Source organism: Heptranchias perlo, chromosome 2, assembly GCF_035084215.1.
Source record: "Heptranchias perlo isolate sHepPer1 chromosome 2, sHepPer1.hap1, whole genome shotgun sequence".
Taxonomy (NCBI): Eukaryota; Metazoa; Chordata; class Chondrichthyes; order Hexanchiformes; family Hexanchidae; genus Heptranchias; species Heptranchias perlo.
The window spans coordinates 150,077,710-150,221,888 of NC_090326.1; the positions used below are offsets into that span (position 1 = coordinate 150,077,710).

The 144,179-nt window shown below is 42.6% G+C and overlaps 2 protein-coding genes across 2 annotated transcripts; one reads left to right on the forward strand and one right to left on the reverse strand.

The window, feature by feature from the left end:
• The first annotated feature begins 547 nt into the window (after window positions 1-547).
• Window positions 548-103,633, forward strand: LOC137334523 (protein canopy homolog 1-like). Its single transcript, XM_067999259.1, has 5 exons — window positions 548-1,104; window positions 66,001-66,116; window positions 99,347-99,553; window positions 99,920-100,016; window positions 102,305-103,633. The coding sequence occupies exons 1-5, from the start codon at window positions 1,002-1,004 to the stop codon at window positions 102,346-102,348; spliced, it is 567 nt and encodes a 188-aa protein (XP_067855360.1). The 5' UTR covers window positions 548-1,001; the 3' UTR covers window positions 102,349-103,633.
• A 9,055-nt stretch (window positions 103,634-112,688) lies between these two features.
• en2a (engrailed homeobox 2a) lies at window positions 112,689-116,478 on the reverse strand. Its single transcript, XM_067999273.1, has 2 exons — window positions 115,914-116,478; window positions 112,689-113,005 (listed from the first exon to the last, which is right to left on the reverse strand). Exons 1-2 carry the CDS (start codon window positions 116,431-116,433, stop codon window positions 112,689-112,691), a joined length of 837 nt encoding a protein of 278 aa, XP_067855374.1. The 5' UTR covers window positions 116,434-116,478.
• Window positions 116,479-144,179: the final 27,701 nt, after the last annotated feature.

Sequence of the window (144,179 nt, forward strand, 5' to 3'; positions counted from 1 at the left end):
GGGGTTTCGGCAGCAGATGAGCTGAGGCAGAGGCGGAGACGGGCGATGTTATGGAGGTGGAAGTAGGCGGTCTTGGTGATGAAGCTGGTATCTAAACAAAAAGCAACATAAATAAGCAAGACTGTTAAAACGACCTAAAAATAATCCACGGAGTAAAATGAGGTCGCAAGTCCCAAAATCAAGTTCAACAAACATAAAATTTCGTTGTTTTTTGTTAAAAAAACAGATTTCAATACAAATGCAATGAAATGAAATAAACTACTGCAACTATCATAGTGTGATAGTGCCGGTCACTTACAGACAGAACATTACTCCACAGCCGCGTATCCCAAACTTGTCCCTCACCCTCTGGGCGGTTACTATAGTAACCGGAGGAGCGTCCTCTCCTCATTGCTGCTCACCTTTCAGCAAGCCGGCTGCAGCGCGGTACGTGCCGATTGGTCACTGGCTGACGGGTGTGTCACGTGTCGCTTTCCTCCATCCTACGTGGCAACGATAAGGGCGTGCGGGGAGTGGAGGGGGCGGGGCCATGGCCATTCCGCTCACTCGCTCGTTCGGCTCGAGGGGCGGCGCTAGTCGGATCGGATCGGTCCGGTCCGGTCCGGTCAAGGGGGCAGTGCTAGTCCGTTCTCCCGATCCGGCCTGTCGCTATTTTATTCTCTTCGGAGTCGGGTTGTTTCTGACTTAACGTGTGTGCGATGTTAGGTACATTGATCGATTCGGCAGTTTAAATATTAACGAGAGAGAGAGAGGAATGATGGCGAGAGCATCGGCTTCCGTCAGATTAAGTTAGACATTTAGTTCAAGTGGCCTGGACTTCGCTTTACCCAACTTTTAACTCTAGTTAAACTTTCACCACCACCACTTTCAATCACTTATTTTTCTCTCTCTATCTACCGGTGTTGGGTGCCGGCCGGCGCCGCTGAGGTTTCTCGGGGACCAGGACTTGTGTCACAACCCCTCGTCTCGTGTAAAGACGGTTGGAAGGGTTTGGATCGACCATGGGCTCGCTGCGGTGTTGGGGTGTCGCGCTTGTGTTTGCGGCGATGCTCGTGCTGTACCCCCAGGTGCGAGGGGTGAGGGACGCGGAACTGTACTGTGGAGGTGAGTGAGTGAAGGGAGGGGCTGTAAATATTAATGTTACTGACTATAACAACTTGCATTTATACAGCGTCTTTAATGTAGTAAAACGTCCCACTGCGTTTCACAGGAACCATAAATCAGACAAAAAATTGACACGGAGCCCAAGGAGGAGCCATTAGGACAGGTGACCAAATGCTTGGGGAAAGAGAAAGAGCAGAAAGAACTTGCATTTATATAGGACCTTTCATGGCCTCAGGATGCCTCAAAGTGCTTTACAACCGAAGAAGTACTTTTCAAGTGTAGTCACTGTTGTAGGAAAGGCGGCAGCCTATTTGCGCACAGCAAGCTCCTGCAAACAGCAATGTGAGAATGACCAGATAATCTGTTTTTGGTGATGTTGGTTGAGGGATAAATATTGGCTAGGACACCAGGGAGAACTCCCCTGCTCCTCTTCGAAATAGTGCTGTGGGATCTTTTACATCCACCTGAGAGGGCAATGGGGCCTCGGTTTAACCCCTCATCCAAAAGATGGTACCTCTGACAGTACAGGACTTCCTCAGGACTGCACTGGAGTGTCAGCCTCGGTTATAAGCTCAAGTCTCTGGAGTGGGACTATGAACCCACGACCTTCTGACCCAGAGGTGAGAGTGTTACCAATTGTGCCATGGCTGACACTAGAGTTAGGTTTTAACTAATGATCTTTATTGCAATCCAGTGATACTGGAAGGGGAAGATGGAAGGAAGAGACAATACGGATAGAAGTTAAATGGATAAAAATCAACTGAATCCTTGTGAAATTAGGATCTTGGAGTTAAAGGCAGAGGAATGTGGAAACTTCTGTCCTGTAGCAAAGTATTAGCTTCTAATTATATTTGCTGGATAGATTGAATGAATTTATCCCATTTTTTTGGGAGGGGGGGAAGAGTAAATATATAATAATGACTACTTTTAAGTACACTTCACTGCAATATTCCAGTGTTTCCCTTGGGATGAATGATCAGTATGAGTTTGACGTTACAGTATTGAAATGTATGAATGAATAAGTGGGAAAAAATGACCTCACTTATTATGTTTCTGTTGCTTCATTTGAACATGGGAATTGCTGGAGGGATAAAGGCCACTGTCTATCTAGTTTGCCTTCGACATCCTGGTAATCGCATGATGCAATGACAACTGAGAAGTTGATTAATCATAGCAATCAATCTCTATCAATTAGTCTACAACAGACCCAGACATGACCTGAGGAAAACCCCAGTGATGGAGAGTTGGGAACCATAGATCCAAAGTCACCTGTTCCTCAAGTACGCTACATTTACCACGTCATGTCTCAAATTACTCGTATACTATATCAAATTACCTGTACTGTATCCCAAAATGTTATTTTCTGAAAGAAATCTATCTAATTTGCATTTGAATGAATCAATACTAACTGCTTCCAACATCTCTAGGGAGCCTGTTCCATAGATTGACCACTCGCTTACTGAAATATTGTTTCTGCAGATTAATTTTGAATTTACACCCCTTCAAGCGCAGGCCATGTCCTCTAGTTCTACTGTTCTGGAACTTTTACAGTGAGAACATGCCCAATTTACATAATCGCTCCTAATAATCTAATCCTTCCATCAATAATAACCAGTACCAATGTTTCAAAATTATATATAACATTTATATATTCAATATATTAAAAAAATCTTATGTCTGCATGCACTTCCTATGAACTTCTCATTATAAATTCCTATGTTCACATTTATAATGGAAATTGCGGGGTAGAGTTTCCGCTTTGGGTGCAATTGGGAAAATGCGCCCGAAATTGCGCTGGTTAGGTTACAGTTCAAGTTTCGCTAAAATGCATTTGCTTAATCACAAACGTAAAATCTTCCATGAACCAGCGTAGTCGGACAACGGAACAGAACTTTTTTTTGTTCTTTGCATCTTTGCATTAAAAAATATTCATTGAATAAGAATGGCAACCTGGTGCAGTTTTATTAATACAGCTGAAAATGGGTTTATTACAACAAATAAGCATTTTTAATAAATGCCCAGTTCTCCACCTGTGAGTAACCTGATATTAAATCACTGAAAATGACTTTTAAAAAAAAACTATACTGAACCATTTACTAGTTTTATTGGTGTGCACTAGTCAGTTTCGTCGTAAATTAAATACTTTTTGATGTGCAAATAGTTTTAAAACGTGCCTTCTAGTGCCTAAGAAAATGAGCGCAGTTTGAAAAGCCTCCCCTAACCAACACAATCGGTGGAACCTCTCAATGTCGACCGGGGGGCGTGGCCAGTCTTGTGGCCTGGTCCGGGTGGATTGAATCATAAACTAGCGTAAAAGATTGCAGAAAACCCTAAAGTGAGTGGTTTTGGGCATTATGTTTAAAATTCCCCCGATCTTTTGCGCTTATTCGGCTGATTCTGCCCGGATTGCACTGATATTACTGGCGTAAACAAGCGGAAACTCTACCCCTTATTCTGTATGTGAATTTGTCATGCTGTAATTCTAGCCAGTAGAATGCTGCAGTGGTGGAGAGTGGTGTAATTATAACGTGACAAGTTTACGTAGGCAATTTCCATTATAAATGTAGACACAAATTTATAATAAGGACACAATTATATGACTTCAAATGGGGACTGAATTATGTCTCATGATTATGTCTTTTGGTCTTTGTGGCTGAGTTATAAACTGTCTGAGTTATAAACTGAGCCACCTGGGTAATGTTTGTAATGTGTTTAAATAACATTAAGCTTGCACGTTGTGCTAATACTTTGTGAAGCTTTGCAACTGCATTAAATTTGGAAATAAAATCAGAAAACTGTTTTAACGTCCCTAGTTTTGGTAATAAACAGTTTGGTTGCACCTTTTTCAAATGACAAAGAAAGTGAATGAGTAGATTTGTGTACACTACATGCTATGTGTCTTCAGTGGTTATCCAATTTCCATATTGTGTAGCATCAGTCTATTAGGACTATGGCAAGTAAAATAATTTGCCCAGTTTGTGTCAGTTCCATGATAAAATGCTTGGTAGGGTGGGTGCTGGGTATGCTATGAGTCTTTTTCCACCATGAATGAAGTCAAACAAGTGAGTGCTTGCACCCATCTGCTTTTTGACTTGTCTTTGTGGCTATGCACGATGACTTGGCGAGCCTTAGACGTGAGTGTAAATGTATATTCTCACACTCTGGGGAACTCTGACGTGAGTAGGATATGAACCATGACAGATCACAGGAAATCATATGTGAGCTATTGTTTCTGAATGTGCACATAAAAAAAGTTATTCAGATAAAGTTGCAGATCATTGCTGACTAGTTTGCTATAGCAGCAAATATCTGGAGTCAGGATTGAGTGATATGTATGAATGCACAAAACATTCAAAACAAAATTAGAGAGTTAAAAGCATTCATAACTTTGCATGGGAATATTATATAGTAGCTATAACAATAGATTTGGACAGGACCTGGAACTTAATATTCCTGGCTATAATATTTTCAGGAGAGAGGAGGGAAAGGTGCTGATGTTAGAATAGGGTGCTATCATTGCAGGAAACTGTAAAGCTGCCATCGAAGGTTGCATCATGATAGACTTCATATGAATAGAGTTAAGAAATAGCAAGGGAAATCGTACCGTTCTGGGAAATGAAGTGAGGCAAATAGCTGATGGGAGAGTAGGGAATAATAGGGAAATAGTGACTACAATATTGGTTCAATATAAGACTAGAAAAGGACTAGAGTCCTGGACTGGGGAAAAAAAACTACAAATTCAGCAAGATAAGAAGAAATTGGCACCAGATCTTTTCTTATCTTGCTGAACTTTTTTTTCCAGTCCAGGGCAGAAAAGTTAGCAAAACAGATCGATAAATCGAAGGTGAGAAGTCTTCAAATATGAGTTGCATATAGTACAAAATAAATATCTTTTATAGGACAAAAAGAGTGTGAATCAAAGAATAGAGCTCTCTGTTTATGCACAGGAATCAAAACGAAACTAGTTCTTAAAAAAGGAGGCATATGAAATCTAGGAGTCATATTGGGAATTTTGAAAATGTAGTAGGGAGATAAGGCAATATGGAAAAGGACTAGCAGGTAATATAAAAGGAAATTGGGTTTTTATAAGCATATAAAAAGTAAATCAATAGTTGGAGGGGGTAGCACCACTCTGGATGGAGTCTAATTGATGAAATATGAAATATTTTACATTTTTTCCCGAAACACATGCTAGAAGTGAAACCATGGGTTTATTCAATGAGGTTACAAAATAAATGTTAGAGCTAATTGTAGAAAAATAATTGGTTCAGGTTAAAAATGACCAGAACCTAAGATGGATGTTACTGGGTCCTGATTGTAAGAAGTCAGAGAGGAGGTAGCAGAGGCTCTGGCCACAACGTTCACATCTCAAATATGCAAATTGTGCAGTTGGACTGGAGAGTAGCAGTATAGTACCTTTGTTCAAGAAGGAAGAGGAGGAGAAACTGTAACTGTATAGACCAGTTAGTCTAATAATCAGTTGTGGGCAAACTGTTATAATCCATAATTTGAGATAAAATTAGCGAGCATTTAGAAATGTATGGGTTAATCAAAGACAAACAACATGGAGTTGTTTAAAGGCAAATTTAAAGAGTTTTGAACAAGTGACTGATTTGGATAGATGAAAGGAATGCAGCCTATTGTAATTTCATAAGAACATTTGAAAAGGTGTCTTACAAACAGCTTGTTAGCAAATTCATGTATATAAGAGGAATGGCTAGAAAGTTGCATATATATAATTTCAAAAATTTTTTTTTGAATGATTTGGACTTGGGTATACGGAATACAATCTTAAAATTTGCGAGGAGGACGGTAAAAGGCTTCAGGAGGACAGAGGCAGGTTAGTGGAGTGTAGATAAGTCTGATGCAGTTTTTGGGAGGAAAAACAAGGAATTGGATTATACATTCAGTGGAAAGGCAGTGACGGGTATGAACGAACAGACACCTACATACTTGGATTGATTCCTTGAGATCTTTCTCTCCTGTCAGTGATTTTCGAACGATTGGTAAAACTTGGGTGATAATTAGGTGCTTTGTTTGCTTTCAAAATTAGATTAATTGGTTCATTTTTAACATTAAATTAGAATGAGGAAATATATTCTGTCTCAGCCGCTCTGTGTCTCGGTGCCTGTCTCTGTCAGCCTGTCTCTCTGCCTCATAGGTGTCATCTTGGGATGTATAGCCAGAGGGATCAAGCACAAATTTTAGGTGCCAATTCGTCTGTAATAGGTACTGGTATTGCGACACCTGCAATGATTTGTACAAAATACTGCGGCTGCTGGAAGTCTGAAATAAAAATAGAAAATGCTGGGAAAGCTCAGCAAGTAAATAAATTTAAAACAGAAATAGACAGTTTCCTAGAAGTAAAGGGAATTAGGGGTTACGGGGAACGGGCAGGAAATTGGACATGAATTTAGATTTGAGATTAGGATCAAATCAGCCATGATCTTATTGAATGGCGGAGCAGGCTCGAGGGGCCGATTGGCCTACTCCTATTTCTTATGTTCTTAAGTGAGGCAGCATCTGTGGAGAAAGAAAGAGAGTTAATGTTTCAGGCCGAAAATCTTTTGTCAGAACTGTCTGACCTTTATGACTTTCTGACGAAAGGTCTTCGACCTGAAACGTTAAATATGATTTGTACAATTCTGGTCACTGTACTTTGGCAAGCCTATCCAACCAAGTATTGGAGGTAGTGCAGAAAAGGGCAACTAAGCTGATACTTAACTTAAGACATCTGAGTCATGTAGAAAGGTTGAAAAGCTTGGGATTTACTCTGGAGAAGACATAGGTGATATTTAAGTATTCAAGGTTCTCAGGGAAATTGATAGTTTCTTTCCCCAGAGAGTGGTTAAAATGTGGAACTCGCTACCATAATGAGTAGTTGAGGTGAATAGCATAGATGCATTTAAGGGGAAGCTAGATAAACACATGAGGGAGAAAGGAATAGAAGGATATGCTGATAGGATTACATGAAGTAAGGAGGGAGGAGGCTCATGTGGAGCATAAACACCAGCATGGACCTGTTGTGCTGAATGGCCTGTTTCTGTGCTGTACATTCTATGTAATAAATTGACCCCAGATAACGTTTCCCATAATCTCTAGAACCAGGCAATGTGGGCACAAGCTCAGAAGAGAGATGGTACTATTAACTGTAACTATTTTATATAACTATATAACTAATACCTCTCAGTTCCTTAAATTTTTCCACATTTATCTGCCTCCCTGGACAGTCCATTCCAAATGTTCACCACTCTGCATAAAATTACAGCACAGAAGGAAGCCCATCGAGCCCTGTGCTGGCTCTTTGTAAGAGCAATCCAGTCATTCCCATTCCCCTGCTCTTCCCCTGCAGCCCTGCAATTTTTTTCCCTTTAAGTATTTATCCAATTCCTTTTTGAAAGCCACGAATGAATCTGCTGCCACCACCCTTTCAGGCAGTGCATTCCAGATTTGTTGCAAAAAAAGTTTTCCCTCATGTCGCTTTTGGTTCTTTTGCCAATCAACTTAAATCTGTGTCCTCTGGTTCTCGACCCTTCTGCCAATGGGAACTGTTTCTTTTTATTTACTTTATTTCAACCCTCATAATTTTGAACACTTCTATCAAATCACCTCTTAAACTTCTCTGCTCTAAGAACAACCCCATCTTCTCCAGTCTATCCACGTAACTGAAGTCCCTCATCCCTGGAACCATTCTAATAAATCTTTTCTGCACCCTCTTTAAGGCCTTCACATCCTTCCTAAATTGCGGTGCCCAGAATTGGATACAATACTCCAGTTGTGGCTGAACCAGTGTTTTATAAAGGATCAACATAACTTTCTTGCTTTTGTACTCTGTGCCTCTATTTATAAAGCTCAGGATGCCGTATGCTTTTTTAACCGCTTTCTCAACCTGCCCTGCCGCCTTCAAAGATTTGTGCACATATACTCCCGGGTTCCTCTGTTCCTGCACCCCCTTTAGAATTGTACCCTTTAGTTTATGTTGCTTCTCTTTGTTCTTCCTGTGAAAATGTATCACTTTGCACTTTGCGTTAAATTTCATCTGCCATGTGTCTGCCCATTCCACCAGCCTGTCTATTACCTCTTGAAGTCTATTACTATCCTCCTCACTGTTCACTACACTTCCAAACTTAGTGTTAACTGCAAATTTTGAAATTGTGCCGTGTACACCCAAGTCCAAGTCATTAATATATATTTTTTTAAAAAGTGGTGGTCCTGGTACCGACCCTGGGGAACACCATTATATACCTTCCTTCATTCTGAAAAACAACCGTTTGTTTCCTGTCACTTAGCCAATTCTGATCCATGCTGCCACTGCCCCTTTTATTACATGGACTTCAATTTTGCTAAGAAGTCTATTATGTGGCACTTTATCAAATGCCTTTTGGAAGTCCATTTACACCACAGCAACCGCATTGCTCTCATTAACCCTCTCTGTTACCTCATCAAAAAACTCAATCAAGTTTGTTAAGCACGATTTGCCTTTAACAAATCCGTGCTGGCTTTCCTTAATTAATTCACACTTGTCCAAGTGACTATTAATTTTGCCCTGGATTAATGCCTCTCAAAGTTTCCCCACCACTGATGTTAGGCTGATTGGCCTGTAGTTGCCGGTTTATCCCTCTCTCCTTTTTTGAATAGAAGTGTAACATTTGCAATTCTCCAGTCCTCTGCCACCACCCCATATCGAAGGAAGATTGGAAGATTATGGCCAGCACCTCTGCAATTTCCACCCTTACTTTGCTCAGCAACCTAGGATGCATCCCAACCGGGGAAGTTGTGAAATTGAATTCAACTAACCTGGTAATTTATGGACTGGCACTAGAAAAAAAATAATGAAGGTTGCTGGATTGTTGTAAAAACCCAAATAATTCACTTTTCCAGGGACGTGAACCTGCCATGCCTACTGGTCTGGCTTACATGAGACTCCAGTATGTGACCTAGCAGAAACAATCATTACATCACCACCATATTCTTGGGACAACTGGTGTTGTAAATTGTATAGCCATGTGCTGAAGGATAGAATACTAGATCCTGGTCTTTAGCTGTTTCCAAGCCTTTGTTCTTAGAGATTTCCCCTTACACACACACACCACATGCTAGATAAGCTCTCCTATAAAAAGGATACAAGAGAGTCCCAAATTGATACCCACCATCTGAATACAATTAACACTCAATGATATAAATCATACAATTACTCAGTAGAGATGGGCAATACTCTAAGAAAACTCACCCTAAGAAAAAACTTTTAAAATGTTGTGGAAGATGCACAATATTAAGCCATCTTGATGCAATACACCAATGTAGGTTAATGGATCATAAGCATTTCAACAAACTGTCACAAAATTGTAAGTAGACTTTATGTTCATTATAGGAAAGGGAATTGTGATGGATTTAAAGATAATTAAATAACTCATGAAATTATTTGATTCATAAAATATATCTATGGCGAGCCTACTTTATGGGTGGGAAAAAAAGATGGAAACTTTGTAATTTGTGATGAGTGAAGTGTGAGGTAATGCATTTGGGATGACAAACAAGGCAAGGAAATAAACAATAAATGGGAGGATATTGAGAGGTATAGAGGAACAGAGGGACCTTGGAGGGCATGTCCACAGATCCCTGAAGGTAGCAGGACCGGTAGATAAGGTGGTTAAGAAGGCGTACAGGATACTTTCCTTTATTAGCTGAGGCATAGAATATAAGAGCAGGGAGGTTATGCTGGAACTGTATAAAACGCTAGTTAGGCCACAGCTTGAGTACTGCGTACAGTTCTGGTCATCGCATTACAGGAAAGATGTGATTGCACTAGAGAGGGTACAGAGGAGATTTATGAGGATGTTGCCAGGACTGGTGAATTTTAGCAATGAGGAAAGATTGGATAGGATGGGGTTGTTTTCATTGGAACAGAGGAGGCTGAGGGGAGATTTCATTGAGGTGTATAAAATTATGAGGGACCTAGATAGTGTGGATAGGAAGGACCTATTTCCCTTACCAGAGGGGTCAATAACCAGGGGGCATAGATTTAAAGTAATTGGTAGAATGATTAGAGGGGAGTTGAGGAGAATTTTTTTTCACCCAGAGGGTGGTGGGGGTCTGGATCTCACTGCCTGAAAGGGTGGCAGAGGCAGAAACCCTCGTCACATTTAAAAAATACTTGGATGTGCACTTGAAGTGCCTTAACCTACAAGGCTATGGACCAAGAGCTAGAAAGTGGGATTAGGCTGGATAGTTCTTTTTTGGCCGGCACAGACACGATGGGCTGAATGGCCTCCTTATGTGCTGTAACTTTCTATGATTATATGAATGTTGCATGTAAATGAGCTGTGGAACAAATTTAGCTGCTTTTCTGATGTCTGCTTTCTAATTGTTGTTGTTAGTGCTGTGAAAGTACTGATATTTTGGAAACAAATTCTGGAAAAATTACAGCTGCTGGTTCTGTGACATTTTTATTTAAAAATGTTATTCAGCTCTACATTACTTTTAAGTTGCAGAGAAAAAAAAATCTATTCCCCTTTCTCCCCCACCCCCATTTGTAATTTTATAGTGCCCCCTTTTCCTTCAGCATGCTGGAACAGAGAAATTACTGTGTGTTCTGTGTTCACAGATCTTTCTATGTATATATTAACATGCCTTGATAACTTTGCTAGAATTTTGGTGTGTAAAATTTTTATACTATGTCCATTTAAACTATGAAAAATACTCAGCACTACAATAACTGATTTTATGTCCTTTACTTGAATTTTCTGGAAAGAGCCATTTAAACATGTAGCAGCGGACCAGTCGCTTGTTGTGATGGTACTGGTGGGAAATGGTACTTGATGATAAACTCGCTTGTTGCACAAAAATATAATGCAACATTAAGCACCTTTTCTGGTTTTACTTAAACTTGATAAAAGACTGGTCTCTGGTAGGGTTTCTGGTTTTAAACAACATGCCGATATGTTTTTAATTGTCATAAACACTAACCTCAGCAAATTTGAATTAATGAACATTTTAACCAAATTTTAACTAAGTAACTCGCTCCTCACCTTGGTTAATTTGAAACAATCATGATGGGGCATGTTTTGTCTGGGGTTAGAAAGGCATGGATTCAGCACAGTGCTTTTTGATCGAAAGCCAAAAATGCATAAGATTTGTATAAAATGGACCATTTGAAAATAGCATTGTACATTGTGCCAAATTACAGTAAATATCTCTCCCTTCGACTTTCCCACCTCTCAGCTGATATGGATCCTGCTTCCACCTGACTTCCACACACAAATGACTTATAAAATGCCACTAAATAGCAACTAGCAACAGGAATCCTGACTCTGGACGAGGGGGATATGAAACAATCGCCAGGGAGGGGGATGGAATCGGTGACGAGGGTATGGATTTGGGGTGGGGACCAAAGATGATTGTTCCAATCTTCCCAATGTTGAACTGGAGGAAATTGCAGCTCATCCAAAACTGGATATCAGACAAGTAGTCTGAAAGCACAGAGGCAATAGTGGAGTGTAATGGGCAGCTGGGACACACTCGGTGAGATGTGCTAAGTGTGCAGACGGTACTTGTATGCATTGTAGTCTATCTGCAGTAGAACACTGGCTTAATTGCTAAATGTAAGGAATCTTACAACACCAGGTTATAGTCCAACTGTTTTATTTGAAAATCACAAGCTTTCGGATGCTTTCTCCTTCGTCAAGTGAGCGAGTGTGGGATTCCATGGAAGGTTACCGCATTTATATTCAGTGAACAATACCTGGTGATTACAGATAATCTTTCCAACTGCCCGTTGTCAAGGCAATCAAAGTGTTCAGACAGAGTGATGTTACCTACAGGACCACCGAATACACAAACGGCCAGAACACAAAACAGAGAGAAAGAGAGAGAGAAACATCGGAAAGGAAGAGACAGACAGAGAATGACCCGTTGTGTTAAAAACAGAAAACTTTTTTTCGCTGGTGGGGTTATGTGTAGCGTGACATGAACCCAAGATCCCGGTTGAGGCCGTCCTCATGGGTGCGGAACTTGGCTATCAATTTCTGTTCGATTTTGCGTTGTCGTGTGTCTCGAAGGCCGCCTTGGAGAACGCTTACCCGAAGATCGGTGGCTGAATGTCCTTGACTGCTGAAGTGTTCCCTGACTGGGAGGGAACCCTCCTGTCTGGCAATTGTTGCGCGGTGTCCGTTCATCTGTTGTCGCAGTGTCTGCATAGTCTCGCCAATGTACCATGCTCCGGGGCATCCTTTCCTGCAACGTATGAGGTAGACAACGTTGGCCGAGTCACAGGAGTATGAACCATGTACCTGGTGGGTGGTGTCCTCTCGTGTGATGGTGGTGTCTGTGTCGATGATCTAGCATGCCTTGCAGAGGTTGCCGTGGCAGGGTTGTGTGGTGTCGTGGACGCTGTTCTCCTGAAAGCTGGGTAATTTGCTGCGAATGATGGTCTGTTTGAGGTTGGGTGGCTGTTTGAAGGCGAGTAGTGGAGGCGTGGGGATGGCCTTAGCGAGGTGTTCGTCATCATCGATGACATGTTGAAGGCTGCGGAGAACATGGCGTAGTTTCTCTGCTCCGGGGAAGTACTGGACGACGAAGGGTACTCTGTTGGTTGCGTCCCGTGTTAGTCTTCTGAGGAGGTCTATGCGATTTTTCGCTGTGGCCCATCGGAACTGTCGATCGACGAGTCGAGCGTCATATCCCGTTCTTACAAGAGCGTCTGTAGGTGTCCATCGCGTTCCTCCTCGTCTGAGCAGATCCTGTGTATTCGTAGGGCCTGTCCATAGGGGATGGCCTCTTTGACGTGATTAGGGTGGGAGCTGGAAAAGTGGAGCATCGTGAGGTTGTCCGTGGGCTTGCGGTAGAGTGAGGTGCTGAGGTGCCCGTCTTTGATGGAGATTCGTGTGTCCAAGAAAGAAACCGATTCTTAGGAGTAGTCCATGGTGAGCTTGATGGTGGGATGGAACTTGTTGATGTTATCGTGTAGTCTCTTCAGTGATTCTTCGCCATGGGTCCATAGGAAGAAAATGTCGTCGATGTATCTGGTGTATAGCATTGGTTGGAGGTCCTGTGCAGTGAAGAAGTCCTGCTCGAACTTGTGCATGAAAATGTTGGCGTATTGGGGTGCGAATTTGGTCCCCATGGCTGTTCCGTGTGTTTGGGTAAACTGGTTGTCGAAGGTGAAGACATTGTGATCCAGGATGAAGCGGATGAGTTGTAGAATGGCGTCTGGAGATTGGCTGTTGTTGGTGTTGAGTACTGAGGCTGTTGCAGCGATGCCGTCATCGTGGGGGATACTGATGTAGAGTGCCGAGACATCCATCGTGGTGAGAAGTGTTCCTGGTTCAACTGGTCCGTGGGTGCTGAGTTTTTGTAGGAAGTCTGTAGTGTTGCGACAGAAGCTGGGGGTTCCCTGTACGTTGGGTTTCAGGATGCCCTCGACGTATCCAGAGAGGTTCTCACACAGGGTTCCGTTGCATGATACCATAGGACGTCCAGATGTGTTGGCTTTGTGTATCTTTGGGAGGCAGTAGAAGTCTCCCACGCGGAGAGTACGTGGGATGAGAGCGCGTAGGATGCCTCAAAGGTCTTGATCAGTTTGTTGAGCTGGTGGGTGTGTTCCTTGGTCGGATCTGCGGGTAACCGTCTGTAGTGTTCCTGGTTGTCCAGTTGTCGGTATGCTTCTTTGCAATAGTCCGTTCTGTTCTGTATGACGATGGCTCCTCCTTTGTCCGCTGGTTTGATGACGATGTTGTGGTTGGTCTTGAGAGCGTCGATGGCGTTGCGCTGTGCTCGGCTGACATTCTGGACTGTCTTGTGAGTGCGGCTGATGAATCTGGCATTGACGCATTTCCTGACAGCTTGAGCATACATGTCAAGCTTAGGGCAGCGACCCTCCGGGGGAGTCCAGTTTGACTCTTTCTTCTTCGGTTGCTGTACCGCGGATCCCTCTGTCTGTTGTTCCGGATCGTTGATTGTCTCATTGGGTTCGTTGCTATCTATCAATATATTACAAAATCTTGAGGCTATGTGCACTTCCTGTCAACGTTTCCTATTATAAATTCCTATGTCCATATTAATAATGGAAACTGCCTGTGTAAACTTATCGAGATGTAACTACATCTTTCCTCTAGTGGAAATACTGCAGTGCCACACTGACATTGTGTAATTACAATGTGACAAGTTTACAAAGGCAGTTTGCATTATAAATGTGGATATAAGAATTTGTAATAGAAATAAGAACACAATATATGAATTTAAAATAAGGACTGAATTATGTCTATGTGCCCTGGTCCAATTATCTCCTGGGCCCCTAACCCCACTTCACCTGAGGAATACAATTGTTTAGACTTGCTATGCGCAATGCCATGAGAGATCGAGTAGCATCTCGTTAAAAATCTTTAGTCTGTGCATACTTAGCTACAAGCCATACTTCATTTGTCATGCTTTTGTCACACATTTGTCAACTATTTCCATTGTAAATTTCTATGTCCATATTTCCAATTCAATTTTCCTCTATTAATTGTCACTGTAGTTAAAGCCTCTAGCCACTAGGTGGAGCCGTATCTCTCTCTCTCTCTCTCTCTCCACCACCACACATCACTCATAGCATTTTACAGCACAGAAGGAGGCCATTCGGCCCATCGTGCCAGTGCCAGCTCTTTGAAAGAACTATCTAGTTAGTCCCACTCTTTTTTTCCCCGTAGCCCACACAATTTTTCCTTTTCAAGTATATATCCAACTCCCTGTTGAAAGTTCTATTGAATCTGCTTCCACTACCCTTTCAACAACAACAACTTTCATTTATATAGTGCTTTTAATGTAGTAAAACATCCCAAAGCACGTCACAGGAGCAATTATCAAACAAAATTTGACACAGAGCCACATAAGGAGATATTAGGACAGGTGACCAAAAGCTTGGTCAAAGAGTTAAGTTTTAAGGAGGAGAGAGAGGTAGAGGATTCAAGCAGCAGAGTTTTGGAGGAGTTCAAGTTTATGGAGGCAGTGCATTCCAGATCATTAAAACCCGCTGCGTGAAAAAAAAATTCTCAATCTCTCCACTTTTTTTGCCAATTATCTTAAATTTGTGTCCTCTAGTTACCGACTTACCTGCCAGTGGAAACAGTTTTTCCTCACTCATTGCTTTCTGACAATAATTCCATCCATTTTTAAAAAAAATACTTATTTCTTAATAACATCATTATATTTAAATCAATTGTATTATCCTTTGTATCTTCTAATACCTTGAAATAAAAACTTTAATGAAGACCACGGCCTTTCCCAAAAGTCTGGGCTTCGATTTGATAGTTTTGTCCCGACCTGAGGACTATTTTAGCTGAATTCAGATTGCATACCCAACTACCAGTACTGCAGCTGAACTGCTGGAACATCTTTCTAGAGTGTCTAGTAATTTTTTCAACAGAGAAATAGCTTTATTCAGTTAAGCTTTACTTTTTAAAATCTATATTGATTTTTCATTAAACTGTGTGTGTGAGAAAAGTGTAATTAATGCACTTCTATTGCAGTTTTTGTTCTGTGTTCTATAAACTTGAGAAAGCATACTGAAAGATAATGGGGTCGATTTTAGGACGGGTGCATTGGGGGCGGGGCGGGCTCATAAAATCGGGGAATCCCGGAGCACGTCCGGAGCCCGGCTCCAACCCGCCCACTTCCGGGTTCCCCAGTGACGCATTCAGGTGCTCGCACAGCTCCCGCATGCGGGACTCCCACCAGCAATTAAAGCCAGCGGGATGACAATTTACATACTTATTAGATAGTTGAGGTCCTTGACAGACCTCATTGACAGGAGATTTTGTCAGGGGTGGAATTTTCAAGTATTCTCAGTGTGTTTACCGTGCTGTGGGAAACACTCCCTGTTGAAGCAGACGTGTTTCAGCCAGCAGCCAGTGGGAGATGCAAAGGTTTATTTGACAGGTGGGGAAATACCTCATTTATTGCAGCAGGGCACTCTGTCACTTCAGACAAAGTTTTGGCTGCAACACCTTTGTCTTTCCACTCAAAATTATTAATTGATACCCTAAACTCTGCTGTGCAAACACAGTTACCTACTTTGTGGATCTCCTCAAACTCACACAGTCAGGATGGGGGGGCGCCATAGCTGCATTCATTACTTCATCCGAGGACGAGCAACATCACCAGTCTTGCCGTCCACCTCCACCACGTGGAGCTCCACAACACAGTGCTGCGCCACACGCACCTGCACAACAGCACAGAGGGCAACAACAGAGAGAGCGGCATCGCAGGAGGCACTACCCTCGCCACAGGGTCTACAGACCGAGGCTTAGCTTCCTAGACCTCTCTGAGGAGCAGTGCATACGGAGGCTCAGACTCAGTCGCCAGGTATTCGCGGACATCTGCACCTCCTTCATGCCGAGCTGCTTCCGGCAGGCCCGAGCAGCATCTTCTTACCTGTCGCTGTCAAAGTCACTACTACCCTCAACTTCTTCGCCTCCGGATCCTTCCAGGGTGCCACCGGGGACATCACTGGGGTCTCTGTCGCCTGCACACAAGTGCAAAAGGCAGGTCACCGACGGTTTGTTTTGCAGAGCCTCGCACTATATCAGCTTCCCCATGGACGACCTCAGCCAGACGGAGAGGGCAGTCGGATTCCACGCTGTAGTTGGCTTCCCACGGGTGCAGGGTGTAATTGATTGCACCCGTATAGCAATACGAGCACCTCCACATGAGCCAGTACTGTTCATCAACACTCAGCTCATCTGTGACCACCGCAAGAGATTCCTTCACATGTGCGCCAGATACCCTGGCAGCTGCCACGATTCCTTCGTCCTCCAGGAGTCCAACATCCCGCCCCTCTTCCACGCATCCAAGGAGCAAGGGCTGGCTCCTCGGGGACAAGGGATACCCCCTGCACACGTGGCTCATGACACCTCTGAGGAAACCCACCACTGAGCAACAGCGCCGATATAACGACAGCCACATCGCTACCAGGTCTACAATTGAGCATGCTATAGGGCTGTTCAAGATGCGCTTCAAGTGCCTTGTTCATTCTGAGGGAGCGCTTCAATAAGCGCCAGACAGAGTGGGATGCATTATAGTCGTCTGTTGTGCCCTGCACAACATGGCATAACAGAGAGGGGTGCCGCTGGAGGCGGCCACATCCACATCTGCCACCCATATTGAGGAGGAGGAGGACGAGGAGGAGGAGCAACCCATGGGCAGAACAGTGGCTCACCTGGCTGCTCGTGAGGCCAGGGAGTCACTGATCTGTGAATGGTTCTCCTAACATTAGACAGTGTGAAGAGTCCAGTCCTCAGCACCTGGACAGAGGAGCGGCCACACCAGCCCCCTCCCCCGACTGACCCAATGGGTGGCATCAAGTGTGGGCGTTCATGGTGAACCTCATGAAAGGGAGTTATTGCACAAGCCAGTCAAGAATGGGCAAGATGTGGCAGTAGTGGTGGTGATGAGATTTATTGTGAGTGGAAAACAAAACAAATATAAATAAAAAAAACATGACAAATCGTCAAACACCCTTGTGCATCCCCTTTGTGCTCACAAAATCTTTGGCTTACGCTTCCTACTACTCCTATGTGGTGCTTCCCCTGTGGCTGCAGCAGAGGTAGTGGTAGGTGGCTCTTGTTCATGCCCTGACCGATTAGATGCTTTGGGCCAACGCCCTCTGGGTTTCGGTGCCCGTGAGGGCCCCTCCAAAGACTGCTCCACCTGCACCTGTGCAAGGGCAGACTCGACCGCCTGGAGAGGAGGCAGCATTGCGGGTACTGGTTGAGAGGGGGTCAACGGGTGAGATGTGGAAGCGCTTTGAGTGACGTCTCCACTTCCATGTCCCCTTTCGTCATCATCCCTTTCCTGGGCTAGGCCCACATCACTCCTACCACTCTGCTGGACAACAGTTTGGAGAACATGTGTGAAGCCTTGTAAGGCCAGTGCTAGTGTGTCTGCCTGCCTGCTTAAGCGGCAGAAAGTTGCTCACCGTAAGTCCAAACGGCCATTGTCAGGGCCTCAGTGGCCTCCATTGTTGAGCTGTGCTTGAAGCTTGATGGAGGCTAGCCTCCCCTCCATTGCATACATTCCCGCACTTACCTGCGAAACTATCTCAGCGATGCCTTCACGTCCCTGTGACAGTATTCCACTCATGCAGAAGTTGGACGACTCCATCATCTGCGCGATTGTGGAGAGCGCGCGTGGCGCCTGTTCCAGCACGTGCTGCTGCCCCTTGATCATTCTCATTTTCATGGATGGCCTCCAGGGTTCAGCATCTATGTCCAGCTGAGCAGAGCCTGGAGAAGAATGCTTCCACTGACACGGTCTCTCCACAGCTGCCCGTGCCACCAGTGTCTGCTCGTGCTCACGTGTGTGGTGACTCACCATGTGCAACCCCAGTTAAATGAGGACGGAGACCCACAAAGGTGTGTGTATCTGCGCTGGTGGATGGCTCGCTCAGATGTGACGGTACCCCCTAGAGGCCGGCAGGTCCTCTGAGGAATCGCCCTCCGCCGTCACTGCAGTCGCTGAAGGCCCTGTAAGAGAACAGAAGGCAATATTAAGCATGATGACAGATGTTGAGGTGCTGAAGATGGCACAGCATGTTAACATCAATTACTATTGAGTGCTGAATGTTAAAGTTCTGTCACCAGCCGTTTGTCGGGTGGCGGTCTCGGCGTCCCCCACAGACAGGCACTCGAGGGTGCGGCTCAATTCGAGAGCCTCCTGCTCCGTGTCCATGAGGACCACCAGATTTTTGCCCTCTCCCGTGCATCCTGGGTTCTCTTCTCCTATAAGGGGAGAAAGTAGAGAGGCGTGAGTGAGTGATGGTGATATGGCCAACCGCTGAATTCATTGGTTTGGGTGAGGGTGACCGTGAAAGAGATGCATCAGAGGGTGAGTATGAGACAGAGCCATGAGATTGTATGAGGATTGGGTTGAGTGGTAGTGGTGGGATGAGTACTGAGGAGGTAAGTTGAGGATGAGGTGTGAGGAGTGATGTGACCGAGTCGTGTTGGCAGTGCCGAAGGAGTTATGGGGTGGGGGCGGTGATGTGGAAGACTGAGTGTAGGAGAATGAGTAAGTGTACTCACTTTGGCTGACCTAGTTAGGTCATTGAAGCGTTTCCTGCACTGGATCCAGGTGCTCGAGATGTTGCTGCTGTTGCTGACCTCCTCTGCCACCTCGAGCCACGCCTTCTTGGTGGCAGAGGGAGGCCACTTCCTCCCGTCAGCCGGGTAGAATATGTCCCTCCTCCTCGCCTCACTCCAGGTGTTACTGGATGGGGTATCACTAAACCTCGGAGCAGCCTTTTCCCTGGTCTGCTCCATGCTGCTGTTTTGGTTGTTTGCTGCAGGAGCAGCATTGGAGGACTGCCCCTTTAAGTAGGGCTCCTTCACCTGATAGCCTGTAATTTGGGTGTGCAGTCCGCCCGCTGCGCAGGTTTCCAAACCCGGAAACCAAGGTTAAGTGGCTTCAATTTACTTGCGATTGTGCGGGGAATCCACCGATTTTACTGGGCGAGTTGCCCACCCGCCCAGTCGACTAGCACCCTCCCTCCCGCCCGCTGCCAACCTGCCTCCCTGGTAATATCGGGGCCAATGTCTTTCCTCTTTCAAGTTGAATTTTGAAGCAAACAAAGCATCTAATTGCCTCACCTGTACTTTGTTGCCAGCTAGAAAATGTCAACATTCTAATTTCTAACAACTGTCAGACAGAGGATAGAGAGAGGCAGACAGTCTTCATACCAATTTGATTTTTTTTAAAAAAAGCAAGCAGGTTGAGTTTGGAAAACAAATGAAGCAGAGGGGACAAGGGAAATCTTATTTGGATTTTTTGAGGTAAACAGTCCGTAACACTTGTACTTTGTCAGCAGTTAGAAAACGTAAACATTCCAATTATTGATGCCATGAGAGAGAGAGAGAGATACAAGTTCTTGTTCTAATTTGAGTTCTTTTTAATTTAAAAAAAAAACACAAGTAAATTGAATTTTGAAAGCAAACATGTCTCTGAGGGAAACTGGTAGGGGAAGGAGAAGGTAAACTGGATGTGAGTGTGGGGTCCTGTGATCTCTTGCCACGTGGCAGAAGAGGACAGAGACAGTAACTAATTAGGGAGAGAGACAGAAACAGCAATATGAAGACGAGAGACTATATTCTCTGAATTGCTGTGCAATGCCATGGTAACTCCACTAGTTACTATAAATATGGTGGTGTTGACTGTGGAGTTAGTCTCTGGATTTGGGGCTACAGATGGAAATTCTGTATTTTGTACAAAATTACCATCACCAGCTTAAGTGGCTGAAGCCCTCCTGCACTTCTTCCTTTCTACCCCACCATCTACTCTTGTGCAGGTAATATGTAGTTTTGTTACTCGCCTTTTCTCATTACCACCTCCCACCCTTCCTCAGTTGATGAATCAGTACTCCTCCAAATTGAACATCACTTGGAGGAAGCACTGAGAGTAACAATGGCACAGATGTACTCTTGGTGGGAGACTTCATTGTCCATCACCAAGAGTGGCTTGGTCATATCACCACTGACAGAGCTGGCCGAATCCTGAAGCACATAACTGCTAGCCTGGGCTTGCAGCAGGTGGTGAGAGCCAACAAGAGGGAATAACCTATTTATAGAATCATAGAATGGTTACAACAAAAAAGGAGGCCATTCGGCCTGTCGAGGCCATGTCGGCTCTCTGCAAGGGCAATCCAGCTAGTCCCACTCCCCCGCTTTTTCCCCATAGCCCTGCAAGTTTTTTCCCTTCAAGTACTTATCCAATTCCCTTTTGAAAGCCATGATTGAATCTGCCGCCACCACCCCCTCAGGCAGTGCATTCCAGATCATAACCACTCGCTGTATTTTTAAAAAAAAAAGTTTTTCCTCATGTTGTCTTTGGTTCTCTTGCCAATCACCTTAAATCTATGTTCTCTGGTTCTTGACCCTTCTGCCAATGGGAACAGCTTCTATCTACTCTGTCTAGACCCCTTGTGATTTTGAACACCTCTATGAAATCTCCTCTCAACCTTCTCTGCTCTGAGAACAAACCCAGCTTCTCCAGTCTATCCATGTAACTGAAGTCCCTCATTCTAGTAAATATTTCTGCACCCTCTCTAACGCCTTCATATCCTTCCTAAAGTGCGGTGCCCAGAACTGGACACAATACTCCAGTTGTGGCCGAACCAGTATTTTATTAAGGTTCATCATAACTTCCTTGCTTTTGTACTTTATGCCCTGCCACCTTCAACGATTTGTGCACATATATCCCCAGGTCTCTCTAATTCTGTACCCCCTCTAGAATTGTACCCTTTAGTTTATATTGTTTCTTTTCATTCTTCCTACCAAAATGTATCACTTCACACTTCTCTGTTAAATTACATCTGCCACGTGTCTGCCCATGCCACCAGCCTGTCTGTCCTCATGAAGTCTATCACAATCCGTCTCACTGTTCACCACACATCCAAGTTTTGTGTCATCTGCAAATGTTGAAATTGTGCCCTGTACACTAAGTACAAGCCATTAATATATATCAATAAAAGCAGTGGTCCTAGTACTGACCCCTAGGGAACACCACTGTATACCTTCATCCAGTCCGAAAAACAACCGTTCACCACTACTCTGTTTCCTGTCACTTAGCCAATTTTGAATCCATGCTGCCACTTCCTCTTTCTTCCATGGGCTTCAACTTTGATGACAAGCCTATTATGTGGCACTTTATCAAATGCCTTTTGGTAGTCCATATACACCACCTCAACTGTACTGCCCTCATCAACCCTCCCTGTTACCTCATCAAAAAACTCAATCAAGTTAGTTAAACACAAATTCATGTTGGCTTTCCTTAATTAATCCACACTTGTCCAAGTGACTGTTAATTCTGTTCCGGATTATTGTTTCTAAAAGTTTCCCCACCACCGAGGTTAAACTGAAGACAGTAATTCAATACAGACTTAAAATAGAACTTGGTACCTGCATGGCATGCTCCCAATGGATAATTCGAAAGTGGAATGGGAGAGGAAGGTAAAATGAGGCAAAGAAGGAATTTTTGTCCCATTCTACCCTCCCCTTCTGTTCCAATTTCGCTTTCATTTTTAATATTCGTTCATGGGATGTGGGCATTGCTGGCGAGGCCAGCATTTATGGCCCACCCTAATTGCCCTTGAGAAGGTGGTGATGAACCGCCGCCTTGAACCGCTGCAGTCCGTGTGGTGAAGGTTCTCCCACAGTGCTGCTAGGTAGGGAGTTCCAGGATTTTGACCCAGTGATTATGAAGGAACGGCGATATATTTACAAGTCGGATTAGTGTGTGACTTGGAGGGGAACGTGCAGGTGGTGGTGTTCCCATGCGCCTGGTGCCCTTGTCCTTCTAGGTGGTAGAGGTCGCGGGTTTGGGAGGTGCTGTCGAAGAAGCCTTGGCAAGTTGCTGTAGTGCATCCTGAAGATGGTACACACTGCAGCCACAGTGCGCCGGTGGTGAAGGGAGTGAATGTTTAGGGTGGTGGATTGGGTACCAATCAAGCAGGCTGCTTTGTTCTGGATGGTGTCGAGCTTCTTGAGGGTTGTTGGAGCTGCACTCATCCAGGCAAGTGGAGAGTATTCCATCACACTCCTGACTTGTGCCTTGTAGATGGTGGAAAGGCTTTGGGGAGTCAGGAGGTGAGTCACTCGCTGCAGAATACCCTGCCTCTGACCTGCTCTTGTAGCCACAGTATTTATGTGGCTGGTCCAGTTAAGTTTCTGGTCAATGGTGACCCCCAGGATGTTGATGGTGGGGGATTTGGCGATGTTAATGCCATTGAATGTCAAGGGGAGGTTGTTAGACACTCTCTTGTTGGAGATGGTCATTGCCTGGCACTTGTCTGGCGCGAATGTTACTTGCCACTTATCAGCCCAAGCCTGGATGTTGTCCAGGTCTTGCTGCATGCGGGCACAGACAGATTCATTATTTGAGGGGTTGCGAATGGAACTGAACAGTGTGCAATCATCAGCAAACATCCCCATTTCTGACCTTATGATGGAGGGAAGGTCATTGATGAAGCAGCTGAAGATGGTTTTGCCTAGGACACTGCCCTGAGGAACTCCTGCAGCAATGTCCTGGGGCTGAGATGATTGGCCTCCAACAACCACTACCATCTTCCTTTGTACTAGGTATGACTCCAGCACTGGAGAGTTTTCCCCCTAATTCCCGTTGACTTCAATTTTACTGGGGCTCCTTGGTGCCACACTCGGTCAAATGCTGCCTTGATGTCAAGGGGAAGTCACTCTCACCTCATCATTGGGAGTATGGGTATGCCTGAATAGTTTTTCTTGCGGTTTAATATTTCTTGTGAATAAAACTAATGGATCCAGATATTTCTTGATGGAGTTCACAGCATACATACTTACAGAACCAAAATATGTCAGCTTGTGAGGTGGGAATGGCGACTGGACTTGATTTTCTAGCTCAGTGGTACTCTGTCTAATTATCTTCTAAAACATTGCTGACTTTCATGCCTCTATAACAGCAGACACCTTTTTCTATTTTGACTGTACTGGTTTGGGAATTGTAAAGTAGCGTCAGTTCTTCTTGAGCATATTATTGAAGGTGTAGAAAATCAAACTTTAGATCCTCTAAACTACACTTTTGTACTTGGCTTGTAGAGTTCCTGGAATTTTTAGGCTTCTTCCGTTCTGAATTGTTGTAGCCTGGCTCTTAACATGAAGGGGAAAAAGAACAGATGTAGCAAGTTTCACAAAAATTGTGGTTAAAATTTAACTGATCTTTCTGAATTATGACTGTGAAGGAAGATGTTTACCACTCTTATATGTCGCTGATTTGAGAATGGCAGCATATGTGATACTTGGTTCAGCTATCCAACATTACCTTTTCGAGCACAGAGATAGTCAAATTCTCAGATTATTGTGTTCCACGTGTCCTTGTGTCAAACATACATGCATCTAATTGTATTCAATTTTTATGACACTTGGCACACTCAGTAAATGCATATGGAATTACTGGGTTTGTTGAGATTAAATCCACATTAAAATAAATATATTGTGCAACATCCACAACATTTATTTTTATATATATATATACATGCTATTGGCAGTGTGTTCAATAATGCCATTTTCTTTTACTTGTTTTTGCTAGTCTATGCAGTGAAAAAGCCATAAAAAGTAAATTAGTAACTGTTGAATGGGGTGACGTAAACTAAGAGTTCAGAATGACCATTTTGAAATATTACAAGAGCAAGTGTGAATACTGTAATTAAATCAAAAGTTACAGATTTGAAAATCTCAACAATGTGAAGCCTATGTATACTTTTTTAAAAATTTACTTTTAAACTACTTAAACCATGGTAGCTTAAATATCAACAGGGAATCATTACCATTTGCCTATCTATATAATGTAAAAAAGCTTGTGTCTGGACTTACTGCTTGTCAATTTTTTTCAATTATAAATTGTGATTTTGTATTTAAAACAGAAACTGTCTATGTAAACTTGTCGTGCTGTAATTATACCCTCTCCCCATTGTATGAGCTGCAGTGCGAGGGTGTAATTATATTGTGACAAGTTTATATAGACAATTTCCATTACAAATGTGGACACATGCATCATAAGGACAAAATGACTTTAAAATGGGGATTGAATTGCATGCCCTGGTCTAGTTACTCCTTGTCCTCTAACCCCAATTCACTAAGAATAAACTTGATTTTGACTCCTCTTGTCTGATGCCTCGGGAGACTTGCTTAAGTTTCTGAAGATGCAGACCTTTTTGTGTCTACATGCCATTTCCAGATAGCTCTGGGTCTCCCCTTTCTCTCCTTCCTCTCTTTCTCCCCCTTTCCCCCCCCACCCCCCCCCCCCCCATATCTAGTTTTAAAAGTTTTAGTGGTGGGGTGAGGGTAGGGAGAACAGGAATGGCAAGGGCGAGGATGGGTGGGGAGAGAATGGGAATGGCTTTGTTACTGCTAGACTCATCTATTCCATTGCTCTCCTGGCCTGCCTTTCATTTTGCACCCTCCGTAAACTTGCGCTCATCCAAAACTCTGCTGCCCGTATCCCACCTTACACAAAGTCCCGTTCACCCATGATCCATGTGCTTGCTGACATACATTAGATGCCGGTCTGGCAAAGCCTTGATTTTTAAAATTCTCATTGTTGTTTTCAAATCCCTCCTTGGCCTCACCCCTCCCTATCTCCAACCTCCTTCTGCCCTACAACCCTCTGAGATCTCTGCGCTCATCCAATTCTGGCATTTTGCACGTCCCCGATTTTAATCATTCCACTATTGTCGGCCGTGTCTTCAGTTGCCTAGGCCCTGAGCTCTGGAATTACCACCCTAAACCTCTCTGCCTCTCTACCTCTCTCCTCCTTTAAGAAGCTCCTTCAAACCTACCTCTTTGAGCAAGCCTGTCCTAATATCATCTTATGTGGCTCGGTGTCAAATATTGCTTGATAACGCTCCTGTGAATCATTAAAGGCACTATATAAATTCAAGTTGTTCTGTAGTTTGGAAATTTAAAAAAATTCTGTATTTAATATTTTTACATATGGAAATGTAGTTGTACAGTTTTAACTTTGTAAACTTAATTTCAATTTAAATTTTTAAATTTTGCTCCCTATTATCTAGTCCTGAAGTCAAAATGTAACTGGCTGTTTAACCACTGCTGAAACATGCTCCATTGTAGACTAAAGATGGGAGTTTGAGGTTACTTAGACTCCTCACATGATCAACTGAGAAATACGAAAGTACCCTCCTTGGATATTTTGCTTTTAATATGTGCTAGCAGATATTTCCTGGGCGCTGCTCATGCTGAGTCTGAAGAGTGTGGAAACGTGTGACACTTGCAGGAAGTATGTCCTGTTCGCAAGACTTTTTAGTTTACTAATGGAGTTCCCATGGTGTTGCACATGGGGAGTCAAGACGAAGTGTATTATTCAGGTCAACCAGAGTTAGAGGGCTGAGAGGCGGAATGATCAAAAGGGATGGAAGGCAGATATGAAGTAGTGGGGAGGGGGTGGGGGCAATGGGAGAGGATAGGATGTACAAGGAACGAGTCGGGAAAGGGGAGAGTAGAAGATGGGGAGGGAAGGAGAGAGGATGGGGAACAAAAGCAGGGACATTTTCTCAGCAGGAAGGGGCAGCCCAAATTTTCATGTGGTTGTGGGGGGGGCTACCCTCCCGCCAGGAGCGGAAATTCTACTTGGGTAGCGGTGGAGGGGCAATGTATGGATTGGGATGCAAACCTACACCATTTTAGGACCAGAGGGTTGTCTGCATTGGGGGAGGGGGGAGATGGTAGAGGAGGCTGGCTAGCCAGCATGACATGAATTTCTGGTTGCAGGGGACCTCCACTTTCTTTATGACAGTGGGTGCTTATGATGCAGAGAGGGTCTGTCAGTGGGAAAGGAAATGGGCTGACTGTGGGTTGGAGACAGTGGGTGGAGGTCTGAATCCATGGTTGAACCCATTTTTGTCCCTCTCACAATTAGTAGATTCACCAGGCTTCCCTTGCATTTTCTGTTTGTTTCATTTTTGCTGCAACTGCAGCTTTTTTTCTCCTTGATCCTTTATAGTTATGTCTTTTCTCTCCCCTGGCTATTTGCATATTCATTCATTCTTTCTATGTGTCTGCTTTAGCTCACTGATCTTTAATATCAGCTATTTTCTAATTAGCAGTTTGCTGGCCATTTAACAAGTTAACTCCCGCTCCGTGATTGTATATAAAGAAAAAAGAAACTTCCTTTTTTAGAGCCTTTCATGATCTTGGGATGTTCAAAGTGCTTTACAGCCAATGAAGTACTTTTGAGGTGTAATCACTGTTGTACTGTAGGTAACGCGGCAGTTAATTTGCGCATGACAAGGTCCCACAAACAGCAATGAGATAATGACTAGATCATTTTTTTTTTAAGTGAAGTGAGGGATGAATATTGGCCAAAGAGAACTTCCCAGCTCCTTTTTGAAATAGAGCCAATAGGATCCTTTGCATCCTCCTGAGAGGGCAGACGGGGGCCTCGGTTTAATGTCGCATCCGAAAGACTGCACCTCCAACAGTGCAGCACTCTCTCTACTGCGCTGAAGTGTCAGCCTAGGTTATGTGCTCAAGTCTCTGGAGTGGGACTTGAACCCGCAACCTTCTGACTTTGAGGAGAGAGTACAACCACTGACCAATTCATTGGTTCTCATAGCCCTCCTCCCCTCTCCCTCCCTCCCCCCCGCCTTCCAACTTTACTAAAATCTTTCTTTATCTCTTAGCCTTCAGCCTGATGCTGACCGACCTGCTGTGTATTTCCCACGCTTTGTTTTTCTTTCCAATTTCCCACATTTGCAGTTTATCCTTAATATTTTACTGATAACTTTTCTGACCTTTTCACGTCAATCTAGTCTCCATTCCATTTTATCGTATAAATAAGGAAAGTGATTGATTACTCATGCACTTAGAAAGTAGCATCCTCGTTACCTCCATTATGCAAAGTTGCAGTACTAGGACAGAAAATCATACTACAAGGTGCAAGTAAATTGCAAAAGGATATACACAGACTAAGTGAATGGGCCAAACTGTGGCAGATGAAGTTCAAGGAGAAGAGTGAGGTCATCTGATTTGGATCCGAGAAAGACAAAGCAGAATATTTTCTTAATGGTGAGAGACTAGGAGCTGTGGAGGAGCAAAGGGATTTAGGTGCCCATGTACATAAATCACTAAAAGCTGGTGCACAGGTACATATAATAACAAAAAGGCGAATGGAATGTTGGCCTTTATCTCAAGAGGATTGGAATTCAAAAGTGAGGAGGTGATACTTCAGTTTTACAGGTGTCTTGGTCAGATCCCATCTGGAGTACTATAATTCAGTTTTTGGGCATTGCACCTCAGGAAAGCTGTATAGACTGTAGAGCGCAGATTTACCAGAATGATACCAGGGTTTAAAGGGTTAAATTGTGGACAGGTTCAATAAACTTGGTTTATATTCCCTTGAGTTTAGAGCGTTGAAGGGTGATCCAATTGAGGTGTTTTAAACGATAAAGGGATTCAATAATGGAGATACATAGAAACTATTTCCTCTGGGGGACTCCAAATGTTCCTATGTTCACAAGGATCCCTGTAGATCTGGATTTGTACAACAGTTATACAGTTCTTGATTCCTATAATGAGGACATTGACAGAGGCACAGGCAAATATAAAAAAGGACAACACCATGGCACTATGGAACAAGGACTTACTCATTGGATGGCGAAGAGATGCTTTTAAGGAGAATAGGAGATTGGTACTTGTGGGGGATTCTATAATTAGGGGCAAAGATAGCCTGTTTTGCAGCCATGACTGGGAGTTGTGAATGGTGTTGCCTATCAGTTGCCAGGCTATGGAATATGATGAATTGGTTGTGAGGAACTTCTGAAAAGGGAGAGAGCGACCAGCCTAGGAATTGGTTCCTATGTGGTGTTCACATAGGAACCAATGACCTAGGAAAGAGCAGAATGGGGATCTTGCAGATAGTGATCTCCAGATTGTTTCCAGTGTCAGACATTGGGTAAATTAGGGAGGCAATCAAATGTGTCGACATGTGGCTGGAAATATAGTGCAGCATGAAGGGTTTCTGATTCCAAGGACACTGAAGTTGTGGAGTGGGGGAAGCTCTAAAAATAGGATAGGTTTCATCTGAACCAGACCAATGCCATTGCTCTTGTAGTAAGAATAACAATAGGGGGTGATGTGCAGCCAAATATAGAGAAAAAAACAAGGCAGCTTGGAAGACAGGGCAAATATGTGAGGGCAAGGCTGGATGGCATCTATTTTAATGCAAGGAGTCTTGCGAATAAGGTGGATGAACTGAAGGTGTTGATAAACACATGGGAGTATGATATTGTTGCTGTCACAGAGACATGGTTGAGGGAGGAGCAAGACTGGCAGCTCAATATTCCGGGGTACAGAATCTTCAGGCGAGACAGAGGGGGAGGTATAAGAGGAGGGGGAGTCGCAATATTAATTAAAGAATCAATTACTGCCAGAAGGAGGGATGATATATTAGCAGGTTCCTCTAATGAGGCCATATGGGTGGAGCTTAAAAACAAAAAAGGGGCAAGCACTTTGATGGGAGTGTACTATAGGCCCCCAAACAGTCAGGGGGAGATAGAGGAACAGATATGTAGGAAAATCTCAGAAAATTGTGCAAATAATAGGGTAATAATAGTGGGGGATTTCAACTTCCCCAATATTAACTGGGATACTCAGAGTGTAAAAGGCTTAGAGGGTACAAAATTCTTAACGTGCATCCAGGAGAGCTTTTTGAGCCAGCATGTAGAAAGTCCTACAAGAGAGGGGGGCGGTACTGGACCTAATTCTAGGGAATGTGGCTGGCCAAGTGGAAGAAGTGCTCGTAGGTGAGCACTTTGGTGACAGTGACCATAATTTGGTGAGATTTAAGGTGGTCATGGAAAAGGACAGGGAGGGGCCGGAAATAAAGGTTCTAAATTGGGGGAAGGCCGATTTTAATAGGATAAGGCAGGATCTGGCCAAAATGGACTGGGATCAGCTGCTTGTAGGAAAATCCGCATCGGAGCAATGGGAGTCTTTCAGAAGGGAGATTGAGACCATACAATGGCAACATGTTCCCGTAAAGGTCAAGGGTGGTTCCAAGAACTCCAGGGAACCTTGGATGTCAGGGGATATACGAGAATGGATTAGGAAAAAAAGGAGGGCTTTTGGCAGATACAAAAGGCTAAAGACGGAGGAAGCCCGAGAGGAGTACAAAAAGTGCAGGGGGATACTTAAAAAAAGAAATTAGGAGATCAAGGAGGGGCCATGAAATAACACTGGTGAGCAAAATAAAGGAAAATCCTAAGATGTTTTATAAGTATATTAAGGGTAAGAGGATGACTAGGGAAAAAATAGGGCCCATTAGGGACAAAAATGGCAATCTGTGTGTGGAGCCGGCAGATGTAGGAGGGTTTCTAAATGAATTTTTTGCATCTGTTTTCACTATGGAGAAGGACGATATAGACATAGAAATACGGCAGGGGGACTGTGATATACTCAAACATATTAACATCGAGCGGGAGGAGGTATTGGCGGTTTTAGCAGGCCTAAAAATGGATAAATCCCCAGGCCCGGACGAAATGTATCCCAGGCTACTGTGTGAGGCAAAGGAGGAGATTGCGGGGGCTCTGACACATATATTCAGAACCTCTCTGGCCACAGGAGATGTGCCAGAGGACTGGAGAACCGCTAATGTTATACCATTATTCAAGAAGGGGAGTAGGGAAAAACCGGGGAACTACAGGCCAGTGAGCCTAACATCAGTGGTAGGAAAATTATTGGAAAAAATTCTGAAGAACAAAATTAGTCTCCACTTGGAGAAGCAAGGATTAATCAGGGATAGTCAACATGGCTTTGTCAAGGGAAGATCATGTCTGACTAATTTGATTGAATTTTTTGAGGGGGTGACTAGGCGTGTGGATGAGGGTAACGCAGTGGATGTGGTATACATGGATTTCAGTAAGGCCTTCGATAAAGTCCCCCACAGGAGACTGGTCAAGAAGGTACGAGCCCATGGAATACAGGGTGCCTTGGCACTTTGGATACAAAACTGGCTTAGTGGCAGAAGGCAGAGGGTGATGGTCGAAGGTTGTTTTTGTGACTGGAAGCCTGTGGCCAGTGGGGTACCACAGGGATCGGTGCTGGGTCCCTTGCTGTTTGTGGTCTACATTAATGACTTGGATATGAATGTAAAAGGTATGATCAGTAAGTTCGCTGATGATACAAAAATTGGTAGGGTGGTAAATAGCGAGGAGGATAGCCTCAGTCTGCAGGACGATATAGATGGGTTGGTCAGATGGGCGGAACAGTGGCAAATGGAATTTAACCCGGAAAAGTGCGAGGTGATGCACTTTGGAGGGACTAACAAGGCAAGGGAATACACAATGAATGGGAGGACCCTAGGCAAGACAGAGGGTCAGAGGGATCTTGGTGTGCAAGTTCACAGATCCCTGAAGGCGGCGGAACAGGTAGATAAGGTGGTAAAGAAGGCATATGGGATACTTGCCTTTATTAGCCGAGGCATAGAATATAAGAGCAAGGAGGTTATGATGGAGCTGTATAAAACACTGGTTAGGCCACAGCTGGAGTACTGTGTGCAGTTCTGGTCGCCACACTACAGGAAGGATGTGATCGCTTTGGAGAGGGTGCAGAGGAGATTCACCAGGATGTTACCAGGACTGGAGCGCTTCAGCTATGAAGAGAGACTGGGAAGATTGGGTTTGTTTTCCTTGGAGCAGAGGAGGCTGAGGGGGGACATGATTGAGGTGTACAAAATTATGAGGGGCACAGATAGGATGGATACTAAGGAGCTTTTTCCCTTCGTTGAGGGTACTATAACAAGGGGACATAGATTCAAGCTAAAAGGCGGGAGGTTTAGAGGGGATTTGAGAAAGAGTTGTGGAGGCAGGAACCCTCACAACATTCAAGAAGCATTTGGATGAGCACTTGAAATGCCATAGCATACAAGGCTACGGACCAAATGCTGGAATATGGGATTAGAGTAGACAGGGCTGATGGCCGGCGCGGACACGATGGGCCGAAGGGCCTCTATCCGTGCTGTATAACTCTATGACAGTTGGGGAGTATTTAAACTACGGACGTAGAAGGAGGAGCAAACAGAGCAGACCGAGAAAGAAAAGAAAGTGATGGAGGTGGAAAAGATAAAAATCTACTTTGAACATCCGCTTAGACCGCCAAGTCAGGAGGAGTAATTGGACAAAGAGTTAAATAAGGGGAATATGTAGATAGGAGTTTAGAATGACTTCAATTTTCCAGAGATAGATGGGAAAATCTGTAACTGATGTAATAGGGTTGAAAATGTGATCCTGGACACTATCCTGAATTGCTATGTGAAACAATTGGTCATGGAGCTCACGTGAGGAGGGGCACTATTGGTCCTGATGTAAAGTAATAATCAGAAAAAGATAGAGCAGGCTAGAATAGGAGGGAACCTTTGCAACGGTGACCACACTGTGGTAGAGTTTAAGATTAGGCTTATGATGGAGCGAATGAGTATCATAGGCAGCATAAAAGGAGACAATTTGGCCTATTATTTGTGCCAATTATCTCAAAGAGCTATCCACTTAATTCCATTCCTTTGCGCTTTGCCCACACAAAAAATATGCACTCTCAGGCAATTGCTCAGGTTATGAACCAAATAGCAAATTTATTTAACGTGAAACAGGTAAATGGACAGTACTTGGTGCAAGCAGTATATTTACAGTAATTACCAAGCTTTACTATTCCAGTGTTGTTCAATGTGTTAACCACTAGCCACATGTGGCTAATTGGGAATCCAGATGTATATAATTCCATTTTTGATTAGTAAATAAAAAATGAGTAATAGACACCATTGTTGGGCAATGGGGGGTTAAATTGGATAAACCCCGAAAATGGGCACGGGGATTGCAGTCCTCGATTAACCCGGGCCCGTTCATTGTGCTGCAGGCAGGATGTTAAATTCATGCTGCTTGCTGATTTCCATGATTGCTGCATGCAGCCAGCGCTACCCGTGCTTTTCATTGGCTGCACACATCAGCAGGGGGCCCGATTATCGCAAGTGGCTAGCGCTACTTAAAGGTAGCCTGCACCTCCTTTAAAGGGGAGGTGCATTGTGGTAGCTGGAAGTGGTGTCAGGAAGTGAATTGATTTTGAAGAATTTTGTCAAGGTGGCTCAACCTGCAAGAGAGCATGCACCAAGGTTTTCTAATAATGCACCTGTATGCAAGAGGTGGAGAGAAGGAGAGACATCCTGCATCCACAGAGGGGCAGGAGGCCATGGAGACATATGCTCAGGAGGCAATGGGAGGAAGTAGCAGTGGAGGTCAGTGCCTGGACTATAGCTCCAAGAACATGGATGCAGTGCAGGAAGAAATTTAATTATCTGACATGAGTTGTCAAGGTGAGTGAGTTCAATCTTTAAATGACATATCCTACCAGCTGCACCACTAGCCTCATCCACTGCTCAATTCACTACACCTCCTTCACCCACCTACCAACAAACTCTTATCAATCAGTACTCAACCCTTCAATTTATATGGTTTATCTTACCCTCGCACACTTAGCACAGTTGCAAGCCTCACACCCACAACTCACAGTTCACGCACACTGGCAGCTATTCAACCATGACAGCCACATCAACCAAACATATTGCAGGACACTCACCGGCACACTTCCCTCTTGCAGGAAAAGGTGGTGCATAACAGGAGGCAGCAACAAAAAACTGGATGAGGACAAGTGCGTCTGCGCCTTTTAACCCCCATAGAGGAGACAATGCTGGCCATTTTGCGTAGGGACATCAGAGGCTATGGCCACTGGCAGCACTGGAGGGATTGATGATGAGGGTCTCTGCATACCTAATCCTCCTTCTTGCTTCCCAGGTCTCCCTCACCTCACAATCACTTCTGACTCACAAGCTGCAGATGGTGTAAGCATGCACTTCTTACTTTCTTCTCTCTCCACAACCCAACCATTGTCCCTTTTTCATTTCAGATACCCAAGAACTGGAACCTTCCCAGTCGGAGGAGGAAGAGACACCATCACTCGATCTTGCACTCGCAGCCACCAGCTCAGAGACCGACACTGCACGTACTTTAGATGCTAGGTTAGAGGAGGGATCTGTGTGTGGTGAGACACCAGGCACAAAGGCGTAGGAGTCAGGGCGGGGAGTAAAGATACCACAGGTGCCAGCTCACTGGAGGGTGAGGTTGCACACTAGTTCTGCTGCAGAGTATTGAGATGAGGACTTTGGCCCAGGCTACAGAAGAAGGCTGATGGCTATGCACCACCGAATGCTTGGTGCACTGGAAAGCCTGCCAGAAAACCTGTGCACACTGTCTAGGGATATGCAGGAGTCCAGCTCCAAATTGGCACAGGGCTTTGCGCAGAGCTTGGAGCTCAGCTTTGCGCAGAGCTTGGAGATCACCCTTTCCAGCGTGGAATGGGTGTTCACCCCCATCAGCACACCTTTGGAAACCAACATGACGCAGTGTCTGATGACCGATGTCACAGCTTCCATTGCACCACAAACAGCATCCACCAAAGGTCTGACTGCAGCCTTGCAAGCTCAGACTGCTGCCACTGTGGCTCGGGATACCACTGTTGAAAGGGGCTTCCAGTGCATCACAGCAGTCCAGCAATCTGTTCTCCAACTGAACACCAGGAGTGCTGAGGTGCCACCCCAGGAGAGTGGCAGTGGCTCCATAGAACAGGAACCTCCTGATCTTTTTCAGGATGAGAGCATTCCTACTCCCACTCCTGCTGCTCTGCCAGTGCCCTTGCTGTGGCCTGTCAGCTAGCCAGCCCAGACTACTGCAGCCCAGGCCGAGGTGGTACAGTCTGAAGCCAGACCCTTTAGGCCCCAAGCTGCTCGAGGTCATCCTTCAAGACCATCTGCAGTCTGCACAATTGAAGGTCAGCAGCCTTTCAGCTCCCATGCTGCAGCCACTGGAGAAGCTCCTGGTAGGAGATCAAGGAAAGGTAAAGGCACACGGAAGACAGGCACTAAGGGAATGCACAAGGGTGATTAGTTTCATTTTCTATGCATTATTTAATGAGTGATTTGATAAATTTGAATTTGTATTTGGTGGCTTTTGCTTCTTCGGTGAACTGAGGGAGGAACCAATATGTGTTGTCAGAAAGAGAACAATGTGATGGTCAGTGATAGAGAAAAGGGTAAGGAGTGTGGGACTTATGATGAATGGGGAAGTGTATTTGAGATTACTGGTAGCCCTCATGAATAATCTGATCAAGTAGAGTCCCGGCAGAAAGGGACTGTCTATGTTGCAGCCTCCCTCTCCCTCTTCCTCTTCTCCTTTTCACCCTCCCCTATCCGCGCGTCCCCCCCCATCCCCGCGTGCCCCCCCCCCCCCCCCACCGATAGGTGGTGGCAAAGGCTGTCATAATGGCCAGGTTATGCTGCAAACAACCACAAATTTTGATGCTCAGCTGAGTACTACAGGGCTTCTGCAGAGCGGTCCAGGCAGCGGAAACATCGCCTCAGGACGCCGATGGTGTGCTCCATAATTTTCCTTCTGGCAGCATAGCTTTCATTGTGAGCCTGCTGTGCACTTGTGCGTGGGTTCCTGACCGGAGTCATGAGTTATGTCATGAGGGGATAATCCTTGTCACCTAGTAGCCAGTTCTTGACTTGCTGTGCCGGTTCAAATACAGGTGTGACAGAGGACTGCCGCAGAATGAAAGAATCATGACTGCTGCCAGGATAGCGGGCATTCACCTGCATGAAGCGCTGCCTGTGGTCGCACACCAGCTGCACACTGAGGGAGTGGAATCCCTTTCTGTTGAAGAATATGGCCGAATTCAGATGAGGAACACGCAAGGCAATGTGCGTGCAGTTAATGGCACCCTGCACCATGGGGAAGTCTGCAAAACCTTGTGCTCGCTCCTCCTGCTTGTCTCTCTGAAGAGGGAATGAGATGTATGTGTTTCTCATTGTATAGAGAGCCTCAGTGATCTCCCTTATACTGCAATGCACTGCAAACTGAGATGTTGCTTATATCTCCAGCAGCAGCCTGAACGGAGCCAAAAGCATAAAAATTAAGAGCCACGGTCACCTTGACAGCCACAGGCAATGCCGTCCTTGCCTGGCTTTGAGGCTGCAGTAATTGACAGATTTCACTCACGACATCTTTTGTGAACCAAAGACGTCTCCTACACTGGTTGTCGCTGAAGTTGAGATAAGAGAATTGCTCCCTGAACATCCTCCGCGGATATGGCCTCTTGCTGATTGCTCTGCTCCCCCCACTCCTCCTCTCTGTTCTAGTAGCTTGTCCTGCTCAGCGTGGCGTCTCTTCATGCTCTCAGTCATGTTTAATTCCCAGAGGAAGCCTGACCAGGCCACCAATGTCTGGAAGCAACTTTTTTCAGCCCAATATTTTAAATTACGCTAAAAGTACTGCAAGACCAGCCAGACCACTCCCTGTAGAGTACTTAAACTTTAGCCAAGTATAGCAAACCTACAAAAGCATGTACAATTGCACCAGCAGCCAGAAGAAATAATCTAGCAACTAACCTGTAAGTAGTTCATGATTCCTTTAAATAGAGTTGATGGGGGGGGGGGGGGTGTTTCCTTTGTGCCATTTAATGTCGTGTTCAGCTGTGCGAGCTTAATACAGGGCGTTGGCTGGACTGTGGAGTTGCAAAATGGCAGTGGTGGCTTCAGATCAGAATTGCATACTGATTCACATCTGTGTGCTGCCGGCAGTTGTTAGGCGTGCATGTGCAAACCACTTTACCAAGATGGCATCCTGCGCACTACCTGGCAGAAGTGTGCACATGCATCTCGGACCCTATTTTCGAGTCTTAGTTGGCCTCGTTTTGCGCACTACACAGCCCACTTTAATCCCCATGATCTCTATGCACTTCGTGTGTTTGATTAGATGGTAAGACAAAAAGTCTGTGTTTTTTGATTGTTGTGTGTGCTTTACTTCCTTGGTTACTGGTTATTGGTGCAAACCATTTTAGCACATAACCATCATGAAATATGCCAGACTTCATCTCCATGGAAACACTAGGAACATTGTGTGGAGAGGGAAGCTGTCATCGTGGTCAGCTTGACTGGGTGCCTGGATGAGTGCAGCTCCAACAACACTCTAAGCTCGACACCATCCAGGACAAAGCAGCCCGCTTGATTGGCACCCCGTCCACCACCCCACACATTCACTCCCTTCACCACCGGCGCACCGTGGCTGCAGTGTGTACCGTCTACAGGATGCACTGCAGCAACTCGCCAAGGCTTGTTCGACAGCACCTCCCAAACCCGTGACCTCTACCACCTAGAAGGACAAGGGCAGCAACGCATATGGGAACAACACCACCTACACGTTCCCCTCCAAGTCACACACCATCCCGACTTGGAAATATATCGCTGAAACTTCATCGTCGCTGGATCAAAATCCTGGAACTCCCTTCCTAACAGCACTATGGGATAACCTTCACCACACGGACTGCAGCAGTTTAAGAAGGCGGCTCATCATCACCTTCTCAAGGGCAATTAGGGATGGCAATAAATGCTGGCCTTGCCAGTGACGCCCACATCCCATGAACGAATTTTAAAAAAAATTGGCATAACCGCTCCAGGCCAGCAGAAGACAGCAAGCCCAACCAATAATGAGCAATTCCAAGGCCCATCATGGCAAAGGGCAAGCAGCATCTGACCCCATTCTGGATGGAGACCAGGGCGAGTCTGGCGCGTCTTGCTGTGCGAGTCAACATCCTCAGCAATCACTCTGATGAAGGCAAAGTACCGCTCGCAACTGCTGGGCAAAAACCTGGAAGCTGTGCTAAGATGTACCGTGCCTGCTGGAATTCCAAACTTTGGTGAACAAGGACTGCAAAGATTTGTACTAGATGGTGGTAGATGTTTGTTAAGTAAATGTACACATGGACTACATTTACTTGTATTGTGTGTAAGGCGTTTTCTACTAAAATTAGTTAATGTGGCTAAAACCCTGTTTCTGTAGCCATGCATATGGCTAGTCAATGATTTCTATCAGACAAAACTGCCCTAGGAGGTGATAAGTCTTTCCAAGGAACTGGATGGCCACACTTGGAGTATGATGTACAATTGTTGCTCACTACAGCACAGATATCCAGGCATTGGAAGCAGTTCAGAAAAGGGCTGCCAAACTGAGTTATGAAGAGAGGTTCAAGAGACTAAGGTGATTTACTTTTGGAGATATGTACAATCCATAGCCTCATGTGATACAGCACGGAAGAAGGCCATTCGGCCCATCGTGCCTGTGCCATCTCTTTACTGGAGCTATCCAATTAGTCCCACTCCCCTGCTTTTTCCCCATAGCCCTTTACATTTTTTCCCTTCAAATATTTATCCAATGCCTTTTGAATCTGCTTCCACCATCCGTTCAGGCGATGCATTCCAGATCATAAAAACTTGTTTTTTTTAAAAAAATGCTTCTTCATCTTGCCTCTGCTTCTTTTGCTAATCATCACCTTAAATCTGTGTCCTCTAATTACTGACCCTTCTGGCAATGGAAACAGAATAAATAAGGAGAAACTATCAAAACTGTTCATGATTTTGAATGCCACTATCAAATCTCTCAATTGTCTCTCCTCCAAGGAGAACAACTGCAGCTTCTCCAGTCTCTTCACATAACTGAAGTCCCTCTTCCCTGGTACCATTCTATTAAATCTCTTTTGCATCCTCTCTAAGGCCGTGACATCCTTGTTGTGCCCACAATTGAACACAATATTCCAGCTGATACCTAACCAGTGTTTTATAAAGCTTCCTTGCTTTTGTACTCTATGCCTTTATTAATAAAGCCCAGGATCCCATATACTTTTTTTTTAACAGCCTTCTCAACTTCCAGAGCTGAATCCAGAGATGAGGTGAGAGTGACTGCCCTTGACATCAAGGCAGCCTTTGACCGAGTGTGGCACTGAGGAGCCCTAGTAAAATTGAAGTCAGTGGGAATGGGGGCAATCTCTCCAGTGGCTAGAGTCATACCTAGCACAAAGGAAGATGGGAGTGGTTGTTGGAGGCCAATCATCTCAGCACTAGGACATTGCTGCAGGAGTTCCTCAAGACAGCATCCTAGGCCCAACCATCTTCAGCTGCTTCATCAATGACCTTCCCTCCGTCTTAAGGTCAGAAATGGGGATGTTCGCTGATGATTGCAGAGTGTTCAGTTCCATTCATAACCCCTCAGATAGTGAAGCAATCCGTGCCTGCATGCAGCAAGACCTGGACAACATCTAGGCTGATAAGTGGCAAGTAACATTCGCGCCAGACAAGTGCCAGGCAATGACCATCTCCAACAAGAGAGAGTCTAACCACCTCCCCTTGACATTCAACAGCATTAACATCACCGAATCCCCCACCATCAATATGCTGGGGGTCACCATTGACCAGAAACTTAACTGGACCAGCCATATAAATACTGTGGCTACAAGAGCAGGTCAGAGGCTGGGTATTCTGCAGCGAGTGACTCACCTCCTGACTCCACAAAGCCTTTCCACCATCTACAAGGCACAAGGCAGGAGTGTGATGGAATACTCTCCACTTGCCTGGATGAGTGCAGCTCCAACAACACTCAAGAAGCTCGACACCATCCAGGACAAAGCAGCCCGCTTGATTGGCACCCCATCCACCACCTGAAACATTCACTCCCTTCACCACCGGCGCACCGTGGCTGCAATGTGTACCATCCACAGGATGCACTGCAGCAACTCGCCAAGACCTCTTCGACAGCACCTCCCAAACCTGTGACCTCTACATATTGCTGTTCCTTTATCGTTTGCTGGGTCAAAATCCTGGAACTCCCTACCTAACAGGACTGTGGGAGAACCTTCACCACACGGACTGCAGCGGTTCAAGAAGGCGGCTCACCACCACCTTCTCAAGGGCAATTAGGGATGGATAATAAATGCTGGCCTTGCCATGAATGAATAAAAAATAACTTGACCTACCACCTTCAAAGATTTGTGTGCATACATCCCCAAGTCTATCTGTTCCTGCACCGGCTTTAAAATTGTACCATTCCTTCTACTAAATTGTATCACTTCACACTTCTCTGCATTAAATCCCATCTACCATGTGTCTACCCATTTCACCAGTCTGTCTATGTCCTGCTGAATGTTACTATTCTCCATATATCCGAGTTTTGTGTCATCTGTAAACTTTGAAACTATACGCTGTATACGCAAGTCCAGGCCATGAATATATATCAAAAAGAGCACTGGTCCTAATACTGACCACTGGGGAACACCAGCATATACTTCCCTCCAGTCTGACAAACAACTGTTCACCATTACTCTCTGCTTTCTGTCCCTTATTTTGTATCCATGCTACCATTGTCCCTTTATTCCCATGGGCTTTAATTTTGCTTACAAGTCTATTATGTGGTACTTTATCCAATGCCTTTGAAAGTCCATATACAGAACATCAACCACACTACCCTCATCAACCCTCTCCATTACTTCATCAAAGAACTCAATCAAGATAGTCAAATTCTTGAAGGAATCAATAAATTTACCGATGATATGTTCAAGGTTGTCACAAGCTCTAGACCCAGGGGATGTGGGCTGAATTGTAAGAGGTAAAGTGCATAGGCAGTTTAGTTGTAACTATTTTTAAACAGACGGTGGTGTAATGGATTTTCTAGGGAGGTAAATAGTGTGGAGAAATTTAAAGATGTTATGGTTAGTCATTTGTAGGAGTAGGTGTTTGAAAGGTTTTGGTTCTTGGGACAGGCCAGATGGACTGCAGAGTTTTCTCTAGTCCTATTCTTTCCTATATTTATAAATGTTGTAATTTGGGTGCCCATGTCAAGCCCAATCAGTTGCCCTAGTTATAAAGCCCAACGATTTTCTTTGTAAAGAGTGCAAAAGAGGATAGTTACTGGCCAGCCAATAAAAATGGAAAATGCTGGTAATCGGAAATAAAAATAGAAAATGTTGCAAATATGTGAACTAGGTAGAATAGCCATAGTAAGCTTTTCTTAACATAAATATATACACACACGTATTAAAGAGACTCATTCTGCATTAGCTGCATAAACACACGGTTGAGCCTGGAGTATAGGAGACCGTTACCTCATTAACCGTCCATGGGAAGAGATAAGAAATATAGTAGGTACATAATAAAACAGTTATGAATATGCTTGTGTTATGGATATACTGGGAAGAGACAAGACATTGGAGACTATGAGCACGCATATATGGGAATGTCTGGAGTATAATAACAACCTAAGACATTAATGGGCATAGGCAACAAATGAGAGCAGCTAACCTTACCACTAAATGAGCTTATGTATCAACAACAACAATTTGCATTTATATAGCACCTTTAGCATAAGAAATAGGAGTAGGCGAAGGCCATACAGCCCCTTGAGCCTGCTCTGCCATTCAATAAGATCATGGCTGATCATCTACCTCAACTCCACTTTCCTGCCTTATCCTCATATCCCTTGATTCTCTTAATGTCCAAAAATCTATCAATCTCAGTCTTGAATATACTCAACGACTGAGCAACCACAGCCCTCTGGGGTAGAGAATTCCAAAGATTCACAATTCTCTGAGTGAAGAAATTTTTCCTCATCTCTGTCCTAAATGGCTGACCCCTTATCTTGTGACTATGATCCCTAGTTCTAGAATTTACAGCCACAGGAAACAGCCTCTCAGCATCAATCCTGTCAAGCCCTCTCAATTTTCTACGTTTCAATGAGATCACCTCTCATTCTTCTAAATTCCAGAGACTAATTCTACTCGATCTTTCCTCATAGGATAACCCTCTTATCTCAGGAATCAATCTAGTGAACCTTTGTTGTAACCCCTCTAAGGCAAGTATATCCTTCCTTAGGTAAGGAGACCAAAACTTTGTATACTACTCCAGGTGAGGTCTCACCAGAGCTCTATATAATTGCAGCAAGACCTCCTTACTTTTATACTCCAACCACCTTGCAATAAAGGCTAACATACTATTTGCCTTCCTAATTCCTTGGTGTACTTGCATGTTAACTTTCCGCGATTTGTGTACAAGGACACCCTCTGAATACCAACATTTCTTAGTCGCTCACCTTTTAAAAAAATATTCTGCTATTCTATTCTTCCTACCAAAGTGGATAATTTCACATTTCCCCACATTATACTCCATCTGCCACCTTCTCGCCTGGTCTATATCCCTTTGCAGCCTCTTTGCATCCTCCTCATAGCTTACTTGCTTTGTATCGTCAGCAAACTTGGATACATTACACTCGGTCCCCTCATCTAAGTCATTGATATATATTGTAAACAGCTGAGGCCCAAGCACTGATCCTTGCGGCACCCCACTAGTTCGAACCTGCCAACCTGAAAATAACCTGTTTATTCCTACTCTGTTTTCTGTGTGTTAACCAATCCTCAATCCATGCTAATATATTACCCCCATCCCATGAACCTAATCGTTGTAACAACCCCTTGTGTGGCACCTTATCGAATGCCTTTTGAAAATCCAAATATACTACATTCACTGGTTCCCCCTTTTCTACCCTGCTAGTTACACCCTCAAAAAACTCTAATGGATTTGTCAAACAAGATTTCCCTTTTGTAAACTGTGTTGACTCTAATCATATTATGAATTTCTAAGTGCCCTGTTACTACGTCCTTAATAATAGATTCTAGTATTTTCCCTATTACTGGTTAACTGGCCTGTAGTTCGCTGTTTTCTCTCTCCCTCCTTTCTCGAATAGCAGGGTTACATTTGCTACCTTCCAATCGACGGGGACCATTCTAGAATCTAGGGAATTCTGGAAGATGAAAACCAATGCATCCACTATGTCTGCAGCCACCTCTTTTAAAACCTAGGATGTAGGCCATCAGATCCAGGGGATTTGTCGGCTTTAACTCCCATTAATTTCTCAAGTACTTTTTCTTTACTAGTCTTAGTTACTTTAAGTTCTTCACTCTTATTAGACCCTAGGTTCCCCACTATTTCCGGTATGTTTAATGTAGTAACACGTCCCAAGGCGCTTCACAGAAGCGTTAGCAAACAAAATTTGACACCGAGCCACGTAAGGAAGTATTAGGACAGGTGGCCAAAAGTTTGGCCAAAGAGGTAGGTTTTAAGGCGCATCTGAAAGGAGGATAGCAAGGCGGGGAGAGGTTTAGGGAGGGAATTCCAGAGCTTAGGCCCTAGGCAGCTGAAGGCACGGCCGCTAATTGTGGAGCAGTTAAAACCGGAGATGCGCAAAGGGCAAGAATTGGAGGAGCGCGGAGATCTCAAAGGGTTGCAGGGCTGGAGGAGGTTACAGAGATAGGGAGGGGCGAGGCCATGGAGGGATTTGAAAAGAAGGATGAGAATTTTAAAATCGAGGCGTTTCTGGACCGGGAGCCAATGTAGGCAGCGAGCGCAGGGTTGATGGGAGAACGAGACTTGGTGCAAGTTAGGATATGGGCAGCAGAGTTTTGGATGAGCTTAAGTTTATGAAAGATGGAAGGTGGAAGATGGGAGGCCGGCCAGGAGAGCATTGGAATAGTCGCTCCTGGAGGTAACAAAGGCATGGATGAGGGTTTCAGCAAAAGATGAGCTGAGGCAGGAGCGGAGACGGGTGATGTTATGGAGGTGGAAGTAGACGGTCTTGGTGATGGAGCGGATATGTTGTCAGAAGCTCTTCTCAGGGTTAGGTAGGATGCCAAGGTTGCGAACGGTCTGGTTCAGTCTCAGACAGTGGCCAGGGAGAGGGATGGAGTCGGTGGCTAGTGATTGGAGTTTGCGGCAGGGACTAAAGACAATGGCTTCGGTCTTCCCCATTGGAGGAAATGTTTGCTTATCCAGTACTGGATGTCGGACAAGCAGTGAGTGTGACAAATGAGAGACATTGGAGGGGTGAAGAGAGGTGGTGGTGAGGTAGAGCTGGGTGCTGTCAGCGTACATGTGGAATTTGACGTGTTTCGGATGATGTCGCCGAGGGGCAGTTTTCGGATGAGAAATAGGAGGGGGGCCGAGGATAGATCCTTGGGGGACTCCAGAGGTTACGGTGCAGGAGCGTGAAGAGAAGCCATTGTAGGTAATTCTCTGGCTATGACTGGATAGATAAGAATGGAACCAGGCAAGTGCAGCCCCACCCGGAGGCATTGAAAGAGGATGGTGTTGTCAACAGTGTCAAAGGCTGCAGATAGGTTGAAAAGGATGAGGAGGGATAGTTTACCACAGTCACATAGGGTGTCAGCATACACACAGAACATGATGACATATTGTACCCACATTTGTTCCATGTAATTAACCCTATAAAAGATGCAACACACTGGAGCTTCTTGGGGACTTTGACCTAGTCTTGCTAAGGCTAGTGTAAGCAGTCAAGACGACATGCTTGCGACCTCCTGAGGAGTCCTTTGTATGTATGGTATGATCGGTACCTATCTGATATGCACTGATATGCATAAGTGGTTGTTTTTTATTATCTTTGACTTGATTTAATAGAGAATTAACCAGACGTTTCAGTGTTTTCTAGTCCTCAAACTTGTATTGGAGGTAAAGGATGTATGACAATATCCTATAATATCTCCACATAAGGGCAGTAGGGATATATGACAATATCGTATATAAACTCAACATACAGCAGTCAGCCAGAATATGAAAAGGGGTTAATATTTAGGTGTATATCCTTGATTAGAACTAAAACCCAATTCTAATGGGTTTTAAAACCCATTAGGGTTGATGGAAAAAGTTCTGAGGGACAGTATTAATTGTCATTTTAGAAAGGCACGGATTAATCAAGGACAGTCAGCATGGATTTGTTAAGGAAAGGTCATATCTGACTAACTTGATTGAATTTTTTTGAGGAGGTAACAATGAGGGTCGATGAGGGTAGCGCATTTGATGTAGTCTACATGGATTTTAGCAAGGCTTTTGACAAGGTCCCACAAGGCAGACTGGTCAGAAAAGTAAAAGCCCATGGGATCCAAGGGAAAGTGGCAAGTTGGATCCAAAATTGGCTCAGTGGCAGGAAGCAAAGGGTAATGGTCAATACGTGTTTTTATGACTGGAAGGCTGTTTCCATTGGGGTACTGCAGGGCTCAGTACTTGGCCCCTTGCTTTTTGTGGTACATATTAATGATTTAGACTTAAATGTAGGGGGCATGATTAAGAAGTTTGCAGATGAAACAAAAATTGGCCGTGTGGTTGATAGTGAGGAGGAAAGCTGTAGACTGCAGGAAGATATAAATGGACTGGTCAGGTGGGCAGAAAAGTGGCAAATGGAATTCAATCCAGAGAAGTGAGAGGTAATGCATTTGAGGAGGAGAAACAAGACAAGGGAATACACAATAAATGATAGGATTCTGAGACGTGTAGCAGAACAGAGGGACCTTGAAGTGCATGTCCACAGATCCCTGAAGGTAGCAGGACAGGTAGATAAGTTGGTCAAGAAGGCATACGGGATACTTTCCTTTATTAGCCGAGGCATAGAATATAAGAGCAGGGAGGTTATGCAAGAACTGTATAAAATACTTGTTAGGTCACAGCTAGAGTACTGCGTCCAGTTCTGGCCACCACATTACAGGAAAGATGTGATTGCACTAGAGAGGGTACAGAGGAGATTTATGAGGATGCTGCCAGGGCTGGAGAATTTTAGCTATGAGGAAAGATTGGATAGGCTGGGGTTGTCTTCTTTGGAACAAAGGAGTCTGAGGGGAGATTTAATTGAGGTGTATAAATTATGAACGGCCTAGATAGCGTGGATAGGAAGGACCTATTTCTCTTAGCAGAGGGGTCAATAACCAGGGGGCATAGATTTAAAGTAATTGGTAGAAGGATTAGAAGGGAGTTGAGGAGAAATATTTCCACCAGAGGGTGATGGGAGTCTGGAACTCACTGTTGAAAAGGGTGTAGGGGGAGAAGCACTCATTGCATTTAAAAAGTGCTTCGATATGCACTTGAAGTGCCATAACCTACAACGCGGCGGACCAAGAGCTGGAAAGTGGGATTAGGCTGGATAGCTCTTTTTCAACTGGCACAGACACGATGGGCCGAATGGCCTCCACCTGTGTCGTAAATTTCTATGTTGAGGGTAGTGCGGTTGATGTGTATATGCACTTTCAAAAGGCATTTGATAAAGTACCACATAATAGACTTGATAGCAAAATCAAAGTCCATGGGATTAAAGGGACAGTGGCAGCGTGGATACAAAATTGGCTAAGGGACAGAAAGCAGAGAGTCGTGGTGAATGGTTGTTTTTCAGACTGGAGGGAAGTATACAGTGGTGTTCCCCAGGGATCAGTATTAGGACCAGTGCTCTTTTTGATATGTATTAATGACCTGGATTTGGGTATAGAGTGTATAATTTCAAAGCTTGCAGATGACACAAAACTCAGAAATGTAGTGAACAATGTGGAGGATAGTAACATAGACATGGACGGACTCATGAAATGGCAGACACCTTGGCAGATGAAATTTAATGCAGAAAAGTGTGAAGTGATACATTTTGGTAGGAAGAATGAGGAGAGGCAATATAAACTAAATGGTACAATTTTAAAGGGGGTGCAGGAACAGAGAGAACTGGGGGTGCACCTGCACAAATCTTTGAAGGTGTCAGGACAAGTTGAGAAGGCTGTTAAAAAAGCAAATGGTATCCTGAGCTTTATTAGTAGAGGCATAGAGTACTGGTTAGGCCTCAGCTGGAGTATTGTGTTCAATGCTGGGCACCACACTTTAGGAAGAATGTCAAGGCCTTAGAGACAGTGCAGAAGGAATTTACTAGAATTGTACCAGGGATGAGGGACTTCAGTTATGTGGAGAGATTGGAGAAGCTGGGGTTGTTCTCCTTAAAACAGAGAAGGTTAAGGGGAGATTTGACGGAGGTGTTCAAATTCATGAACGGTTTTGGATAGAATAGGAACATAGGAACAGAAGTAGGCCACTCAGCCCCTCGTGCCTGCTCCGCCGTTTGATAAGATCATGGCTGATCTGTGATCTAACTCCATATACCTGCCTTTGGCCCATATCCCTTAATACCTTTGGTTGCCAAAAAGCTATCTATCTCAGATTTAAATTTAGCAATTGAGCTAGTATCAATTGCCGTTTGCAGAAGAGAGTTCCAAACTTCTACAACCTGTAAATAAGGAGCAACCATTTCCCGTGGCAGAAAAGTCAGTACTCAGAGGACACAGATTTAAGGTGATCGGCAAAAGAGTCAGAGGCGACAGGAGGAAACATTTTCTTACACAGCGAGTTGTAATGATCTGGAATGCACTGCCTGAAATGGTGGTGGAAGCAGATTCGATATTAACTTTCAAAAGCAAAATGGATAATTTTTAAAAATTCATTCATGGGATGTGGGCGTCACTGGCAAGGTCAGCATTTATTGCCCATCCCTAATTGCCCTTGAGAAGGTGGTGGTGAGCTGCCTTCTTGAAACATTGCAGTCCATGTGGTGAAGGTGCTCCCACAGAGCTGTTAGGAAGGGAGTTCCAGGATTTTGACCCAGTGACTATGAAAGAACGGTGGTATATTTCCAAGTCAGGATGGTGTGTGACCTAGAGGGGAATGTGCAGGTGGTGTTCCCATGTGCCTGATGCCCTTGTCCTTCTAGGTAGTAGAGGTCACAGGTTTGAGAGGTGCTGCCGAAGAAGCCTTGGCGAGTTGCTGCAGTGCAACTTGTAGATGGTGCACACTGCAGCCAAAGTGCGCCAGTGGGGGAGGGAATGAACGTTTAAGGTGGTGGATGCGGTACCAATCAAGTGGGCTGCTTTGTCCTGGATGGTGTCGAGCTTCTTGAGTGTTGCTGGAGCTGCACTCATCCAGGCAAGTGAAGAGTATTCCATCACAGTCCTGCCTTGTGCCTTGTAGATGGTGGAAAGGCTTTGGGGAGTCAGGAGGTGAGTCACTCGCCGCAGAATACCCAGCCTCTGACCTGCTCTTGTAGCCACAGTATTTATATGGCTGGTCCAGTTAAGCTGCTGGTCAATGGTGAGCCCCAGAATGTTGATGGTGGGGGATTCGGTGATGGTAATGCTGTTGTTGGAGATGGTCATTGCCTGGCACTTGTCTGGTGCAAATGTTACTTGCCACTTATCAGCCCAAGCCTGGATGTTGTCCAGGTTTTGCTGCATGCGGGCTCGGACTGCTTAATTATTTGAGGGGTTGCGAATGGACATGAACACTGTGCAATCATCAGCAAATATCCCCATTTCTGACCTTATGATGGAGGGAAGGTCATTGATGAAGCAGCTGAAGATGGTTGGGGCTAGGACACTGCCCTGAGGAACTCCTGCAGCAATGTCCTGGGGCTGAGATGTTTGGCCTCCAACAACCACTACCATCTTCCTTTGTGCTAGGTATGACTCCAGCCACCGGAGAGTTTTCCCCCTGATTCCCATTGACTTCAATTTTACTCGGGCTCCTTGGTGCCACACTCAGTCAAATGCTGCCTTTATGTCAAGGGCAGTCACTCTCACCTCACCTCTGGAATTCAGCTCTTTTGTCCATGTTTGGACCAAGGCTGTAATGAGGTCTGGAGCTGAGTGGTCCTGGCGGAACCCAAATTGAGCATCGGTGAGCAGGTTATTGGTGAGTAAGTGCCGCTTGATAGCACTGTCGACGACACCTTCCATCACTTTGCTGATGATTGAGAGTAGATTGATGGGGCGGTAATTGGCCAGATTGGATTTGTCCTGCTTTTTGTGGACGGGACATACCTGGGCAATTTTCCACATTGTTGGGTAGATGCCAGTGTACTGGAACAGCTTGGCTAGAGGTGCAGCTAGTTCTGGAGCACAAGTCTTCAGCACTACAGCCGGGATGTTGTCGGGGCCCATTGCCTTTGCTGTTTCCAGCCTCTGACCTGCTCTTGTAGCCACAGTACTTATATGGTGGTACAGTTTAGTTTCTGGTCAATGTTGACCTCCAAGATGTTGATGGGGGATTCAGCGATGCCATTGAATGTCAAGCGGAGGTGGTTAGACACTCTCTTGTCGGAGCTGGTCATTGCTTGGCACTTGTCTGGCGCGAATGTTACTTGCCACTTATCAGCCCAATCCTGGATGTTGTCCAGGTCTTGCTGCATGCGGGGACGGACAGCTTCATTATCTGAGGCGTTGCAAATGGAACTGAACACTGCAGTCATCAGCAAACATCCCCCCTTCTGTCCTTATGATGGAGGGAAGGTCGTTGATGAAGCAGCTGAAGATGGTATACTTGAAGGGAAAGAGCATGGGAATGGGACTAGTTGGATAGCTCTTTCACAGAGCTGGCACAGGCACGATTGACCGAATGGCCTCCTGTGCTGTCCCTACTATGATAAGCAAGCATCTTAGGAAGGTGGGTTTAAAGGAGAAAAAGAGAAGGGGAGAAACAATACTCTAGTCCAAGAGAAAGTTAATGATTTGAATGACCAAACTGCCTACGATATTACAGTGAGGTAATCAGACATTAAAATAACTAAACAATGTGCAAATAGTTAAGACAGCTTAAAGACATGGGAGAGACGCACACAAATGAAAAGATGAGGGAATGGGGAAATTGGAGAAGGAAGAAAATAATTTAATGGCCATGTGGAATTAATGATGTCAAGATCTAAAAGTCTAACTAATGAAGTGACAGAATACTGTTATGTGAGCCTCCTTTTGCCGGTGTACTTGAGGTACACAATTTTTCAAGGACCATCATAATCTAGTTTCTGTCAGGGCTGTTTACACATGCAATTTAAATGCAATCATTAAAAATGAATTGTTTTGAAAAATGTGCAATACTATACAACAAGCAACAACAACTTGCATTTATATAGCACCTTTAACATAGTAAGTCATCCCAAGGCGCTTCACAGAAGCATTATCAAACAAAATTTGACACATAAGGAAATATTAGGAGGTGACCAAAAGCTTGGTCAGAGTAGGCTTTAAGGAGCGCCTTAAAGGAGGAGCAAGAGGAAGGCGGAGAGGTTTAGGCAGGGAATTCCAGAGCTTAAGGCTTAGGTAAGTGAAAGCACAGCCGCCAATGATGGAGTGATGAAAATCGGGGATGCGAAAGAGGCCATAATTGGAAGAGTGCAGAGATCTCGGATGGTTGTAGAGCTGGAAGCAGTTAGAGATAGGGAGGGGCAAGGCCATTCAGGGATTTGAAAACAAGGTTGAGAATTTTAAAATCGAGGTATTGCCTGACTAGGAGCCAATGTGGGTCAGCGAGCACAGGGGTGATGGGCGAACGGGACTTGGTGCAAGTTAGGATACGAGCAACAGAGTTTTGATGAGCTCAAGTGTACGGAGTGTGCAAGGTGTGAGGCCGGCCAGGAGAGTATTGGAATAGAGTAGGAATTGAGCCTAGAGTAATAAATGCATGGATGAGGGTTTCAGCGGCAGATGAGCTGAGGCAGGGGCGGAGACGGGTAATGTTATGGAAGTAGGCAGTCTTGGTGATGCAGAGGATGTGGGGTTGGAAGCTCAGTTCATGGTCAAATAGGACGCCATGGTTGCGAATGGTCTGGTTTAGCCTCGGACAGTGGCCAGGGAAGGGAATGGAGTCGTTGGCTAGGGAATGGAGTTTGTGACAGGGACTGAAGACAATGGCTTCGGTCTTCCCAATATTAGATTGGAGGATATTTCTGCTCATCCAACACTGGATATTGGACAAGCAGCGTGACACATCAGAGACCGTGGAGGGGTCGAGAGAGTTGGTGGCGATATATATAATTATATTTCATTACTTTTAATAATTCAGCATGTTTACATTTCTTTCATGCTTCATTTAATTGTTTCTGGCATTTCTCTGTCAAATGCAGCAAAAGGTTGCTTTACACCGTTGAAGAAGTGTATGGCTGTTCAGCATGAGTTTAATATAGGGAATAGTTTTCCAATTTCTACAGTTCATGATTTGCTGCTTCTCTGTTTTATACATTAAAGCTTCAAAAGTGGAGGAGACTTTTCAGATGGTGATGATAAAATCTAGGACATTCCTGGTCTGCATGGCTGAGTGCCACACCACATGGTGTGTTTACCCCTTCAGCTATCAGATAGTTCGTAACTTGCTTTCAGTTACCAGATGGTCTTAGGAGGCTACCTGCTATTAGCCGTAAATGCACAGAAGCTCCACTCATTTTATATTTAACTTTTCAAATTTGTTTTTCTCATCTCTATACAATGTAATATTAAAAACGATCTAACCACTGACAATCAAATTTTAAAAATAACTTTTTTTTCCCTTTTTAGCCCTATATTTTAGCCAATAGTAGTTTTCCCTCTATTTTAGTCAACTAACAGCAATGACATGACCTTATCTATTGATGATCGGTTCTTATTATAGTGGCCATTAGCTGTTTTGCAACGATCTGTTAAGTGGGAAAACTACAAATCAACTGATAAAAATTCTATTAAGAACTAGATATTGAGGAATGCTCGGTATTATAGATAAAATTCCAGCCTGAATTTTTTTCTTTCATGCAGATAGCTATATTTCCATAGAATTCTCCACATGGAAATATTAGGTAACCACAGATGGTAGCCAAGTAAAAGGTACCAAATAGTGCTGAAGGCAGGATTTGGATTTTTTTTTTGTGTCAAGTTGCTGTCTTCATCCTGTTGTATCTGTTATTCTCGGCTGGCTGTTGAAATGCTGCAACCCAAGGGCAGTTTCATGGACAGTGGATTGCCACTTCTTGATTAACTTGCCAGGAATCTGTGTGAAAATCAACATCTTTTCCCAGTATTTTTTTAAAGTTACAGTATTTTTTTTGTGGGTTGTGTATTTTTGTTTTTATTTGGGGACCCTCCCACCTTCATGGACTTAATTCTCTGAATCCTTTTTCATTTTAGGGAGGGACAGATGGTGCAGTCAGTTTATGTTGGTGCTGATCTTGGTTGACTCAGCATGAGTTGTGTTTGAGTAGTGTAGGGAAGGACTCCATTCCAGCCTCTAGGGCATTTTGGTTTCTTAAGAATTTTGGGGGTCAATTTAATGATGATTGAAACTAATTTCTATCCATAAGAAGATCCATTATTGTGGTTGAATGGCTCTTATTGCCCTGGCAGGCTCATATAGCTAGGTCCCATCTCGGCCTCTCCTCTACTCATTAGCTACCTTCTTCTTTGAGCTTCTTGTGCTCGTCCATCATTTTATGCATCCCAAGAATGCCCACTTGGCTCTGGGGACTCATTACATCCTAAATGTTTCAGTTGTACAAGTATTCAAAATGCATTCCTTTATCAATTTTATACTTCATCTTTCTAAAAGATGTTATATCAGTGAATAAAAATATTTATTGTGACATTGGAAAACTGTTTACATTCAATGGAATTTACACACAGCAAAGTCCCATAGTTTTTGTGGTTAAAAACCCATCACAGTTCCTGTGGCACCCGTTCTTGTGGTGGATCTTCAGGAAAGGGTAGAAACTAAGAATGGGTGAGCATAACACCCTTGGGACAGAGAAAGGGATGGAAGGTTGTGTCTGTGTGATAATTCACAGGCACGCCAGGGCTACAGTGCAGATGCTCAGTCAGTAACCTGGCATCGGCAAGTTACCGTCAACCTCGTTGCCTCCCACGGCAACAGCTGAGTACCTCACCACAAACTGATAGGGGGCGATGTATTTAAGGTTGGAGAGGCCCCCTCTAGTGGCTTGCCTGTGGCAGACATTGCATGCCAATTTGTCCTGCATTAAGAGATAGTGAATGAGGGTAAGGCTAGCAGTTGAGTGTGTGCCAAGTGGCATGGGAAAGGTGAAGTAAGGGTATAAAAATGGAGGAAGGGATTTTAGAGACGTGCATGTGTGCATGTAAGTAATTACCGTGAGGGGAGCTGGGTACCATAGTGCAAGATGCCAAGTTGGAGCCCCCCTGCCCTTCACCAAGAACATTATGATGGGTTTATTGTGGGATTGTTGCTTTTAAGAGGGGAAAGAGTGTGTTTTTGCCCTGAATAGGCAAGGAAGAAATGGGAGAGGTGTGCAGTGTGTTATCTTGCTTGCCCTGCTGAGGACGTGAAATGTCTTGCGGCACTGTTCTGCAGTCCTGGGGGTGAGGCACTTGACAGTCAGTGCCAGTACTACCTCCCTCCAAGTAGGACACATGATAATTCTGGGTGACTTAGTGGTACCCATACTCAGGGGTCTTCTTCCTGCCATCAGTGCCCCCCAGGAGGGTTTGGAGGTCTAAATAAGTGAAGTACATTAATTTACTCTAGTGTGGTGCCGTGCCATGCCATGCTGCTTTCTCAGCACAAATGGTTCTTGAATGTTCATAAGTCTGTCTAAGTCTGATTAAAAAAAATATTGCCAAGACATGTAGTGCAGTAATTTGAGAGAGAAATGAAGGAGCCAAGCAGTGTTCCTGTCTTACCTGCTTGTCCCCTATATGTTGCAAAACACTGCATTTAAAAGGGTGAACAGAAGTTTGCTTTGACTGGTTTTACAACAATATCTGCACCAATGGATATGCAAATGAGATAACCCAGGAAACTTGTGCTCATCTCCCTCTAGAGGCCACTGACAGATGCAACACCATTGCAGGTACAACAGTTGTGAAAGTCATGTAGAGGAAATTCTAGTCATATGATTTTATTTGCACACTGCTTCAGACATAACTTTGTAGTAAGTCGACAAATACAGATCAGGTGACTGTGTGTACTTCCTAGAGTCCAGTGAGCCCAGTTTGAAAACATATAGGGCCACAAATCACTCCCAAAATAACGGAGGAGCTCAATAGTGCTCTCCATTTTTAATGGCAAATTGAAGGAGCAAGTTCCTGTGTTTGCACATGCACAGTGAAATGCGGAAATCTGGAACTTGCTTCTAGCGGTTCGCCGGTGATATGACAGCTTCGAATTAAAGGGCCAACGCATCTGCAATTAGAGAAATCAGTGAAAAAGCACCAACTTGCTTATTTGCCCAGCTGGAAAGTAACTAATTACACCACCAAACAGGTATGCTTAAAAATACCAGGTCTAAACTAAGTTTTAACAGCACGGTAAATCTTAATGACTGCCAAACAACTAAAAATTAACTTTTAAAAATGTGGACTCTCATATTACTCCTTATTTTAATAGTTTTTGGTCATTTAAAAACATTTAATTTTTTTTTTACTTTTCCCTTCAGTCTCTTTAATTTAATTCATTTATTTCTTTGGCTTTTTATTTTTTTTAAAAAGTTAAATTTTTATTTACAAAGACACACAGAATACTAACTTTAAAAGAATGAAATCTGCTTGCTTCCTTGAACAATGCAGCCTGAATCTGTGGGCGTGACTTCCTGACAGATTTTGTGGGCGTGTCGTCTCCTCACACTTTTCCAGCCATGCGGCAACTCACGCTGCTCAGAGGCTGGATTGATAGCGCACATTTTTTTTAATGTTCAAATTCAAGCAATTCGACGTCACAGAACCAGCGGTAAGTATTTTTGTTAATTTGATTCGCAGGAGCATTGACTTGCCGCTCTGTGCGATCTCTAGCCCAATATCTAGGTCATGTTCCATCCCTCAGTTTAATTGCATGAAAAAATCTTTAAGAATGTAAGTTGCTCCAATCTTTATGTAGTTCCTGATTTCAGAGATAAAAAGATTTTACATCACGAAAAACAGGCAGACAGACTTGTCTGTACAAAAACTGAAACTTGGAACAGGAAGAATTATTATTTAAATAGATAAGGTGTAGCAAAACAAGTTCTGATGACATTAGAAGTGGACACCAATACAGGGAGCCATGAGAAAATTTGAACGTTTTCTCTTAATAGTAACCCATAGAGTTAACTTGTTGCCTCCCGTCTAGAAACCAGTACAGGAATGGGTAACATAATTCTGCCCTTTTAAGCTCTGTGGCAAAGAATAGGCCAGAGCAGCTTTCAGTTGATTAATGGAAGAAAATAGGGTTATAATGCTCTACCTCTGATCAGATAAATGCATGTAAATGTGTTGTTCCTTCAGAAAATTTTCAAGCAAAGTATGTGTCAATTGTACTGCAAACTTACATTTTATAAGGAACATTTTGTTTGTATTTCTAATAATGGAGCTGAAGTACACATCTCAGGAAAAATCCAAGATTTGGCCATGTATTCCCATAGCTTCCCACTTCTTCATGAGGGTTGCATGAGGTCAAAGCTTCACAAAAATCACTGAAACAAATTTAAATGGGTTTCCCTTGAGTCTTATGACATTCCACAATCTCTTATAAAGCCACAAACTGCCGTACACATTCCTCTGGAGAGTATAATCCAGCCATTTTTCTTTTCATTAACCTGTCTGCCTCCAAATCGTCTGACTTGTACGTGCTGTGAAGACCCAAAGATTCGCTTACATCAGCAAGAGTCTCTGGTAGTTTTTGTAGTAATTTATTATTTCTTTTTCTCTGCCCTTATTTATAAAACCTTATTTTTGCTCTTTATGTGCCTGCACACACACTTTCTCTGTTCCCTAGTGTGTCAATTGTAGCATTCTAGAAAATGTGTAAGTAGGGAGAAAGAGAGGAAAAAGGAGGATTAACATGACAAAATCCACCCAGTCCAAGGAAAATAAAATTTCTGTTTACCATTTTTCCCCCATTTTCAATCTCTGTTTATGTATAATTTTAATATGACCATTTCCCTCCTGGCTTCCACTGTCCATTTGAAATTGGAGCAATTTAAGACTGGTCTTTGGTTTAAAAACTGCTTTTCAGCCAATTAAATGATAAACCAGCATAGTTATGTCGTGGATGTGACCAGATCAATGTGTAAAGAATATCCCAATAGCAAGAGCTGCCGAAAGGATAAGTAAACATGTCAGGGGTTAAAACAACCCAGTATCGCCTAAGGGAATAAACAACACCATGTTGCAACTGATGATCAGCAACCATTGCCTGAGCAACAGACTGTGGGCCCATTCTTCAATGTTCTTCACCTTAGCAACATTCACACACCACAAAGATGTGCAGCCAGTTGACTGCATAGTAATTAACTGACTTAATAAATCCTATATCCCTGCATAACTACTAAATGCATCAATTTAATTTCTAAAGAAAATACTAAATTCAAAAATATTAAATTGAAATCTATGGCAGCATGGTTATGAAATTTGCTGTGAGACAGAAAGCAAAGAGCAGTGATCCCCCAAGGATCGGTATTAGGACCACTGCTCTTTTTGATATCTACTAATGACCTGGACTTGGATATAGGGGGCATGATTTCAAAGTTTGCAGATGACACAAAGCTTGGAAATGTTGTAAACAGTGAGGAGGATAGTAGCAGACTTCAGGAGGACAAAGATAGACTGGTGAAATGGGCAGACACATGACAAATGAAATTTAATGCAGAGAAGTATGAAGTGATACATTTTGGAAGAAAAAATGAGTAGAGGCAATATAAACTAAATGATACAATTTCAAAGGGATTGCAGAAACAGAGAGACCTGGTCCACACACAAATCTTTGAAGGTGGCAGGACAAGCTGTTAAAGCTGTTAAAAAGGCTTTCTAAATATAGGCAAAGAGTACAAAAGCAAGGAAGTTATAAATCTTTATAAATCACTGGTTAGACCTTAGCTAGAGTATTGTGCCCAATTCTGGGTGCCACACTTTCGGAAGGATGTCACGGCCTTGGAGAAGGTGCAGGGGAGATTTACCAGAATGGTACCAGAGATGAGGAACTTCAGTTATGTGGAGAGACTAGAGAAGTTGGAATTGTTCTCCTTAGAGCAGAGAAGGTTAAGCGGAGATTTAATAGAGGTGTTCAAAATGATGAGGGGTTTTGATAGGGAGAAACTGTTTCCACTGGCAGGAGGATTGGTAACTGGAGGACACAGATTCAAGATAATTGGGAAAAAACCCAGAGGGGAGATGAGGAAACAAAATTTTTATGCAGTGAGTTATGTTCTGGAATGCAATTCCTGAAAGGATGGTTGGAAGCAGATTCAATAGTAACTTTCAAACTTGAAAAGGAACAATTTGCAGGGCTAGTGGGAGTGGAACGAATTGGATAGCTCTTTCAAAGACCTGGCATAGGCACGATGGGCCAAATGTTCCCCTTCTGTGCGATGCGATTCTATGAACTCATCCCATAACCATTTTACAAACAGAACACCACAAGTACTGATGTGATATATTTACAAAACTTGTGGACCCAACTTTGCAGCACATAATTTCAAAGTGTTTATACATGCAACTTTGATTTTCAGTTGAACCCTAAACTGAGCTGTCGACTCCACATTCGGTGGTCCATCATTAAGACCATGATCTTCCACCTTGGACATTGCCTGCTTATGCCCCAGCACACCTTCTCTGCTGCTAAAATCTTCGTCTACGCCTTCTTCACCTTGTCTATTGAAATGCTTTTCTTGCCAGCCTCCCCGTCACAAAATTTAACAAATCTAGAACACTGCAGCTATTTAGTCCTGCCCACTATCACTAGATTCCTGCACCCTGGTAAATCACCTTTAAAAATCCTCCCTGTTTACAAGTTTCTCTACAGCCTTTCCCATGTCTTATTTAGGTAATCTTTTTGGACTTGTTCTCAGCTCATTAAGCCCTTACTCTTTAAAATTCTTTAATTTCCCAGAAGTATTTTGTTTTTGTACCCTTATCTTGCCTTCAAAAACCTATCTCTTCAATTGATCATTTTCTCCTTCCTCCCCACCTCCAATTCTGGCTTGTTCCACCTTCACCCCCTCTCCCCAACTGTAAGGTCCTTTTACACATGAACATTACGTAACTGAAAGTTTTATGCCGCTGTTGTTATTTGGTTCGAAGTTGTTTTGTTTGTTTCTTTGGCATAGCTGTAATTCCATGGTAAGGAGCAAGTAGTACATAACAGTGTGATGGACGTAAATATATAATCTTTTAAAAATGCACTTTTGAAAAGATGAAAAGCTATCAATGTTTACAGTATGTAAATTTTTGAATTCTAAGTTAACGATTCAAATACAGCAGGAAGGAAATGCTTACAGTCCTGTTTGCAGAAGGATGTTTGGTTTTTAAACACATTGGGGTCGATTTTAAGATGGCCGTTAGGATGGTGCGTTCATGGCGGGGGGTTCTGAAAATTCAGGATTCCCAGGGCGGGTCCGGAGCCCAGCTCTAACCCGCCCACTTCCAGGTTCCCCAATGACGCGCTTAGATGCGTGCGCAACCCCTGCATGCAGGACTCCCACCAGCAATTAAAGCCGGCAGGATCCCACTTAAATCAATTAATTTGATAGTGCAGGTCATTAGCAGACCTGATTGGGAGGATATTTTAGGAGGGGTGGGATTTTCATCTCAACCGAGCATGTTTCCCATACTGGGGAAAACATTCCCAGTTGAAACAGAGGTGTTGCAGCCACCAGCCTCTGGGAGCTGCAAAGGTCCATTTGACAGGTGGAGGGGGAGACCCTCACTCATTGCAGGAGGCCACTCTGTCACTTTAGACAAAGTTTGGCCTACACCATCCTCCTCCTAACACTAAAATTCGCCAACTTGGAACCTCAACTCCGGTGTGCAGACACATTTACCTACCTTGCGGACCCCCTCAAACGTAAATCTTCCGGATGGGGGCAGCCATAGCTGCAGTCATGAACTCCTCGGCGGACGAACAGCATCACCAGCCTCGCCGGTCACGCCGTCCACCTCAGACACGTGAAGCTCCACAACGCAGTGCTGTGACACATCCACCTGCATAGCAGGAGGGAGGGCAACCGCAGAGAGAGATGCATCGCAGAAGGCACCACCCTTGCCACAGGGTCTACAGACAGAGGCTCAGCTTCCTGGACCTCTCTGAGGAGCAGTGCATACGGAGGCTCAGACTCGGTCGCCAGATAGTCGCGGACATCTGCAGCCTCCTTAATGACGAGCTGCTCCCAGATGGACCGAGCAGCATCTTCTTACCTGTCGCTGTCAAAGTCACCACTGCCCTCAACTTCTTCACCTCTGGATCCTTCCAGGATGCCACCAGGGACATCATCGGGGTCTCTCAGTCGTCTGCACACAACGGCTTGTTCTGCAGGGCCTTGCACTATATGAACTTCCCCATGGACGACCTCAGCCAGATGGAGAGGGCATTCCACGCTGTGGCTGGCTTCCCATAGGTGCAGGGTGTAATCGATTGCACCCATGTAGCAATTCGAGCACCTCCACACGAGCCAGAACTGTTCATCAACAGGAAGGGCTATCACTCCATCAACACTCAGCTCATCTGTGACCACCGCAAGAGATTCCTTCACATGTGCGCCAGATACTCTGGCAGCTGCCACGATTCCTTCATCCTCAGGGAGTCCAACGTCCCACCCCTCTTCCACTCACCCAACACCCGCAAGGGCAGGCTCCTCCGGGACGAGGGATATCCCCTGCACAGGTGGCTTATGACACCTCTGAGGAACCCCGCCACCGAGCCACAGCGTCGATATAACAACAGCCACATCGCTACCAGGTCTACAAATGAGCATGCTATAAAGGCTGCTCAAGATGCACTTCAGGTGCCTTGATCGTTCTGGGGGAGCACTTCAATATGCGCCAGACAGAATGGGACACATTATAGACATCTGTTGTGCCCTGCAGAACATGGCACAACAGCGATGGGTGCCGCTGGAGGAGGCCTCATCCACATCTGCCACCCATTTTGAGGAGGAGGAGGAGGCCGAGGAGGAGGAGCAATCCATGGGCAGAACAGCGGCTCACCTGTCTGCTCGTGAGTCCAGGGAGTCACTGATATGTGAACGGTTCTCCTAACATCAGACAGTGTGAAGAGTCCAATCCTCACCACTTGGACAGAGGAATGGCCACACCAGCCCCCTCCCCCGCCCCCTGCACAAAACAGTGGTGCAACTACACCTACACCCACTGTAGAATGACCCAATGGGTGGCATCAAGTGTGCGTGTTCATGGTGAACCTCATGAAAGGGAATTATTGCACAAGCCAGTCAAGAATGGGAAAGATGTGGCAGTAGTGGTGATAATAATAAGATTTATTGTGAATGTGAAAGAAAACAAATATAAATAAAAAACATGACAAATCGTCAAACACCCTTGTGCATCCCCTTTGTGCTCACAAAACCTTTGGCTTATGCTTCCTACTGCTCCTACGTGGTGCTTCCCCTGTGGCTGGAGCAGAGGTAGTGGCAGGTTGCTCTTGTTCACACCCTGACTGATTCGATTCTTTGCGCGGACGCCTTCTGGGTTTCGGTGCCCGTGAGGACCCCTCCAAAGATTGCTCCACCTGCACCTGTGCAGGGGCAGACTCGAGCACCTGGAGAGGAGGCAGCACTACGGGTACTGGTTGATAGGGGGGCAACAGGTGAAATGTGGAAGCACTTTGAGTGGCGTCCCCACTTCCATGTCCCCTTTCGCCATTATCCCACTCCTGGGCCTTCTGGCATCTCTTCTATCAAGGCAAAACACAGAGAGGCGTGATTGAGTGATGGTTGCATAGTGACCCACTGCATGCATTGGTGTGGGTGGAGGTGACCGTGAGGGAGATGCATGGGAAGGTGCGTGTGAGACATAGCCATGAGATTGTATGAGGATTGGGTTGCATGATAGTGTTCGAATGGGAACTGGGGTAGTGAGTAAGTGCAGGCAAGGTGAGGATGATGGCTGAGTGGATGTGAGGAGTGATGCGAGTGTGTTGTGGTGGCAGTGCAGAAGGAGTTGTGTGGTGGTGGAAGTGATGTAGAACACGGATTGTGGGAGAATGCGTAAGTATACTCATTTTGGCTGACCTGGTTAGGTCATTAAAGCGCTTCCTGCACTGGACCCAGGTTCGGGAGATGTTACTGTTGCAGGTGACCTCCACTGCCACCTCGAGCCAGACCTTCTTGGTGGCAGAGGCAGGCTACTTCCTCCCGTCTGCTGGGAAAAATGTTTCCCTCCTCCTCCTGACCCCATCAAGCAGCACCTGGAGTGAGGAGTCTGAGAACCTTGGAGCAGCCTTGCCTCTGGGCTGCTCCATGCTGCTAATTTGGTTGTTTGCTGCAGGAGGAGCATTGGAGGACTGCCCTTTTAAATAGGGCTCCTCCTGCTGACAGCCTGTGATGCGGGTGCGCAGTGTGCCCGCTGCGCAGGTCTAGAACGGGAAACCCGGAAGCACGTGTAAGTGCCTTCAATTAGGCTGCGATCACGTGCAGAGCACCCTGATTTCACTGGGTGCGTTACCCACGCGCCAACCCGCCTCCCTCCTAATATCGGGCCCATTAGGCCAGAGTTTCCTGTAGTACCTGCCATTAGTTAGACTTGCCCTTGCCTGTTTAATTTCCATGAGCTTTTGCACGATAAGTTGCTGTAAGTGGGAGATTGAAATGGCGTGGCGCCCATAACAGGGCATTTGAGACCTGTGTGAACAGGGCAAGCAACTGTGTATCTCCTTAACCAATCAGATTGAAGAATTGTTAATGAACAGCATAGAGTGAACCAGGAAGTGTAAGTTAGAATAGTGAATTCAATGTCAAATCAGGTGCAGAAAGTGAAAGAGAGGGAAGAAAAATTGGATTAAGAGAGAGAAAAAAAGAGACAGAAAGAAAAAGTTTTTTAAAAAATGTAATTTAATTTTGTTTTTAAATGCTGAAGGAATGAGACTCCACACTTGTAAAAGTAAATTTTCAGTGCCAGATTGTTTGGCAGTAATTAAGATTTATCATGCCGTTAAAAAGGGTACTTAGACCGGAATGAACACGCCCCAACTTTCTGTGGCATCTACCATCTACCATGCAAGTACAGAAGCTTTACGCCGTTCAGTGCATTTGAATGGTGAGTGAGACAGTGAGATGCCGTTTTCGGGGAGCAACTTCCAGACTTTCGTGTTTAACCACACATCTGCCCTCGCCTGAAGTTGCTGTGCGATTTGCGCATAAATAACGGTGAGCGCTATTAGCCTCACCGTTATTTTGACAGTACATTCTGGCCCAATACAAACAATTGGTCTTATCACAAGTCGATGTGGTGAATAGTTCAGTTCCATTTAAAATCATAATACATTATGGTATGGCTTCTTACATTTTCAAGTGTTTGCTCCTTCATTGGCTGAAAAGATTCTACTCAGTGCTCTTGTACATTCATCTGTTACGTTGATAAATAACTCCTAATATTTTACTTATTGTCCATCAATGACATTTCATGAAGCATTGCTGCAAAATAATAGAAATATAGAGCTCTAGTTTTGGAAAATTCTGTTAAATTGATATTTCTATTGTTCTCCATAAACTAACATTGTCCTTTTTTGTAAAAAAAGTTATTTTTTCCTGAAGGAATTTTGGGCTATAACTTGGGTTGCATGACGCCGGTTTTGTAGGCGCTACGTGGCCTCCTAAGGACCGAAAATGGCATCTGGAATGCATGTACATTTGTAGCATGACGTGCACCTGTCGCCATCTTGGTAAAGGCGTTTGCGCACACGCAGATAACGAATGACAGCAGCATGTGAGGTAGGAAGAATAGTAGGTAGATCAGTGTGTAACGCTGATTTAAAAGGACAGATGCGATTTTGGAACTCAGCGCTCCAGCCAACGCACTGCCTTAACCTCGCACAGCTGAACAGGTCGTAAACAGCATGGAGGACCCCCACCAATGCTATTTAAAGGGATCATGCAGGAGTTTTCCGTTAGTTGCTGGATTATTGCTTCCGGCTGCTGATGCATTCGCACCTGTTTTTGGAGGAACCTATACTTGAATACTGGGACTCGGGGACATAGTCCAAAAGTTAGAGCCAGGACTTGCAGGAGTGAAGTTAGGAAACGCTTTTACATGCAAAGGGTGGTAGAACTTTTAACGCTCTTCTGCAGATAGCTGTTGATGCTAGCTCAATTGTTAATTTTAAATTTGAGATTGATAGATTTTTGTTAACCAAAGGTATTAAGAGATATGGGGCTAAGGCAGGTGTATGACGTTAGGTCACAGATCAAGCACGATCTCATTGAATGGCGGAACAGGCTTGAGGGGCTAAACGGCCTACTCCTGTTCTTATCATCCCATTATAAAGTTTCAATACTCTGCAGGGAGTGGGCTGGCTAGCTGACAGGCAACAACAAGGGCACTGGCAGAGTGGCAGGGGTGGGACAGGAATGCTTTCATCCTGAGAGAGGACAGCAGGTTCCTGTTCCATGGAGCCACTGCCATTTGCTGCCTCCTGTTATGCGCCACCTCCTCTTGCAAGAAAGCGGGACGTGTGTCAGTGAGTGTCCTGCAAGATGTTTGGGTGATGTGACTGTCATTTTTTTTTATTCGTTCATGGGATGTGGGCGTCACTGGCAAGGCCAGCATTTATTGCCCATCCCTAATTGCCCTTGAGAAGGTGGTGGTGAGCCGCCTTCTTGAACCGCTGCAGTCCGTGTGGTGAAGGTTCTCCCACAGTGCTGTTAGGAAGGGAGTTCCAGGATTTTGACCCAGTGACGATGAAGGAACGGCGATATATTTCCAAGTTGGGATGGTGTGTGACTTGGAGGGGAACATGCAGGTGGTGTTGTTCCCATGTACCTGCTGCCCTTGTCCTTCTAGATGGTAAAGGTCGCAGGTTTGGGAGGTGCTGTCGAAGAAGCCTTGGCGAGTTGCTGCAGTGCATCCTGTGGATGGTACACACTACAGCCACAGTGCGCCGGTGGTGCAGGGAGTGAATTTTTAGGGTGGTGGATGGGGTGCCAGTCAAGTAGGCTGCTTTGTCCTGGATGGTGTCAAGCTTCTTGAGTGTTGTTGGAGATGCACTGATCCAGGCAAGTGGAGAGTATTCCATCACACTCCTGACTTGTGCCTTGTAGATGGTGGAGAGGCTTTGGGGAGTCAGGAGGTGAGTCACTCGCCACAGAATACCCAGCCTCTGACCTGCTCTTGTAGCCACAGTACTTATGTGGCTGGTCCAGTTACGTTTCTGGTCAATGGTGACCCCCCAGGATGTTGATGGTGGGGGATTCGGCGATGTTAATGCCGTTGAATGTCAAGGGGAGGTGGTTAGACTCTCTCTTGTTGGAGATGGTCATTGCCTGGCACTTGTCTGGCACGAATGTTACTTGCCACTTATCAGCCCAATCCTGGATGTTGTCCAGGTCTTTTTGCATGCGGGCATGGACTGCTTCATTATCTGAGGGGTTGTGAATGGAACTGAACACTGTGCAACCATCAGCAAACATCCCCATTTCTGACCTTATGATGGAGGGAAGGTCATTGATGAAGCAGTTGAAGATGGTTGGGCCTAGGACACTGCCCTGAGGAACTCCTGCAGCAATGCCCTGGGGCTGAGATGATTGGCCTCCAACAACCACGTTCCTTTGTGCTAGGTATGACTCCAGCCACTAGAGAGTTTTCCCCCTGATTCCCATTGACTTCAATTTTACTGGGGCTCCTTGGTGCCACACTCGGTCAAATGCTGCCTTGATGTCAAGGGCAGTCACTCTCACATCACCTCTGTAATTCAGCTCTTTTGTTCATGTTTGGACCAAGGCTGTAATGAGGTCTAGAGCCGAGTGGTCCTGGCGGAACCGAAACAGAGCATCGGTGAGCAGGTTATTGATGAGTAAGTGCTGCCTGATAGCACTGTCGACAACACCTTCCATCACTTTGCTGATGATTGAGAGTAGACTGATGGAGCGGTAATTGGCCAGATTGGATTTGTCCTGCTTTTTGCGGACAGGACATATCTGGGCAATTTTCCACTTTGTCGGGTAGATGCCAGTGTTGTAGCTGTACTGGAACAGTGTGGCTAGAGGCGCGGCTAGTTCTGGAGCACAAGTCTTCAGCACTACAGCTGGGATGTTGTCGGGGCCCATAGCCTTTGCTGTATCCAGTGCACTCAGCCATTTCTTGATATCACGTGGAGTGAATCGAATTGGCTGAAGACTGGCTTCTGTGATAGTGGGGAATGTCATGGTTGAATAGCTGCCAGTGTGTGTGACCTGTGAGTTGTGGGTGTGCGGCTTGCAACAGTGGTAATGTGAGAGGAAGCATCTGATTGGAAGAATTGAGTACTGAGTGAAAGAGTTTGTCGGCACGTGGGTGATGGGGGGGTGTAGTGCGTGGAGCAGTGGATGTGGCTAGTGGTGCAGATGGTAGGAGATGCCACTTGACAGTTGACCTCACTCACCTTGACCACTCATGTCAAAGCATTGAACTTCTTCCTGCACTGCATCCATGTTCATGGTGCTATGCACCTGACATTGACTTTGTCCCCTACTGCCTCCCACTGCCTCGGGAGCAGATGTCTACAGTGCCTCTTACCCCATTCCCTGTGTTTATAGGATGCCCTCCTTTTGACCACCTCTTGCACCAAGGCCTCTAGTGCATCATCAGAGAACCTTGGTGCTCGCCACTCGCGATATCGGGGTCCCCTGCTGGTGAGCAGCCGTTCAACAGCACAGCTAGGCCTGGCTGCTTGCAGCTATCAGGTAAATGTTACGAGTGTTACGTGCTGCCTGCACCTCAATGACCGGGTGCGGGTTAATCGCTCGGTTTTGGGGGTTATCAAATATGACCCCCACTGTGTTTAGAGGATGTAATCATTATTGATGTTTTGATTACTTTCCAAATTTAGCATGCCAGCTCATCTGCAGTCACAGCAGACCCCTGAATGACATGAAAAATAACTAATACTGTAGTCATATAATTCCCAATATTACAAAGGTAAGAATCCTTTTTATGTACATTTTTAATCTTCAAGATAGGCAGATATAGAAAATTAGACTGAGTTGGGGATTTGTTGACCACATACTTCATTGAGGCAGTCCAGGATGAATGTGACATGGAACAAGATATAGCATAAGCGAGCCGTCATAAGCTCAACCAATACAATATTTTAAGATTAGATGCTATTTCTGGTACAGTAAGGAAAAGATTCTTGACTTCAAATTCTGTGATTTACACATTTATTTTGGTACCTTTTTATCATTCCAAGAACTGCTAGGTAACAGTAGATGGAATTATTTTGCATATAAATCAAAACCTCTTCAAACTTTGAAACATAAATCTTTTTTCGGGATGATGTTTAGTTTAGAAGAAATTTAGAGATACAAATTAAGCTAGGAGGGGGATAAGGTTCTGTGGCTTTAAACATTTTTATACACTCATTGGGTGTTCATTGCACAATATCTCTACACTGGTCAAATCTGTTCAGAAGTGTTAGACTTTCCAAATAACCAAAGGATGACAAATTGTTGCATGATTGATCAACCTTGCATGAGCTCAATAACATTGATCGCTTTGCCTTAAGTACTCAAGCAACACTGAACCAGTTTATTTAACTAGCTGTATTACATTTAATAAAACAAATCATTTGCAATATCTCAGTAGGTAACCATATCGTGGAAGTATTGGTCACATTTTTGGTATTCCAAGGTGAACGGGGTTTTTATTGTTTGTAATTTGGGATTTTCACTTTCAAACCTTTTTTTCTTATACCTATATTCATACTTTTGTATACTACAATCTATGGTAGGAAACTTCAACAAATTGATGGGGCAGCAGAATGTTTTAGATTTGTTGTGTGAAGAAATCTGTTCTGCCAATACTTAAAAGCTTTTTTACTAAAAACTTTCTTTTTGCATCATGTTTTGGCTTAACGTTGTTTTCACTTAAGTTTGCAGGGCATTAGTAGATGAAATAGACTGGGCAGTTAAGAAAGTGGATCCAAAAAAGACTATTCAAGTGGGATCTTTCCGAATTAGCCCTGATGGCTCTCAAAAACCAAATGAGGTATGTATACTATTTATTATACACAATTTATCCAATCAGCAGTGGTCCACAAACTCAATAACCGTAATCATATGGGGTAATAGAATACAAATTTAGTCTACCCTTGGGAAATGGAAATAAATTTTTTGTAATTTCTTGGATGGACTTTAATATATAAAGTAATTGAAGCATCCTCAGAATCTTCATGAAATACAGAAAGGAGAAATTTCAAATTTACCCTTCCAATATGCTGTTTGTAGCTTTTAATGGTAATTCTGAGTTTAATGGAATCATAACTGGAGCAGCAAGATAACTTATTCTCAAAAAAGGATCTGGAATATTTATTGTAGTGTACTGATATTTTTAAGCGCTTGTGAATGAAATTCACTTGGTCTGTTTATTTAGGCTCACTTTTAACCTCCACTTTTATTATATGTAGGTTCAATAGAATTTGTATTCAAAGTAAAAGCTAGCTCACTAAATTAAGGAGATTAATTGTGAGTTTAGTTTAGATCAATTTCTCTCTATAAAACTAACTAGTTGCCTCTTTTTGATGAAGTATATATCTTACTGATGTATGTAAAGATTGGCATTTGGGAAAATGTTCAAAGGAATGACTTGTATTTACAATCCGACTCAAAATTCTTCTAAGCAATATCTCTTTTATATAACCTAAAATAGAATATTATGACAAGATGGGATGCATCACAGAAGGGGGAGAATGAATTTAAACTCATCTAAAATTCTGGTCATAGTACTTAAGTGCTGCACTCCTCACATGATCACTATATTGCTCTTAAATTTTAGAATTCACTATTACTTAATGTGTAAATGATTGCTATCAAATGGAGTAGAATTGCACATATGATGTTCTGCAGGGCTACGGGGATAGGGCGGGAGAGTGGGACTAGCTGTATTGCTTTTGCAAAGAGCTGGCACGGACTCGATGGGCCGAATGGCCTCCTGAGCAGTATCATTTCTATGATGCACATGTGTTGCAGTTAGCTTTGGCATTATGTATCACCTAGGCTTGGGGTTAGGCACTTTCATATCTGGGTCAATGTTTGTGGGTTTGAGCCTCACTCCAGGACTTGGCGCATATCCTAGTTCACTTCAGCAATGAGGGAGCATTACATTGTCAAAGATGCTGTCCTTTGGATTAGATTTTACACTGGGGTTCTGTCTCCTTCTCCTGGTGTCATGGCCAATATTCCTCCCTCAGCCAAAACCACCTTAAAAAGACTGATTCACTGGTCATTCATTTTAATAACTGTGGGATGTTCGTAGTTCAAAATGGCTGTCACATTTGTCCACATGATGGTCACTGTGTGAAGCTCTTTGAGATATTTTAGCATGAACATCACTAAACAAATGCAAAATTTATTATGACAATTCTATTTGATAATGCCTGTGCTATTTACCAGCATGCATGACTGTGAACATTAAGCTTATTTTATTCATTTTCGGGATGTGGGAGTTGCTGCCAAGGCTGGCATTTATTGCCCATCCCAAGTTACTCAGATAAGGTGGTGGTGGGTCACCTTCTAGAACCGCTGTAGCGGTTTGATTCAACTGAGTGGTTTGCTAGGCCACTTTTGGAGGGCAGTTAAGAATCTGCCACGTTGGTATAGGCCAGGCCAGGTAAGGATGAAAGGTTTCCATTCCTAAAGGACATTTGGCGAACCAGTTGGGTTTTTACGACATTCTGATAGCATCATAGTCACTTTTATTGATACCATTTTCATTTTGTTTCCATATTTTTTTAACTGAATTCAAATTCTCAAACTGCCATGGTGGGATTTCAACTCACGTTCTCTGAGTTATTAGTCTGGGCCTCTGGATTACCAGTCCAGTAACATAACCACTACACTACCGTACCCAATGCTACCGCATTACTTGTATCAATCATTTGTGTTGAGCAATTTAGTATATAAAAACATTAATCATTATGTTAATTGATAGCAGCAGGAGGTGTCTTAAAAGCATATCACAGCGAATGTGAATTTAGGATTGGAATTAGTGATCAGTAGATAAAAGTATTTTTGTCCTGGAAATGTGCAGTGACTTCCAAACCCCCTACTGTTCTGAAAAATTATGGGGTCCTGTGGAGTCTAATCAACTTGTATTTGACTCTGCACACTAAAAATCTGTAATGGTCTATGTGGACAGCATTTTTTTAACCACTTTTCTGGCTTTTCACCCAACTGAAATAAAAATGTGGCTAACTGTAGCATAATATTGCAGCCTGATTTAACTCCCAGTAGATCCATGTCACTTTATTCAGAATTGCCAAAGTTGGAGTATACACTAGATGAGGAGCTATTACAGACTCACGAATATTATTGGTAACTGAGCTTGCAGTTAAGTGTTTCCGTATTTCCAAATTGTGAATGTTACTTCAACATTGATGTTTACAGTGCCATGTTTTTGCATATAGAATCATAGAATGGTTACAGCACAGAAGGATGCCATTCGGCCCATCGAGTCCGTGCCGGCTCTTTGTAAGTGCAATCCAGTTAGTCCCATTCCCCCGCACTTTTCCCGTAGCCCTGCAAATTTTTGCTCTTCAAGTATTTATCCAATTTCTTTTTGAAAGCCACAGTTGAATCTGCTTCCACCACCCTTTCAGGCAGTGCATTCCAGATCATAACTACTCGCTGCGTAAAAGAGCTTTTCCTCGTGTCACCTTTTGGTTCTTTTACCAATCACCTTAAATCTGCATCCTCTGGTTCTCGACCCTTCCACCAATGGGAACAGTTTCTCTTTATTTACTTTGTCTAAACCCTTCATGATTTTGAGCACTTCTATCAAATCTCCTCTTAACCTCCTCTTCTCTAAGGAGAATAACCCCAGCTTCTCCAGTCTATCCATGTAACTGAAGCCCCTCATCCCTGGAACCATTCTAGTAAATCTTTTCTGCACCCTATCTAAGGCCTTTACATGCTTCCTAAAGTGCAGTGCTCAGAATTGGACACAATAATCCGTTTGTGGCTGTACCTGTGTTCTATAAAGGCTCAACGTAATTTCCTTGCTTTTGTACTCTATGTGTCTATTTATAAAGCCCAGGATCCCATATGCTTTTTTAATCACTTTCTCAACCTGCCCTGCCACCTTCAAAGATTTGTGCACATATACCCCCAGGTCTCTCTGTTCCTGCACCCCCTTTAGAATTGTACCATTTAATTTATATTGCCTCTCCTCATTCTTCCTGCCAAAATGTATCATTTTGCAGTTCTCTGCGTTAAATTTCATCTGTCATGTGTCCGCCCATTCCACCAGCCTGTCTATGTCTTCTTCAAGTCTATTACTATCCTTCTCACTGTTTACTACACTTCCAGGTTTTGTGTCACCTGCAAATTTTGAAATTGTGCCGTGTACACCCAAATCCAAGACATTAATATATATCTTTTATAATCAATACTTTTGGTACCAAATTCATTTTTTTTTATTCGTTCATGGGATCGGGGTGTCGCTGGCGAGGCCGGCATTTATTGCCCATCCCTAATTGCCCTTGAGAAGGTGGTGGTGAGCCGCCTTCTTGAACCGCTGCAGTCCGTGTGGTGAAGGTTCTCCTACAGTGCTGTTAGGAAGCGGGTTCCAGGATTTTGACCCAGCGACGATGAAGGAACGGCGATATGTTTCCAAGTCGGGATGGTGTGTGACTTGGAGGGGAACATGCAGGTGGTGTTGTTCCCATGTGCCTGCTGCCCTTGTCCTTCTAGGTGGTAGAGGTCGCGGGTTTGGGATCCAAGGTGAGGTAGCCAATTGGATACAAAATTGGCTTGACGACAGAAGACAGAGGGTGGTTGTCGAGGGTTGTTTTTCAAACTGGATGCCTGTGTCCAGCGGTGTGCCTCAGGGATCGGTGCTGGGTCCGCTGTTATTTGTTATTTATATTAATGATTTGGATGAGAATTTAGGAGGCATGGTTAGTAAGTTTGCAGATGACACCAAGATTGGTGGCATTGTGGACAGTGAAGAAGGTTATCTAGGATTGCAACGGGATCTTGATAAATTGGGCCAGTGGGCCGATGAATGGCAGATGGAGTTTAATTTAGATAAATGTGAGGTGATGCATTTTGGTAGATCGAATCGGGCCAGGACCTACTCCGTTAATGGTAGGGCGTTGGGGAGAGTTATAGAACAAAGAGATCTAGGAGTACAGATTCATAGCTCCTTGAAAGTGGAGTCACAGGTGGATAGGGTGGTGAAGAAGGCATTCAGCATGCTTGGTTTCATTGGTCAGAACATTGAATGCAGGAGTTGGGATGTCTTGTTGAAGTTGTACAGGGCATTGGTGAGGCCACACTTGGAGTACTGTGTACAGTTCTGGTCACCCTATTATAGAAAGGATATTATTAAACTAGAAAGAGTGCAGAAAAGATTTACTAGGATGCTACCGGGACTTGATGGTTTGACTTACAGGGAGAGGTTAGACAGACTGGGACTTTTTTCCCTGGAGAGTAGGAGGTTAAGGGGTGATCTTATAGAAGTCTATAAAATAATGAGGGGCATAGATAAGGTCGATAGTCAAAATCTTTTCCCAAAGGTAGGGGAGTCTATAACGAGGGGGCACAGATTTAAGGTGAGAGGGGAGAGATACAAAAGGATCCAGAGGGGCAATTTTTTCACTCAAAGGGTGGTGAGTGTCTGGAACGAGCTGCCAGAGGCAGTAGTAGAGGCGGGTACAATTTTGTCTTTTAAAAAGCATTTGGACAGTTACATGGGGAAGATGGGTATCGAGGGATATGGGCCAAGTGCAGGCAATTGGGACTAGCTTAGTGGTATAAACTGGGCGACATGGACATGTTGGGCTGAAGGGCCTGTTTCCATGTTGTAACTTCTATGATTCTATGATTCTAAGAAGCCTTGGCGCGTTGCTGCAGTGCATCCTGTGGATGGTACACACTGCAGCTACTGTGTGCCAGTGGTGAAAAGAGTGAATGTTTAGGGTGGTGGATGGGGTGCCAGTCAAGTGGGCTGCTTTGTCCTGGATGGTGTCGAGCTTCTTGAGTGTTGTTGGAGCTGCACTCATCCAAGCAAGTGGAGAGTATTCCATCACACTCCTGACTTGTGCCTTGTAGATGGTAGAAAGGCTTTGGGGAGTCAGAAGGTGAGCCACTCGCCGCAGAATACCCAGCCTCTGACCTCTTCTTGTAGCCACAGTATTTACATGGCTGGACAAGTAAATTTCTGGTCAATGGTGACCCCCAGGATGTTGATGGTGGGGGATTCGGCAGTGGTAATGCCGTTGAATGTCAAGGAAGGTGGTTAGACTCTCTCTTGTTGGAGATGGTCATTGCCTGGCACTTGTCTGGCGCGAATGTTACTTGCCACTTATCAGCCCAAGCCTGGATGTTGACCAGGTCTTGCTGCATGCGGGCTCGGACTGCTTCATTATTTGAGGGGTTGCGAATGGAACTGAACAATGTGCAATCATCAGTGAACGTCCCCCATTTCTGACCTTATGATGGAGAGAAAGTCATTGATGAAGCAGCTGAAGATGGTTGGGCCTAGGACACTGCCCTGAGGAACATTTGAAGGTAAATGGTGAAAGGTAACTCACTCACTGGTAGTAACACTCACCTCTGAGTCAGAAGGTTATGGGTTCAAATCACATTCCAGGACTTGAGCACAAATTAGAATAACACTTGACTATTGAGGGAGTGCTATATTGTTGGGAGCACTATCTTTCAGATGACATATTAAACTGAGACTGCATCTGCTTATTCAGGTATAAGATCCGAATGCATTATTTCAAGAAGTGCTGGGCGCTCTTCCTGTGTCCTGGCTGACATTCTACCCACAACCAACACTAAAAATAAATTAACTAGCCATTCTTCTGAGTTTTGCTATTTGTGGATCCTTGCTGTGTGAAAACAGGCTGCTGTGTTGTCTACACTTCAGAAGTGGCTTTATATAAATGCAAGTTCTTTCTCATTTATTTAAATGAAATGGATATAGTATTCCATAGTTTGGAGCGATTGCCACTCTTTTTTTGGATCCTGCATTTTAATCAGAAGGTATTTTTACATTTGATGGGTGCCGGGTACTGCTGTATGATGTGAAGCCTGTAGCAGACCCCAGCTATGGTGCTTTTTGCTGAATTTAAGACCTAAAATGCCTGGCTTTCAGGGGGGTTGCTAGCATGAGATTTGAAATTACTTCTCTACACCCTGAAAATAGAGAAAATTGGCGAGGAGGAAAATATTCTTGACCAGGCAATGCACATTTTTTTTTTAAAATGAAAAGAAAACTATCAACATAATGCCTAACTTGCACATGCAGTATCTCATTCTTGAAGGTTTAGTTCTATAGATAATGTTTTAGCTTGATAGAATTTTAAATAATTTTGCCATCATCTTTTGAAGATGCAGTATGCTCATTGATAAAATGGATAATCTAGATCAAAGGAGGGAGTTTATCTGTTCTCCCAAAGGCATACAGAGCAACAAGGTACCAGATTAAATCCCAGTATATGGCAAGCTAACTTATTTTAGCTGGGGTAGTGCTAGAAGCACTACAATTAGCCTCAGCATCCCAGGTTTCGAAATGGGACTGCCATCCAACAACCCCTGCTGGAAATGCATCTGCGGATGAAGTCAGTAACCCCTACTGGCATTGTCAGAAAGCCTGTCAACACACTGTATAGACTCTCATGAATACTGGGCACTTGAATGGGGCAGTGAAGGGCATTTGTAGAATTGTATTCCAGCAGTCACTGCCTTCAGTAGGGCAGGAAAGAAATTTGGTGGCAGAAGAGAGTGTTGTAAGGTAGGAGTCCACATGGTAAATTTGAACTAAGTGTAACACATGCTTTCACTATCACTTCCAGTTCTGCAGTCACTGGTTATATGGTATGAATGAAGGTTTAGGTTTAAACCTCCTACTTTTTCAGGAAACCTATAGTATTCTGAGCAAGTGGTTGTGATGTAAGGACCATTTAAAATTTGAGTTTACTACCATTTTTGAAAATTAAATTCTTGCATAATTGGAAGAACAGTCATGTTAATGGATAGTGATCAAAGGAGTCTTATCTTTTGTGCTCATGTACCGCACTAGTGAAAGTAGCATTTTTATCAAACTTTCAAAAGGGAGCTGGATAAGCACTTGAAAGGAAAAAATGTGCAGGGCTACGGGGATAGGGCAGGGGAGTGGGACTAGCTGGATTGTTCTTACATAGAGCCGGCACGGACTTGATGGGCTGAGTGGCCTCCTTCCGTTCTGTAAACTTTCTCTGATTCTATGATTAATGAGCCCTGATGGTAAGTGCACAAATATGGACATCGGGTAAAAGAAGCTTCAGGTTTGTTTTTGGTGCCTGTTGACATTCATTGAAACTTGTGAAGAATGTCAGTGGAGCACTACACCAGGATAAGTGCCACCTTGAAGAGGTGAGGGTTTAAAGCAGGGGAGGTAAACAAATTGTAATTCAAAATCAGTTGCTCGTGCCTGATTTTGTTTCTGTAAAATTGGCTGTAGTTTTTATTAATTTGTTCTTTGGATATGAGCAATGCTGGCAAGACTGTAATTATTGCCCAGACCTGATTGCCCTAAGAAGATGGTGAGCTTTCTCCCTGAACCAATGCAGTCCTTGTGATAGTGCTCCTACAATGGTGTTAGGTAGGGAATTCTAGGATATTGACCCAGCAACGATGAAGGAATGGCATATATGTCCAAGTCAGGTTATTGTATATGACTTGGAGGTGATGGGGTTCTCACGACTACTGCTCTTGTCCTTCTTGGTGGTAGAGATTGCAAGGGTGGGAGGCGCTGTTGAAGTAACCTTGGTGAGTTGCGGCAGTGCATCACACCTAGAAAAAGCATAGCTGCTGATGCTAAGCATAATAGTTTTTTAAAAATCTTTTAGTTAACTGCAATATGACAGTCAAAGAAGAGGTGAAAACTATAAAAGATGCAAATAAACTTGAAACTGAAGATGAACACAAATTAGTAAATATTCTGAATGATTACTTTCTCAAAGTATTCACAAAGAAAGCCATGAGCAACATATCCTCTCCAAACAAATGTTCCAAATAAAATCAATGATTACATTATAAATTAGATGGAAGGTGTAGATGGGCTAAATGGCCTCAAAGCAAATAAATACCCAGGGATAGATATTATTTTCCCCTGAGTGCTTTAAGAAACTTGGGAGGAGATCTGTAACTCACTGACTATCAATGTGAGGGAGCTAATGTACACTTGGGAGGCACCAGTAGATTGGAAACAGGTTAATGTTCATATATTCAAAAAAGGTGACAAAACAGACACTGGCAGCTACAGATCCATTAGTCTTGGTTCCATTCAATGTAAAATAATGAAATCAATTATCAGGAGTAAACAAAGCTTATCTGTACAACAATATGTGAATTTAAAATAAAATCGTTGGACTATAACTTGGTGTTGTAAAATTGTTTACAATTGTCAACCCCAGTCCATCACCGGCATCTCCACATCACAACAATAACCTAGTTAACAGCATGGATTCAGAAGGGAAAGATCTTGCCTGACCAACCTCGTTGACTTCTTCAAGGAAGTGACAAACCAAGTGGACTGTGGTAAGCTCTATAATGTGGTATTATAGACCTCCAAAAGGCTTCTGATAAAGTTCTACATGAAGGGCCGTTAATTAAACACAAAGCTGTGGGGTTTCAAGGCAAACCCTGGAAATGGATAAGAAGATAGGTGACCGGTAGGAAACATTGAGTACTCATTACAGGAGTTATATCAGAGTTAGGGGCTGGTGGGGGAAGTACTGAGTGGGGTGCCTCAGGGCTCAATGCTGGGACCATGAATTTCCAGTTTACATAAATGAGCTGGATTCAGTAAACTCAATGCATAGTGGTCAAATTTGATACCAAACTAGATGGTGAAATGGAATACAGGGGTAGCTCAGAAATTACAATGACCTGTACAAAATGTGTAAGTGGGCAGAACAATGGCAGATGAAATTTAATGTAGACGGGTGAAAAGTGCTTCGTGTCGGCAGGAAAAATATGTGATGTGTACTCTTGAGATAGCTAAGGATGAAGTTGAAAGAAACCTAGGAATCTTAGTAGACTTGACACCCATCAAATCCAACCAACGCAGAGCAGCAATCAAGAAAGTGAATCAGATGTTGAACTACAACAGTAGAATATAAGTCAATAGAGGTAGTGATCAAACCTTATAATGCTCTAGTCAGGCCACACCTTGAATATTGTGTCCAGTTCTGGTTGCAAAGAGACAAGAGAGACATTCACAAGCTGGCAGTAGTGCAAAGAGGAACCTTGAGGCTGATTCTGAATGTCAAAGTACTGAGTTATGAGGAAAGACTGGAGAAAGTTCGGCTTTCCAGCCTGGAAAGGAGACACCAAGAGCTGATCTTATAGAGGTATATAAGATTATTAAAGGTTTAGAAAAGCTTAACCTGGAATAATACTTCAACTTAAACTGTGGGAGTAGAACTAGGGTACATAAGGTCAAACCAGCAAAAGTTAATTTTAGGATTGATATCAGGAAATTCTTCACACAGACTAATCAATATGTGGAATAAACTTCCAGTTAGAGTATGGAGGCAAAAATCCTGGAATCATTTTAGAAATGGTTGGATACTACAATGGGGAATGTTAGGATATCTTTGGATGGATAAATTAAGATGTGCTGAATGGCCTCCTTCTTCCTTAACTTGTGATCCTGTAGATCATACATACTGCATCCACAATGCACCAGTAGTGGAGAGGATGGATATTAAGTCCAGTGGTAGGTGTGCCAATCATTGCTCCGAAGTGCTCCGTTCTGGATGGTATTGAGCATCTTGAGTGGTATTGTAGTTGCAACATTCCAAGCAAGTGGTGAGTATTCTATCACACTCCTGACTTGAGCTTTGTAGATGGTGGTGAGACTTTAAGGGCACAGTAAGTGAGCCACTCATCAGAGTACCCAGTCTCTGGGTGTTTGCGTGGCTGGCTCAGTTATGCTTCTGGTCAGTGGTGACCTCCAAGATGTTGATGGTGGGCGATTGGACAACCATGGTGCCGTTGAAAGTCAAGGGGATATGGCTGGGCTTTCTCTTGTTTGAAACAACCATTAGCTGGTGCGAATGTGATCTGCTACTAGTCAACTGGATGTTATCCAGACCCTGCTGCAGGCTGGCATGGGCTGGAGAAGGTGCGAATGGAACTGAACACAGAATCATCAGAGAGTAACCCTAATTATGACCTTATGATGGAGGGCCGGTCATTGATGAAACAAGTGAAGATAACTAGGCTGAGGACTGTTTGAATAGCGCTCGGAAACCAATGATGAATAATAGGAATTATATTTTTTTAATTTGTTCATGGGATGTGGGCGTCGCTGGCGAGGCCATCATTTATTGCCTATCCCTAATTGCCCTTGAGAAGGTGGTGGTGAGCCGCCTTCTTGAACCGCTGCAGTCCGTGTGGTGAAGCTTCTCCCACAGTGCTGTTAGGAAGGGAGTTCCAGGATTTTGACCCAGCGACGATGAAGGAACGGCGATATATTTCCAAGTCGGGATGGTGTGTGACTTGGAGGGGAACGTGCAGGTGGTGTTGTTCCCATGTGCCTGCTGCTCTTGTCCTTCTAGGTGATAGAGGTCGCGGGTTTGGGAGGTGCTGTCGAAGAAGCCTTGGCGCGTTACTGCAGTGCATCCTGTGGATGGTACACACTGCAGCCACAGTGCGCCAGTGGTGAAGGGAATGAATGTTTAGGGTGGTGGATGGGGTGCCAATCAAGCGGGCTGCTTTGTCCTGGATGGTGTCGAGCTTCTTGAGTGTTGTTGGAGCTGCACTCATCCAGGCAAGTGGTGAGTATTCCATCACACTTCTGACTTGTGCCTTGTAGATGGTAGAAAGACTTTGGGGAGTCAGGCGGTGAGTCACTCGCCGCAGAATACCTAGCCTCTGACCTTCTCTTGTAGCCACAGTATTTATATGGCTGGTCCAGTTAAGTTTCTGGTCAATGGTGACCCTCAGGATGTTGATGGTGGGGGATTCGGCAATGGTAATGCCATTGAATGTCAAGGGGAGGTGGTTAGACTCTCTTTTGTTGGAGATGGTCATTGCCTGGCACTTGTCTGGCATGAATGTTACTTGCCACTTAAGAGCCCAATCCTGGATGTTGTCCAGGTGTTTTTGCATGCGGGCTCAGACTGCTTCATTATCTGATGAGTTGCGAATGGAACTGAACACTGTGCAATCATCAGCGAACATCCCCATTTCTGACCTTATGATGGAGGGAAGGTCATTGATGAAGCAGCTGAAGATGGTTGGGCCTAGGACACTGCCCTGAGGAACTCCTGCAGCAATGCCCTGGGGCTGAGATGATTGGCCTCCAACAACCACGACGATCTTCCTTTGTGCTAGGTATGACTCCAGCCACTGGAGAGTTTTCCCCCTGATTCTCATTGATTTCAATTTTACTAGTGCTCCTTGGTGCCACACTCGGTCAAATGCTGCCTTGATGTCAAGGGCAGTCACTCTCACCTCACCTCTGGAATTCAGCTCTTTTGTCCATGTTTGGACCAAGGCTGTAATGAGGTCTGGAGCCGAGTGGTCCTGGTGGAACCCAACCTGAGCATCGGTGAGCAGGTTATTGGTGAGTAAGTGCCGCTTGATAATACTGTCGACGACACCTTCCATCACTTTGCTGATGATTGAGAGTAGACTGATGGGGCGGTAATTGGCCGGATTGGATTTGTCCTGATTTTTGTGGACAGGACATACCACATTGTCGGGTAGATGCCAGTGTTGTAGCTGTACTAGAACAGCTTGGCTAGAGGCGCAGCTAGTTCTGGAGCACAAGTCTTCAGCACTACAGCTGGGATGTTGTCGGGGCCCATAGCCTTTGCTGTATCCAGCGCGCTCAGCCGTTTCTTGATATCACGTGGAGTGAATCGAATTGGCTGAAGACTAGCTTCTGTGATGGTGGTGATATCGAGAGGCGGCCGAGATGGATCATGCACTTGGCACTTCTGGCTGAAGATGGTTGCAAACGCTTCAGCCTTGTCTTTTGCACTCACGTGCTGGACTCCGCTATCATTGAGGATGGGGATGTTTACAGAGCCTCCTCCTCCTGTTGGTTGTTTAATTGTCCACCACCATTCACGACTGGATGTGGCAGGACTGCAGAGCTTTGATCTGATCCGTTGGTTGTGGAATTGCTTAGCTCTGTCTGTAGCATGTTGCTTCTGCTGTTCAGCATGCATGTAGTCCTGAGTTGTAGCTTCACCAGGTTGGCACCTCATTTTTAGGTACGCCTGGTGCTGCTCCTGGCATGCTCTTCTACACTCATTGAACCAAGGTTGATCCCCTGGCTTGTTGGTAATGGTAGAGTGAGGAATAAGCCGGGCCATGAGGTTATTCTGCTGCTGCTGATGGCCCACAGCACCTCATGGATGCCTAGTTTTGAGCTGCTAGATCTGTTCTGAATCTATCCCATTTAGCACGGTGGTAGTGCCACACAACATGTTGGATGGTGTTCTCAGTGCGAAGACGGGACTTCATCTCCACAAGGACTGTGCAGTGGTCACTCGTACCAATACTGTCATGAACAGATGCATCTGCAACAGGTAGGTTGGTGAGGACGAGGTCAAGTAAGTTTTTCCCTTGTGTTGGTTCGCTCACCACCTGCCGCAGACCCAGTCTAGCAGCTATGTCCTTTAGGACTCGGCCAGCTCGGTCAGTAATGGTGCTACCGAGCCACTCTTGGTGATGGACATTGAAGTCCCCCACCCAGAGTACATTCTGTGCCCTTGCTACCCTCAGTGCTTCCTCCAAGTGATGTTCAACATGGAGGCGGACTGATTCATCAGCTGAGGGAGGGCGGTAGGTGGTAATCAGCAGGAGGTTTCCTTGCCCATGTTTGACCTGATGCCATGAGATTTCATGGGGTCCAGAGTCAATGTTGAGGACTCCCAGGGCCACTCCCTCCTGACTGTATATCACTGTACCGCCACCTTTGGTGGGTCTGTCCTGCCGGTGGGACAGGACATACCCAGGGATGGTGATGGAAGAGTCTGGGACATTAGCTGAAAGGTATGATTCTGTGAGTATGGCTGTGTCAGGCTGTTGCTTGACTTGTCTGTGGGACAGCTCTCCCAATTTTGGCACAAGTCCCCAGATGTTAGTGAGGAGGACTTTGCAGGGTCAACTGGGCTCGGTTTGCCTTTGTCATGTCCGGTGCCTAGTCGTCCGATGCCGGCTGGTCCGTCCGGTTTTATTCTTATTGTGACTTTTTTTAGCGAGATTTTACAACTGAGTGGCTTGCTTGGCCATTTCAGAGGGCAATTAAGAATCAACCACATTGGTTGTGGGTCTGGAGTCACATATAGGCCAGACCGGGTAAGGACGGTAGGTTTCCTTCCCTAAAGGACATTAGTGACCCAGATGGGTTTTTACGACAATCTGGTAGTTTCATGGCCACTATTACTGATACTAGTATTTTAATTCCAGATTTTATTTTAATTAATTGAATTTAAATTCCCCAGCTGCCATGGTGGGATTTGAACTTATGACTCCGGATTTTTAGTCTAAGCTTCTGGATTACTAGTCCAGTAACATAACCACTATGCTACCGTACCCCATTATTTTGTATTGTGTCTAAACTTGTTTCGATTTGTGATTTTCCGAAAAAAAAAATGTCCACATGCAATAATACTTTAAAAAAAAATAACTATGGTAGAGAACTATTGAAATCTAAAATGGATTTTTCTTCAGTTACAATTGAAATTTAATGATTTAATTCCTATCATCACATGAGAAACCTGACACTGATAATTGTTCAATGTTTTTTGTAAAATTTGAAAATCAACTGAGAAGATGTCTTTGTTTCACAGAAGAAGTAGTATTGCTGCATGTTGCTTGTTGTAGAACAGACCCAACTGAATAAAATTTACATTATAAGCCCTCTGCAGTTATACCACAACAGTATGATATATCTGTGCATTTGGAGGGGGCTATTTATTTTTAGAGTACTAATTCTATTAGCACTTTACAGACTCCAAATATGTACTTCACAACCAGCAGTATCTGCAGTTATTGTATTTGATACTGGAGAATTGGACTGGAGAATTGCAAATGTTACACCCTTGTTCAAGGGTGTAAGGATAAACCCAGCAACTATAGGCCAGTCAGTTTAACCTCAGTGGTGGGGAAACTTAGAAACGATAATCCGGGATGGAATTAGCAGTCACTTGGGCAAGTGTGGATTGATTAGGGAAAGCCGGCATGGATTTGTTAAAGGCAAATCATGTTTAACTGACTTGATAGAGTTTTTTATGAGGTAACAGGGAGGGTAGATGAGGGCAGTGCAGTTGATGAGGTGTATATGGACTTTCAAAAGGCGTTTGATAAAGTGCCGCATAATAGGCTTATCATCAAGATTGCGGCCCATGGAATAAAGGGGGCTGTAGCAACATGGATATAGAATTAGCTAAGGGACAGGAAATGGAGAGTAGTGGTGAACGGTTGTTTTTTGGACTGGAGGGAGTGTACAGTGGTGTTCCCCAGGGGTCAGTGCTGGGACCACTGCTTTTTTTGATACATATTAATGACTTGGACTTGGGTGTACAGGGCACAATTTCCAAAATAGTAGATGACACAAAACTTGGTAGTGTGGTGAACAGCGAGGAGGATAATGATAGACTTCAAGTGAATATAGACAGGCCGGTGGCATGGGTGGACACGTGTCAGATGAAATGTAACGCAGAAAAATGCGAAGTGATATATTTTGGTAGGAAAAACGAGGAGAGGCAATATAAACTGGAGGACACAACTCTAAAAGTGGTACAGGAACAGAGAGATTTGGGGGTATATGTGCACAAATCGTTGAAGGTGGCAGGGCAGGTTGAGAAAGCAGTTAAAAAAGCATACGGGATCCTGGGCTTTATAAATAGAGGCATAGAGTACAGAAGTTTGGAAGTCATGATGAACCTTTATAAAACACTGGTTCGGCCACAACTGGATTATTGTGTCCAGTTCTGGGCACCGCACTTCAGGAAAGATGTGAAGGCCTTAGAGAGGGTGCAGAAGATTCTAGAAAGATTCCAGGGATGAGGGACTTAGTTACGTGGATGGACTGGAGAAGCTGGAGTTGTTGTCCTTGGAACAGAGATGGTTGTGAGATTTGATAGAGGTATTCAAAATCACGAAGTGTCTAGACAGAATAGATAGAGAGAAACTGTTCCCGTTGGCGGAAGGGTCAAGAACCAGAAGACATGGGTTTAGGGTGATTGGTAAAAGGTGACATGAGGAAAATCTTTTTTACACAGCGAGTGGTTAGGACCTGGAATGCACTGCCCGAGGGGCTGTTGGAGGTAGATTCAATCATGGCCTTTAAAAGGGAACCGGATAAGTACTTGAGAGGAAAAAATTTGCAGGGCTACGAGGATAGGGCGGGGGAGTGGGACTAGCTGGATTGCTCTTGCATAGAGCCGGCGTGGACTCGATGGGCCAAATGGCCTCCTTCTGTTCTGTAACCTTTCTATGATTCTATAACCTCATCGCTATATTTATAGGAAAGGGAATTTCACTGAAGGAAGTGTCTCTGTTTCTGGAATATGTCTTACCTGTGGTAAATGACATATGTAGAGAGCTTGAGATAGTTTTGCCTCCTGGTGGAGCTCTCTGATAGTGTTCTTTTGCCAGATCGACAGAGGAGAGTTTCAGCGTCTTATCAGTAGGGACAAATAACATGGCATTGGTCAGGATGATTAAAAGCATGGATCTATGGAGAGGGAAAAGCCATCCTGAAAATATCACAGCTCATTTTATTTAAAAAATGATATAACAGGCTTCAAACACTGATGTGTTACACCACAGTCCCCATATGTTATGATGTGGAATGCCATGTTTGAACAGCTAGATTGAATTGCCGAAGTTAAATAGACAATGGTTACCACTCGTTTATAATCAAGTAAGATGGACTTTTTAGTGTCAAGCTGGTGTTCTGAAAGGTTGTTGTTGAATTTAGCTACTGGTCTCTTGAGTTGGATATTTGATGATTAGTCCTTTTAGGAAGTGATCAGGATTATAATTGCAAATTTTGTTCATGAAATTTAGGGCAGTACCCCTCTCTTAAATTTTAAATTTGCCATGCAGCTCCTCAGGGTGACGTTTGCCAGTCTCTGAAATGGCTGGCAGAAGGTCCACGAGAGCAGCCTTGGCGACTTACCCTCAGATTTTTTTCTCTCTCCCATGGGGAGCTAACGAGCTTCCACTCGGTTCTCCCTATGGCTCAGATCGGGAACTCAGTACGTGGAGAACTGCAGCTGCAAATCCATATTTTTTGGCAAACTGCTTTGGGGCTCCCATTTGAAAATGAGAATAGTTAATTTTTTTATGAACAGACAGAGTTTGCTACACCCCAAGGCAGCATTCAATGTTTTTGTTACTCAAACCACTATGCTAGCTATAAAGTATGCAGGAAGTGAACATTTCTTTGGTTTGACGCGAAGACTGCACAGATATTTTTAATCGGTCGTTTTAACACTTATTATCAAATCAGCAATCTTCAACTATTTTAAATACCGTGCTTTAAAACAAAATACCGTAGGCTGTCCTTATGGCTCAGCAGTAAATCCATCACATGGTGTAGTACTGAACCATACAGAGCAGAATGGCCCTGGTTTAATCCTGGTGTGTACTGAGTTTGCTGATCTCAGCCGACTTGGAAAGAGTTGATTAACATTGTTAAGTATAATTCATTCCATGTGGAGATTTATATTTTTCCCCATTATAGCTCCATCTGCTGGTGCAATTTGCTTGTCATTGTTCACCATTTTTGTTTTGGTATTTGTAGAGAGCTTTGCTTTGGAATTGGGGGTAACTGTCCATTTAAAAATGCTACCTCCATGTAATTTAAATTGGTTAAATTATCCCAATTAGCATACCATTCTACATAACTTGCTACAATTATTTTCCTGTATTACACAATATAGTGTGTGCTATTCACAACAACAACAACAATAACTTGCATTTATGTAGCACATTTAACATTGTAAAACGTCCCAAGGCACTTCAAATGAGTGTAATTAGACAAAAACTTTCACCGAAACTAACAAAGAAGGAAACATTAGGACAGGTAACTACAAGCTCAAAGAGATAGGTTTTAAGAAGCATCTAAAAGGAGGAGAGAGAAGTGGAGAGGCGGAGAGGTTTAGGGAGGGAATTCCAGAGCTTCCAACCTAGACAGCTGAAGGCACAGCCGCCAATGGTGGGGGGAAGGAAGTCTGTTGCACCAGAAGCAGCTCTAATAGGTTCAATGTCCACTTCTTTTAAAAAAAAATTGTCCAAGATTCAAACATCCCATGCTGTGCAGAGATCTTTCCACAATACACCTCCTCTGGTTATGAGTTGGCTATTTGAGGCATTCAATCCCTACATGAGTGAAGGCAAGGTGAGCAATTTGAACTTCTCTCAATTTTTTTTCCCAAAACTCTATTTTTGCTAAGCCCCACTTTGGAGAATCATGTCCAATTCATGGCTCCGCCTTTTCTAAAACAGTATTTTGTAGTCCCCAAGAAGATGGCGGAAATCAATCCTAGTGGTTTCAAAAACTGTGGGGGGGGGGGAGGGGGGGCGGGATTTGAGGGAAGTTAAAATTGCCTACCCTGCCTTCATACATGTAGGGATTGTGCGCCTCAAATAGCCACCTGCTTCAATGATCTCAACTTTCATGCAGCAATCAGAAGGTGCCACAGAAATTTCTTTCACTTTAACTGATGCAGCTTTGCATAATCAGAGGAGATGCGTAATAGGGCGATCTCAGCACAGCATGAGGTGTTTGAATCCCCGCCACTTTTTAGAAGCGGACATTGAACATACTCAAGCTGCTTTTGGTGCAGCAATAATCGGTTACTATGATATGTCCAATCAGAGCTGCTTCTGGTGCATAGGAACCAGTTACGGTCTCTGCTTCACTCACTTCCTGTGGCAAAGCATTTCACACTACAACAATCCTCTGTATAAACAAATTTCTCCTAGCCCCTCTCCTCACCCTCTGACAATTTTAAATTGATTACCCCTCATCACTGACTTCCTAACCAAAGGAAATAGTCTTTCCCTGTTCACTTTATCAAAACCCTTCATAATTTTAAAATCCTCTATTAAATCTCCTCTTGTCATTATGTACATCTTGGTCTCTCAAGCATGGAAGAATAATGAGCCCTTTATTGTGATCAAACTTGAGTTTTCAGAAGAACTGCTATACTCTTTTTAAAATTCTATTTTTAACCATTAGATGTCAAAACCAACACTCTTTTTAACTCCTTCATGTAGATACGAACATTTGGCTTGTTTGTCAAGCATATGGAACAAACCATTTCTTGCAAAGGAGTAATGCTGCAAACTAAATCAAGGAAATAAGCCAAATAGTTCTTTTGATCAAAGATGCAATAAAAAAAATTCAAATGAAATGACCAATTTGAACTTTGCTGCATTACTCTTCACCTCCTTCCTCTGAAGGCTTTCTTGAGGGGGATGCTGATGAACAGATCCTTGTCATGAGAAATTGCTTCTGGTTGATAATGAGATGTCCTATGCCTGTACATCTTTAGCAACCTTGCATTTAGTTAAGACTTGAATTTAGCCTCACTAGAGGACTGTGGTCTAAATGTAGTGTAAAATATGTCATATTTAAATAGTTATAGGAACATACGAATTAAGAGCAGGAGTAGGCCATTCGGCCCCTCGAGCCTGCTCTGCGATTTGATAAAATCATGGCTGATCTGATTGCGACCTCAACCCTACTTTCCCATCGACCTACCATAACCTTTGACTCCCTTGTTAATCACGAATCTATCTAACTCAGCCTTAAAAACCTTCAATGACCCTGCCTCCATTGCTTTCTGGGTAAGGGAGTTCCACAGACTCACGACCCTCTGAGAGAAAAAATTTCCCTCATCTCCGTCTTAAACGGGAGACTCCTTATTTTTAAACTGTGGCCCCTAGTTCTGGTCTCTCCCACAAGGGGAAACATCCTTTCAGCATCAACCCTTTCTAGTCCCCTCAGGATCTTATATGTTTCAATAAGATCTCCTCTCATTCTTCTAAACTCCAGTGTATACAGGCCTAACTTGTTCAACCTTTCCTCATAAGATAACCCCCTCATCCCAGGAATCAGTCGAGTGAACCTTCTCTGAACCGCCTCCAAAGCAATTATGTCCTTTCTTAAATAAGGAGACCAAAACTGCACACAGTATTCTAGATGCCCTGTACAACTGTAGCAAAACAGCTCTACTTTTATATTCCATTCCCCTTGCAATAAATGACAACATTCCATTTGCCTTCCTAATCACTTGCTGTACCTGCATACTAACTTTTTGTGATTCATGTACTAGGAACCCAGATCCCTCTGTACCTCAGAGTTCTGCAATCTCTCTTCATTTAAATAATATACTACTTTTCTATTGCTCCTGCCAAAGTGGACAAGTTCACATTTTCCCACATTATATTCCATTTGCCAAATTTTTGCCCACTCACTTAACCTATCTATATCCCTTTGCAGACTCCTTATGTCCTCTTCACAACTTACTTTCCTACCTACCTTTGTGTCATCAGCAAATTTAGCAACCATACATTCGGTCCCTTCATCCAAGTCATTGATATAGATTGTAAATAGTTGAGGCCCAAGCACTGATCTCTGTGGCACTCCACTCGTTACATCTTGCCAACCTGAAAATGACCCATTTATGCCTATTCTCCGTTTCCTGTTAGCTAACCAATCCTTTACCCTCTACACTCTGAGCTCTTATTTTGTGTAGTAACCTTTGATGTGGCACCTTGTCAAAAGCCTTCTGGAAATCCAAGTACACCACATCCACAGGATCCCCTTTATCCACGTTGCTTGTTACTTCCTCAAAGAACTCTAATAAATTAGTCAAACACGATTTCCCTTTCACAAAGCCGTGTTGAATCTGCCTGATTGCATTGAGATTTTCTCTAAGTGCCCTGTTATAACCTCCTTAATAATAGATTCTAGCATTTTCCCTACGACAGATGTTAAGCTAACTGGCCTGTAGCTTCCTGCTTTCTGTCTCCCTCCTTTCTTGAATAGAGGAGTTACATTCGCTATTTTCCAATCTGATGGGATCCTTTCAGAATCTAGGGAATTTTGGAAAATTAATACCATTGCATCTACTATCTCTGCAGCCACTTCTTTTAGGACCCCAGGATGAAGTCCATTAGGACCTGGGGACTTGTCTGCTTTTAGTTCTAATATTTTTTTCAGAACCCTTTCCCTGGTGATTATAAATGTTTTAAGTTCCTCCCTCCCTTTCACCTCTTGATTCACAATTATTTCTGGCATGTTATTTGTATCCTCTACAGTGAAGATAGATACAAAATATTTGTTCAATTCATCTGCCATTTCCTTATTCTCCATTATTAATTCCCCAGACTCACTCTAGAGGACCAACGCACACTTTACTTACTCTTTTCCTTTTTAAATACCTGCAGAAATTCTTACTATCTGCTTTTATATTTCTAGCTAGCTTTCTCTCGTACTCTAATTTCTCCCTCCTTATTATTCTTTTAGTTTTTTATATTCTGTCCAATCTTCTGACCTGCCACTAATCTTCGTGGAATTGTATGCTTTTTCTTTTAATTTGATACTATCATTAACTCCCTTAGTTAGTCACGGATGGTACATCCTTCCCCTAGAGTCTTTCTTTCTGACTGGAATGTATCTTTGCTGAGTGTTATGGAATATCTCATTAAATGTCTGCCACTGCATCTCTACTGACATATCCCTTAACCTAAGTTTCCAGTTCACTTTAGCCAGCTCTGTCTTCATGCCCTCATAATTGCCCTTATTTAAGTTTAAAACACTAGTCTTAGACTTACTCTTCTCTCCCTCAAACTGAATGTGAAATTCAATCATATTGTGATCACTGCTACCTAGAGGCTTCTTTACAATGAGGACATGAATTAATCCTGTCTCATTACACATTACCAGATCTAGAATGTGCTGCACTAAGAAACTGTCCCGAAAGCACTCTATGAACTTATCTTCCAGGCTACCTTTGCCAATCAGATTCTTCCAATCTATATGTAGATTAAAATCACCCATGATTATCGCTGTTCCTTTCTCACAAGCCCCCTTTATTTCTTCTGTATACCCTGTCCTACAGTGTGGTTACTGTTAGGAGGCCTATAAACTACTCCCACAAGTGACTTCTTGCCTTTATTATCTTATCTCTTATTTCTTACCTCTACCCAAACTGATTCTACATCTTGGTCTTTAGAACTAAGGTCATTTCTCTTTATTATATTCATGTCATCCTTATTAACAGAGCTACCCTTCCACCTTTTCCTAGCTTCCTGTCCTTCCGAAGTGTCAAGTACCCTTGAATATTCAGGTTCCAGCCTTTGTCATCTTGCAGCCATGTCTCTGTAATGGCTATCAGATCATACATATTTATTTCTATTTGAGCTGTCAATTCATCCATTTTGCTACGAATGTTATGCACATTCAGATACAAACCCTTTGGTGCTGTCTGTTTACTATTTTTGCAACCTCCAGCCTTATCTGTTGGCACACTCTTAAGTTTGCATGCTCTGTCCCTTCCTGCCACTCTCTGATTATCATTTCCCTTATTGCTACCTTGCTCTCTTGCCTTGTCTTCTTTCTTTAATTTATCACATCTTCCCTTACTTGATCCCTCGCCCCCACTATTTAGTTTAAAGCCCTCTCAACCGCCCTAGTTATATGATTCGCCAGAATACTGGCCCCAGCATGGTTCAGATGAAGGCTGTCCCAATGGTACAGCTCTCACTTTCCCCAGTACTGGTGCCAGTGCCCCATGAATCGTTGGAGACTGTAATGCCTACACATCACAGACATGTTCTATCTTGATTTCTGAGTATGCTGCTTTTTGAGGGATTAGCTTGAGCTCAGCTAAATAAGTGGGTGCTTTTCCCCTCAGTCATTCATCTGATTAAGTATGGTTCTGATACCAGTGTCAGAGGCATCACTGTCAACTTTGAACTTCTGAAATAACCAGAGCTGGTTGTGCACAGAGCCGCCTCCTGCTATTTAAACATGTCCTCTGATTTTTATGCCATGCTATCTGATAGCTGTTTATCGTGGGGTCAGTTAACAGTGCAGGCATGTGACTATAATCTGATGCAAAGTTCTAATGGCTTGCCAGTAGCTTGCTGAGGAAAGTCAGTACTTGCTTTGTCTTTGGCAGGGCTATAATTTCATGGCATCCACTGTCCCCCAATTTCAGTTTTGTTCCTCCCACCAATATGGTGTCCTAGGTCCAGCGTGTAAGCCATACCAACTTGATATTTTTGGGTTTTTAACTGTTAACCTTGAATTTTGTAATTTGGTCAGTATAGCTGTGATCTAGATGAAGTGGTTATTGCATGTTTGACTAAAAATGATTCATGTTGATGTGACTTAATGATCGCTGGCTTTCCTGGACAGAATCCGTGAGGCCCTGGATTGTGGTTTACTTCTTAATTCTAATGAACACGACTATGAGCTCATATAACCCCATGAGTAAATGTGGAATGCACTTGGGTTTTAGTACTTAACAAGAAAATGAGATAGAAAACTTTGATCCCAATCATGGGAGGTCTGCCCAGTGCATGTGTGTAGCATGCACTGCAGTGTTGCACTGCCTCTCTGATAGTCCATTCGTCTGAGGAAGGTACAGTGTTGTGTGAAGCTATTTGATATGACACTGCTCCCACAGTTACAAAACCTGTAATAGAAATAAAGAAAGAACATGCTTTTATGTACTACCTTTAACTACCTCAGGATGTCACAAAGCACTTTACAGCCAATGAAGTACTTTTGAAGTGAAGTACTGTTGTAATGTAGGAAATGTGGCAGCCACAAACAGCAATGTGATAATGACCAGATAATCTGTTTAGAATCATAGAAAGGAAGGAAGGAGGCCATTCGGCCCATCAAGTCCGTGTCAGCTCTATGCAAGATCAATCCAGCTAGTCCCACTCCCCCGCCCTATCCCTGTAGTCCTGCAATTTTTTTTCTTTCAAGTACTTATCCAGTTCCCTTTTGAAGGCCATGATTGAATCTGCCTCCACCACCTCCACTGGCAGTGCATTCCAGATCCTAATCACTCGCTGTGTAAAAATGTTTTTCCTCATGTCACCTTTGGTTCTTTTGCCAATCACCTATGTCCTCTGGTTCTTGACCCTTCTGCCAATGGGAACAGTTTCTTTCTATCTACTCTGTCTAGACCCTTCATGATTTTGAATACCTCTATCAAATCTCCTCTCAACCGTCTCTGTTCCAAGGAGAACAACTCCAGCTTCTCCAGTCTGTCCATGTAACTAAAGTCCCTCATCCCTGGAATCATTCTAGTAAATCTCTTCTGCACCCTCTCTAAGGCCTTCACATCTTTCCTAAAGTTTGGTGCCCAGAACAGGACACAATACTCCAGTTGTGGTCAACCAATGTTTTATAAAGGTTCATCATGACTTCCTTGGTTTTGTACTCTATGCCTCTATTTGTAAAGCCCAGGATCCCGTATGCTTTTTTAACCACTTTCTTAACCTGCCACCTTCAACGATTTGCATACATATACCCCCATATCTCTCTGCTCCTGTGCCCCTTTTAGAATTGTGCCCTTTAGTATATATTGCCTCTCCTCATTCTTCCTACCGAAATGTATCACCTCTCATTTTTCTGCGTTAAATTTCATCTGCCATGTGTCCGCCCACGTCACCAGCCTACCTATATCCTCTTGAAATCTATCACTATCCTCCTCACTGTTCACTACACTTCCAAGTTTTGTGTCATCTGCAAATTTGGAAATTGTGTCCTGTACACCCAAGTCCAAGTCATTAATATATATCAAGAAAAGCAGTGGTCCAAGGGGAATACCACTGTACACATCCCTCCAGTTTTAGTGGTGTTGGTTGAGGGATAAATATTGGCCAGGACATTGGGGAAAACTCCCCTCTTTTTCTTTACCGACACAAGAAAATAACTTACTTGACCTCGTCCTCATCAATCTACCTGTCACAGAAGCATCAGTGCATAACGGTATTGGTAGGAGTGACCACCGCACATTCCTTCTGGAGACTAAATCCTATCTTCACATTGAGTACACCCTCCGCCATGTCATGTGGCACTACCACCGTGCTAAGTGGAATAGATTAAGAACAAATCTAGTAGTTCAAAACTGGGCATCCATGAGATGCTGTAGGTTATCAGCAGGAGCAGAATTGTATACCACCACAATTTGTAATCTCACATATTCCTCACTCCTCCATCACCAGCAAACCAGATGACCAACACTGGTTCAATGAGGAGTATAGAAGAGCATGCCGGGAGCATCACCAGGTGCATCTGAAAATGAAGTGCCAACTTGGTGAAGCTACAACATGGGACTACATGCATGCTAAACAGCTGAACCATCATTCTATAGACTGAGCTAAGCAATCCTACACCCAGTGGATCAGATCAAAGCTCTGCAGCCCTGCCACATCTAGTTGCAAATAGTGGTGGACAATTAAGCAACTAACCAGAGGAGGTGGCTCCATTAACATCTCCATCCTCAGTGATGGCGAAGCCCAGCATGTGAGTGCAAAAGATGAGGCTGAAGTGTTTGCAACCATCTCTAGCTAGAAGTGGTGAGTGGATGATCCATCTCTGCCTCCTCCTGAGGTCCCCACCATCACAGATGCCAGTCTTCAGCCAATTTGATTCACTCTGCGTGATAGCAATAAATGATTGAGTGCACTGGACACAGCAAAAGATATGTGCCCCGACATTATCCCGGCTGTAGTGCTGAAGACCTATGCTCCAGAACTAGCCAAGGTGTTCCAGTACAGCTACAACTCTAACATCTACCCAACAATGTGGAAAATTGCCCAATCTACAAAAAGCAGGATAAATCCATCCTGTCCAATTACTGCCCTATCAGTCTGCTGTCAATCATCGGCAAAATAATGGAAGGAGTCCTCAACAGTGCTAACAAGCGGAACTTACCAATAACCTACTTATCGATGCTCAGTTTGAATTCTGCCAGGATCTCTCGGCTCCAGACCTCATTACAGCCTTGGTTCAAACAGGGACACCAGAGCTAACTTCCAGAGGTGAGGTGAGATTAACTGCCCTTGTCATCAAGGCAGCATTCAACCGAGTGTGGCACCAAAGGAGCCATGGTCAAACTGAAGTCAGTGTGGTTTAGGGGGGAAACTCTTCAGCGGCTGGAGTTATACCTGGCAGAAAGGAAAATGTTTGTCGTTGTCGGCCAATTATCTCGGCCTCAGGACATCGCTGCAGGAGTTCCTCAGGGCAGTTTCCTATGCCCATCTATCTTCAGTTGCTTCATTAATGACCTCCCCATTTTAATAAGGTTAGAAATGGGGCAGTTTGCAGATGATTGCACAGTGTTCAGCTTCATTCGCAATTGCTCAGATAATGAAGCAGTCCATGCCCTCATGCAACAAGACTTGGACAATATTGATGCTTGGGCCGATAAGTGGCAAGTGACATTCGTGCCATGAAAATGCCAGGCAATGACCATCTCCAACAAGGGAGAGCCCAACAACCCTTCTCCTGACATTCAATGGCATTACCATCGCCGAATCCCCCACCATCAACATCATTGACCAGAAACTCAACTGGACCAGCCATATAAATGCCATGGCTACTAGAGCAGATCAGAGATTGGGTATTCTGTGGTGAGTAGCTCCTGACTCCATCTCCACCACCTACAAGGCACAAGTCAAAAATGTAATGGAATTCTCTCCACTTATCTTAATGGGCGCAGCTGCAACAATACTCAAGAAGCTCGACACCATCCAGGACAAAGCAGTCCATTTGATCGGCATTCCATCCACCAGCTTAAACATTCACTCCGTATTGTGGCTGCAGTGTGTACTATCTATAGGCAACCGTACCCACGATAGAAGAATTTTGGCTGGGGCATCGTGAGAACTTCCTGGTTTTCTTTGAATAGTGTTATTGGATCTTTTATGTCTCCCTAAAGATGCACAAGATCTCTATTTAATGTCTCAATCAAAAGATGACACCTCCAAAAATGCAGTATTTCCTTAGTACTGCACTGGAATGTCAGCCTGGGTTATGTGCTCAAATCCTGGCATGGGCTTAAACCCACAGTGTTTTGACTCAGATGTGAGAGTATTACCAACTGAGCCAAGCTGACTAACAAAACTGATGTAAATTTGTTTAGTATTATTGTGGCCGTTGTCATTCTAGAAATTACTATTGTGCATTGAGATATATGGAATTCAGGATAGGTCCAGTTTGTATGCTCCCTTGACTGGCTTCCCACCCTCCTTAAACTTCAGCTCATCCAAAATTTTGCTGCCTGTATCCTATCCTGCATCAAGTCCCAGTCACTCATCACTCCTGTGCTCACTAATCTACATTGGCTCCCGATCTCCCAATGCCTCAAATTTAAAATTTTTATCCTCGTGTTTATACCCCTTCATGGCCTCATCCCTCCCTGTCTCTTTAACTTCTTGCAGCCCTACCGCCCTTCAGAAACTTGGGCATATCCTACTCCCTTCACCCTACCACTCCAGGGACTTGAGCACATAGCCTAAGCTAACACTCCAGTGCAGTACTGAGGGAGTGCTGCATTGTCGGAGGTGCGGTTTCAGATGAGGTATTAAACCGAGGCCCTGTCTGCCCTCTCAAGTGGATGTAAAAGATCCCATGGCATTATTTCAAAGAAGAACAGGGGCGTTCTCCCCAGTGCCTTGGCCAACATTTATCCCTCAACCAACATCACTGAAACAGATTATCTGGTCATTATCACATTGCTGTTTGTGGGAGCTTGCTGAGCGCAAATTGGCTGCTGCATTTCCTACATTACAACAGTGACTACAATTCTAACGTACTTCATGGCTGTAAAGTGCTTTGAGACATCCTGAGGTCGTGGAAGGCACTATATAAATGCAAGTCTTTATTTCTTTTATCATTGGCAGCTTTGCCTTCAATCGCATAGGCCTGACACTCTGGAATATCCTCCCTAAACATCTCTGCCTCTCCACCTCCCTCTCTTCCTTTAAGACCCTCCTTAAAACCCACCTCTTTGACCAAGCTTTTAATCACCCCTCCTAATATCTCCTCCTTTGTCTCAGTGTTAGTTTTTGTCTGATTACGCTTCTCTGAAGTGCCTTGGTTTTTCTATTGCTGTAAAATGCAAGTTACTGTTGTTGATTGACAGTTTCACTTTGAATCTGAGCGGCCTGCCATCCAAAACGCAACATATCTTTATCTACTCATTTCTCGAATATAAAAGCACGGTTCTGTTTGAATCAAGGGTCAGTTGAACCTTCTGTCTACTTATAACAGTGGAAGACTTTGAGATGCAGTGTGTCATTACAGTCCTCTAAGAAATTTAGCAGTTGGTCAAGTCCTCTAATTTAAAGCAACAGTTTAAAAAATATATTTTAGGTTTAGCAGCTACTTGTCAGTTTTCAGAGGAAACTCATTTAATTTAATTGTTAGATTTGCAATCTTTTATTGTTTTGAGGAGATAGATAAAAGTTCTACTGTAAATATGCATCTGTTATATCTGCTTGCCTCAGTGGTAGCAGTCTCTGTCAGAAGGTCATGAGTTCAAGCCCCACTACAGAACTTGAACGTATAATCTGGGATGATACTTCAGTGCAATAGTGAGGGAGTGCTACATTGTCAGAGGTGCAGTTATATTAGGGCCCCATCTGCCTTTTCAAGTGGATGTAAAAGATTATATTGCAATATTCATAGAAGATCAGGGGAATTCTGGTGCCTGAGCCATTATTTATACCCTAACTAATACCACCAAAATGGTTAACTAATTTATCTCATTGCTGTTTGTGGGGCAAATTTCCTGTGTGCAAATTGGCTGCTCTCTTTGCCTATATAATAAATGCCTAGATTTTACAACTTGGTGTTGTAAAATTGTTTACAATAATTAATTGACTGTGAAGTGCTTTGGGACATCTTGAGAATGATTCTATTGCTGGCAATTGGGACCAACTTAGTGGTATAAACTGGGCGACATGGACATGTTGGGCCGAAGGGCCTGTTTCCATGTTGTAAACTTCTATGATTCTATGATTCTAATGTGGAAGCCACATTATTAATGCAGATTAGTTTAATTTTCTCCTTTTTTTTGTTTCCTTTTTCTCTTCTTTTCTCGGGCTCTTGTTTTCTCTCTCTATCTCTGTCTTGCTTTCTTTCTTGCTCATACATTTTCACTTTTGCAATTTCTCGGCATGCTTTCTTTATTTATATCTCTCGCGCTGTCACTTTCTCTCTCGTTCGATTTCTCTTCCGCGCACTCTCTTATGTGCTCTCGCTCTCTCACCCCATTGGCTGTCTCTCCTTCCACCTCTCCCCTCTCCGTCCCACTCCCCCCTCTCCTGTCCCTGTCCCATCTATCCCGGCCCCCTCTCTCCCCTCCCCACCCCCCACTCTCTTTTCCTAACATAACATGACTGTCGCAAGCTACACAATACTTTTAATTATATAGATGTTTTATTGAGGGAAATAATTTCATTAATTTGAAGTTTACATCTTAATTTTGTAATGCCGTTGTACATATTACATGATGCTTTTGAGGCAGTACAGTGGTTTGTTGGAGTTTGCACTGGGAGAAATGGATATTTAAGAACTAAGATAATTTATTTGGTTCTGCTGGAGGTTAGAAAGATTAACTGGTGGTTCTATTAAAACAGTTCACTCCTGTCACTGAGAGCAGTGTCACAGGGGAGTCACTCATTTTTTAGTATTTATGTTGACTAAAATGGAAGGTGGTCTTATTTGAGTTTATTTGCCTTCTATTATCATTTAGTGAGTTTTATTTTTCAAAGACACAAACCTTTACTATCAATAAATGTTATTATTCATCTATTTATTCCATTCTCCCACTAACTTCCTTTGTAACAGGAATGCAGAACTTGAAACATCCAGTTCTACTTGATACAATACAACAATAAAATAATTGGTTTCCTCTGAACAAGGAAGATCTAGATTAGGAAGTTATGGATTGTGAAGTGCTTCCTCACAAATTGGAGTGAGTGTGAATGAAGGGAAACTTAATTTCACTCGTCTCCCATTATGTAACCTATTTATGCAATATGTAAGAAATTTTAAAATTCCTTTTATTTTGGGTGGTGGTACAAACCTGGAGTCACATCATTGCATCCCATTAGATTGTACAATGTGCCTCTCTCCAGAATGACTGCTGCTGTCTTAATTCTCTGGGGGTTATGTTTTTAAATTATCAAATCACTTCCGCTCCAAATACTAACTACTGCCATTCATCAGACAGGGAGCTCGTATAAAATATTTTCCATAGCTGGATATATAGCAGCAACTTGCACTTTGATAGTACTCCTCATGTTAGACATATATATTTGAGAGAATATTAGTAATGTGTCATGGATATTATTGAACTCGTCCAAAGGTTAATATTTAGTCATTGTTTTCATATCTGATGTCTCAACGTGGTAGGTTGTCGATTTCAAATGGCTTGTATAAGTAAGGCACTCAGCAGAAGAGAAGACTCTCTCCACATTGTTGTGGGAAGGGGCAGCTAAGAGAAAAGGAGAGTAGGGAAAAAATTAGAAGATAGGCCAATCTGGTATGCTCTTGGAACCCTCCTTGTTAATTCAGGAGCTGCATAGGCCATGGTCTGGAAGCAGGTCACTTGCTCCCCTCCGGCAAGAAATGATGTGTGGCCTATGGGAGAGAAAGCTTTTAATGTGTATATAAAAATGTTATAAACAAAACTGAAGTTATTCCTAAATGTCCATGCCTGCTGTTACAAGGCTGTGGTTTGAAATCATTTTGACTGAAAACATTTGTCATTGTCTTAATAAACTATCTGACTTATTTCACTGTTGCTATAAAGAAATCTACTATACTGCAGCACAGAAGGTATGATTGTAGTAGGTTTGGAAAACTGCACAGAATGGTTTATTTTAAACTTGGGTAAAAATCACAGAATCACCACTTTTAAGTGATGTTACTTTTTAAAATCTCTCCATCTGCCTACTTTTGTGCTAATGGCAGAGAAAAATAAATTGCTGTGAAAGAAGATCTTAGTCCTATGATGGGTCAGTTCAGTGGAGTTTGATATAATATTCCATTTTACTTAATTTATAATGGAGTATTCATTGTCTGAATATTTATCCTCCTTTGCCACCCAAAACTATTAAATCCACAGTTTCAAGATAAGGTATGACCTTTGTAAATGTTCTGTAAGTTGAGGGAGTGATCTCATTTTGCTTTTGTGTAGGCACATTTGATTGTTAATTTGTTTAATTAGTGCTGCTATTTCCTGCAGGGACATCATGAAATCTTTGATGAGAAATTGCGTATGTGTTAACTACTCACTTTATTAAACTTAATTATTTTTATTTTAAGTTTTAGAATGAATTTTCATGTAACTTATATATTACTTCTTTTTAGATTGGCACAGCAGTGGTCTTTACTTGACTAAGTTACATAGACCACGTTCCCATGATCCTCTGTGACCAATATTAAAGCTTACTCACTGAATAATTGTCAAGTATACTCTGTGGAATTTTATTGTTCACCTTCAGTTTAAAAAAAATGACTTAAGGGGTTTCATTAAAAGGTGGCTCGAGGCTGAAGACTGACATCTGACAGTTACTTTGTAAACCATGGGCAATATGTTTTTGATTTGTTTGGACCTCACTGGGCTCATATTTCAAAGCATTGATAAGATTTGTTTGATGCTGTAAACAGCTTTAATTCAGCTTCCATCCAATTTTCATACTTCTGTGTTTCAATTATGTATAGCACAGTAATACTCTAATTTCTGTAAAGTTTAAATGCATATGGATGGATGTACTGCATCTGAACGAAAGTGTATTTAAGTGTGCTTAAATGTATTAAATTAAATTCAATCTTAAGTTTATAGAATACTTGAGTAGCTTAAACAGCCTAGTTGTTATTTCCTTTGGTCTGAGCAGTCAGAAAATTTGAATCAAGAGCTTTTAGCTTTTTAAAATAGCAACAATTTTAGAAGAAACGTTAAGGAACCCAACAGTACAAGCCTGTGTTTAATATGTGGGCTTCTAATACATAATACAGGCTTGTAATTAAATGTTTAAAAAATCTTTTAATTTTGAGCCAATAAAGCTACAGTGATATGTGTGTTTTGACTAAGGGTCAGATTAAGATTGAAACTAATGCCAAATATGTCTTTGTATTCTGCTTATGAAACAAACTTTGTGGTCATGCATTTGTAATGCTAACTTTTTATGTAATTTATTTCTGTAAGTGGAGCACAACAAAATTCATTTTTTTGATGTATATAATAATTTTAAAACTTTTTGGTATGAAACATCTGAGGTTTATGTAATTTCAAAGTCATGCACCCAACAATGGGTGCTAGATACCAATCATTAAAATAAACCTGCAATTTAAAAACAACTCTAAATGCTAGTTTCAAAATCCAAATGGCTAAAATGTTGGTGATCAGTATCTGTTTGTAAACAGGAAATATTTTATTATTTTTCCCTCCAGATTGTAGTTTTCCAGTATGTTCCAGGCAGTCATTGTTGTCTTTTGATCATATTTGTAGGATAAACAATATTTTCATAAAATTGTGTAGATACGCATTTTCACCAATTTGGTTATTTTAATGTTAAAAAAACATATATATATATATATATATATATATGCTTTTGTTAAACTGAAGGTGGAAATCCACTCTGTGTGTCTCAACACTGGAAAATCCAAAGCACTTCACCTTTATCGCCTCTTTGCAGAGCATCAGTCTTATTTTTTAGTAAGATAAGAAACTTTTGTCCAAAGCAGACAGGCAAAATTGATTGTGACTCTCTTCCATCACATTTTAATAATGGCAGTCTCTTCATTCTTATTTCAATGGCAGCCACAAATTACCGAGCAGTATCTCAGAGACATCTTTTCTACTGGCAGAGGGCAATGTATGTGTGTTTTTCTCCCCCCTCCCTCTGTCACACCAAGAAATGCTTTTATGAACACGATGCATTTAAACTCCTGTGACTGTGTTGAGGAAAAGGTTTTTTTTGCCCTAGCTATTTGGTGCTCAGTTACATAGATTTGTTATAAAGCCACTAGAAAATTTGGTGTTGTCCACATTGAGGGTCGTAATGTTGTGGGGTTTTATGCAGATGTAGCCTAAAAAGTCTAAATGTGCATATAATTTTCCCTACACTTTTACCAAAGACCTATAAAGCTATGATAGATCTTACAAAGAAAGTTCAATAAAGATTAAGTTGCTTCATTCTGATAAAATAATCATATCAACAGAGTATAATGGGAAAAACATCTGAGCTAGTAATGTAGTAAGTAAAACACTTATTTTAATGTTTAGGCACTGATGTATTTGCTTTGTGATCAGATGGCAGTGAAGCAAGGAGAAACCTTTTGTGTGAATGAACTGCTTATGTGAAAATGCATCCATAATGTAATCACTGGGACCGGAAGGGGCCATACTGTGTCTGAAAGGAGACAATGGAATCTGGCCATATCTACATTGCTGAAATCGAGTTCATCAGCGATTCAGCCCTTTGACTGCGGTTGTCATGCAAACTTCCTACTTTGATCAGTAGAGGGTGGAGGGAGGGACTCGCATTGGCCTGCGGATGTATCTCTGCTGTTTACCCTGTACTTGGCTTCAATTGAAACCCTTCCGGAGAAAGCAACGGGGCACATTTTGCACCTTGACCTGTCTAGACAGTTAAAACTTTTTGTCCAGTTACCAAGGGGAAGGGCTATTTTGACCTCTTGTGCTCTCTTTGTGGCAATTCACTCTAGGAGCATAGGTGTTGTCTGTGGTTTTTCTTGAATTTGGTGAAGGGGGAGGAGATGATACAATCCAGCAGCTTTTATTCCAGGAAATGAAAACTGAGACTGTAGACCCGAATGATGTTAACTTTGTGGGCCTTACTTTCCCTTCTGAATCTTGAGCAAGGATTAAGCAGCTGCTGGCAGGCAAATGAACAACGTCTTGACTGACCAGTCATGTGAGCAAACTGGATATGGTGGTCCACTAACTTAATTTGCTAAAGTGAGGTTTTTTTCTTTTGTTTTTGACAAATTTGTTGGTGTTTTCAATAGGACAGAAAATGTATTTGAAATGAGGAGAAATGACAAAAGCAAATACTAGTACGTTTTTATACTCATGAATTACACTCTGTCAGTTTTAAGACTTCTTAAATTGGTTGTTTTTTTGAAGAATGCATAATGTAATATTGCAACATTGTTCACGTTGCTCTATGTTTCTGCAGATTCCATATGCTAGGTCAGAGACTCATCTACTTGAACTCTTTGAAAATGTATGTTCAAACATGGATGATTATGCACTATACGTAGATCCAGAGACCCAGAAGAAGACTTATATGAGATTTGCTCCGAGGGATTCTGAGAAAATGAGTGCAATAGATTTCAAGAATTTCAAGTTTGATCCTGAAAATTCAAAATCGCTAAAGTTTGTGGTAAGGCTTTCTTTTTAATGTGTTCAGACATCTTTTACAGCAGAGGGCACTAGAACTTCAGCTCATGAAATCTTCATTAAATATTTTGCTACTAAGGTTTTAGAATTCACCAAAAATAAACAGAGAAGTCCCTCTTAATAGAATGGTAATTTGCTGGTGATCACGTTTTTGTAGTTTCATGTTTCGGTTGTTTTAATGTGGAAATACTACAAAATGGTTTTGCCATGTTGGTGAAAAATATGAAATAGAAAATGGCAGCAGACAACAAAGAAACACCTAGAGTTGTGTGTGCTTCATAGCAATGATGATGACTCATTTTGACTGTTTTGCACTTTAATACACTCCAATTTTATTCTGATCTCACAGTGTGAAAGCATAGTGGAAGAATACGAAGATGAAATAATTTCTCTGTTCGCCCACGCGGCAGGCCATGTGGCTGACAAGCTATGCAGTGAGAAATCAGGTACTGCGTCTGATGTAACGGTATGGTTCCTATTTTGAGTTTCTTATTGCCATGCTACATTGATGCTCTGGGGGGGGGGGAAATCTTCAATCTGAAGGAAATGGCGTAGGTCTTTACTTGCATATGTAAGTTTCTTCTGTTACGGTACCATTAGGCAAATATCAGTTTTGCCTAATTATTGTTATTTGTGTCTGTTCAAATTTGTCAACCATGCTGTTTGATATGCAGCTTAAAGCTTGATATTTTTACAATATTCCCTATAAATGGCATCAAAATGTAGTTCGCTGGTACGTGGATATACTGTGTGTTTAGCTAAGTGTATCCCACTGTTTGTGACTGGTTCCCATTAGTATTCAGAAAAGCTGCCTGCTGAAAATCCCCTTAGCTGATATGAGATTCTTTAGGGAATAAGTGGCTAAAATCTCAATTTTCTTTTGATTAGAGTCCATCTTTAATAACTATTAATTTTTTCCATCCATGGTGCTGGTAATGAAAAGGTGATGTATCGTAATGTTAATTTTAAAATAGTTACAAGCTGCAAACCTTTAATTTTAACATAGTGTTTTACTTGATGTGTGATGGTGTATCTGTGACCAAGGGATCATTTGTTTTTGCAGGTTCTTGAAGACATTTCACAAATGTCTCACTAGTGCTGCTGCTTAGTTTCAAACTATGGTTGAATCACCTTAGGGATTTAAACCAAATTTTAAAATTTAAACTAATTTGCAGCATATTTGCGTATTTTTCAGCATAATTTTGACTATGAAGACCCAGACCAGCTCATTACAATAGGCAAAAAGAACTTTGAGAAAATAATACAGATTGAGAATTGCGTGCTCTTACAAAATATTTTTGATTACTAGTGGCTTTTGTGTTAGGGTTGCTGATTCAGTTTGTACAAACGAGGAGGGGAATTGATGTATATTTTTGACAGACTACAGTGAACTGTGGTCACAAGCAGCAAGATACAGGTGCTATTGAGGATGAAGAAAAATCGTTTTATGTAGTTCAGAATCCAAAAAATTTAATTTAGAAACTGTTTATCTGACTGAGGTTTATTTTATATTCATTAGTAACATACTGGGAACATTTAAATAGGTGTCTACATTCTATATACTATCTGATAAGACCTTCTATAGTGGTTATTCAAAATTCACAAAAATCCAGTCTGACCCTCCGCGTCTGTCTTATATCTGTTTCTGTAAATGTTACTATGGTAAACCTTAAGTTTATTTTGTGGCATATATATTTAATAAGCTGGCAAACAATCATAGCAGACTGCAGTGTCCTTTTATTGCCTGTATAGATGGAACTCTAACTTTTATTTAAAAATATCTTATTTTAAAAAAAATTTTGAAGTCTTAGCAAGTACACGCCAATGTAATTTTAAACTACCTCCATAGATTTGGGAATATTTGGTGCAGTTAAAACTTTTTTAGAATTAAAACTACAGCATTGGTTGCCCAAAATGGTCCATATAAAAATAGAGGTTGGCATTAACAGGCTTGCTAATTTTCTAATAGTCTTTTCTGCAAGAATTACAAATCATATATTATAAACCGAATACTTAAGACTGAGCTTCCAGCTAGTTTTGAGATCCTTGGATACTTTGAATCGCCTTTACGGTATTGTATCAGTACTGGATAAATAGGTCTGTTTGCATCATTATAATGCTTTCATCAAAGTGAATTATTTCTTTAAATGATGCTAACAGATGTTGGATTTTGGAATGATCATAACAGGTGGTTAAAAGTGTTTGTTCCACTGTTTTCAGTGTTGCTATTTATGTAAACTGTTTCCTCTGACTATTACTGAGCTTATCTTGATAAAGCTTCTCCAGGTTTGAAATATTCAAACAATAGGAAATGTAATTTTAGACATGTATGTAATATTCATCTTTAGTATCACACACACTTAAAAAAAAACAAAGCCTTCAATCACTGCTTATATCCCACAGATGTATCCTACAATTGTGGCTTTTACCAGTGCAGAAAAATAATCATAAATCAATTCTTTAGAGAGAACACTTATTCATGCAAGGCATATTCAACTTTAATGAAATATTTGCCTTTTTTTGCCGAAGTTGAAGGAATGTTTTTTAAATTATCCTTCCTAGTGGTATTTTCCGTTTAAATTTATAGGGATATTGTTCAAATCAGCTTAGGCTGATAAAATGGATCAGTTATTAAAAATATCACTAGTTATCAGAATATTCATACTGTTTGGTGAACTACTTCTGTCTAAAACAAAAGCATGGAACATTTATTTATTTATTTTCCCCCCACCAGAGATGTGTGATCCATCCATACAAACTCCCCACTCTGAGCTATAATCCTGCAAAGAACTGGTGCGTATCAAGTTGGAATGGGAGAATTATAAATGACTACATCAACAGCTGGTGAATTTACACTGGACCAGGACTGCTGTTCTGAATTTGTCGTCTTCTCACACCCTTCTTCTCCCCAGGAACCACTAATTCAAATATTTTCATTATGGCTATATCTTTTGATAATTCTTAATCTGTTCTAGTATTTTCAGATTATCCACAATTTATTAAAGAGATTTTATAACGAGGAGTCATTTGGATTAAATTAATGCCTAGCTTCAAAAAGATTTTCAGCTTAACACTAGAACAAGAAAATAAGACTTGCTGCTTTTTTCCCTCTTTTTGTTCAAATAAAGCGTGTGGTGATTCTTTCTAAGTTTATTTTCAATTTTATAATCTAGTCCTTGAAAATAAAATTACATTTTTACTTAAAATTAGTGGATTTTTTTTAGATTTATGCTAATTACTGGGATTGCCTTTTTTCTTACAGATCATGGATTCAATAAAAACAAAATCAGCAGTCAACTTTCCCTCCCCAAAATGTTATTTTCACGTTGTCCTAGGATTGTTCCTCAAACTTTTAGCAGATCGCTGTTCTAAACATGTAGGTGCAACTATCAGGATGAACCTTTTCAAAATTTAAAATATATGGAGGATAACATTTTAATTCAATATTCTAGACTGGGTTTGTTCTGGTTTGGGGTTCCCTATCCCATTGTATTTTGTCAACTTGATATTCCTGTTCAAAATTCAAGAATTCTGTTAAGGCACAATGACTATAACATCACACTTTCCTAGGCTGAGTAGGAGTCCTTTATTTGCACAATAAAACACAAATCTTCATTTTTCAAATAAAAATCCTCCTTTGTCTTAGAACTATTTAGAATCTGTACTCATTTATCTGTGTAAACAGTTTTGTGATATCAAACTGAGCCTAATGAAAACTGTCCTTTTTCAAAATCCGCAATGTGTTTATAATCCACTTAGCACAAAATAATTTTTTAAGTCAGTTTGTCTGCTTAGAACATTTTGAAGTGATTTATTCCAACATGATTTTTTCATGTAAATAAAAATCTGCACTCTTTCAATGTCTCCTGTCTTTAAACTTTTCTTAAATCATTCCTTAATTGATGTTGGGGCTGTTTGTAGTACTGATTTTGAAACATTACATGTTTTACCAGACAACTGTCCCTCAAATTAGGTTAATTTTCAATTATGCACAATTCTTTAGTGGGAGTGTGTTTTTTTCTAAATGTACTGTTCAGTGGATTAGAATAAAAGGAAGACAATGTGCAAGTGTCAGCAAATGTGGTTTTATGTTCAAATCGATGACTTTCTAGCAGCTCTACAAGTAAACTTCATTGTCACTTAGTGAAACCAAAGATCGCTTAAAACGTGGAGCTGCTGTCATTGGCTCAATAATTGTTTCTTTATAATGCTGAAATTGACACATAATCTGTGGTCATAAGGTCAAAGTCTTAGAGAATGTCCAGTATAAAAAGGACCTTTCGAATTTTGAAACCACTGGAGCAGCTGAAAACTGATAAATGGTCTGTTTAGCTGACTACAGCTGACGACCTAAGTAAGTAAATGTTTAGTAGGTGAATACTTTGAAACATTACATTACTTCTCTTTTCTGTTAATCGGCAGCAAAGTATTAACTCTTTGCCTACCGTGCTTACATCTCAAATTGTACACTGAATCATTAATAGTGTGAATGTGTTTTCTCTTCTGCAGCGAACATATACTTATAATTCAATGCAGAGTCCTGCTGGGAAGTGTAAACTTGTGGGAATTTTGGGTTCATGATGTTCCTTTTAAACGCGTATTTGACCACTACAGTTTTTTTTCGAATGAATTTTATAACTATATGAGGGCCAGGACCATCCTACACTTCCGTTTATGATAATTCAAAATTAAGTGCTGAAAATTTTAGTTTATACGGCCTTTACCAGTGTATTTAAGTGGAATGAGGTCAGTCTGACCATAGTCGAACAGCAATTCCATTCTCGAAATATTTGGACGTTAATAAGGAATTAAATCAGTCGTGATATTTGCGTTCGTGGTGATAGATTTGTTTCTTTGGACTTAAATAACTATGGTACTTGCAGAAATCTGTTCTATATATTTCTGATGTCCTTTGGTTGTTTCGAGCAGAGGATTTTTGTTTTGTTAAACTCCAGATAAATAGTTGTCCTGCATTTAACGAGACTGATGCTACGCTACGAATTCTTGAGAAATGTGTATCCCAAAAATGCATATTTTACATCATACAAATGGATTTCTATATTGGAAATAAACTGGTTCGTTAGGTTATGACATATTTTAATCAACTTTTGGGCTACTCTTTTCCCCCCTCAAGGCCTTCAATTTTGTTGAGCTACTTTTCTCCACTTTCTGCACGTATTTTGAATGATTGGGATGCAGATCATAGTTCTCTGTGCACACTGACTGGAGCGAGTGCCATATTAAAACAGTCGTTACCCACTGCACCAATCACCTGGAGCAATGGTCTGCAAAGACCCGATGTAAAACTGGTGGAATGGACTTAGTTTGCCATCTGCAAACTGGACAGATAAATGCTCATTTCCTCCTGCTCGTATGGGCCTTGGCAGGGGAGCTTAGCAAGGTCAGTGACACAGCTGCTAGGGCTTTGGGTGGAAGGGAGGGAGTATCTTTCTTTAAGCGAGCCTGGTCCGTATGAAGGACCATTTTGTAAAATTACCTAAATTCAATATAATTGAACCAGGAGGTCCACCTCAATCAGAACTGCAGCAAAGTGGTTCTCTACAGTCTGACAAAGTTCAGCCTCTGAGCTGCAGCATTAACTTGTATTCTAACAAGATTAAAATATATTTGTCCTGGGGATTAGCATACTTAAGTCCCCCTTCCCCTTTTTGGTGGTGGCAGTTCGCTTTGATCTGTGTTGCATGGCAAGAGCCTGGCTTGGTCCTGGCCATCCGAGTGCCAAGTGTGAAATCGGCCTGATGTCATCCCTATTCTTCACTTTTACATCTTTCACCAGTTTAATTATATTTCCGCCACAAAAGGCTGGCGCTTCATTGCATATTCACGTTGGACAAGGAAGCATTAAAAAAGTATGGGTGAAATAACTGTGGGGGGAGGGGGTCGCTTTTGTGTTGAAGACAGCTAGTGGGACCCAAAAAACAAAAAACATTTCTGCTTTTCTTTATTTTCTCTCTCTCCCTCCCCCCCCGTCCCAAAGAAAGCACTATGTCTAATGCTTATAACTATAACACCACCCTCTCGCTTTTAAGTGTAAAGATGTAGTAAACTAAAGAGTATTTAAGATGGCCCATTTTGTAACATTTTCTACCAACCGCCATTTGCAATACTTGATTGTAAAGTCACTGGGGATAATCCTTTTTAGCTCATCATTGTAAGGTTTTGATTGGTTAAAATGGGTTTGATAGGAAGGTGTCAGCTCGACAGTTTGATGAGATGCTCCCAGAGTTTTGAACTTTATTCAGAGGCGGATGAGTTGGGACAGAGAGGAAACGAACCACCTGCAGTTGTGGCAGGGGGCTTTGACCTTCAGCCCAGTCTCCTGGCCACAGACTCCATTCAGAGTGTCTGAGAGGCACAGTTGCTCCCCACTTGTACAGGACCAGGCTCATCAAGGCAGTGACCATTGGGCGTTACTTCCACATACAAGCTAAGCAAGAATAGAAATGCAGATTACTTTCTTTAGCATTTGATACCAGGTCAATGCTGGGAAATGCTCTCCTCTGACAGCTTCTTTTGTCTGAGATTTTCTGTAACGTTTCCCAGTCTCTATATTTAGTGGAGACAGGTAGAAACGAGTAGAACTTAATGACGTTTTGGAGGGGAAACAAAGGTACTCATTTTTTCGAAGGGAAAATGGCACCTCTGTTTTCATGATTGTATCTACCCTATGGTGTAAATAGAAAATTCATATAAATTGGACTTTCTGCTTCAGTCCAAACAAAAGCCTGGAGAGGATCACAAAAGTTATCATTCAAAAATTTGTTTTAGTACAAACTCTTCGTCATGTTTTCGAGTACGATTTCTTACATCAAATATACTCACAGGCGCGCGGACTCTTAAAATTCTTAAGTCTAAACCGTTCAATCTAGAAAGTGGTTGCAAATGTTTAAAAAATTGCAGAAATAAACAAATTTGAAATGAATGCAATTGTATAAATTAATAATGTAAAATATGAGCTAATGCTTTGGATGCTTTATAATTCAATTCAGTAATATATGTTAATTGTAAAGGGGAAGAAGAACAGTCCGGCTTATACCGAAACAATTTTATTGTAACCTCCTTGAAGAAACTTCTTTCCCTTTCTCCCTCACACCCTTATCCGAAATTCGCAAATCTTTGGAACCGAACCCGCTGTCTGGTTTGCTGCGCTATTTTCCAGATATAAAGCAGCACAGTTAGTAGAGTAACAAAGAAAAAAAAGCACATTCTCTATTTAATCCGGGCCAAATATCTTTGGAAAAATTGATTTGCCCGTATTTTATCAGTGTTATAAAGTTTTCTGAATATAATTGCCAAAATTAAATGAAAATACTTCACTTCTGGTCCTTTTGCAGAAGGAATATTTATCGGGCGTTAAAGGTACAATCCATTTGGCATAGTCGGGCACTGATATTTTAAAACCTCCATAAAATTTACAGGTATTGCAGCCGCCAGCTACAGTTTACACTTGTATACATTTTACACAGACTCTTTCAGAACCTAAGATTTATCGGCGTTCAGTCGGCTTGAAGACAGCCATGGATCCGTGCTGTTAAACATATGTACTTCAACTATTTAGTTACGAAAGTAATCTCCATTAATGTTCAAACTTCCAGCATGTTCTGTGAATTGTGCATTTGCTGAAGTATTCCGAATTTAACAGCAATAAGAAGTTTGAGCATGAACTGGAGTGTGAAATGACGTTTATTTTGCTAACAATGACATTCCGCGTATGGGAAACTTTCTTTCATTTTCATTCCTGGAATGTTTTCAAAATCTCAGCAGTACCCAAGAGTACAGAAAGAGCATTTGTACATTCTTGGGCACTTTAGCGGGTATGTTAATTCACACCTTTTAAAACACATAACAGAGGTCTCTTCACCTTTTTGCCCTTTCTGTGACTTGTTTACCGAAAAAAATCCAATTAAGCTTTCTTTTTGTAACTTCTGACTACCATCCATAGTTAATAGTTGTTCTCTTTTTTCGGTACTTAAAAGCAGACAATACTTTGAAAAAAGGAGCCTTTTTGTTCGGAAATTAATTTTATGAACGGTAAACTCGTTGGATAATTGGATCATTCTCTGCTAATGAATCATCAGAACGGTTTCGAAAACTAAGAGATTGTGTAAAATGATCTATATTTACAATGTATTGTTTTTTTTAATATACTGTGTCGCTTGAAGTTTTCTAATGAATCCAAACTTTTTTTTCTATTAGCTCTGTTGTAGCTGTAATAGAGACCATAAAGTGCCACTTTTTTGGTGATATGGTGGCAGAGAATTACCCAGTTAGCAGCTGTTGCTCATTCGGTCTTTAAACCTCCAGACCAGACTTCTCCATTAACCTTATACACATCAACTACTGCACGTTTTAGTTGTTGAAAGCAACCAAGACATTTAATAGAGAAGCATTTAGGATATTTTTAAATCCGCACGCTCCCTAATGTTTCACTTGTCACAGAATACCAGCCGTCATATTTAATTTATGTTGTTGACAAATGGATAATCCACAGCTTGTTTGTACCTCGGTGATTCAGGTAACTAAACTGAGGAGATCGTTCGTGTATCGAGATAATGTGCTTCGCAGACAATCGAGAACAACAAAATAAGCAGATTACAGTTGCTCAAATCTAGTAGTTTGAAATGCTATTGCGATGTTTCTTCCATTAGTTTTTCTTTGGCTTTCTTTACTGAATATTAATGACATTAAACCAAAACAACTGGAGAACCTTTTGCATCATTCAGAATGATTAACATTGACCAACGTCCCACAAAATGATGGGCTATATTTAAATTAGTACACTTTATAGAATTTGTGATATTTTAAAGGGCCACTGATTATAGAATGCGAATTCTGCACGAGAACAAATTGGCAATGAATCTGCAGAATGACCTTAAATGATCTGACCCCTATATTTACATTCATTTCTATTTAATTTGATTGTAATTCTCATTGAATTCAAAGAAAACCTGAGCTTATTACTGGCACAATAATCAGTACGTACAATTTTGGTTAAATATGAAAACAGGATAATGTTGTGACAATTTCTACAGCCATGCTTGTTAATTGCTTTGAAGGTGATTTTTTTTCCAGAACGTAATTTGCTAATCTTTCATATTTCTTCCATTCATTTATTTTAGCTTTAGGAAAGACTGTGGAGTTCTTAGCCTAACTGCACGTGTTAATGCTGCAACTTTATGTGACTCACAAAGTAATTAATTATTCCTAAAGCAAAAATGTGACGGAAAGCCTCAAAATGAATTCCTCCATCAGGACAAATAGCAACTGGTGACAGAAAACGCCACCAACAACCAAATTTAGGTCCCTCACTAATGCTCAGTTAATTCCTACTTGGCAAAATTTGGCAGCTACTTAAGATGGTGCACAGGAAAGCTGCCGAAAACATAACTCCACAGTGGAATCGATTCCCCTGGTCCTTTTAGAATGCACACTATTTTTATTACTATTACAAGATCCTTTTAATAGTGAATGTCATCAAGCTTTTGTGCTTTTTTTGAAGGGTGGGGGGAGTTGAAATATCAGTCATTGTTATTGATCCTCTTTCCTAACTTTATTCAATATTGCGTATAACATTAACCTTAACCAAAACACTTTTTTTAGAAATCGGTTTCGTTTCTTATTCAAGTTTTATTCTATCTCCCCTTCCTCTCCAACGTTGTGCTTTATTTTCCTATTGCAACCATATTTTCTTGGGAAACATAAATAAAGAAGTCGACATAGTGTCAAAGTCTATTGTTAAACATAGAGGCCTGTTTGTATTGTGAGCATTACTTCAGTTTGGCCAAGCTGTGTGTCTGTCATTTTACAAATTCTGTTGTTTTCTAAAACTTTGCCAGATTTATAAAATGTTATAGGATACTAACCTGAATCATTTGCGGAGATTATAGAACTTACAAACATATTCCTTATCCTTGAATAACTTAAACATATTTTGTTTTTTATATGTCTATATCTCTATTCAGATGTATACAACATACATTTCGCTCAATACGTCAATACGCAGTATGACGCCAAAATCGACACTTTAAACTGCTTGATGTTACTTTATTGTTCTAAGAACATAAGAAATAGGAGCAGGAATAGACCATGCTCCGCCATTCAATAAGATCATGGCTGATCTTCTACCTCAACTCCACTTTCCCGCCCTATCCCCATATCCCTTGATTCCCTTAGCGTCTATGCTTTCAGTTATTTTGGGGGAACTAGAATCAGATATTTGCTACACTGATAATGCTTATGAATGTTTAAATATTGAATTTATGTGTCACCAAACTGCAGTTAAAACAAAGTTATTTCCCTTTGATAGTGATCTAACTGTGCAAGAGCACGCCATAGCTGCATTAAAACACCTATTGTTTGTAAACTGCGTTATCTCATTAATAAACAGATTTGTAATCTATCCCGCTTGGAACTTATCACCATACTGACAATATATTCCTACTGAATTGGATGCAATCATAATGTTTCAGACCGTTTTTATAAAGTAGCGAAAACTGTTCATAATTCAAGATTGTGTGGCAAGTTATTATTTTATATTGCTAGTATAGGTTATAGTCTGTAAGAAAACTGGCAAAAACGAAGCCCGATTTCAATCGGATTGGACATAAAATGTGTAGATATTATACCAATGCTGTTGATTTTTAAAGTGAGTCAATTTACAATGAAATTAGTGTTCAATTTTTGCTAGTAATGTATTTGACCAATGTGCTTCCATTTTATCCGCATTCGGTTCTAAATGAAATATTACTGAATGTTATGCCTTTGAAGCGTACAATTGTTTATTTCTCCACACTAGGAACAAAACACTTGTACAGGACAAATTTGAATTAATGATATATAGATATATATAAAATTTCCACTCTCAAGTTTAGAACCATACAAATAAAATCACAGATACAATGTTATAATTTAGAGAGAATGTACATAGGATGATTTGTTTTCTTTGATATCTAGTTGGCAAAGCATTCATACACGGTTTGCATTTCTAGCTAATATACCTTGCAGTTCCTATTTCCCTATGAATACTTTCTATTCTAGGCACTTGCTGCTATATTCTTTTCTCTTTTATACAACTTCTATCCAGTGTCATAGTACTACTGCCGGCTGCGTGGAAATCAAGTATCTAATAACGTACATAAAGGATACAGAATTTTTCCAGTGTCGTGTGTGTGCATAGCCGATGCCACTGAACTAAAGTAGTGGTGCGCGATGTTGAAGTTAACATATTTAAAACCATAATTTATAGTACCAGTTTTGCATCAATTACGAACAAAGTTGTTAAGTTACATTCAACTTACTAAACTCTAATGATAAAAAACCACATTTTACAAGATTTGACACCACACAATTAGGACGCCTGCATATTTAGACACGAGGCTCCCTATACTGCACATTCATTAACGTTAGGATAATTCTGCGACAAAACATTAACAAGCGTGTTAGCAGCACCTCTTCTTCGAAACCTTAGATTGCATGAGATTAAATTGCCAGAAATAAAACCCACATTACGTGCTTGACACACGTTCTTCAAGATTCAGTACATTTTAAACCTATCAGCGAATACGACAGAGACTTTTGCAAAGAGAGGACGCTCTCTATAGGTCTTAAAAATTACACCAAAAAAGGTCTACGTTCCACTTTTTTTAAAGATAGTCTACAGAACACGTGGGTAAAGCCGCAGAAACTGTATATACGCAAAGCTTTGATCGGTTTGAATTTGAGGCCGGTGAATCGACCAAAAGGGTTGCTGTTTCTATAACCTACTCCCAGTGTATTTGCATCGGAGAGCACAAATACACCGGCAGCCGGTTATAGAAACAGATATTCTCAACGGTTGTGTTGGTCATCTGCAGCTGTAAAATAAGTGGTGACGTTAGGGTGACTTGTGGCTTTATGCTGATGGCAACTTTTTTATCGAAAAAACACACACTCAACAACAATGCTATCATAACGTTCATCAAATAGAGCCCATTAGATGTTTTATATTTTAAATATGCGTCTCCTTTAGTGTTTTTAAACAACCTTTAGAAAGATTTCTGGTCATTTGCATTTTGATTCAAGTTCTGTGAGTTGAACTTGACATTTTGAGGCGTTGACTTCCCCCACCTCTCCATCTACCGCAGGAAGGCGCTCCAGAGGCGGAAGCGACTCGTGTGAACATTGCTTTCTTATCCCCAACCCCCCCACCACCACCACCACCACTTTCTTTTATTTAAAAAAATAAAAATAGAAGCTTTTTTTTATCTTCTGTGTTTAAACATTTGTTTAAGAGTTTCGTCGAACGCTTGCAACGTTCCACCTCATCAAAATATTCAAAATGTTTAACAACCCAACACTTCTCACCAAAACAAATGTGCACACAGTATTAATGAAAGTTTTGCTGTTTCATGCAACGCGCCTAAGTATCTTTTACCAACCAATCTCAGAGAATAATGATATAATTTCCCACGTTTTCACGTGATTAAGAAAATTCGACCTCCCGTCACAGCAGAATTACCCGAACCTCAATTAAGTTCCTTAAGTGGAAAAGACTCGCTTCTCAGAAATGTTAATGTATAAAAGCATCTAATGTGACGATCGAGTGTATTTTGCCTCACAACAATCTGCTTTGTTTTCGTTCTTCTTTTAAAAAAAATAAAAACAATCCCAAAAAGCTGTAAACCTCGTAGTAGAATCAAACATTTGATATTTATTTAATTTAACATTTGTTTTTTTTTCTGTAAAACAACAGCAGGAAAATTCTTTGGACTTCAGCAGGTTGGTTTAAATTTCACGTTAGACAGTTCACCGAGCGCCTGCAGCATCCAGTCGGCGCCTGGTAGAAAATGCGACCAACAAACATCCACGGCAAAAAAAAAGTAGCTTCTGAAATCCCAGAAACAAAATTTCATCATATATTGAAATATTTCAGGTTTTTTTTTTACATCACCTTACCTGAATTATATACACAGAATATTGCGGAATAATATCTCATACAATTTCACTATTTTTTTAAAACTATGCTGGTATCTTTTTTTCTCTCTCTCTCGATACACTGGCCCTTGTTTTGATTTATATTATTGCATTGTATTTTTCGCACTTTTGTTGTTAAATCTTTGCTATTCACTTTCTTCCTTGTCTTCCTTCCCCGTGCTGGAATGGTTATAGAGTCCTTGCGCCATTAAATGGAGTGCCAGTGTGTTCTTTGATCCGTTAGCTTTCTTGATTTTGGCTCGCTTGTTCTGAAACCAGATTTTGATTTGGGATTCGTTGAGACTGAGTTCGTGAGCCAAGCTCTGCCGGCGCTGCTCGGTTAGGTAGCGGTTAGTCTGAAACTCGGCTTTCAGTCTCTGCAACTGCTCGGCAGTGAATGCTGTCCTCGGTCGCTTGTCCTCTTTATTGGGAGTCTTCTTCTTTGGTTTGCGGGACCTGGGACCTAAAAATCAAATCAATATAAAAAAAAGAATACAGTAAATATTGATTTTGAATAGCAAAAACAAACAATAAAGACAACCTGTCGTTTTTTTTCAAACTGCTGTAGGAAAGACACTGGAACACGAGCACAGGTGCCATCTTTTCGTCCCCCGTGATATTTGTTTCTAAATACAATAAATCAAAACTTAAAAAAGATAAAAGTATAGACTTAAGCAAGGATTAATCATTCACAATTTCTGCCTGTTCTACCTAGCAATTTTAACATGTAAATATTTGTATCAGTCAACACCCAATTGTACATTTCAGAAAGTAAATTATTCAGTAGTGGAAATCAGCGTGTCGGTGGGTTGTACATTTGCTGTAGGACTACAAGAACTATCATTTTTGTATGTGTACAATATGATACAATTCATTGCAACAGTGTAGCGTGAGCCATAACTCATCTAAATACAAACTGTGCGATAAAGATGTGTGTATTTTTACAGGTTAGCACCCGAAATTGGTGTTGCTCGAGACTCTCACTCTATTTCTAGATTATACAGCTTCCCAAACTCATAAAACCTTGCAACGCTGTAATTAGGGTCATGCTTCTGGTGATATATTGCCCCTCTATTTGACAAGTTCGTATTTCTAGTAGCAATATGAAAGCATAATGAATTCTAAGAAAATATGTATCTTGAGACCGGGATTGAACACAATGAAGTACATTTGCTTTATTACACAACCCATGAAGTTTTGAGAAAAGGACAAAACAATTGACCAGAGTCGAACTCACAGATTGTTGCTTCATTATTTTTTGGTCGTTGCTTGATTGAGGAGATGTAACATTTCGTGTGATAATTGATTCGTCGTTTAATGGATTTGCAATCATTTCAAAAGGAGATAAAGTAGCCCTGGCGTATTTATTATTAGTTTTGTGTAATTTGAAGTTTCGGTGAGGGACATAATACAAGGCGGAACAGATCCACGATCGTTTGCCACTTGCATAAAAAGTGACATTATTAAAATGGAGGGAGAAAGACAAAAAAACTACTGAATTAATGAGTAGTCCATAGCGCGTCAGAAAAATAACCACTAAACAATAAATAAATATCTTTTAAATAAAGTTTACGCAATAATGGGAGAATTACCATTCACTCCTACCTGAACCTAGGGCCAGAAAATAGTCACAATATCATAAAATCTGGAAAGAAGTAACATTTGAACAAATGCTTGATTCGGTGCTTGATGCACAATCAACATTTGTAGGTCGCAGACACGCAAGTTTCTCTCACAAGTGTACTTCTGAAGAAGGGACATTTTAAAATGTGGCTTGTGGGGGGGGGGGGGGGGCGGGGAGGGGAGGGGGTGTTGACACCTATTTATTGGTAAATTGTAAGCGTTATCAGAAGCAGTAAATCTCTGACTAGCATTAGAAGAAAGTGCGACAGTCCAGAGGGAAGTCGGCTTGTTTTGTGTGTGTTGGTTCTAATCCGGCCATCGCGTTGGAGTCGGTTAAATTTTTAATGCATCCCCCGGCTCAGCCCCTCATAAAGTACGAACCTAACACTCCACCAGAGTCAACTACACAGGACAGGAAGGTTAAAATAATATATATGTGTAAAATCAAAAGGCATAACAAACGTAGTTTCTTTTAGATTAGACTAACTCTACAATGGTGTGTATTTCAAAATCTCGCCTTGGTTATAATGTATTTTAAAATGATTTTTATGATAAGCTAAGGCTGTGATAGATTAAACATATAATTTACTGCTCCTCTTGTACGTAATCAAAACCCAAAGTTAAAGATACAAAGATATTTATATATTCATAGAAAATGTCTATTATTTCCGCTGAAATTATTTAGTCGTGTTTTTGTACTGACGGCCGAAGTTGCATTTTGTGCACGCTTATAAATTTCAGAATCAGGTTTCAATACAATAGCTTGAGGATTAATTTACTCCGTGTGTTTTTTTTTACTCTTTACGAATTCCGTACTCATGTATTCCCCTCGAAAGCTGCAAGTCTGAAGCCGATCTAGTTTAGCGAGGCCTACTTCTCTGACAAAAATATGCTAAATACCAGTCAACAAAGAGCTCTATCAGACATACAAGAGCGATGGAGCGCATCGTGAGCGTTTTCATATAGTAATAATTACCAGACATATTTCTGCTTAAAAAATCCCCCTTATTTTTAGATATGAAACTCCTAGTTATCGTCCATTTTAATCTAACAATGGATGGGGCTCTTTTTCAAACAATAGATCTTGAGATAATTTACCCAATAGGCGCTCTATTGAAAAATATTAACACCAAAACCCGCTCTGGGAAACAGTTGAAGCGAGCACTTAATCGAGCCAATCGTTTCAGACAGTTCTCGTGCCCACAATCCTCACTAACTTGAAAATGTAACATTTAGATTTACTGGAAAACAACAAAACCATTAGAGTTGGACGTAAAGTATGTTAAGTAGAGAGTGGCGTTCTGTATCCCCTTCCCCTCCAAAAAAATCCAGAGTTTAGATACGATCATACATAAAGAATTTAAATTACATACACAAATAAGTGTTAAGGGGATCGCACGTGTAAGTGGGTTTGCCTTTTGTTATTTCGCAAATCAAAACATGTTTAGAGAATACCCCCACTACACATTGCATGGCCATCGCTGTGTTATTATCATTTTGGGGCAACTTTTCATTCCATTGATTTGCTGGGGGATAACACCAACCCTGTAAAATATTATGTCACGTGGAAAACAATCTTAACGGTCAGATACTATTTAGTTTAAGTTTGTGAGATTGCAAAAAAAAAATCAAGTAATAATCATGTTATTTTTTTAAAATCCATTATCTGCCCGTAAAGTTTAAAACTAGGATCCTAGCCTCGATTTTTCTTTTAAATAAAGAGTGGGTTCGTTTTGTGTTTCTCTCACCTGAAGAAGGCCTGTCCGAGTATCTAGTGCAGTAAACCCAAGCAGGCCATAGCATGGGTTGCGAAGCTGCGTTGCTGCTGCTGTGAGAGCTGTCCGAGTCCGAGTTCTGGGACTGGTCGGCGCTCTCGCCGTTCCTCAGCGCTCCATCTCCCGCCACATCACGTTTCTTGGCCGCGGCAGACGGGCTGGGGGGAGCCCCTCCTCCTCCTCCTCCACCGCCGCCGCCACCACCTCCACCACCTCCTCCTCCTCCTCCTCCCCCGGGCGGACTGCCTCCGCTCTGCCCGGACACCAGAGCCGACGGGCTGACGTTCTCCCTCCCGGGGATATGGCTCTGATCCCGGTGCCCGTCTTTCCTCTTGCCGAAGTCCGGCCGTAGGATGTTGTCGATGAAAAAGTTGGTGATCCGGTGGGGGAGCTGGTTGCCGGGCGCCTGCAGGAGTGGCATGATGGCCCGGTTCGACTCGTTGCTCGACTCCTGGTTGTCCACGCGGTTGTTATTTTGATCATTTTCTTCCATAGTGTGTGGAAAGCTTCGGAACTCTTGTCCCCCGTCTCCTTTAACCCTTTGCACTTTTGTTTTCTCTCCTTCACCCACTCACTGTACAACGATATCCAACTTGGTTTGAGGAAAAAAAAAGCAAACGATCTTGCCTTTTATTTCCCCCTTTACGTTCCTCCTTTAATTTCTTCCCAGCATCAATCTCTACGCCTTTAACGTTCTCTCCCCCCCCCTCCCCACCACCACCACCACCACCCTCCCCACCCCGTCTCAGTCCCCTTTTTTTGTTGTTTTATGTACGAATAATCATACTTTCTCTCCCCCAGTTCCACATTCAGGTATCCATGGTTCACATTTATTCAGCAACCTTCACTTTTCTAGTAATTATCCCCCTTCCTCCTCCTCCTCCTCCCCCAACCTGCCGATCACTCCCTCCAGTTGTGCAACCACAACAACTACAGAGGGAAAAAAAAATCTCTCTCTCTCTCTTCGCCGGGAAATAAAAATTAAAGAGAGCCGCTAACTGATCAGAAATACTTTCACTCTGGTGGATTTTTGTTGCCTTTTTTTTTAATAGAGCCCCGTCACGTGACGCTGGTCCCCGGTATCCTAGACACGTGCCTCCGTCCAATAAACGGGAGGAGATTTCACCACATGACGATGACACTTTGATTAGATGACAACGCCGTCCACCTCGCCTCTTCCCCCTTTACTTAAAGCTGCAGTGCCTCCTCCAAGGCACCACCAAAAGAAAAGGAGCCTACAACACTCAACACAACGCCAGGACAAGGCACGCCAGCACTTTAATTGATCAGGGTTTTTTTTTAACACACACCTCCAGCTAATTAGAACAAAAAAAAAATAACACATTTTACCATGACATTTTGTCTTTCCCAATTCACACTGTACAATAGAAATCTTTTTTTTTTCTTGCACATCTACCCACAATCCTTCGCTGTGTTATTTCACAAATAATATTTGATTGGGTAGAAGCACAAAGAGATGGGGGGAAAAGAGAGAGCAGTTATTGCTCCTTTCAATTGAAAGCTTTCTTAATTTCACTGCAAGTTCACCAATCATTACATTGGCGTTGGAAATTCGGTTTGAAATTGCAAGAGTGTTTTTTTTTTCGCTTCCTCTAAAACGTTAGGAATTCAGGCACAATACCAAGTCTTTAAAGGTAAGGAGACTTTTCATAGTAACAAGGGGGAAGGCCAGATCCAGAATAGACTGATTATAGGGCCCTCGCAAGTCAGCCATGACCATTTATCAAACACCCCTGCTTTTTTTAAAAAAGGGTTTCCCTGATGCAAACTGTTGTGATATTGGTACACATGATACGCAGCAGCGGGAAAGACAAAACAAAAGCCACATCCGACACAACTCGCCGGTTTATTTTCGGGTCAGGCGGCCAGTACCTTATTGTGGAGCTGATCGCCTGTAAATCGGACCAACAAAATAATTTTAACTGGATACAATCGAGCGCTCCTAAGCTTTTGGTAGAATATCCTTTTTTTTTCTCTTTCCCTCTTCCCTGTGAATCAGGGATTGGTTTCGGTCGGAAGCCTTCAGAAGTTGCTGAGCAGAGACCGATGTGGGAAAAAAAAGTCTTTATCGAGGCAGATGCCGCCGCTTTGTTTTTACATCTGACCTCGCTGCCTTCATTTCGCGGTACATTTTTAATCGGAATGTGGCGTGCGGCCATATGAAGGGGGCGGGGGAATTGGGGAAGGGAGAAGAACCGAAATCGGTCGGAGACCCCCGGGGGATGCAATGCGACGGTCTAACTGATAGACAATAACAGTACGTGATGTGGCAATGCCAACCAGCATCGGTTCAGTCCACTCGTCCCAGCTACACTGCGAGTAAAAGCGATGCGTTCCTCAGAACCAGAATAATGGGACTGTGAATGTGGCGATTCTTTGTAACTTTCTCTGTAGGTTTACGGTCCCTATAGTAAAATAACATGAACGTGTATCGAATGCCATTTACATTTCCGAACACACAATACACGATTTCATTTCAGTTTTTAAACATCTAGCGATGGGGAGGCGTTGGATCCGCCAAAGTTTAACAGAAATCCTTAAGCGCAGTCATGGCCCGAATTTTGTATCAAAAAACTTCTCGCATTTTTTTTTGATGTGACGCTTCGGTCAGTGGGATTGGCCCAGGTTAACCGTGCTCAGAGAAAGCATGAAAGCCGATTAGAGTGACTCCACCAAGTAGTTTGCGATTCTGTAGCTGCTCTGGCGCGCTAATACCCAGTAATTAAGCCCCTTAAAGTTGTTGCAAGGTGTTTAGCCATTAGGTATTTTCCTTGCGGGACTTCACTAGTTGAAGCAAGTTATAGTTTCAATCGGGTTGTGTGTTAATTGAGTGCACTTAAAATGCCTCGCCTTCAGATCGGTTTTAATCTTTCAATGGGAATGAAGTGAGTTTGGGACTCCTTGCGTGGCAGATAGAGCCACGAGAATAATTTTAGGCAACACTGCATAATGGCTGTAAAGCGCTTTGGGACGTCCTGAGGTCGTGCGTATAAATGACATTTTTAAATTTCTGTGAACAAAATATGAATTATAAATTTAAACTACTGATAAATCGTAGCTTTAAACAATAGTAGTAGCGTCATTTGGGCTCAATGTTGGTTTCTTCCACTGACCGAGTCCAGTTTTGTTGTCTAAATGACAGCGTTCTCTCTCACTCTCGCCAACCAACACTCGCTTCATGCATACATTCAGAGCAAACTTTATTTCTTTCTCGCCCCCCCCCTCGCCATCATTGATCCTAAGCTTGCGTTCACATTCTGTACGGTTGTTACTTTCTCTCTCTCACAACCCCCCCCGCCCCCCGCACTGATCTTTTGGGACATCAGAAAAGTAGGATTTCCCACCTTAAACCATAAATAACTCTGAGTATTGATTTCTTCGTCGATTTCCACATTTTCTATTACATAAAAATGAATGCATTCTAAGCCAGGTATGTTGGCAATCCGCAATGATTACAATTCTGAATATTGTTATCATCCGAACGTGAGTGAACATTAGTGTTTTATGATTATAATAGTATTTTTGCTTCAGAAATTGTTTCAGACATATAAATAGAATATAACATCAACCCTAACAAGCGCATAATATACTGGGACCTGTTGCTGAAGTATTCAGTTGTTAAGATTGTTTCCCCCCCATGTGTTTGCTAAATACATTCCATGCGTTTGCTAAAAATCTGCTTACAATTGTTATGGAAATTGATCGCAAAAGTCGATATGGCTCTAATGACCAGGCTGGGTAAAATACCACATATACTATGATGAGTACAAATACAGAAAATGGCCATCTACGTTTTGTTGTCAAAGTGCAGTAAGACTGACATTTCTAGTCACTATTCTCGCAAAACACAATTGCTCTTTTAAGCAACGTGCGACATGTGGGACTATCTATGCAAAGCTAAAAGGAACCGAACCTAATCAGTCCCAGTTCCACAGAACTCTCCGCCAGTCGCAATGTGAACTGAGATAGTTTAATTCTGATCATTTTATCGTTATGCATCTGTTGGGGAGAAAGTTAAGAGGCGATGAAAGTAATTAGCTGGGACCATTCTTACGCTGTGATTGTCACTGTTAGTGATGCCCTGATAATCCTGAACTCTAAATCGGCTCAAAAAACAATGGCGACGCAAGGAGCCAACGACTGTTCAACCCCTGCCCTTTGCTAGAGCAGTCCCACCTTACTCCTTCAGCAATAACAGACAACGAGATCCACCTTCCCATTTCAACACAAACTGTTGCAAACTTTACGCAAAAGGGCTCCAACTATTTCTTTTCCAACTATTTCCCCTTCTTACACTTGCGAACCGACACGTATCAATATTATACTCTGAGGTTGCATTGCCCATTCAAAGAGAATCGACTCATCAGTTTGATAATGCTTGAGGTTAACCCACAATTTTATAAGGCCCTGCTAAAATAGTCCTCAGTACAGAAAAAAAATGTATTAATTAACTCCGCCAGAGTGAGGACGTTAGTAGTGTGGTCCAAGCTGACCCTCCAATGCAGTACTGAGGGAGTGCTGCACTGTCGGAGGTGGCGTCTTTCCGATGAGAGGTTAAAATAGAGGCCCCCTCTGTCTTCTCGGGTGGTGTAAAAGATCCCATGGCACTATTTGAAGAAGAGCAGGGGAATTCTCCCCGGTGTCCTGGCCAACGTTTATCCCTCAACCAGCATCACTAAAACAGATTATCTGGTCATTATCACATTGCTGTTTGTGGGTCCTTGCTGTGCGCAAATTGGCTGCCCCCTTTCCAACATTACAACAGTGGCTAAACTGCAAAAAGCTACTTCATTGGCGTTTTGAGACGTCCTGAGGTCGCGAAAGGATCTATATAGATGGAAGTCTTTCTTTTAAAGGAAGCCCTAATACCAATAGAATGAAACAATAAATCGCTGCGTTCGAAACTGCCCCACACCTCTGATACATAATACCAGGCATAATTCAGGTATTGTAATGGCCTTATGCGTTGTTTCTAGATTAGGAGGTATGTGCAGTAGAAGGCACACCAAGGCCTAACTTGGGCCTACCCAAGCTTCTAGTCTTACGGTGAGCTAGGGGTTCTATCCTCCGTGAGACGTCCAGTACTTTACATTTCAGACCAAAAGTCACCGATACCGCTGACTTGAAAATACTGTCAGCGGTATAGACCGAGGGATCCTTAAGGTTGGCTACCCCAGCTGAAACAATAGTCGTACTTTCAGTAAATATACGCGGGAACATAGATCCGTCGATGCTGCTATTCCTTCAGCCACAGTTTGTTTACTAAAAAGAGAAAAAACAATTGAAGAAACAGTGAAACCAATTAAGGGCATCTACATTCAGCTATTATGTTGTGCATTTGCTCTTATGCTGTTCTCAAACTATCTGTTGAACTCCACAGCCATTACATTGTTTTTGTCCTTTAGTAACAGCCTGGTAACCTAATCCTAGTGCCTTGACATATACAGCACGAGGGCGTTGAATATCGGTGAGTTCACCTTTGATTAAACCACCAACAATATTTCTGAGCATCTGCTCTATGGGGGCACTCTACATGCGAACGCTTGCATTTACCTGCAGCTGCTCTCTCCATTCACAGGAGCTTCTCCCTCAACCTTAAATTCAATATAATTTTCCGAAACATTGACCGCCTTGTTAACCTCCTCCAAATAGGCTGAAAGATTAGGTGACGTTTCTGAATAAGCGTTGATGACGCTCCCAACCTAAATGACACTTCTTCGGGAATTTATTCAAACGGTAAAGTACTGAAAGCCACATTTGCAAATAGCTATCTCCTGTGGGTGATGGGAGCAGTATTGACAAACACCAGAGAGATGATGAAGTATCAAAGGGGAATCATGTTAGCGAAATAATATCCCTTTGAAGTGTTTAAATCAACCTTAGTTTTAATCAGTGAGTCCACAAGAAAGCAAAATATGCACTTAATTTATAGCAATCGTCTTATTAAATCTCCCACATTTCTTTTAAATATTTGCTCACCTCTGTGTAACACTACCAAAAAGATCCTCCGTTTTTCTAGTTTAGGTAAGCACTTTGTACATTAGGACAGAGTTTCCCGTCCCTATTATGTACTCTCCTGAGTAACTGTTGGCAAGTGCTGAGTAAATGTAACGTTCAACAGTTTCCCAATAGTACCACAATGTGCTTCATTCGCCCACACAATTCTTTCTGCTACATTATTACTCTTTCTATTGACATTTTGAACTCGGGTAATAGTTCAGATGCATTGATTGCATTTAAAATATTATTTGCGCGTTGGAGTTTAATCAACGTTTCAGGAATATTTCCAGGTAAGATTCCTTCATCCATTCCGGGTGAAATATAAATTTTCTATTTGAACAATTAAGAATGAAATAATTCAGTTGGCAATTCACTCATCGCCTTTGATGCTATCCTGTTTCTCTACCCAATTAGGACATTGTGATGATGGGAGTGAGAAAGTGCTCTCTATCTGAGGAAAAATCCGAAAAACGTAAAATAACCTGTGATACTGATCCCATTTTTTTCCTCTTAGCATTGCCTCCCATGAAAAGTGATACTGGCGGATGGTTGTTTTAGAGTTTCCCTCATCTCCGTAGCAGAAAGATGCTCTGTAAACTTTTTAATTCGCTTGAGTGATGCGTACAAAGCGTAAGTGGATGTCGTTAACAAACGACAAATATCTCTTTTGGGATCTCCCATCATCTTGGCCTGTCCTGAGATTGCACAGCACGGGTTTCAGGACACCGTTAAGAAATTGGATTATTTTAGTGGGACAAACACATGAGTTGAAAATCGGAGCTAATCCCTCAATAGGTGTCACATTCCCACTTTGGCCCGAGTTCTGGACTCAAATACAGCTACACTTTTTAGCATCATGCATACGGTGTTTTGGAGTTGTGACAGCAGATCGAACCTAAAGTAAAGGGAAAGCAGTGTATGAGTTACTTGGGAGAGGAGTGCTACTGCACTTTCTTTTTTGGTTTTCGTTTCACACCAACCCAGCTCTCCTCTTCAGAGCTCTCAACTGCCCAACTTGTGACTCTGGGTCGCTGTTGTGAATTACGTCAAAAGATGTGAAATCATGACGTTGAAAACAGAATAGTGAAATGCAGAATGTGTCATGGGTTGAAGAAAAGTTCTCATTTCTGTAACTGTGAACATGTCAAATCGTACAAGCAAATGTGTTATCAGGTAAGTGTACATATATATTGTTAATGCTGGGGGACCAACGTACGAACTTCACACTCAATACACGTTCAGAGGGAGAGAAAGTCAACTGGAATCTATCATCAATTTCCCTTATCTTATTGTTTTTCTTCAGATTTCCAAACGTGCGAAACATAGTCTTTTTTTGGGCCTAGAATTTCAAGGTTTTTCTCACTTCCGAGCTGCTAATCCTTCTAGACACAACAAGGAGTATTGTGACGGTAAACTTCTGCAACACTATCCGATCCTGGGTATTAACGTAGGCCCAAGCGAGGGAAACAAGATCCGCTCGCCCATTCAGGCAAAAAAAAAGCAGCGAATTCCTTTGGATTTTCACGTCGGCATAATTTTCTTCCAACAGGGTCGTAGTAACTGGACTCATTTTAATGTGACAATTTGAACCCACACATTCAATTCTCATTAGTACTGAAATGTCACTTTAAGCGGCCCCTTTAAATCCACATCAACCCAGTGCTTAAGTGTGACTAACTTTAACAGTGTTTTTTTTAATATCCTTTGGTTTGAGTTGGTCAGTAATAAAAAAGAAACAATGTTTGTTTGCTTAGGAAGAGAGGCTATTCTTTCTAGACTCGTGGAATATATGGATCTAATCTATTTATAAGGCCACTGTTGATTCTCCGCTCCTTGTCTAACCGTTTACTGGAGTCGCACTCAATTACAGCCTTCTTTGTTCCCAGCATCGCCTGCTGTAAATTAAACAGTTCCCTACCAAGGCACTCAGTTTGAAAGTATTGTGTGAAGCTTTGCTCTACTTTGTTTATTTGCACTTTGAGTTGCTTTATCTTTCTGCAAAAAACACCCAGAGGGGGAAAAAAAACACGTGAACGTGTTTGCATCAAATAGGTTAATCGATTGCAAATGGCCAGGTCTCACTGCCTCACTATTCGTTGTTCAATGCTGGGACCCCCTCCCACCTCCCCCCCCCCCCCCCTCCAGTTATTTTTTTCAGAACGGACCTTTTTGTCAATCTCACTAAATGTAAAATCAATCAGTGTTTCCTGACTGATGCTAAAACTGTCAGACACGGTTACAGAGAGATGCGCCTGAGTTGGATTTTTCATTTGTGCAATTTCTTTTTAAAAAATGCACACAGGCATCTTTTATTTTTTTTAAAAACGACAGCCTAGCTTTAATTAAACATGTTTGGCTGAGGATTCAAGTCAAAGGATCTTGTAATTCCTGAAGCACTGAGACGTTTTGCACGATGTTAAGCCTCTTTGAATGGGCCGAATGCGGTTATTACGGAAGTAATGACTGCATTCAGGACTGGACCTTGCCTACAATTTAAAATTCTAGAAATTAGCCAGCTCTTCTTCATCAAAACTTCTTAACCAGGATAAATGGCGCCAATTTTGTACTTAGGTAGCTAATTGCTATATATATGTATATATATAGATATACATTTGTTAGGACTCCACATCAGAGGCGTTTACATGGATACAATATTCAGAATGTCATTGGCAATTCAGTGCTATAGGTCAGGGATGTCACACTTGTCTCCGCATTTAAAAGTATTTATGAATGAACGGAGTTGCAGTTGCCAGCCCATAGATCATAGAGCAGAGTGACTACAAGGATGTGGTCCAATGAATCGGCGCAACAGCAGCCTGAACACAATGCAAGGGGTCACAATCTGAATCCTCAAGCGCCAAACATGGGGATGGAAGAAGCCAGATTGCCTGAAAGTCATGTCCTTAAATGTGATTTATTAAAAAAAAACGATTGGTGCATGTCATCGTGGGCAGGAGTTGAGGGGTTACAATGTTGGACAAAACCTGTGTGGGTTTACTGCAAACCTATAGCTGTGTGTATTGTTAACAACACACGTTTTAAATCGACCCCTATGAGGGCCCAGCAGATGACGCAATTTCTATTAAAATGCATGCGTTATCTAAAGCGTGAAACATCTGTTTTTCTTTTGCAGTGATCATTTTAGCTGAGAATTATACTAAAGTTCTAGTTCCTCTTTGTATGTCAAAATAGAAGTAAACTTGTGTGTGTATGATTGTTGTAATGATCTTATCTAAATCATTCTTGCTGTTAAAAAAAACTTATTTCTTTTTATTTAGCCAGAGTCACACTAATAACGCGTGAAATCACGATCAGATGATTGGGAAAGTGATCAGAAATGCTCAATTGGCGAATATATTGTAACTTTAAACCGAAAAAAAGGTAGAACAAATCAGTTAACAGCACACAATTTTATTTTTAATTTTAAAAAATGATAGCCCGCCAGGCTTTAAGACTTCGCACGTTACAAATGACGGTGTAAGTTGGAGTTGGGGCGAAGGTTGTTTTAAAACCTTTATTCTGCTGTGGAGTGGTCTCCTTTTGATTAGATTTTAATTATAACAGTATCGATATCCCATTCGGCGCCAGGCCGCTGCTGTCGTCCTCTTCTTTTTTTTTGTTGTTTTTGTTTTGTGTTTGATCCAATTTCTTTGAAAGGGTAAACGGGGCATCAGAGGGCTTCTCTTCAGCGGAGTGGGCACTTTGAAAAAATGTTGCGAAAGATAATTTCTAGGTTTTAATTACTCTTTAATCCGCCTGATCGCCGCGGCGTGAAGAAATCCCCTCTGAATGGGACTGACTGAAAAGCGCCGTCAGGATTCTGCTAGCAGCCTCTAATCGAGCCCTTTGCAGTAGTGTATTACATACTTCTCTATCCTAAAACGCAATTAAGGACCTGTAGATAAACCTAATTGAATGATGGTTCTTGTCTTTGGAGACACCGTTTAGTAAAATGGCTTCATTGACAGCCGAAGCCTGGTCATTTATCCTGCTTTCAACTTTTGTATAGACGGTGCCGGGGTATAATAGGATGATAAACAATTTGGAGTCATTAGTCTTTCAAATTAATGACGTCCTGGCCCATTTTTCCAGAATGCCATTTCGTGATATTTTCATTAGTTCTTAAAATGCACGCGTGGATTCCAAGGGATATTATCATAATTTCAAAGAGCAAAATTAATGACAACAAATAAGAAAGCTATATACAACTGCTAATTTCACCTCGGTTGCCTTCCTTTGGGTAGATATCGGTGTTGTTTCACTGAGAATAACGTTTGCGCATGAAACTAAGCAGATCTGGGAAACCAAGGCATCAGAAAGTGATGTGTTTAAAATAAAACGTGGTATCGTGACAACCGATACACGCATGGTGCATTAGTGATAGAGCCAATAATAAGGACATCTTTCTGATGAATGAATAAAAAATGTGCTACAACTCATACTATATTCCAGCTTTGCCATTCCTTCTGTAAGGGTTTTGTGTAGGGCCCTAGTACCATATATTGTTACAACTCGGTATTCTCCATGCTGTATGGAATAGTAGAGATTCACTAGGTCCAGAAAGGCGAATGTTAAACGCAAAGTACAATATTGCAGGAAAACAATTCCGGATGTTCACTGAAGTATCACCGATATAGCAATGTACAGCCCTGGGGTGTAATCTAGCGACTAACAAGTGATTTTTGTAATGAGCTAATTGTATATATGCAAAGACCGGCGAATTCATGTGAGTGTACCAACAATATATAGCAAATAATAACCCCATGCATACTCCTATATCACTTGCACAACCCAAACCATTAGTCCCAAAATCGCTTTCTATATTGAACAATTTACAAAAGCAATGCATTCTTGTCAAGTGGCGGTCCCTACCTTGCCCCTCACTTAAGTGTTAAATCACTTTTCTCCCAGTGCCTTGATTAAAAATAATTACTTAGAGGTTGTAATAATCAGGAATCGCTCAGAGGCTAGTCAGGTCATGTCTGTGGTCGCTTCCCACTTTAAATAATCCACTTCTTGTAAACAGGACTTGCACGTAAATCATGAAAAGAGGAAGCATGTTTTGGGATAGAGTCCGTTCATCGGAACCCTTCTGATCAAGAGTTCAACCCGAAATAGTAACCTGCCTTTTCTCTTTACGGATGCTGATGAACCTATTGTGTTTGTCCAAAATGTTCCGTATTTTACTTCAAATTTCTAGCATATTTTTATTTCAAGTAAGCTTGTGTATCGCGCCCGCCTTATTGCTGGAGAATCTAAACTCAGAACACGGCGGCTTTTCCTGGATTCCCGACAAACATTTCAGTAGCCCGAGCTGTGGGGTAGTCTATTTTGATTTCTTTGGTAGTTATTAAATCACGTTTACATCCACAATTTTATTTTTAACGGTTACCGAGTAACCTAATTTTAGTAAAAGTGAAAGACTGGAACAGCTAAAAAGTGACCTAAATTCGGATTCAAAGAAAGCAACAAAAGTTAACTTTGGGAGTTTAGATATATCATAATACACAGCGGTCCCAAACCGTGTCGAACTGCTAAAGTAAGAAATTGTTATGTGTTATGCTAAGCTGTTGCATGTTGCTAAATTGTAGGGGGAAACGGTCGCCTGAATGCATTTTGGACAAACACTAACTTAAATAAAATCAAGTTTATTGTCGAAAATATGATTATTTGCACTATGTATTTTCGATAGAAAATAAATAGACAAGAGATCCTTAGAAAGTCAAAAGTTAAAACGAACACACAAGAAAAGCTTATTTTTTGTCACGCAACCATAACTGATAACGAATAACTTTTAGTGCAGGTCACACAAATCAGTTAATCTGTTCTTTCCAACTCCTGCGAGAAATATTAGTGTGTCTTAACATTCCTTTTGAAAAACGGGGGATGAAATGTGTTCACATAAACACTAAAGCAATCTCCAGGTCTCGCTAGCACCTTGCTATCAAAAACTTGACACTGTCGAGCCCCTAGCTTTTGGGAATCGACACCATGACAAATCGATTCATAGACAACAAACGTCTGGAATTTGAATTCTCAACAAAATAGTTTCCAAAGACCCCTGTTAATAAACTTGACTTGTATATATTCACACCGGAAGCGTTAATAATAGATGAAAAGAAAGAGCTCAGTGCCACTAATGCCGGACAGAAGGTATGCAACAAAACTGGACTACTACTGTGACCCTGCAGCCAGTGTTTACTTTCAGAACCGCTCAGGCTTTCTTTTAAAAAAAATTTAGGAACACTTCAGTGTGTGCGAGTTTTGTTTGGGGGTCCAGTTACCCAGAACTTCCGTTCTGGGAAAAGTAATCCTGATTTGATCATTCTAAAAAGAAGCCCTCTTATTAGCATTTTGTTAGCACTCGGCTATAAAGGGGATCGGCCCTGATTATTCTTTTTTCTTCCTCATTGATTTCCCCCCTCCCCTCTTCATCTCCTTACCTAGTTACCAATTAACATTGCCACCGCAGTGTATCGGTGGCTCCCACAGTTTATATTCACAAGGCATATTGCCTTTCACTTGACTTTTTTTTTTGCTTTGCTTCTTTCACACATCGCAGCAGAATATCTCCCTATCTTTCTCGAGACTTTCAATCCTCTCGGTTCACCCAGTGCACACTCTCTCCTCCTCAGCCCCTTTCCTTCACATATTCCTCATTTGCAATAAACAAACATGTCCCTGAATTAATCAAAATGATAATCGGATAGTTGCAGGTATTTCTTCTAGTTATTTTTTCCCAATTGCATCAGCAACATTCAAACACAACTCCGAGCATTAAAATGTCGCTCTTACTTGCTTTAATCCTAGATATTTAGCAATTATGAATTCTCAGAAACTCATTAAAGGGGAAGACAATACACTTGCACCGCTTACAGCCACAGCTGTGGGCTACAATAAACCTAATTACCATAGGCGCCAGCTTTCCAAACATTTTTAGGGGAAGCTCAAGTCAAGGTTGAGGTTTAAAAGGCAGAACATGTTTTTTTTATTATCACAACAGTTCTTTTTTTAAAAAAACAGCATTTAAAACAAATATATATTTAAGACTGGGGTTGGGTGAGGCTTCAGCTCTAAAGCCTCCTGGAGTTTGCAGCTATGCTAATTACCCCGTGGATTATGGAGTGACCAGACAGTTTGTTATAAGAATGGAATGTGGACGCAAGAAGGTCTTGTTACACCCTAGAGGTCAATCTTGTAATTTGACGGAACAAATTTTTTACTGTTATGGACTGGAAAAAAAACGTTGCTTTTTTTTTTCTTTGTGTTTTTTCCCCTCAGATATACTGTTAAGCATCTCCCCAGCGAGAATAAATAGACACTGGCTGCATGTGAGGGGCATAGTGTTGAATATTAGGCCAAGTGTTGCAGAGTAACCAGAAGTTTGTTGTAATGATTTAGAGCTTAATGGCTGGGGCATTACTAGAGACTTGAGGTCACTCCTGTAAAACTTACACGCAGAAAATTGCAGTCACTATTTGTTTGTCACAGTCAATTACCAGGACTTCAACCGCAATGAATCATTTCAGGAGGACCTTGCTGGGCAGTGGTCTCCATTGTGAGATCGAAGAGCATAGATAATACCGCAGTGACGTCATCGGGGGAGGACTAGCCCTTTGATGTCAGCAGTCATTCACAAAGCTGCACTGTCAATCACTCTCGAATGCGGCTGCCTGCCTCCTCCTTAGTGGAGACAGCCAGAGGCTTCTGTTAAAAATATCCGACTGCATAACGCCCCCCCCCCTCTCTCATGTGATAAAAAGAATCTCTGCAGGATTCCGAAGTGAAATGTTCAATAAAAGTCCAAGTTGTCATGAGCTACAGGCGTGTGGAATTTTTGACTAATAAAAAAAATGCATTTATATAGAACCTGATCAGGTGTCTCAGAACAGGTCACATAAAGTCAATTACTTTGAAGAGCAGTGACTGTAGGTAATTATTATGACAGGGTAAAATTCCGAAAAACTTGCTTGAGTCTTGAGTTAACAAAAGTTTGACATTACTTTATCAACATGTTGAAGTAGGTGGCAGCCATTTTGAATATCAATTGGCAGCTCGGAACAACCAACAGCAAAATCTGCTGCTTCAGGTGCTCTGATGTGCCCAGCCATCATCACGACTTGGGCCCTACCACTCAACCCTTGGGAGCAACAGCAGACCAGCCTGTACTGTGTTTCATGCCCTGAACTATTCCTCGTGTGATTGTTGACAATCCACTTTGACACACTCTCTGCTGCACTCTAAATCCTTGGTTCCACTCATCTGCCCCCCATCCCCACACCTCGCTAATCATGCTGCTACAGTCTCCAACACGTCACATCAGGATGCATTCCCACTACAGGTTTAGCATTTCTCACCAATGCTAAACTTGTGTAGTATGAATCGTGCGTTGAGACCTGAACTAATTCTGAAGTGAAGCAAAGTGTGACAACCATCCTCCAAAGATTCATCATCCACTTTGTTGTGATGTCAGGTTGGGCCTTTACTCCTGATTGAGGCTGCATTTACACCATAACTACAGAGTCAGTTCAAAATGAACTGGCTTTGCATCGATACTACAGTCGTAATGTAGCCATTATAATTCTAACTGGTATTACTGCATTCAGCTCCAGTACTGCATATTTCAGCAACTTTTTTCATGCACTCCCTTAACCTCATCACTCTTGGATATATCAACTCCACCATGCCCTTTATCTGCTCTGACCACAGCCTCTAATTTGGCCTCAGATTGGCACCAGCAATGGGGTTTGCCCTCAAGGTGTGCTGTCAATTTCCAATGTTTTTTACCAATCAATGAAAGATTGGTGCATGAAGCAACTAATTTCATAGTCAGTTTGGGCCTTTACTCTAGATTTAGCACAAGTTTAGCATTGGTGCAAATGAGAACTATCACATCACATAGATGAAATCAGCCAATAAGGTCGAGGTGCATGTGAAAATGCTTCTAGTCTGGTTCTTTCTCTCTGAAGTAAAACGCTCTTTGCTCTTTTTGTGGATAAGTGCTGAGCTATTTGGCTGAAAACATACGATAAAGAAAGAAGGAAGAACTTGCATTTATATAACCTTTCACAGCCTCATGTTATCCCAAAGTGCTTTACAGCCAAAGAAGTACTTTTTGAAGTGTAGGCACTGTTATAATGTAGGAAACGTGGCAGTCAATTTGTGCACAGGTCCCACAAACAGCAATGTGATAATGACCAGATAATCCATTTTAGTGATGTTGGTTGAAGGATAAATGTTGGTCAGGACATCAGGCAGAATTCCCCTGCTTTCCTTTGAATAGTGCGATGGAATCTTTTACCTCCATCTGAGAGGGCAGGTGGGGCCTCAGTTTAATTGCTCATCCAAAAGATGGCACCTCTGACACAGCAGCACCCCCACACTGAAGTGTCAGGCTGGATTATATGCTCAAATCTTTGGAGTGGGACTTTAATCCACAACTTTCTGACTCAGTGGAGAGAGTGTTACCGCTGAGCCAAGGCTGACATCTAACTATTATTCTCACAGTGTAATTTCAAAGCTCAGTGGGAGAATATCAGTTGGAAACTTTAAAAATTAAAGTAAAAGTAAATGCAAGAAACGAAACAATGTGAATCTTTTATTTTCTGTTGTAAGATGTCCGACATTTTTCTTCTCTTTTCCCTTCTTGAAAACTTCCTGTGCTACCCCTGAAGGGAGGGCAGATCAGTTGGAGACTTCAACCACGATTCCGCCAACCACTAGGACGACCGTAAGAGTGATCTCAGCTAAGTTTCCATCCCCACCGGTCAGGTAACACGTGTCCCTCCCGACCTGTCAGGTAACACCTGTCTCTCCCGACCTGTCGGGTAACACCTGTCTCTCCCGACCGGTCAGGTAACACGTGTCCCTCCCGACCTGTCGGGTAACACGTGTCCCTCCCGACCTGTCGGGTAACACCTGTCTCTCCCGACCTGTCGGGTAACACGTGTCCCTCCCGACCTGTCGGGTAACACCTGTCTCTCCCGACCTGTCGGGTAACACGTGTCCCTCCCGACCTGTCGGGTAACACTTGTCCCTCCCGACCTGTCGGGTAACACCTGTCTCTCCCGACCTGTCGGGTAACACTTGTCCCTCCCGACCTGTCGGGTAACACCTGTCTCTCCCGACCTGTCGGGTAACACGTGTCCCTCCCGACCTGTCGGGTAACACCTGTCTCTCCCGACCTGTCGGGTAACACTTGTCCCTCCCGACCTGTCGGGTAACACTTGTCTCTCCCGACCTGTCGGGTAACACTTGTCCCTCCCCACCGGTCAGGTAACACTTGTCCCTCCCCAACGGTCAGGTAACACTTGTCCCTCCCCACCGGTCAGGTAACACTTGTCCCTCCCCAACGGTCAGGTAACACTTGTCCCTCCCTACCTGTCGGGTAACACTTGTCCCTCAGTACCTGTCAGGTAACACTTGTCCCTCCCTACCTGTCGGGTAACACTTGTCCCTCCCTACCTGTCAGGTAACACTTGTCCCTCCCTACCTGTCGGGTAACACTTGTCCCTCCCCACCTGTCGGGTAACACTTGTCTCTCCCGACCTGTTGGGTAACACTTGTCCCTCCCTACCTGTCGGGTAACACTTGTCCCTCCCTACCTGTCGGGTAACACTTGTCCCTCCCTACCTGTCGGGTAACACTTGTCCCTCAGTACCTGTCGGGTAACACTTGTCCTTCCCTAACTGATGGGTAACACTTGTCCCTCCCCACCTGTCGGGTAACACTTGTCTCTCCCGACCTGTTGGGTAACACTTGTCCCTCCCTACCTGTCGGGTAACACTTGTCCCTCCTTACCTGTTGGGTAACACTTGTCCCTCCCTACCTGTCGGGTAACACTTGTCCCTCAGTACCTGTCGGGTAACACTTGTCCTTCCCTAACTGATGGGTAACACTTGTCCCTCCCTACCTGTCGGGTAACTCTTGTCCCTCCCGACCTGTCGGGTAACACTTGTCCCTCCCGACCTGTCGGGTAACACTTGTCCCACCCCACCTGTCGGGTAACACTTGTCCCTCAGTACCTGTCGGGTAACACTTGTCCCTCCCTACCTGTCGGGTAACACTTGTCCTTCCCTATCTGTCGGGTAACACTTGTCCCTCCCTACCTGTCGGGTAACACTTGTCCCTCCCGACCTGTCGGGTAACACTTGTCCCTCAGTACCTGTCGGGTAACACTTGTCCCTCCCTACCTGTCGGGTAACACTTGTCCTTCCCTATCTGTCGGGTAACACTTGTCCCTCCCTACCTGTCGGGTAACACATGTCCTTCCCCACCTGTCGGGTAACACTTGTCCTTCCCTATCTGTCGGGTAACACTTGTCCCTCCCTACCTGTCGGGTAACACATGTCCTTCCCCACCTGTCGGGTAACACTTGTCCTTCCCTATCTGTCGGGTAACACTTGTCCCTCCCTACCTGTCGGGTAACACATGTCCTTCCCCACCTGTCGGGTAACACTTGTCCTTCCCTATCTGTCGGGTAACACTTGTCCCTCCCTACCTGTCGGGTAACACATGTCCTTCCCCACCTGTCGGGTAACACATGTCCTTCCCTATCTGTCAGGTAACACTTGTCCCTCCATACCTGTCGGGTAACACTTGTTGTTCCCTACCTGTTGGGCAACACTTGTCCCTCGTGACCTGTCGGGTACAACTTGTCCTTCCCTATCTGTCGGGTAACACTTGTCCTTCCCTATCTGTCGGGTAACACTTGTCCCTCCCTACCTGTCGGGTAACACTTGTCCTTCCCCACCTGTCGGGTAACACTTGTCCTTCCCCACCTGTCGGGTAACACATGTTCTTCCCCACCTGTCGGGTAACACTTGTCCCTCCCTATCTGTCGGGTAACACTTGTCCTTCCCTACCTGTCGGGTAACACTTGTCCCTCCCTATCTGTCGGGTAACACTTGTCCTTCCCTACCTGTCGGGTAACACTTGTCCCTCCCTATCTGTCGGGTAACACATGTCCTTCCCTACCTGTCGGGTAACACTTGTCCCTCCCTATCTGTCGGGTAACACTTGTCCTTCCCTACCTGTCGGGTAACACTTGTCCCTCCCTATCTGTCGGGTAACACTTGTCCTTCCCTACCTGTCGGGTAACACTTGTCCCTCCCTATCTGTCGGGTAACACATGTCCTTCCCCACCTGTCGGGTAACACATGTCCTTCCCCACCTGTCGGGTAACACATGTCCTTCCCTATCTGTCAGGTAACACTTGTCCTTCCCGACCTGTCGGGTAACACTTGTCCCTCCATACCTGTTGGGTAACACTTGTCCTTCCTGACCTGTCGGGTAACACTTGTCCCTCGTGACCTGTCGGGTAACACTTGTCCCTCGTGACCTGTCGGGTAACACTTGTCCCTCGTGACCTGTCGGGTAACACTTGTCCCTCGTGACCTGTCGGGTAACACTTGTCCCTCGTGACCTGTCGGGTAACACTTGTCCCTCGTGACCTGTCGGGTAACACTTGTCCCTCGTGACCTGTCGGGTAACACTTGTCCCTCCATACCTGTTGGGTAACACTTGTCCTATGCTCTGATCCTCCGCGTGACACAGCTGAGATGATGAGCCCACCGTGCAAAGAATTGTGGGCAAGAACCTATGCCTCAGCTCTCCATCGTACGGTGCACTGTTGAGTAAAGTGATGGACCACCAGGGGCAGGATTTTATTGGGGAGCCAGGAAGGGGGCAGTGGGGGTGGGAGGGTGGAATTCCTGACGGGAAACCCAGAAGTACGGGTTTCCCGGACATTCTTATGATTTTGACGTAAGGATGTCTTTTATTTTTTTCTTGACAGTTTCCCACCTGACAGGCCAGCCTGATTGACAGGCTGGTCTCAGTCAGACGGGAGAAGAAGAAGAAAGAGGCTGCGAGCAAGTAAGTCTTAGACGGTGGGGGGGGGGGGGCAGGAGTCATCGGGTGGGTCAGTCATCGGGGGGCTCAGTCATCGGGGGGGTTCAATCATCAGGGGGCTCAGTCATTGGGGTGTCAGTTATGGGGGGCTCAGTCATGGGGGGGACTCAGACATGGGGGGGACTCAGACATGGGGGGGCACAGTCATCAGGGTCATTGGGGGGGTCAGTTGTCCGGGTCAGGGTCAGGGGTCATCATGGGGTTCGGAGATCATGAGGGGTGTCGGAGATCATGAGGGGGTATTGGAGATCATTGAGGGGGTCGGCGATTGTGAGGAGGGGTCGGAGATCTTGAGGGGGATTAGAGATTGTGAGGAGGGGTCGGAGATCGTGGGGGGGGGTCGGAGATTAGGAGGGGGTCAGGGTTCGTGAGGGAGGTCAGAGATCATGAAGGGGGGTGTTGGAGATCGTGGGAGTGGTTGCTGCAGGTAGGCTTGTTGGGCCTGGGGGAAGCACTCCTGCTCCTCTTGGCCCAGAAGCTGTGCTATAAAGGCACTTACCTGCAGTTTTGGGCCTTCTCGCCTCCTCTCATGTGGTGTGAAGTAGAAGGCCTGGGAATCCCAGCGCCCGGGGTTAAAAACAAAAAGTCTGTTAAAATGGAGGCCCGCGGGTCGGTTGCCCGCCCCTTGTCCCGCCTCCATTAAAACTGGAAATGGGCAGGGTGGAGGTGGGTTGGGGACGGGTTTTAGATTTTTAAAATTTTTACTGCCATCCCCCAGCCCAGCCCACCTGTTTTTCTGAATTGAAATGAAGTCCCATGTCACTGAAAGCTGTCTATCTACTTATCAATTAATATTGATGTAAAAATACAGTTATTACATTTTCTAGATTATGCAATGAGTTCTGTTTTGAATCAAAATATGTGTTTAAAACTTCCACATTACATAACTAATAAAAACATTGTTAATATATTTGTTTTTTTTAGAAACCATGGTGAAGTAGTACTATAAAATTAACTGACACAAAAATAATTCTAGTAAAGAAATCCATCACAAAAATTGCACTAAGGAAATCTAAACTCATTATCTCAATGAAAGCATAATAATGGGAAGAGATTGCTAATATGTCCATCTTGATATTGCTGAACTGATACTTCCTAGTAGTGGTCCAACTTATTTTTAAAGTTGCTCTTTAAAGATGAACCTCCTTTTTTATTTGCCAATTCTTTCTGCTCTTGAAGGCTGTTCCTGGATAGAGTTCCATAAATACCACCAGAAACTTAACTGGACCAGCCATATAAATACTGTGGCTACAAGAGGAGGTCAGAGGCAGGGTGTTCTGCGGTGAGTGACTCACCTCCTGACTCCCCAAAGCCTTTCCACCATCTACAAGGCACAAGTCAGGAGTGTGATGGAATATTCTCCACTTGCCTGGATGAGTGCAGCTCCAACAACACTCAAGAAGCTCAACACCATCCAGGACAAAGCAGCCCGCTTGATTGGCACCCCATCCACCACCCTAAACATTTACTCCCTTCACCACTGGCACACGGAGGCTGCAGTGTGTACCATCCACAGGATGCACTGCAGCAACTCGCCAAGGCTTCTTCGACAGCACCTCCCAAACTCGCGACCTCTACCACCTAGAAGGACGAGGGCAGCAGGTACATGGGAACAACACCACCTGCACGTTCCCCTCCAAGTCACTCACCATCCCGACTTGGAAATATATCATCGTTCATTCATCGTCGCTGGGTCAAAATCTTCCTCCATGTTTACTTCACACACTGGAGTCACTGGATAGTGAATGCAAGTGGGAACCTTCATGGATTTGTCCCCTCCCTGAGGCCAATTGTAGCACCTGAAATGCTGGCTAGCTCAGATGCACTAATTCAGCACAGATCAGGATTCTGGGATCTTCTGGTTTGTACAGGACAGTGCTTTTACACACAAGGCCATGGGGGAAGCTCAAGGCATCGATTTTTTTCTTGTCCTTTATCGGTCTCCCTGTGTTATGCAGTGTCTGTAGCCAAAGCTATTGCAATGTGACCCCATGACTCCCTAATACTGCTCTAACACTGCCAGGAGGTATACAATTAGAGCCTGGTAATAATTCTTCTGGTATATTTCTTTCTCTTTGAAGAAACTGCCTTAACTTCCATTGAGTGTTTCCTAATAACAGCATGGTCAAGACTGGGAACCCAAAGTGTGGGGGCTATTACTCCATGGCACAACACATTGTCGTCCAGAATGCATCACTGCATTGTATTAAATATCATGGCTTCAAATACATCAGAAATGCAGAAGAAGTGTTTTGACTACAGGAGAGGCTGTTTGATAATAGAGGTGAAAGCTAAAGCCCAAGTGCTAAGTCTGCCTATTCAGGCAACGATAATATAATGAATGTGAGCGAAGCTTTGTTCTTGCATTCGTTGGTTTATTTAAATTTTTCTTTTGTTTTTGTCATTATAATTTTTGTAGTTAATAATAACAACTAAATATTGTTTAATGTTTTACCCTCATAAATCTGCTTACAATGGCCAGATGTTAATAATGGATGACTTTAGGTTTACAATTATCTAAGGCCAGCATACATCAAATGGATATATTACAATGAATATCATATTTATTCCACAGTCTAATGTTAGGAATAAATTACAATTCTACTTTATTCTTTTTTTAAGTGAAATTTGTGTTTGTAAATTTCAGTCAATGGAACATTTTTGCCACTTCCTACACCCAACATTGGCATCAAATCTACCCGAGTCAGATACAGCAAAGTTAGATGCACGGTAAGCATCTGGCACACTGTTCCAATGGTGCACCTTAATCTCAACCTTAAAAGAGCACCCCTACTGCTACAATGTGACATTTCCATTTCACACACCAGCTATCCTATGGCCTTTCTCAACGATACTATGAACTTACTACCAAATAGTGTTCAATTTTGGACAGTTTATGCCATGGACACATATCCTGTTAGAACCGGGTAAAGGTTGCAAAACTTATTTTGCTTAAGTTTCTTACAGTCATTGAGCAGACTTTCAGTACATTACACCACAGATCCCAGAGGTGAGATGGAAGTGATCTAATTCATCACACCATCCAATTGTAACTTAAAAAAAATATTGAGAGGTAATTTTTGGGTAGCCCAACAGCTGTCAGGATAGAATGTCAAATGCCATTCAGAAGACTAGACGTGCCCTCCCTCCTCTGCACACACCACTAAATATACCTCTTACCAGTTCATAGGCATAGTGATTAAGAGAAGAATGAAGTTCATCGCCTTGAGCATCCCTGTTGAAAGAAGACAGCAAGAAGGTGGAAAGCTGTGGAGGTGAATAAAACATGTACCAATGGAGTCTGAGAAATACATTTAGAAAGACGTAACTTTAATTATTAATAATAATACAGCAAAACGATATAACAAATCCAGTAGAGCAGGAGTTGCCTGTAGAGGTTATTCAGGAGAGATATGAAATCATATTCAAAATATTACAAGGTTGTTTTGAGTGGCCAAAAAAAATTAAAGTTATAACATTAATCTCAGACGTTAAGTAATATAGAGCTTTAAATAGGGACCTGCTTCCAATTTGGTAGTTGAAAATTTTGAAATTAGTGGAGATAGGAAATCACAAGTAAAAGCAGCATCCATTTCCTTGCAGCCACTACCAGAAACTTTATTTTATGTTATTTATTTTATGGCCTGGAATTTCCTTTGCGGATCCCACCAGGCCGTTAAATCTGAAAATGTGCCTTATCCCGCACCCATTCTGCCAATGTCAAGTTACGTTCAAATTTACTGTGAATCTCATTAGAATACGCCTGAAAGTAAAATGGATGTATATCTGCATAAATCAGCATAAACAACCAGGGCCTAAGGAAAGTGCCGAACTCATACCATATATTCCTTCTTTAAGTACGAAAATTAAAATTTCAATTAACTTAACCATCGTTCATGCACATTAGAACGATCGTGTTTAAGAATCTGCAATCGGGGAAGCTTTTCCATTTTTAACGTGCCTTATGCCATAGAAATGTATTCAAAGACTCAGAAAATACAGAGCAGGTCGCAGTGAAGATAATTTTTTAAAAAACTGCTCAACATATTTCATTAAAACACTAGAAAAATGAATCTGTTTTCTCCCATGCCTGAAAACCTGGTTGTAATTTGACGAGAGCCTCTGAGCAAGTGCAATTGCATGGAACTCATGTATGAGGCTCTGTAACTTATTATGGGCGGAGATACATTCAGGCGGAGGGATTGATAAACGATCGTAAAAGATCGATAAAATTTGGGCTTACGCGCATTTATGAAATAAATGCTACATTTTTTATTAGTTTTGTAGAATAGAATAACAAATCTAAAAGGTTTTTTTGTTACCATGGATATTTTGCAAAATTGGGTTCTTCTGTAACAGAAATGTACATATTCACTTCATTTCGACAGCAGTTTTGATCTAATCCCATATTTCTGTTGACACAGTCTGCATGCGAGATCTGTTTCCAATGCAACAGACTTCAGATTTTTGAAATCTAATTGCTTATGGCAATACCAGCCGGGATATACATTCATTTTGGGAATCTTTCTTCCTCCAAACAAGGCACTTTATTGAGTACAGTTCTGATCACCACATTACAGGAAAGATGTGATTGCACTAGAGAGGGTACAGAGGAGATTGACGAGGATGTTGCCAGGGCTGGAGAATTTTAGTTAAGAGAAAGGATTGGACAGGCTGGGGTTGTTTTCTTTGGAACAAAGGAGGCTGAGGGGAGATTTAATTGAGGTATATAAAATTATGATGGGACTACATAGAGTGGATAGGGAGGACCTATTTCCCTTAGCAGAGGGATCAGTGACCAGTGGGCATAGATTTAAAGTATTTGGTAGAAGGATCAGAGGGGAGCTGAGGAGAAATGTTTTCACCTAGAGGGTGGTGGGGGCCTGGAACTCACTGCCTGAAAGGGTGGTAGAGGCAGAAACCCTCAACTCATTTAAAGAGTACCTGGATATGCACCTGAAGTGCTGTAACCTACTATGGACCAAGTGCTGGAAAGTGGGATTAAACTGGATAGCACTTTTTCAGCCGGCACAGACATGATGGGCTGAATGGCCTCCTTCTGTGCCGTAACTTTCCATGATTCTATGATTCTATTGATTACAGGTGAATCCACTGCTGCTCTTATTATGCACCTCTGGAAATGCTTTTCTTGTCTCACCCAACTTAATTGATGTTACTATGGCCATTGCTCCTCTGATTGTTCCTCTTTTGTTCCTTCTAAGCTCCAAATTTTCCATCCCACATGCTCTTCCTCTACAGTTTTACTATGTTGAAGTCACAATCTCCTACTTCAACCTATTCTTTCTCAAGACCTCTAAACTGTGGAATTCCTTAACTCTATCTGTCTTTCCTTCTTACTACAATCTTCAGACTTTTAAAACTCATGTTTCTTGTCACCTAATCACTATTTCCCAATTTACTTTGTCTTCTCTTTTCTTCCTTGCAACTTTTGAGTGTATCCTGCATTATTGGCTTCCATTTTGGTTTCTCAATTTTTAAAACAATCTTGAAATCTTTATGATGCTCGGTGACATTTGTTTTTACACTCGTTATTTAAATGACCTTCACTAACACTAGAACTGCATTCATTAATTAAGTTTGTTATTCTGTAAATTAAATGTTAAATGTGCTTTACCCTCAATATTCTCACTTTTGAGGTGGTGACATGTTGGTGTCCTCTGATATGTTGCCAATGAGGCCATTTTCCATTTGTAAGCCTAAACAGTAAGGATAGGCAGCTGATGTGAAATTAAGGGCCCAACTATGCCCTTACACATTATCCACACATACACATTACCAGATAGAATTATTGAAACAGGAAATCCTGGCTCAGTTTTCCCATTTCTTTCCCTGGGAACTTCAAGATCAATTATGACACCACCACTGCCACTCTAGCTGAGATCAGTTACCTTAGAACAGATTAGGCATTGAACTTGGACTTTCCTGGTCCATGTGGCACAGTGCCAAGTCATGCAACAAGCTTACTTACTGATCCACAAGGGAAGCTCTAACATCTATACTTTACATATGAACAGACCTTATTAGAATAGATCACAGATGATGAAGTGAATCATCCACCTCTGGCTTGGAACTTTGCATGGTTAGCTCTCAGGCAAGCCCCCAACCCTTCCAGACAACAAAAACAGCAAATTGTATTTATATAGCACCTTTAACATAGTAAAACGTCCCAAGGCACTTCACAGGAGCATAATCAGACAAAAAATGACACTGAGCTGAAGAAAAAGACATTAGGACAGGTGACCAGAAGTTTGGTCAATGAGTAGGTTTTAAGGAGTGTCTTAAACAAGGAGAGGTAGAGAGGTGGAGAAGTTTAGGGAGGGACATGCAGAGAAAAGCAGCGATGACACCACCACATCATAACCTTTACCTCATGAGAGATGAATGACTCTCTGTGAATAGGCTCAATTTTATACCAGTGTCATGCTGTAAGTCAGAAGGGATGGGTTCGGGCCCCACTCCAGACAGCACTGGCAAGCAGAGACAGCAGTGTTGACTCTGAATACTGGATTGATGGCCAGTGGGAGTACTTGCATCGATGGGTGCGGGTAGCCTCCCCCCCGCCACTCCCACCCCATTGGAAAGGGGAGCAGAAGGGATCCATTCAAGATGGATGGGTTGCACCTCAACAGAGCTGGGACTAATGTCCTCACAGGGAGGTTAACTAGTGCTGTGGGGGAGGGTTTAAACTAATTTAGCAGGAGGATGGGCAGCAGGATGAAATATTAGAGAGGAGAAACAAGGTGCACAGAGGACTGAGAAAGACAAGTAATACTAGAGTAAAGAATAGTTTAGAAATAGGAGGGATCAGAGAGGGGGCATATGTGAGGCAGTCTAAGATGGGTTTGGAGTGCATGTGCGTAAATGCACGTAGCATGGTAAATAATGTTGGTGAGCTGAGGGCACAAGTTGCAACTTGGGACTATGATATGGCAATAACAGAGACCTGGCTCAAAGAAGGGAAGAATTGGGTACTTAATATTCCTGGCTACAAGGTATTCAGGAAAGATAGGGAAGGAAAGAAAGGAGAGGGAGTGGCAGTATTGATCAAATAAACTATTTTAGCACTAGAAAGAGATGATGTAGTTGAGGGGTCAAAGACAGGATCTATTTGGTTAAAATTAAGGAACAATAGAGGAGCTATTACACTACTGGGTGTATACTATTGGCCACCAATGGGACTTCAATTATCCCAATGTAGACTTGGACAGTAACAGTATAAAAGGCAAAGAGGGGGAGGAATTCCTGAATTGTGTTCAAGAGAACTTCATGGAACAGTGTGTTTCCAGCCCAACCAGGAAGGAAACAGTGCTGGATCTAGTTCTGGAGAATGAAATGGGGCAGATGGAACATATTTCAATGGGGGAGCTTTTGGGGAACAGTGATCATAATATCATTAGGTTTAGAATAGTTATGGAAAAGGACAAGGAACAATCAAATGTGAAAATACTTAACTGGAGGAGGGCAAATTTCCGTGCGTTAAAAAGGAATCTTGTCCAGGTAGTTTGGAATCAAAAATTGGTAGACAAAACAATAATTGAACAATGGGAGGCCTTCAAGGAGGAGTTGGTTCGGGTACAGAGTAGACACATCTCTACGAGGGGGAAAGGAAGGGCATCCAAAGCTAGAGCTCCCTAGATGACTAAAGATATAGAGATTAAAATGAAACAGAAAAAGGAGGCTTATGACAAATGTAAGGTTCACAATACAGTAGAGAACCAAGCTCAATATATAAAGTGCAGAGGAGATCTAAAAAGGCAATAAGAGGGGCAAAGAGAGTTTGAGAATAGATTAGTGGCTAACATAAAAGGGAATCCAGAAGTCTTTTATAAACATCTAAATAGTAAAAGGGTAGTAAAAGGAAGTGTGGGACCGACTAGGGACAAAAAAGGAGATCTTCTTGTGGAGCAGAGGGCATGGCTGAGGCACTAAATGAATACTTTGCATCAGTCTTCACTAGAGAAGAGGATGCTGCCATTGTAACAGTAAAGGAGGAGGTAGTAGTGATGTTGGATAGGATAAAATTAGATAAGGAAGAGGTACTTAAAAGATTGGCAGTACTCAAAGCAGAAAAGTCACCTGGTCCAGATGGGATGCATCCTAGGTTACTGAGGGAAGCAAGGGTGGAAATTGCGGAGGCTCTGGCCACAATCTTCCAATTCCCCTTAGATATGGGGATGGTACCGGAGGACTGGAGGATTGCAAATGTTATATACCTGTTCAAAAAAGGGGAGAGGGATAAACCCTGCAAATACAGGCCAGTCAGCCTAACGTCGGTGGTGGGGAAACTTTTAGTGATAATAATCTGGGACAAAACTTGGAAAAGTATGGGCTAATAAATGAAAATCAACACGGATTTGTTAAAGGAAAATTGTGTTTGACTAACTTGATTGAGTTCTTTGATGGAGTAATGGAGAGGGTTGATGAGGGTAATATGGTTCATGTTGTGTATATGGACTTTCAAAATACATTTGATAAAATACCACATAATAGACTTGTTAGCAAAATCAAAGTCCATGGGATTAAAGGGACAGTGGCAACATGGATACAAAATTGGCTAAGGGACAGAAAGCAGAGCATAATGGTGAACAGTTGTTTTTCAGACTGGAGGGGAGTATACAGTGGTGGGGAACACTAGGCCTGAAAGGGTGGTGGAAGCAGATTCAATAGTAACTTTCAAAAGGGAATCTGATAAATATTTGAAGGGAAAAAAATTGCAGGGCTATGAAGAAAGAGCAGGGGAATGGGACTAATTGGATAGCTCTTTCAAAGAGCCTGCACAGGCACAATGGGCCGAATGGCCTCCTCCTCTTCTGTACCTACCATGGTACTATGATGACACTATGGTAAGTGGGGCTCTTTAGCCTTGGTTGCAGCTCACTGAGGAGAAGGCACTGAGAAGATAAAAAAACTGTGAGGAAGACAATGGGGAAAAACCTCAGCTACTCTTCCCTCGTAAATGGCTCAAGAAGCTTATGTGTGAGACTTGAGTTAGGACATGCTCTAGGGCAGAACACAATGTAGGGACGGACGGATGAGGATGTTACACAGTCAGGTTCACACTTAGGTAGTTTTAAAGCAATTATATAACCAGTATTTTTACTTAGTTCCTCGCTATTTATTTGGATATTGAATGCAGTTCTATTGGGACAATGGTTCATGTCTGTTCATATTGTACAGAACCTCGTCAAATGGGAATAGGCCTGTTTACACTGTAGTGTCGAGTTCAGAGCACCGAGAGTCACACAAAAACAACAGTATTCAAACAATGTTGGGGAAGGGTCACAT

What these genes read in the sequence shown, in the direction of transcription:
- en2a (XM_067999273.1), bottom strand. Translation starts at nt 116,433, where the DNA reads ATGGAAGAAAATGATCAAAATAACAACCGCGTGGACAACCAGGAGTCG. An exon ending in CTCGGACAGGCCTTCTTCAG is followed by an intron (nt 113,006 to 115,913) that starts GTGAGAGAAACA and finishes TTTGATTTTTAG; the next exon opens with GTCCCAGGTCCCGCAAACCA.
- LOC137334523 (XM_067999259.1), top strand. Translation starts at nt 1,002, where the DNA reads ATGGGCTCGCTGCGGTGTTGGGGTGTCGCGCTTGTGTTTGCGGCGATG. An exon ending in CAAAATCGCTAAAGTTTGTG is followed by an intron (nt 99,554 to 99,919) that starts GTAAGGCTTTCT and finishes CTGATCTCACAG; the next exon opens with TGTGAAAGCATAGTGGAAGA. An exon ending in GCTATGCAGTGAGAAATCAG is followed by an intron (nt 100,017 to 102,304) that starts GTACTGCGTCTG and finishes TCCCCCCACCAG; the next exon opens with AGATGTGTGATCCATCCATA.